Source organism: Apodemus sylvaticus, chromosome 7 (genome assembly GCF_947179515.1).
Source record: "Apodemus sylvaticus chromosome 7, mApoSyl1.1, whole genome shotgun sequence".
NCBI classification, from domain to species: Eukaryota; Metazoa; Chordata; class Mammalia; order Rodentia; family Muridae; genus Apodemus; species Apodemus sylvaticus.
The window spans coordinates 59,651,704-59,795,882 of record NC_067478.1 but is presented as its reverse complement, the minus strand read 5'-3'; the positions used below and the strand labels follow the sequence as shown (position 1 = coordinate 59,795,882).

Below are 144,179 nucleotides of genomic sequence, written 5' to 3'. Positions count from 1 at the left end.
GGGGCTCACTAGCTAGTCAGCCCAGCCTACCTGACAGGTTCCAAGCCAGCCTTGCAAAACAAGGCAGGCAGCATCAGAGCAATGGCCTCTAGCCTCCGCCTAAACACACACATATGCACCTGCCCAAGGATGTGCACCCGTATACATACACACACTCAAGGAAGAAAGAAAGTAAGAAAGGAGGGAGGGAGGGAGGGAGGGGGGAGGGAGGTAGGGAGGGAGAGGAAGAAGGAGGAAGAGAAGGAGGGAAGGAAGGAGAGGAGAGAGAGAGAGAGAAAGAAATGCTCGGTTACAAAAAAATCCATAGCATCTACAATCTAATCTACCTTTAATGATTACATTGTTAAACATGTCTAAGTTTTAATACCCAGGAAACCAGGAGGTGGGAGAATCCAGCTTTTTAAATTTAACAGTTTTTTTTTCAAAGTTCACTTTTTTCTCTTCTTTTCACCAAAACGTTTAATTTATTCTAGTCAGACTGAAACACATAATTCAACAATATGCTACCGTCACCCTAAAGTTTAATGTTCTTTCCACTGAAAATATAAGTAAAAATAGCACATTATCATCCAATTTGGTGGTTAGGGAGAGAAATCTGTGGGAAGAGCCCAAGCTAACAGCCATTCTGAAGTTGCAACTGCCGGGCCTGGGTCAGTTATGTCTTCCTGCTTGCCCTGAGGCAGCACATGGATTTGCGGAGTCATGGTGGAGGCAGCTGGCCCAGGTGACAGAAACTATTAAAGGCGATAGATGGAGGGCCAGGCCCGGCTCGGCTCGTGGGTTTCATTAGCTGGCTTGTTGTGTGGGAGGTGAAGAGCATCTGAAGGGCTCTATGTCTGCTAGCCAAAATGTTAATCACTCAGAAACAGCGAGAAATTAGTTAGTGAGATGTTTATCAAATATCGGAAGTGAGAGTCGACTTTCTGAGAAACGCAGTTCTGGAATCAAAGCCAAAGGCTGTGTCTCCTGTTTAGCTGAGCCTTGGGGAAAAATCCTGTCAGAAGTAGGAAAGCAAACACAGAGAGAAAGAGAAAGGAAAGCAAGCTGAGATTAAACAGGGGTGGATGGGAGAGAAATAACCTGAGCTTCAGTAATTACCAAAGAGCTGGGTTCTCCAGAGGCTAAAAAATGTTTTAACTCAACCCATCTCAGAAGACAATGTCTGAAGTCCCCAACTAATACTTGATTTCTTAGGCCATTGAGAGGGAACCCCTCCAGTGGAGAACTAATAGCACTAGGGGACATTAAGTGGCCTCACTAAGATCCAATCTGAAGTGATTTGTTGATATCTTCTTCTGTTGTGTTTTGTTTTGAATGGTTGAGACCCTCTCTGTGCAGCCCCTCCAGACCTTCAACTTATAATCATCCTACCTCATCCTCCCAAGTGCTGGGATTATAGGCACGTTCCCACCATTCCCGGTGTGAGAATAACTTCTTTGTAATGAATGTTTATGCTTTCTACCTTTTAATTCATTCAAAAGTTCATAAAATATTAAAAGTATATTTAAACTCTATCACTACAGAAAAAGAATGATGTGTGTGATACAGAGGCTGCTACCTATGCCCAACTCTAAAATGCTGGGATCGTTGCTTATGTGTTTAATGCATATATTGACATGTGTACCTTCAAGTGGATATAGAGGCATGACTGATGGTTCTTTGTTTCAGAGAGCACTTGAAAATGATATGCTCTTTCCAGTGGTATAGCCCTGGGGCTAAGAGAAAGGATTTGAGAATCATTGGTAAATGATATTTAGATTTCCTCTGTGCCATTTAAAATCAAATTTCCATCTGTGTTTTGATGGTTAAATTGCCTTTATATGTGTTTCTTGGGTTGGAAGAGAGCTGAAGAAACTACTAGAAGACGTGGGTAGGGCAAATTATTTTAATCTCGGTTTCTGTTAATTGCTTGGCTCTTTTAGGCAATCCTGTCCATCACACTGACATTTTCCCTTATGGAAAATTGAAGATTGGGCGAGAATCTAAACTTGGGGACTTACTTTCTAAGCATGGCTACCAAGAACGCCCCACTTTTGGCAAATACCCAACTTCCCTCAGCTGGAGCTACACATCCTGCCAGCTCACAGGTGCCAGGAGACTTAATTACCTGTGCTTTGAAAGACCTCTGCTCTCACCCGGGAAGGGTCCGCAGGAGCTCCTGCCACGTTATCAGGTTCCCAAAGCATTGACTTCACGTAGGTTTGGGTGAGGAATTCAGGCAGAGCCGCCTTCCAAAAGTGAGCAGAGCATTTGCTCTCTAGTGTAAGTTAAGGAAAGACTTTGTGGTTAGTCAGAAGAGACCCTCCACATCTGTACAAATAACAAACATCTCATAAATAAAGTATCTAAGGGGCTGGAGAGGTGGCCTAGTAGCCAAGGGGGACTCAGGTTCCATTCCCTTCTGAAACTTCAGCTCCAGGGGGATCTGTGCCTTCTTCTGGCCTCCATAGTCACCTACACTCAGTGCACACACTCATACATACAAATCATGTACTATTTATCTGTGTGTGTGTGTGTGTGTGTGAGAGAGAGAGAGAGAGAGAGAGAGAGAGAAATAGAGAGAGAGAGAGAGAGAGAGAGAGAGAGAGAGAGATTTAAAATAAAGGACTTTTTAAATAAAATAACTAAGTTCTGTGTGTTCACGGAAAGTCATCAAATTCAACACTCATTTCTATCTTCTCTTGCTTGTAATGAAAAATGCGTGCTATGCTACAGTTTTCTCTACAAACATAGATAATGGTGGTTGGGGTCCAGAGCTCAGTTGACACTATGCCTGCTTAGCATGAACACAGTCCCTGATTTTGATTCTCCAGGGCTTCCTAAAGCTCGGCGTTGTTTCATACCTGATATCATAGAAGGAGAAGCAGGAGGGTCAAAAGTTCAAGGCCATTCTTGGCTAAGTAGCCAGTTGAGTGTAACCTGGGCTTACATGAGACCCTGTCTCAAAGCAGATAGCATATGGTGCAATCAATATTGCTGCCGTCATCAGACAGGGACAGTGAGAGGCCTGCCTGCTCTGAGTGATCTCACCCCTGGGGCCAGCACCAGATTGCAGAGATGCCTACACAAAAATGAAGGCAACACACTGGAAGGCTGCCAACCTGACTTAAGAAACATTCTTCTTTATTGTAAGGATATATCCTCCCCACACTGAGAGAGTGTTTGCCTCCTGTTTTCATTATGAGTGAGCGGGGATGGGTAGGGCCGCTGGGGTTGTTGTTGTTGTTCCATTTTGCTTTGTTTTTTTTTTAATATCTTTATTAAATCAAATTTAACCTTAGCATCTGAATCTTGGCCATCCCACAATCCCATTTTTCTTTTCCCTTAACATTTTACTGTTCTGCCAAATCAAAACTCTGGATCCCATCAGTCTGCTGCTAATTCTGATGAAATGCCAGTGCGCCAGGGATGCAGATAACCCTCATCCTTTTCAGTCCAAAGTATCAGATCCCTCCCTCACCAAAACGGGTTCTTCAGCTAAAGGTAAATGGGATGCCCAGTGCACTTCAGTCATCTCTACCCTCTAATGAGGTTCTTAGAATCAAGCCCCCTAAAGGTCAGAAAAAGAAGGAAGCAAAGGAAGATTACCTTTGCTTCCAGCAAAGTCACTGGATTACCACAGACTGGTGACCAGCTTCCCGGTCAGTTAACAAGATGTAAAAACGGGCCCTGTCTCATAGTTACATCATGTTCATACCACAAACAAATCATGTACTATTTATCTGAAACTCATATATATCTGTAATTCTGTGTTTTACAGCCAAGACTGTCTGACCCTTTGGAAAATGCCAGAGTAGTAAAATCTGTATTGAATGAGCCCCAGTGGCTGGGTAGCCAATGAGAGCATTTCAGCCGCCATTGGGCTGGCTAGCTTTCCCATCCAAATGTAAAATATTTAGGTTCTTGGGATCTGATAAAAGTGCAACAGAGCCTTCTATTAGTTCTAGAGAGGAATAAAGCAGGTTAACTTTTCCCCCAGTTAGCCTACCTTAACAGGGTGTCAATGACCAGTGTGCCTGGTCACCTCCACTGCACAGCTACAAGTGGGTATGCAGGTGCTCCCCAGTGAGTCGCCTCAACCCACACAGAACTTCAGGACCTGAAAGTCTGTGGGTGGGAAGCAGGGAGGGAAGCCAGGATCCTGTAAGGTGCACTTAGCTGCACTAGGCACTTGGCCAACACACTTGTTCCTTGCTTTGTTTTTCTGATGTTAAAACTAATACAAAGTTAAAAGCCCTCGTCTTTTTTTTTTTTTCTTCCCCTCTGTTTAACCAGTCCACCTGGCAAATTCAGGGTTTGCTACCTTAGCACAAAACAAAAGTAATAATGAAACTGTTGAGTGGGGCCAGTGACTACTGTGAAAATATTTGCAGGGAAATAACTTTCCATTTGCAAAATGGACATCTGCTTGTCTGTTAGGGAAATGGACTGATTGAAACGGGGCTGGCAGGGTGGCAGGGAAGTGAAAGGCTGGGTTAGACACCAAGAGTACATTTCATGCATATCTGGGGGTGTGATGTTTTTATGTGTATGTATGTGGTATGCATGAGTGCTCACACATGTGGGGTGCCTGTGTATGTGCAAATATACATGCATGTGTATGTGGTGTGTGCATATAGAGACCTGAAGTTGACACCAAATGACTTCATTTTATTTATTGAGCGAGCATCTCCCACTGAACCCAGAACTAACTGATTCTGACTGGTTTAGGTAACCAGCTTGCTCCAAGCATACCCAGACTCTGCATCCTGGGTGTTTGGGTTACAGGTAGCACCCATGACTGCCCAGCTTTCATGCTGGGCACACCTCAGAGATCACATTTGTGTGGCAAATGCTTTATCCACTGAGGTTTCCCCTGCCTTGTTTGTCTGGTTCTATCTATCTAACTATTACCTATCTATCTTCTATCATCCATCTATGTTTATTTTGCCACAATCACCTCAAGATTATTACAAATGTTGTGTCTAAGTCAGAAATATAAGCAGTGTTTATTTATTCAAATAAATGAAAGGGAAAATCAAATGAGACGCTACAGCCTGTTTTTGTAGTCAGTCAACTCATGGTATCCTGAGATACTTGGGACTGAGAAAAGAAAGGTGTGTGGGACTCAAATGTCATCCCTCACAGTGATGTTGGGGAGGTTCGTTTGCTGCCAGGGTTTCAGCTTCTCTCCTTTACATACAAAGGAATCGGGCTCTAAGGATCATGGAGCCAAGTCCCCAACGAATAGAAGAGAGAAGAAATTCCTGAACACATAGGACTCTTCCAGTCCCAGGGGCTCAAAGACCGTGGATCAGAAATAACAGCCACTTAATTCCTGGCCTGTACTTCTGACCTCCAGATGTCTGACCGCAGACACTCTTCATGCCTTCCCCTGCCCCACCCCACCTGCCCAGGGAAGGTCATTTGGACCACAGGATTAGTCTTTTCCAGGACCCCAGTGAGCTGTAGTGGAGGATGCACTGGACCTGTTCTCTTATATATGCAAGTCAATCAGATCCTTTCATTTTCAAAGCTGCTCTTCACAGTTGGGCAGAAAATAAGAAGCATTCAACAATCCTGATCATTTACGTCGCTATACAAAGTTGGTCTTGCTGCTTTTCTTGTGTTGTTTCTTCTGTTCACCAAGTTTTTTTCCCAGCGAGTACTTCCCTGTTACTTTCTACAGCAAACATTGCCTTCTGGAACTCTGGTCGGATGGAAAAATATACACACAAACTGATTCTGCCCTTTGTGACCAGTTAGAATATGTTGAAAAGATCAGGTGTGTGTGTGTGTGTGTGTGTGTGTGTGTGTGTATGTGTGTGTGTGTGTTCATGTGTGCTTACTCAGTGCTTCATACACCTAACTAGCTAGCATGCAAGCTTCTGGGGAGTGTCCTGTCTCTGCCTCCCATCTCACAGGAAGAGCACTGAGATCACAGATGCTCACCACTGCATCCAAGTTCCCATGTGTCCTAGGGATCTGAACAGTTCTTCATGCTTGTGCAGCATGTACTTTATGCATAAAGTCAACTCCCTAGCCCAAGATTTGATATTCCTAAGGGGACCTTTATATCCTGAGTTCGGAGCCCACCCTTGCAATGTTCCGGGTCTCTTTATACAGTGCCATTCCCTTTTCTGATGCAGAACCCTATAGCAAACCCACAGATCCTCCTTCCCCACTTGCTGATTCAGTAGCATCCAATAACATTCTTTTCTCTCCTTCTGTCATGGCAACATCAGAGACGTTAAACTAAAAACTGCTCTCGCCTTCCAGGAGCTTAGTTTGCTGTCCTCACCAGTCTTGGTGTTAACTTAGATTCTCCTGTAACCCCTGCCACATATTGGCCCCTGCCGTCCCCAACCTCTCTCTCTCTGTTTTGTGATGCTCTTTTAGCTGTCCCAAGTTGGAAAATTACCGGATGACCTGTACCTCCAAGAGGCCCACACCTAGGACGTTGCTGGCCTTTGCCCAAATTATGCCACCCTATTTGGGATGACCTGACACTCTTGTGACTCCTCTGATGACCTGGCTGGGTCCCAGCTGCCTACCCAGTTCTCGCTTGCTCCATCTCAGTCCAGCGTATATCAGTGGATCTCATCGCTTCCTGTCTCTCTCTCTCATACATCTTCTCCATCTTATTCAATATCAGTGCACTTGTCAGATCGACAGGATAACTTAGCGCCCAGTATACACTCCACAGGTGCGGCAGAAGCACAGCACCTGCCCTGAAGGATCCTAGACCCTCACTGGGGAGATGTGCAAGAAAGAAACAAGTCAGCTATCATTAAAAATGCTGGCAAAAGCCATGGGGGGTGGGAATGGGGGACTGGGTGCTGTGAGTGATTCCTCACATTAAGACTTTTAGATAAGGTGGGTCTGTGGATCCACAGTTAAGTCAAGATGTCAAGAACAAGAAATGAAACCCCAGCAGCTGGTGAGATGGCTCAGTCATTAAATGCACTTAACTGTTCCTGCAGAGAACCAAAATTCAGTTCTCCCTCTCTCCCTCTCTTCCTCTCTCCCTCTCTCCCTCTCTCCCTCTCTCCCTCTCTCCCTCTCTCCCTCTCTCCCTCTCTCTCTCTCTCCCTCCCTCCCTCTCTCTCTCTCTCTCTCTCTCCCTCTACCCTCTAATCTTTCTATGCTTCCCCCACTCCCCGTCCTCGTTCCCCTCTCTCTCCCCTCTCCCTCTCCCTCCCTCTCTCTCTCTCTCTCTCTGACTCACCCACACAGCATGCCACAGCATGGCCAAGATCATCAGAACTGGAGCATGCCTAAAAAACTGTCGTAGCCCAGAGAAGGCTAAGGAGACAGGATGGCAAACGTCACAGGAGACCCCAATGGTGTCCTAGAACAAGAAAATGTGAAGAGGTTGAAAACTAGTGACGGCTGTGTAGACTGTGGCGTGTAGTAAGCAGTGGCTGTCCCAGTGTTGGCGACTCAGTTGTAGCAGTGGCAGCAGAGCAAGGTGTTGGTGCCACAGAGAAGCCACACAGGGGGGCTGTGCTATTTTTGCAACTTCTCTGTAAACCCAAAACTGCCCTAAGATATTACATTTGTTTATTTCTTAATTTGTTCTTGACGAGATCTAACTGGATATTCTGGTTGGCCTACGACTTCCTATGTAGATGAGGCTGCCCTGGAGCTCACAGAGATCTGCCTGCCTCTGCCTCATGGGCGCTGGGATTAAAGGTGATGCACCACCACACCCAGGCCTAAGATACTTTTAACAAGATGCTATTGTCATATATGAGTTACAGATATCAGTATCTAAGAATGGGTTTCCATATGGCATTTTCATCCATGTGTATAATGTAGCTTGATCTTATTCCTGCCTCATACCCCTCTCATGTCTCCCTCCCACTCCTGGTCACTCTCTTAGCCTCTTCTCAGTGAGTCACCTGTCATTCATTCATTCACTCGTCATCTTTGGTTACCCAATCGGTTTCATTAGGGTTGCTTACAGGCACATGGGTAAGAAGTCATTTGCTGGAACGTGGGATTCATACTGGTGGCTATACCACTGAGAAAAAGTGTCTCTCCCTCCTCCAGCAACCACTAAGTGCCTATAAATACTCAAGATAAGAGTAGAGTCTCTCAAGCCCTTGCCTTGGTAACTGCTGCAGTCAATTAAAGATACTTTATTTCAACTAAATAAAAGTAAATACATTCAAAGGGTGGGAGATAGCTATCTAGGCACGTGGCCAGCCTTCAACACAAAGGTGGTCTCTCTGGTTCTCTGGGGTGGGGGGGATTGGACCTCTCTGAAGGAGAGGAGGTCATTAGGATGCAGCGGAAGCAGAGGGGGGGATGGAGATGGAGGCTCCACGGCGATGAAGTGGCTGATGGAATCAGGACACGGGATCCATGAGTGAGCCGGAGGATAAGAAACAAGCCACTCAGTGCCAGGATGGACAGAGAAGAAGAGATGGAGATCACAGCAGGCGCCTGAAGATTAGAATCCCGTGGAAGTAAGACCAAGAAGCAGCTGGCAAGGGTGGAGAAATGGCCCTAATCTAAGAGCACCTGCTACGCTTGCAGAGAATATGAGGTCAGTTTCCAGCACCCATATAAGGCAGCTCACAGCTACCACCAACTCAAGTTCCAAGAGATACATTGCCTTCTTTTGGCTTCTGAGGGCACTGCACACACACATATGCACATACATGTAATACTCACACACATACATATACATACGCACACATACATACACACACATACATACATACACACACACACACACACATACACTTAATAGGTACATTTTTTAAAAAGAAGAAGCCAATAGTCTGGATCCCTTGTTTCATGATGCCACTGGCCTATCCAAGTTCAACTATCTTGTGAAATATGGGCAATAACCACAACAGCCTTGTAGGATGGTGTGGGTAAAGTAAGAGCATCTTCACAAAGCCCTGAGCACTACTGTGGGCACCAAGGTTCTCCACCAACCTTATTTTCAAGACCATTTTCTTGCACGTACTAAATTCCCATGAAAACTGTGTAAGGTATATCCTCCCAGCCCCCTGTCCCCCCCCCCAGTGTATCCTTGCAGAAGCCACCCCTCAGCTTGGTGAATCTAGGTGGCTTACAGAAAAGAAAAGGGGAAAGGAGCAGGAGAGATGGTTAAGAGTGCAGGCCACTGTTGCAGAGGACACACATTTTTTTTCCCAAAAGCCACATCAGGTGGCTTGCAATCACGTGTAACTCCAGTTCTAGGGAATCCAATGCCTTCCCAGGCACCTGCACTCATACATACATACATATGCACATACATACATACATACATACATACATACATACATACATACACAGGTACATACATACACACAGATACACACACATACATACACACACAATAACTAAAACTTAAATTTTTTTAAGAAAAGGAAAGAAAGAAAGGAAGAGAAGGAGAAGGAAAGAACCGTAAGCCCAGTATTGACCCTAATCAGATGTGTATCAGCTGCGTTTGGCACAGTCTAATGAGGACCTCAAGCCCCAGGGACTCTCTTCCCTTATTTCCCTGTGAGTACATCATAGAAGGTTCCTGCATCCTCAGATGTGTGTGACCATGTCTGTCATGGCCCGAGGGATTCCTGATTTGGAGAGGGTTGGTTCCACCCAATAGGCCTGCGCACCTGGGTTAAATTCTGTGGAGCTCAGGAAATGCATGGGGACAGCGATGGGGTAGCCCAGGGAGGGAGTGCATGGTGTTATTTCTATTTCCCAGGTACCATGGGCTCTGGGGAGCCAGGAAGGAATATAGGAGAGCTCTGGTGCTGCATCTTAGCCCCACCTCATTCCCCAGTTGGTTGCAAAGTTCATCTTCCCACCATGACACCTGAGCAGCAGCAGCAGCAGCAGCAGCAGCAGCAGCAGCAGCAGCAACAGCAGCTGCAGCACACCCCCCATGCCTGAGCAGCACATAGCTGTCAGACAGTGTTCTATTTTATTAACTTTTTACTAGGGTGTGTATGTCTATCTATGTGTTCCCGCGTGCGCACATAGAGGTGGAGGCCCAAGGTCAATGTTGATGCCCTCCTGTATCACTCTCCACTCTATCTTTGTAGTCAAGCTGTCCCAGTGTACCTAGAGCTCACGGACTCGGCTGAGGTAGCTAATGAGGGAGCACTCTAGATCCCCGTCTCTGCTTTCCCTGTGCGGGGATTCCAGGTGCATGCCATCTTGCCCATATTTTCACATGGGTGACAGGGAATCTGAACTCAAGTCTTCCTGTTTGTGTGGCAAGCACTTTATCCATGAAGCCATCTTTTTCTTTCTTTTTAAAAGCATGAATCAATTTATAAAATTATGGGTTTCCTTATGACATTGTCACACATGTGTATATACTTTGATCCCTTTCATTCCTGCCAGTTACTGACTTCTATGCAGCTTCCTGGAAATTGACCTCATGACTGTATAGCAGGATGAATTTGAATATATATTGATGTATGTATGTTTATATGTGGTATCCCATTTCTTGATTTTTTTCCATTAACACATCACTAGCAATCACTATATCACAGTCCATGGAGAAATAGATTGGTTTTGCTCACATCTGTATGATAGCCCACTTCATGGCTACACTGGCCAGCTATTCAACTTTCTACTAATTCCCTTTTAAGTTGCTTCCAGGCTGTGTAAGTGCACACAGAATATCCTTGCACACATACCATTTTGTACATAGGCAAATAGAGATGCAGGATAATTCCCTAAATGAAAGTGGCTAGGATAATGGAAAAACAGATTGGTGATAATATTGGCTACTGTAGAGTATGTGCATGTCTCTCTGCTTTTGGCTTTATTTTTTAATAATTTATTTAATTATTTCATTAGTGTAACTGGTTTAGTTATTTTGTGGTTTCAGTTTGAAAAGCAAAAAGGATGAGAAGAGGTACTTAGGCATATGTTTGCACTAAACCTTCCATTTCTGCAGTGAGAGTTTCCTAATTTTTTCCTGAAGCCATTGCTGCTTTCAGCATGCTGGGACCCATTGCTCAGTTTTTCTTTCCAAAGCCCTGATGATACTAAGGGGAATGACCTCGGGACGGTTAAGAGTCGGTAATTCTGATTATTTACAAAGCTGCCTTGCCTGAGATCTCAAGGCACTCGACAACATTTCATCACTGTCCTCTCTGTCCCCCCAAAGCACGATAGAACATAAACAAATGAAGGACAGAAAGGAAATGCCAGCCACCATCCAGGTGGTCTGAAGGTAAGGGGGGGGGGGGCACCGACCAGCCACACGGCGCTCACACCCATGCCGCCCGTGGTTACTCGAAGCATTTCCTCTCCTGTGGACACACTTCCAGTGAGTAGTCATCTATGCACACATATGGAGCAAACAGAAAAGATGCTGGTCTGTGGCTGGGTGGGGGAGACCAGATGGAGGAGGGGGCAATGCTCCGGAGTGTAAAAGGATTTGTTCTCGAGCCTGTGGGCCACTGGATTCTCTCCAGCTGGAGCCTTGCTAGTATTTACTATCAGAGAAAAATGGATCAATATTACAAAAGAGTCCCAGTGACCCAGTTAAAGGGGGAAGGAAGAAGGAGAGGAGGAACAGGAGGGGTAAATGAAAGAATTTAAAAAGAAAGAAAATTGTTTAAAAATCTAATCCAGACTTCATATAGCCTTCTAATGTCAAACAATACCTTATGGATAGAAAACCCAGCCTTATTCATAATGTTGTATTCTATCTTAAAGGGTGTTGTTCCAGGTCTTCCTCTCTCACTCTCTGTTTCTGCCTGTCTCTGTCCTCTCTGTCTGTCTTAGTCTGTCTCTCTCTCCCACATACATGCATGTCTGTGTGTGTGTGTGTGTGTGTGTGTGTGTGTGTTTGCACATTCCTGTAAACATGCATGAGCAGTCCAAAAGGGGAACATTGGGTTTCCCCCTCTAATGTTCTCTACACTATTGCCTTGAGACAGTCTCTCACTGAATCAGAAGCCACCTTTCCAGTGATGGCGATGGTCAGTGAGCCCCTGAGATCCCCCTGTCTCCATCTCTCATTGATTGCCAAGGTCACTGGCAGGTGCAGCCACGCCTAGTCTTTTATAAGGAGGTTCAGGGTCGGGCCCTCATGTTTGCACAGCAGACATACTTCTCCACTGAGGCATCTTCCCAGCCCTTGGTACTCATCTTACCTTATTCCTTCCCACCCTTTCCAGTGCCCCAGAATTATACCCTTGTGTCCTACATCGACCACACACGGAAGAATGTCAGCCTTGGAGCAAGGCTGTCAGTGGCAGCAGAGTTAGCCAACATAATCTCCGATTTCAGATACAGAAAACAAGGCACAGCAAAGCTATATTTATTGGGTGACAAAGACTCCGTGTTAGGCACACATAGCTCAGACTAGTTATGCTACATCGAGTAGGACCAACCAATAGTTGGTTTTTGGAAAATTCTTAGACAAATAATACTGACCATCAAAGGCAAATACACATTTGTATTTGCCACTGTGGGAGATCCTGCTGCATCCACACACACACCCCTCTGCAGCTTGAGAAATTATTTGTCCACGTGCACATAAATTCTTAACCAAGGCCTAGCACAGTATAATTTTACAGGCAAGAGCCAGACTCTGGGGTGAGGCTGCTTGGAATTACTCTACCACTGACTATCTGGAACTTCCTTCCCTCATCTGGAATATGAGCATAAGAACAGTGCCTTTGGTATGAAGATGTTGAGAGACATCTGTCTGATTCAATATTAAATAGCAAATGCCTAACAAGCACTAGAAAACTCTGAGCAACAGCTGTTATTATTTTCCATTTTGATTTTTGATAGTTTGAAGATTTATTTTATTGCTAATTATACATTTTTGGGGGTAGACATATACACATGTGAGTGCAGGTACCTATAGAGTCTAGAAGATAGCCTCCAATCCTCTGGAACTGGAGTTACAGGCTGTTGTGAGCCACCCAATGTGGGTTCTGCGAACTGAACTCAGGTCCTCTCCAAGGGCAATATAAATTTTTGACTGTGGAACCAGCTCTCTCCTGCCCTAAATTCTGATTTTTATAATATACCCTAACCAAGTACTGCATAACTGTCTGCTAGATCCCAGCCCTTACTGAGCTGACTTCCCAACCTAGGTGGAAGTTCTTCCTCTACATCCCGGGAACTCCTCTACTGTGAGGATGCTATCTGCATCCTTTGGTCCCTCCCTCTCTGGAACCCTTGCAGACCACTCTCTTGCAGATTTGGTTACAATCTTGACCCTTTCCTATCAGCTTACCAATCTCAAGGTTTCGGAACAGAAGGAAGAGTAGTGAAGTAAAGAGGGGTGCGCAGGAGACAGGTACCTCATGGGGTGCTCCAGATTTAGGTGAGTTGTTGCCTGAATGTTGCTACGCCCCAGAGTTCTGGCAAGAGAATGCTTTGTGCCTTAAAAACTGATGATATAGCATTTTTTGTACTTTAAGTGTGTGTCTGTGTCTCTGTGTGTGTGTGCGCGCGCGCGCGCGCGCGCGCGCGCGTGCGCGCGCGCGCCCCCGTGTGCACAGGGATACGAATGCAGGCTCACACACATGTCCATGCATGGAGGCCAAAGGTCAGCATCAGCTGTCTTCCTCAATCACTCTCCACCATATTTTTTGAGACAGGCTTTCTCGCTGAATCTGAGGCACGCCAGTTTGCCTAGATGGACTGGCCAATGAGCTTCATGCCCCCTGCCTCTGCCCTCCAGCGTTAGTTACAGATGGGGCCATCATGCCTAGCTTTACCTGATCTTTTATAGGGATCTAAACTCAGGTACCCATGCATGCATCGCAAACACTTTACCAATGACCTAATCACACGTTAAACATTTTTTTGTTGAATTTTTTTCACAGTGCTATTCTCTAGCATAGTGGATTTTTGTGTTCGCATAACTTCAAACTTACTAAAAATTTGCAAATGTAGTACAAATGATTCCCAGGGGTTCTTTAAATATATTCACCAGATCTTTTTATACTCCTACCCATTCTCTTTATCCTATTTCCCCCGCATGTAGATACTCTGTAACACTGGTATTTCATAAAGATGAAATAACACACACACACACACACACACACACACACACACACAGTGGGTCCTGTAGGCAGGGGACCATTCCCCTCTGCCATCTTTTCTGTGTAGATTTTCTAGGAACGTGGTATTTCTCTCCCTCCTGGCACAATGATCATATCCAGGGATAGTGGTGTTGATACAATACTGTTCTTTAGCGCACTGTCTGCTTCTGTATTTTTAAAGCCTTCCTTGAAAAAGCAGGTGTGGGGCAGATAATAAATGTGCTTCACAGCCTAATTAGGCCACTTGTTCACCTGGTGACCCCCTTACTGGAGTCATTCTTCAAAGCTCTACTCTAACAAGACCCCCCTGCAAGTCTGTGCAGCCTGCTGTCCCCACCTGGCAGAAATAATTCTCCCCCTGCAGCTCGCTGCATGGACTGATGTTGTAGCCCTTCGTGTCTTCTAGATGCTATTCACTGGTTCTGCACATGGCACCGTGAGCTTCTCGGGCCTTCAGGACCTCAGGGCTGGGCAGGCAGCTGATAATTGGTGTTTAGAAGCTGTTTCCTGGAAATGAAAAGGGGGTTGGGGGCAGAGAGCAGTTAGCGTGCTTGCCTAGCAATCCTGAAACCTCAGTTCCATACCCAGCCCCCCAGGAAAATGGGTCGGTCTGCAGTCGCCCATATTCAGGAGGTGGAGGCAGGTAGATCAAAAATTCAGTGTCATCCTCAGCTACAGATCAAAGGTCGGGACAGCTCAGGCTACATAAAACTCTCCTTCAAAAATGAATGAATGAATGAATGAATGAATGAATGAATGAAAACAAGTCAGCAAACAGACAAACAGAAGCCTCTGCTAAGATGAACTTTAGAGGGTTATTTGAAAATCCATCAGATGAATGTACCTGAGATAATGCGGGAGGGGGAGTCAAGGGAGGGAGGTGGTGGGGAGGAGGGGCAGGGGAGGGGCGAAGGGAGAAAAGTAGTGCATTTGTTTTAGGGACATCCTAGGGCAATGATTTGGGTTCCTTCCCTACTGCCATTAGCCCGAATTTTTTGTCATCCTTTCACACACCCCCAAACCTTGTAATTGCAGAGAAAATACAGTTATGTGCAGGGGACTGTGTGGAGCCTGGACTGGGCTGAGGGCCTTGCCTGGGATCCCAGCAAGCGCAGCAGCCTTTGGCAGCCCAGGGCTCCTGCCACGTTAGCACACAGTAACTTTCCGTGAGGCTCTGGGCAGCCAGGCAGGGGGCGGAGCTCAGGGCTGTCCCCTCATCCCTGCTGCAGCCACCGGAGGCCTGGCGCCAGCATGCCCAGCAACTGCTCCTCCCTAAGCTAACCGGAGAAGCCACAGCCTAGCCCTGGGAGCACTCCAGTGAAATCCAGCTCGTGGTAGGAATTCAAACCAGAAGGAATGCTGTTCCCAAGTATCGGGTCTCTTCCTCTGCCAGCCGGTCTGTAGGTCCCAGCAATGGCTCCATCCTTAGCCCATTCTGGTGCAAGTGTCCCAAACTCCCGACCTTGCCCTGCCTAGCTCAGCTCTGCACTGGTCTAGTAGCCCTGTGGGCCTTATCCTGCTGTTTAATGTTTGTTTTCTTTTGAAAATGCTTACGTAGTTGTTTGCAGGCTGCCTAGCACTTTTGCTAACTACTTTACAGATGTGAACTTTTTAATCCTCCTAACAGCCTAGGGAGTAGGTGGCATTGTTATTTCAACTTTTGGGATCAGGAAGCTGAAACACAGAGAGTCAAAGTCACTTAAGGCAAGATGCCTGCCCTGGATGAGCTGACACAGGGCTTTCTAAATCTTCCCCTCAAACACGTTCATTCCTTCTCCTAGCTCGGCATTGCTTTTTTTCTACCTTCTTATCCATTTGACACTTCGTGTCAGGTTTTGGATCCATACATAAAGATGCCTTAACAGTTCCTGTGTGCTAGATAATACAGGGACTCCAGAGGGGCCGGGGGAGCATTGCCTGATCGACAAACAATAGGATCTGGTTGAGGGATGAAACTTATATGAGACACTGAGACATACAGACCCTAGCACCTTTGGGTGTTAGAATTGGTGGGGAGAGGGGGTTAAGGGGGAGAAGTGGTTAGGGAAGGCTACTGAGGGTAGACAGGGCTCTCTTATAAAATCAAATTCACTTTGGATAAGTGAACAAAGAAGGCCCACCTGTGTGTGGCAACCTCCGTTCAGCTGACACAAGCCCAGGCAAGGATGTTGCCCTCCCGGAAGGGATGCGCCTGGTTCTAAACCTTCACAGCCTAGGTCCCACCATGCCAGCTACTTTGTTGTTCTGCTCATTCTGAGTCACAACGAAGAGGCCAGAATGGGTCATTCTTGTACCTCAGTCCCTGAGGATTTTCTATGGTAAAGTCAAGATAAAGAAAAAAACATGGGCAGATAACTATAGTGAACCCTATTGTACTGCATGAAAACTTAAAAAAAAAACCAACAAAAACATGTTTAAAGAAAGATAGGCAGAAATGAAAGGTGGGGGGAGGTCCACTTGAGGGCACAGCCTCAGCTTGTTTGCATGGGTTTCAATGCTGTGAAATGCAGCCAGGGATAGGGAGTGATTGGAATTAGGTCCCGCGATTACTAATGAGTTTCTTAGGGGCCTGCAGTCTTATATCCCCACCCCACCCCCATGTGTGGGTGTGTGTTTGTAGGTTTGGGAATACATACACCTATGTGTGCAGGTACATACACAATACACATATGTATTTTTTTTCCTAGTGGGACCAGAGGAAGGCATCAGGTGTCTTCCTTTCTTAATCTCCACCTTGTTTTCTGAGACAGTGAAGGTAAAGGTCACTGTTTAGACTAGAGAGGGTGACCGGCAAGCTCCTAGAACCTACCTGTCTCTCCCCCCAACACTGAGATCACCGGCATGGGCTGCCAAGCCTAATTTTTGCATGGTTCTGGGAACTTAAACTACGTCCTTTTCACAGCAAGTAGCTGTCAGTCATTCAGTGAGGAGACTCCGCAGGCCTTAGAATATTCTCATAAAAAAAATCAAAGTTTTAGCAAAACAACAATCAGTTCTGCTGGTAGCAGATTCCAAAGTGAGTCTCTATGCTATGCTATCTGTGAATGTGTGTGACTGTATTTGTAGCCTCAAGTTGTTTTACCGCCCCCATGATCAAATGAAACCAGAGGACTGGTCATATTAAATTCAGTCCTCCACAGGAGAAATCGGAATTTGGTGTTCAGAGAAAGATGATCTATTGAGAAGCATGTGTCAGTTTTTGTTTTTGTTATTTTTTTTATTGCCACAATCATGCTTTAAATCAAAGAAGCCATTACTGTGCAGTAAATTCTGGAACACACTTTTCATTATGAGACATTACGGTAAGCAGCTTTTGTCCGACATGATTGCAATTAGGGCTTAGTGAACCACAAGAAGAGGCAGTCTGTGTAGGGTGCATTAGCGTAACCCTGCTTGCCAGGAACAAGGTTTAACCTTTTGTACAGCAGTTGGGGTTGAGACAGTTCCAAAGTCTGCTCTGAAGAAGCCTGTCAGGTTTTCTTTTGATCAAGAGACACCTAGTTTATGTTTTGAAGACCACTCCCTATTTAAGCTGAGTACCTTTGGGCATGTGGCAACAGGAGGTGTCAGCACAGATATGGGGAAATACCACGGGGGCTTCCAACACAGCAGAGTAGCAAGAGCTTGGGGAAACAAGGCTGAGCTGAAAATAATTCCTAAGAAGCAATCCATTCCCACAAAGTGGGAATGTTCAGAAGTGACATCTGCAGCGTTATGTGGGTGACCGGGGATGGAGTAAAGCTCACCAGAGAGATGACTTCCTGCTATCTTGAAAAGAGAAGATAAACTTTATTTGGTGTTTTGTTTGTTGACACAAGGTCTCATCATGTAGCCTTGGCTATCCTGGAACTCACTGTATAGACCAGGCTGGTCATGAAATCACAGAGGTCCATCTGCCTCTACTTCCCTAGTGCTGGGATTAAAGGCATGTGTCATCACAACCAGCCAAGTATTTTTCTTTTCATTCCAAAAGGAGAGAGAACATATTACTTAAGTATACAGAATATCATGAAGAGAATAAATACGTGAAGACCTGTGTCTAAATATTTCAGAGTGAACTGAAGTTTGAGAAGGGCAAATACGGCATGGAGCAGGTACTTTGTCTCCTGATATTTTCATCTAGCACTTCAATGCTTTATATATCTATTGAGCATCACTGTATGTCACATATCTGGGTACCACTTTTAGGATGATGTAGGACTAATGGTGTGTGTGTGTGTGTGTGTGTGTGTGTGTATGTGAGAGAGAGAGGGGGGAGGGAGAGAGAGTGAGAGCTGTTATGTGATATGGTATGGGGTGGTATATGTGGTATGTGTGTGTATGTGGTATGTTTGGTATATGTGTTTGCATTGTGTGTGGTGTGTATGTGTGTGTGGTATATTGTGGTGTAGGGGTGTATGTGTGTATGTGATTTGTGATGTATTTGTGTATGTGGTATATGTGTATGAGATGTGTGAGGTGGTGTATGGTGTGTATGAGGCCTGTGAAGTGTATGTATGAGGTGAGTGAGGTGTGTGGTGTGTGAATGAGGTGTGTGAGATGTGTGGTGTGTATGTGTGTGTGCAAGTGTTTGTGGTATATGTGTGTTTGATATAAGTATAGGTGTGGTGGGAGATATTGTTGTGTGGTATTTGGGATGTGTTTGTGTGTGTAGAGGGTTGTGTTGTCTAGAAATTCAATAAGGTCTGAGGTAGCAACTTATCAAGAGGTAGAACTTTGGAATTGAGAACGAACCATCTACAGTCTGCCCCAGAAAGAATGCTATCAGAGATGTACTATCAGCAAACTCAACCTCAGTGTCATATATGGATTTTTTCCTCTAGAATATATAATTCCTACATTTCTAAGATAAAAAACAAAATCAAGGTTAAATTTCATCGGCAACAGTTATAATTCTTTCTGTCGGTTAAGTAAACAGGCATGTAGTCAGGACTAGCTGGATTTCCTACCCAGAATAATTTGCTTATTTAATCTACAAATATGGACACACGTGACAGGCACTGTAGTGGGCTCTAAAACTAATCTTGAGCTATCACACTGTCCTACTAGTGATTTGAGGACAGAACAAAGACAGCTCATGGAGCAACTGTGTTGTTATGAACTTCCTTTTCTTTCCTCCTGTGTACGTGTTTGGCGTGTGCACTTGTGTGTGTCTTCATGTTCACCTGTGTCTAGTCACACATTGTGAGTGTGGGTACACATGCACATGTGTGTTTGGAGGACTGAGGCTGATGTCTGGAGTTATTCTAAATCTCTCTCTACCTTAGCAGTCTTTTGCTGACCCCAGAGTTCGCTGGCATAGTTAGTCTGGCTAGTCACCCTCCATCGGGGTTCCAGAGCCCTCATCTTCTAAGCTCTGGAATTACATGTGGGTGCCACACCCAGGCAACATTTAGCCTGGATCCAAATTCTCCTCCTTTTGCTTTTGTAGCAAGCACCTTAACTGTGGAGCCATTTCCCTAGCCTTGTTGTAGGCTGGGATTTTGTTGTTGTTGTTGTTATTTTTTTCCATTTGTTCTTGGAAGCAATTTTGAATTGTGAAAGTCTTGGCCAAAGTGCATTGTCTATGAACCATAGCTAATAACAATGTACTGTTACTACAAGATTTTTTTGCCAATAGGTAGATTACAGCTGCGTTGTCAGACAGGTGAAAGAGCAGGTAACTAAGACAATGGGGATGTGTTCATTCTTCCCTCAGCAACCATTTTACTCTATGTGAGGGGTCGGTGCATATCTTTTCCTATTGTTGTCCCATGGCTTAAATATTCAGAGTAAAATGGACTTGGGGTGGGGGATAAAGCATTGTCTTTTATGTAGAGTTTGTGTGTCACAGTAAACAAACAAACAAATAAAGCTTGCCTATCAAGAGTTCTTAAAGTTACTTTCTCTGAAAGCCCACCCAGTTAACCCTATTTCTTCTGAAATGCCTCCTGGCCTCCTCCCCAACATCCCTTTGCTTCTCCCCAAACTTGTCATAGGTTACTGAACCTTTATATGAACCACAAGGGACATTTTCGAGGTTTGTATTTACCAAAGATACCAGTAAAAAATAAAACAGCAAGCAGGACCAAGAAGATGGCTTAGCTGGTAAAGTGCTTCTTACATAGGCATGTAAGCATGAAGACCTGAATTTGGATCTCTAACGCCCACATAAAAAAGCTGAGCATGAAGGCATCCATCTCTACCCAGCACTGAGACGCAGGAACAAGCAGACCAGTGAATCTCACCGGCTGGCCTGTCTGGCCAATCAGTGAGCTCCGAGTTCTGAGAGATGCCCTGATTCAAAATATAAAGTAGAAAATAAAAGAAGATGCCTCACATCAACCTCTGGCTTACCCATGTGCAACACACACACACACACACACACACACACACACGAACCACATACACTTGAAATGTCTTGATCCTCATTAACAGCAGTGGCCTCCGTGCAAATGAAAGGGGTCCTAGAAGGTATGACATACAAATTGACACTAAAAATTACGTTGGTTGAAATGAGAGAGCAAGATGGCCTCACTGAAGTGGCTTCACTGTCCCACCCTGAAGAAGCACCTACAGTGTCTGATCAATGCTCTGAAGACCTAGACCACAAGTACTTATGTGCATACAAGTGTTTATGCATATGTTAAGCTAGACGTAAAGTGTTCTGAATGCATCTGTGTATACATTTATAAAGTTTATATATTTTCCAACTCTTTTCATAAGAGCTCTATACCAGTCATATTAGCCTCTCCCTGGACTGACAGAACATTTGGGAAGAAATGAACACAAATGACTTGGGACCATAAATTCTGGGCTGCCCATGTGTGATGGCAGCCGGCACATGGGGCAGGGGCAGATGGAGAAGGCGAAGGCAGCCAGCCATTAGACTCCAGGCAGCTAAGGGTTTCCAGGGCTGGTCTGAGTCGTTCCTTGCTCATTAACAGAAGGGTTTGTCATCTAGAGAACTGGTTGCCATGTGTTGTTAGGAGTTCAGGACAAACAGGTTTCAGCAACACTCAGCTTTTGGCAAGCCGAAAACATAAACAGTTTCCTTATGAGCCTGGTTGGCGGGAGCAGTGTCCCCAAGCCCTGGCTATCTTGAGCATACATTCTTCCTCCTGTAGCAGAGATAGCTCCTCGGAGGTCTTGCTGGGTGAACACTAATCCTGTTTTGGCCTTCTTCTCCCTGCTGTTGCTAGAACCCCTAGGGCAGTCACTGTCACCTGCCTGTCAAGATCTGATCATCTCTGAGCCCCATCCCCTTGGTGCTGTGGGGAGAACTTTTTATTTCTCAGTTTACGCATGTTGCAAGGTCCAAAGATATAGGCTGGTGGGGGTGGTATTATCCCTTCCTATTCCTGGCTTCCACGTGAGATAGGTATACCTGTGGAACTTGAGGTTGGAGTTGGTCTCGGAGCTCAGCAAAGAATAAAAGTCACCCTGTGTCCCTTCATCTATATCTCCTGACCCCAAAAGTTGTAAGCATGGAGTATTACTGTATTCAAAAGACAATGATTAGAACCACCAGCTCAGCCTCTGGCTTCAACGTGAGGATGAAGAGGATAGGGAGCTATTCCAAATCCATGTGCTAGGACAGAGGCGGCCATGTTTTCAGCATGGCTCTGACACTCTCAGATCCCTGAGGAGGCTGCCCTCTTTCTTCCAGAATGTAATCAGTCTGTATGTTTAATCATTAGCATGAGAGTTTGTATCTCTCTTCTCCCTGCAGGACAACGGGATACACTCTATTTGAGTGCTTACTAGAATTGAGGCATTTTATTCCTATGTAAGCATATGTGGGTGTTGCTGTGTGTATAATGTCACTTAAACCTCCTGATAACTATCAGTATCAAAGATCCTGCTTCCATTGAGAAAGCTGAGTTTCAGACATTAAGCAACATCTACAGCTCACATGACTGGAGTGACAGAGATAGGTTTGAGCCTTGGTTTGTCAGGTCTGGATAAACCCTGTTCTTTCTGCTGAGTTAGGCTGGTCCCCTCCCCCAGAATCCTGTGGAACCCAGCACAGAAGCCGTGTCTTGGTGAGCTATATCCCAAAGTTCTGAGTGCTCTGTTGGGACCTCCTCCTCACTAGTGAAGCTTGGAGATACCCCCTTTTCCGTTTTTTTTCCCAAAAATGTATACAGGCATGCCAAAAGAACAACCCCCTCACTGATTCTCCACAGTCAGCCACAGCTCCTCAAAGAAGCATTTTTAGTTGCATATCTCGCTTCATGTATTTTATCATCTCCTTACCCTCTTCCTTCTACCGTCACTGGCTCTAAGTCAGCTCCATCAGTCAGTGGGCCAGCCACCAGGTCTGTGCTGGCTTCCCTTCCTGTCAGCCAACACTGGTACCTCTCCATGCTGCTAGGAGGGAAGTGTTCCCCGTAAACCAAACCAGCTAGTTTCCATCCCTGACACGCCCACCTTCTGAACCAAGTAGCCCATGGACCTTCAAGGAGTGTTCATAGAATTCATAGTTTCTATCTAAATGCTCAAAGTTCATTATAATAAAGAACAAGAGACTGGGTATAGTGGCACATGCCTTTAATCCCAGCACTCAGATGGCAGAGACAGGCAGATCTCCAAGATTGAGGCTGCCTTAGTTTACAAGAACAAGTTCTAGTACAGCCTGGGCTACACAGAGAAATCCTGACTTGAAAAACAAAAATCAAAATTAAAAAAAAAAAAACAGTGACCAAGGAAACTGTTGGGGAGATCAAAGAGCCCATTTGCTCTCTAATCTACCAAAAAATTATAGTTTTTCTTTCCTGTCATATGTAAATATAAATATCAATTTAACCTTCACAATGGTAACATAGGTTCCTGATATGACTCTCCATGTCAGACAAATGTCTATCCAAAGGAAAAGGTTCCAAGGCTGTCACGGCAACTTACCTATCCCATGGTACTTTCCTATGAGGGTCGCTCTGTCCGAGATTTTTTGGGAAGATCAATGGAGAGAATTTTGTTTTCTCTGACATCTCTTCTCATGTCCTCATAACCCTGATCTTAACCCCAAATCCAGACAACAGATTTGAACTCCACGACCATTTATTCATTCATTCAAAAGTTATTTCAGTAACTTTTGAGGCATTTGTGCATTTGTTTGTTTGTTTGTTTATTTGTATTTTAAAGAAATCCACAAGAGACCTTTAGTTAATCCCTGGGACCCAGGAGGGCACTTTACAGAGAGATGTTTGTGGAGGAGAAATGATCGGTAGCTATGCAGGAAAGGTGTAGGAACCCTCCTTTACAGACATGAAAACTGAGGCTCAGAAGGATTAAAACTCACATGACAAGTGACAAGTGAGATTCAAGCTTGGACCTGACCCCAAAGTTTTGTCGACTGACCACCCAACTTTCTCTCTTTCAAAATTCTTTGCTGAATAAAAAGACAATCCACAATCCATGCTCAAGGTGTTCCACAAACACAAGTAACAATGCAGAGGGATTTGAGAGGGTTTTATGGTCCCCGACACACAAAGAAACAAATGTAAATGCATTCAAATACTTTGAGAGAGGCCATCAACAGGGGACTTATTACTCATAATTGATTTTACTAGTATTTTAGCATCTGACCCGTTTCTCTTAATTGAATCGGAGTGACTTATGCAACACATTAGTTTTACTGACTTTGAAAAGATTTATAATCACCTTCACTTACCCATGTATTTTTTAAAGCAGGATTTCAAAGATAATAGTTTCTGAGCTGCAGTCTAGAGCTAAGTGACACATAATTAGAGTTTTCTTCCCTAGGAAATGCCTTTTTAAAAGTACAATTGTGTTGTGTTAAGAAGGGGAAATAAAATAAGGGTTATTTTACACAATGATCAGAGAGGTCACCCTGAGCAAAAATAAAATAATGTCTATTAAATCCATCTGGGAGTCTCACGTTGAGCCTCTAGAGAGAATGCTCAAGGATTTTTCTGCCCTCTGTTTGAAATTTGTAATTCCAGAGCCCTTAAAATATAAACTAATTTTGTGTTTCCAGAAAGTACTGCCCTACTGGAAAGAAAGGAAGATGCTTATGGGCACAGGGGTGCCTTCTTCCTGACAGATGCTTATGGGCACAGGGGTGCCTTCTTCCTGACAGATGATGTCACTGGTCGGGATTTCAAGGTGCTAGACTGGACTTGATAATGCCCAGCCATCTATAAAGGGTCACAACTCAGGAATGATCCAGGGGATTTCTTCTCCAAAGGAGTTTCTAGTGATGACTCTGCCACAGGCTTCCACTGGGCACACTTATGCTAGTTTCTGCCAGGCGTTAGTTGAGGCTCAGAGGAGTGTGCCAAGATCAGGTGACATTATTTTGGCTTTTCCAGTTGTCGGGCCTCATCTTGGAAGAGAAAGAGTGTCCAGATCTCAGCTTTGATGGATTGTAAGTTGATGGAGCATTGGATGGGAACAGTGGTGTAGAAGAGCTATCAAAGAAAAAGGAAATTCTTCATTTTGAGAACTTGCAAGGCATGGGTCTCACTGGCTCCCCATTGACATCTGTTATCTGTTAGTCTCCAAGGCAACTGATCCCAGAGCCGTCAGGGACAGCATCCAAGGGGAAAAAAATGACAAAGTGAGTTGGAAGGAACGTTTCTCTGGGTTCCTTCTCCCGTGCCCAACAGGGAAAGCCCCCCGACAGAAGTCCTGCCTAGTCTAACTTGAGGCCACCCATTGGCTGGTGGACTAGGATAAAACGTGAGCACCTTTAATGTGGGGTTGAAAAAACGGAATGCCAGGAAGTTAAAAGGACTTAGGGGGAAATGTCCTTTGGCCTTCCTCTGCATGACAGGATTCTGAAGTGGCAGCTAGTGAGCAGAGTAGACTCAGTTAGTCCAGTCAGAGGAAAAAAGAGTGAGACCGGAGGACCAACATCAGTGGTATCTTTGAGGACAGTGATGAAAGAATGGAGAACGGCTCGGCCAGAAAGGCGGGGCTCTTCATCATGCTTCCCAAAGCAGCTTGTGTCCCCTCCAGCCAGCTCTGAGAGCAAGTGCACCCTGCCCGTTGGGTCATGTTTCTTGGGCACCTCCTATGCATCCCAGGCACTCCAGACCCTTCATGCTAAGAAAATTCCATCCATTTTTTTTTCCTTCTTAAACTAAAGATTCTTTGAAGAAGGGACAGATGGTGATCCTGTTTTCTACCTATACTAAGAAAGGGGAAATGCAGAATGGAATCATGGGAGAAAATACCTCGCATAGGAATCCAGCACTGTGTATATGGAAGTCTTTCGGGGAAGTTAGCATAATAGGGGTGGAGTCTCTATTTCCTCCTCTGGTACCTTATGCTGGTCCTGGCTGGAAACATGGAAGGATCTTGAATGACTGTTTAGAGACAGTAGAAATTGACACAAAGTGTCAGTCACTCCCGAATGGGGGCCCTTCTTGGACATCTTTCGAGATCTGAGAGATTGAACCCATTCAAGATGAAGAAATGTTCCATTCCTGACTGTGTCTCGCAGCGTGAAGACAGTACTGTAGGAAGAGACATTATATCTATCGTGGAAGGCAAATCTCTTTTGACGAGGTCTCCTCAAAAACTTTCCCTGTCAGGACTCCTTAGTTTTATCTACAAACTTTTGATAGTCTTCTAATTTTTTACATTATCTATCTATCTCTCAAACTTGAGGGATTATGAGAGCAGTTACTTACGTTAAGACAGAATATTTCTTGAAATCTCTGGAAGTCATTTCTTTGAGTGAAATTTAAGCCATTTATTCAGATGGCTGCCAAGGATTATACCCAATTTAAAAAAAGAAAAAAAAACAACTCTTCAGTTCTCTCTCTCTCTCCCTCTCTCCCTCTCTCTCTCTCTCTCTCTCTCTCTCTTCCTCCCTCCCTCCCTCTCTCCCTCCCTCGCTTCCTTCCTCCCTCCCTCCTTTCTTCCCTCTCTCCCTCCTTCCCTGTTCTTGTGCATGTGTGCATGTGTGCATGTGTGTACATGTGAGTGTGTGTGTCTGTTATTGCTGTATTATGACTCATCTGCCATCACCTACTTGATAATCATGATGGGAAATGAGATCTAAAACTGATAAGGCATCCGATTTTATTTTTCACTCTGAAGGTCTCATAAGATGCGACTACCCGTTTATTTCATCCGACTCATTGTGAATCACACCAGCATGTTTTCCCTCCTTGCTGCAAGTTTCTTTGTACTCCTGGTCCCCAGCCATGGCCCTGCTTCCTGCTGAATTAAACCAAAACCCAGACAAAACCAAAGAACACATCTCTCCCAAAGGTCATGCAGGAGGTCACTCCTGGTGAGATGGACATTGCAGATGTGGTAGAAAGATTAGAGGTGGCTTTGATGGAACCCTCGTCTGTTCTTTGCCCCTGCTCCTCAGAGTGGGAGATCCAATAGCTTGTCATTGCCTCACATTATTGAAGACTTTTGACAGGCACCTCTCAGAAAAATGCCCCACAGATCCTGGAATGTGTGAGTATGTAAGTGTGTGTGTGTGTGTGTGTGTGTGTGTGTGCATCTTACACAACACTTCAGAATGGTTGAGGTGTTCAAAAGGACTTTGCCAAGTGAGCTCTTTACAGGGTTCAGATTCCCATAGGTTACCCTTCCTTAAGGTCCCTCGGTGGCCCTTCTGCTCCGTTTGATGACAATTTCTGTTCATTCCAGATTGTATTACTTCTCTTTAGCCGCTTCAAACAGCTCCCTGGAGCTTCGGTTTTTAGCATTTGGGTGCTGATCACATCGGTCCTGGACTTTTGTTATTTTTTACCCCTTTGAAGGTTTCCTCGGCTCTTCTGTTTTCGGTGGCTTCCGCTTTCATCTCTGCAGCCTTTTCTGCCACGGGGTTATCTATTCATTTGAGAGAGTCTGGCCATTCAGGCCTCTGAAGATGAGGCCATTCCCTCCCTTCTGGGCCCTGACTGCCTCAGTGGGTAGTCCCCGATTGGGGCTTTTCATCAGGCAACAGTGGGGACCCCTCTTCAGGCTGCTACTTTGGTGCTGTGATAAGAATTAGTACACCACAATTTCGTTTTTTATCAACCTCTTCTGTGTCTTCCCGCTTAGGGTTGAGACGCAGGAGTTTCTGGCGTGGCTGGTACATTTAGAAATGGTTTCATCTCTGATCGTGGCAGATAATGAAAGGGAGGACACCTTATCTCCATCTCAGGCACTTTTCACAAATGACCTTTTACTGTCTCTTTCCTCATTGTGACCAAATGACCAGAACCAAAAGCAGGGGTCAGACTTTGAGGGTTTCAGTCCTAAGGCTATCGGGTTCCCTGCCTGAGATTTTTATCTACATCTTTGCTACCTGCATTGTTCCCAACCCTTGACATGAATATTACATGTTATTTTGCCTACTTATATAGTTCATGCATTTTATTTCAAAAGCTCTCATGCTAAGTAATACAATTTGAAGATAATATAGCCTGCAAGTGTTCTTTTAACTGTTTGTATGCGTTCATGTGTGTGAATGCACATGTAAGGGGGTGCTCATATGTGTTGGTGTGCCTGTATGTAGAGGCTAGGACAATGTAAGGTATACTGTGCATGCGTGCATGTGTGCATGTGTGTGTGTGTGTGTGTGTGAGAGAGAGAGAGAGAGAGAGAGAGAGAGAGAGAGAGAGAGAGAGAGAGACTGAACATGGAGCTCACTAATTGGCTAGACTCACTGGCCAGTGAGGCCCAAGGAGTCTGCTGTCTTAGCCTCACAGGGCTGAGGTGTGCTGTCACACTCTGTTTTTTACCTGGGTGGGATCCGAACTCAGGTCTTCAAGCTTGCACAGCAGGTCATGTGCTACCTAGACCACCCCCCCCAGCTCTCTAGTATAATAAGTTTTTTAATTCAGTATTTTATACTAAGGAGATAGTGTTAAAAAAAAAAAAGAAAAAGAGTAGATCTGTGGAATCCAAAGGCCACGAATCCTTTGGATATGGGCAGAGGTTTGCTTGAGACTAAATCCCAGGAAGCCGATCTTCTATTTATGTTTTAAATAGATTAATGAAGAGAAGTCACTTGGATATATATTCTTCCTACTATCATAGAGATACCTTTGGCCCTGTGTATCTGTGAGCTGAAAGGTTAAAAGACCATAAAGTGACCATCAAATATCTAGGCCTGGTTTGTATAGCAGGTCATTTGAGCTGGTTTCTGAAGACTATTAGGAAACTCAATGAATTGAAACCTAATTCCTAACTTACTGGTGGCCGCAAAATGGTTGTGTAAATTATCTCTATGGTGGGAATAAATAGATGATATAAAATATGTGTGCATGAGTGTGTGTGTATGTGTGTGTGTGTGTGTGTGTGTGTGTGTGTGTGTGTGTTTGGAAGAACAGGAAGTCAGCTTCATATGTCACCTGCAAAAGTCTCCTGCCATGGGTAACTTTACTTAGCTTGCCCACCAGAACACCTCATGATACAAATGCTTCAAAAGTAGGAATGAAGCATTGACTGTGCTCCATTCATAGTCAATATCATGAGCACTCCAGTGAGAATCAGAAACCCAGCTTTTCCATTGGCGTGTGACCCTGGCTGAGCCAGAGAGCTATTTTGCTACACCAACCCCTCCTCGATGCCACCCTCTTCCCGTGTATCTGTGTTTCAGCCTAGCTTTTTCCTACATTCATCCCAGAGAAAGAATTGTGAAGACATAAATTTATTAAAATTCTATGGGGTCCGGGCAGTGGTGGCACACGCCTGTAATTCCAACATTCTGGGAGGCAGAGACAGGAGGATTTCTGAGTTCGAGACCAGCCTGGTCTACAGAGTGAGCTCCAGGACAGCCAGGGCTATACAGAGAAACCCTGTCTCAGGAAAAAAAAAATTCTATGGGAACTAGGAGGTGACCATGAAGAGCATCGTTAATCTGGAGTCCGAGAGATAGAAGTCCAAAGTACCTGGGCACTAGTTTGAGACATTCTAGGCAGCACAGCACGTTCCCCTCCCCCTCTTCCTCCACTAGGGAGGAGTTGGGACAATTTATCTGCAGACCACTGGGGTGTCTGCAGAGGGGCTGTCAGGTCTGACAGGTGAGGAGGTGGCAGTCTCCAGGCCTCTCACAATTTAACTGGTTTTCCTGAATGTGTGCCAGCTGCCCTGGCAACAGGCAGGCAGGGTTTTTTTTTTGTTTTGTTTTATTTTAATGAGTTGCCATAGCCATTGAAGAAGACACTGGTATCACGTGCATGTGTGTATAAAGGCGTCCTTTGACAAAACGTTTGCCTCGCTTGCACTGGAAGGAAACAGTTGCCGAGTTGTGCTGAAGTCTTCCTGCTTCTGGTTTCCACTGAATTTCCCTTACTGCTAATCTTTTCTTCTCTAGAATGCTGGCAGGTTTGATGTTATACAGAATTAGCAATGACAACAAATATCTTAATAGAAAGACCCATATTTAAACCCAGCTCTGAGTTATCCAAGGGAGCATTTGATGCGCGAGTCTGATTTAAATAGAGGTAGAAAAGTGTTTGGACCACTTTATTTTTATCAGTGTTTGGTGAATGTTAGAAATGAATGGAAACTCCATGTGTTGCAAAGGTGTCCTACTAGATAAAAATCTTTTTTCTGCCAGGAGACCTCAGGTCAATTCTCACTGAACCCAAAATAGCCCAACCCCTGATTGTAACTTCTTAAGTAACAAGGATTATTACTACAGGCACACATACCAATTCTGCACTTGCAGACAATTGAGAAGAAATGAGATATTCCCTTATAAATTAATTTTTCTGGAGCATGTCTCTATAAATGCTTAAACAACTTCACTTTTATTTTGCAGGGGAAGGGTTTTCAAAATATATTATGTAAGTTCCTGTCTTCATGAGCTAAGTCATTCTTAATGATTCAAAGCTATTATAAACATTAATTATTATGACCTTCTTCACAATATGCTGTAACACAAGATTTCCTCAAGACACCCAAGGTGTGGCTGGTGGCTGGCCCTTACACTTAGTGATCCTGTCCTGTCATAGTTTTTCATTCATTATATCTCACTTTTCAGTCTTTTATGAAAGCTCTTCCATTAATAATTTTTCCTGTATTTTTTCTCTGCTCTTAATTGCAAAGGTCTTAGCTGATCATGTAAAGCTCTTTATTTAATATATTTTGTATACTCAAACTCAGGAAAGCGTGGCTTTCAGGATTCTGTCTTTTAGACAGAGAAGCCATCCTAAACTTGGCTTTCAGAATTCTGTCTTCCAGACAGGAAAGCCATCCTAGCGGCTGCCAGAAGCTTGCTTTCTGAAGCGGCTTGAGCTCAGTTTCTCAGATTTTAGTGGGTGTCTTTGTAATATTGTCTGTCTATCTCTCCTCCTCCTCCTCTTTCTCTTCTTCCTTCTTCTCTTCTTCCTCCCCCTCCTCCTTCTTCTGGCCATTTTATTTTTGTTTTCTACTACATTGCATGCATAAGGCTTTCAAGTGAGATGTCTCTAATTGTGGAAGGTTTTATCACAATTATTTGTACTTCTCTGGCCGCAATTAGCCTTGTGCACACACGGACAATGGGATTCCGTCTCCGAATCTTGATGGCAATGTTAGTGCAGGCGAGCCGGGCTCCTTTAACTGCCCTTTCAAACCTCCCTACAGCGTCTCACCCAAATGCCGCTCTAAGAAATATCTCTGAAGAAGACTTAAAATTATCATTACAACACACACCGTATACCAACGTAGCTTTCTAAGAACTGTAATTGTCTTTCGTGTTCTGGAAAACACTTCTATGTTTTTCACACCTCGGTTTTGAAAAGAAAAAAGAAAAAACTAGAAAGTCCACACTGAGTATAAATGATATTTTTAAAAAGACAAAAAGATGAAAATAGAATTATTCACAAACACAAATTCCAAATGCATTTCAGCTTTCCTATAGGAATCTTTTGCGGATGCAGAACTCTGTGGGTTGTTATTACGCGTGCTATCATTCATTCTTTCCCAATGACAGCATTTATTCAATACCCTCTGGGCCCCACCAGGGATGCAAATGCACATCGGACTTATTCTCAGGAAATGCTCACTTTGGCCTGAATTCCAAGGTTTCGTGAGTCAGCCCAGCGGCCCCATGTGAGCTAGGCTCCTTCCACTAGGTCAACCCGAACGCTTTCAAGTGAAAAACAACTTGTTTTTCTTTTTCTTTTTCTTTTTCTCAAATTATCCTTGATTCTATTAGAATGATCCCAAATATTTTGTGTCCTGGGAAGGAATTTGCAGAAGGGATGGCATAACATTTTCCTTCTCACTGATGAGTAATTCAGTAGCCCCATCCAAGAGCATTTAAAATAGCCATGGACCAATTGGAAGCAACCCTCTGCAGGGCGTACCAGGAGCATGCCTGTCTGTCGGCAGGTGCTGTTTTAAACTCCAGGTTTGATTCAGATCTATCGTTTGTCTCCTGATGAGAATTTATGGGATGGGGGGAAATGTTGTCTCCGGAACAGCTAATATAAACTGAGTAGGAAGCAATGGGAGGTTTGTAGACAGCCACTTGTACGGCTTTCCTCTGCTGTGTGGTCAAATGCGTGGTAGTCAGCAGCATTCCCTCCCTGCCGCTGTTCCTTTTGCTGCCCGTGACTCATCTTGTTTTGAATCTTCTAAAGACCCATGATCTTAAAGAGTGTCACTTAATCGTATCTGATGATTGTGATTTTATAAGGCAATCATGGGTATAAATTTTGAGTGTGGTAAGCGCTGGGTGACAGATGCCATCTCTGACCCGCCACTGCGCAAACTTAGTACTGTTTCATTAGCCTTAGGTACGTGCAGGCAGTGTGAGGCAATTCCACAGAAACTGTTCACGTTTTATGGCCTTGAAATCTTAAGGAGCATATCAGAAACCATTTCAGATAGAATCGTGATATGTTTGTTAATTAAACATGTATTTTAGGAATGCTTGGAAGAGAAAAAAAAAGACATCATATTTCCAGAGAGGACAAACTTCTGTGTTTGAAGCATCACTTTTAAACATTCAACAAATCTTTTTGAAGTAGAATAAATTAGCGGCTTATTTTAATTCAGACCATCTTGGTGCTGCATTGTTAGAAAATGGTGCCAATACTGAATTGTGAAGGCTAACAGAGCCTGCAGTCTTAAGTAACGATTCTGAGGATTGTATAGTCTGACATCCTAAATGTATAGCACACAACTAGAGTGTCTGGGGGGGGGGGAATCTGCTTTGCAGTGGAAAATTCTCTGAATCCTTAGGCTTCCCTGGATCTACCATTCCAGTCCATGGTCTTACCTGGATGCCCACATCAGATCACTGTTGGCATTATCCGGTAATATATTTTGCAGTATTTCTTTGATGCAGACTTCTAAGTCTGGCTTATAAATTATCTTGATTCAATAATGATCAGAAACCAACAATTCGTCAGGTTCTAAGAGCCTGTGTTTATTACTTGACTTTTCAGGTCTTTCCAAAAGCCATTATTAGAGATAGGTTCTTAGGTCGTGTCAGTTTTATAGATGAGGATACTGAAGCTTACATTCCCATGACCAGTCAGTGCTTAGATCAGGATGGGAAGGAAACCAGATTTTCCTATCCCAGCCCCAGCACTCTCTCTATCATGTGTTCCAACTTCAGCAAGATGTTCACTTCGTTGACAAATATTTACCCAGCAACTGGATGTGCCAGACACCATGATAAACCATCAATGGAGATACAAAGAGACTAAGATGATGTTTTCCCTGACTCTAGAGATAGGAGCACAAATGATCACCCAAAACCAGAGTGAGTGAGGCTGAGGAGCTGACTCTGCGGATAAAGGCAACTGCCACCAAGCCTGACGGCCTGAGTTCAATCCCAGGGACTGCAGAGAGAATTGACTATGGCATGTTGTTCTGATGATGCATGCACACACACATGCATGTGTGTGCACACACAAGAACACTCATGCACACACACACACACACACACACTACACACACACACACACACACACACACACACACACACACACACGATAACTTTTTAAAAAGAAATGGCAGTAGAGAAGCCACAAAGTAAAATTAAAAACTGCAAACAAAATGAAAGTAAAGATTCAGGTTTACAAAAAGAGCAGACTGCACATGGGGCCCAGAACTTTGCTGCTGGAGGTTGGGGGGTTCTCTGTGACCTTCCAAAGACAGTGACATTTACACTGAGAGCGCTGAGTGACAAAGATGGAGGGAGACATAGCATACTCTATTTTCATTATTGATGAATTTTATATGTATGAATTTTTACAAGTGTTAACATTTATTTGTGACCCCTCAAATCATCCCTGGATTTCTGGGCATGGACAGACAAGCAAGCAAGGCAGGGTATCCAATCCTCTCTGGCTGAGGTCAGCCGAGGCAATGCTCTACCTTTTTGTTTCATCTCTCGGACTGTAAACAAATGGGCTTTTCCCAAAGTCCGTTTAACGCCACATTTGTCTAATCTGTGTGCTTTTTGTTGATGACCTCACTGTTTAAAATGACTGACAGTGTTATGCTCGCCAAAGAGCTGCCTGGTGCTCCTAAATGCAGGAGGGCCAGCAATGTGCTTGTGCGTTGAAAGCTGCCTTCAGCCACAAATCCAGGAGGCATGGTGTGGCGAGCCATGAGTTCAATGTAATGAATCAATGGAAGCATTAAATAGGGTGGCTTTAAACAGAACCGCGAATTGAGCAAGGTTGTGTTTTCACCAGTTGGCAAAAATGCAACGAGCACAGGCTGGCAGAAGGAGAGCCCCATGTTTTCTCTGGGTAAGATGATTCTGTAGTCAGCATTTCTGCTGACTTTATTAAGCACAACTATAACAAATAACCAGAGAAACAATGCATGGGCAAACATCAGATAGCTACAAGTGTGGTGTGCACCCAGAGCAATTGGAGTGCACACATTACTGCCTAGAACACAAAACATCACAGCCACTCTGGCAAGTACTACACATGCCTTCTATTAAATGTCACTATCCTTTCTGCATGATCCACCATTACCAGATATTCACCCAAATGAAGTAAAAAGGCACATTCACACAACAATGTGAATATTTATAGCAGATTTAACTGTGGATCCAAATGGTAGAAAACATTACCCTTTTGTTGGTGAAAGAATAATCAACTTTACTCAATAATAGGGAAGGGGGTCTTATCACCATATTAAGCAGTATGTGATAAATCAAGTGTATAATGTCTGAAGTCAAAAGGCTTCATACTAATAGAATATTTATATGCATTTATGCATGTGTGCATGCCTGTGTACAAATGCACTTGTAGCATATGTACCTGTCTGTAAAGGCCAGAGAACAATTTTGGCTATATTCTTCAAGTACCATCCACTTTCAGATAGAGAGATAGATAGATAGATAGATAGATAGATAGATAGATAGATAGACAGATAGATATATAGACAGACAGATATAGACGTGTATATATATAAATACACACACACACACACATATACCAGGAATCCTGCTGTCTCTGCCTCTGCCTCTCTTAGGCTAAGATTATAAGATGTGCCTATATACCTGGCTTTTAAAATGTGAATTCTAAAGATTAAACTGAGGCCTTTGTATGTGTAAAGCAAGAACTTTACTGGCTGGGCTATCTCCCTCTTTAGCAGAAAAAAAATCTGCAGAAGAAAATAAAGCTCATGTTTTAGGAATTCTGAATAGAAGGGCACATTGGCTACAGAGACACATATAGGAACATCATCATAGTTGGTGGCTATGCCCTTAAATGCCTTTGTCAAAACTCCATCGGAAGGATGAACCCAAGTACAGTGTTTCTTACTTGATGGGGGGGATTCCTGATCTTCACCTGTCATACTAGCTGATAAAATACTGGGAGCATAAAAAACTCTACATGATATTTGATGTTACATGTCGACTTGAATGGTGTTACTCCTGAGCACACAAAAATATTTTCTTTCCTCTTGTTTTGCAATGCCCAAATCTCGTGTTGTGGTGGAATATTTACTGGCTCTCTGACAAGCACTGAAATCTGCTAAGTTGACTGTGATTTCAAAAATGGGGAAAACAACAACAATAACAACAACAACTTCTCTTTATCAGAGGACAGAACTCTTTCATGATAGGAACTGGCCAGTTAAATGGAAGTTTGACCCTTAAAACCATAGAGAGAAGACATCAGAGAGAATATGATGCTGCCGCTATCTTCCTTGTATGTGGTCATTTAACGATGGGCAACTGTCACACGAGAGTGGTTTAGCTTCCCATGTCCTTGGAAGCCAGAGAGGCCCACCACATCATCTGAGAGTTCCTGATGGTTTTATTCTTCTTTGTTTACCACGGCTTTACTCCATTAACTCAATTAGATTTCAAGGAGTGATGATGTCGTAAATGAACTCACCATCCCAATCTAGTTGATGAAACTCAGTTTCACCATACAAGGTGTACCTAACCTTTGGAATAATCGGCAAGCTTGGCTGGCAGAGACTCTCATTGCTCCCAAGCCTTTACTGCAAATTCAATAATGTATATCAGTCATTTTGCAATACTGTATCTTCGGATGCACCAACAGGTCCTTCCTGTAGTGTGGCATTTTAACAATTTCCATTTTAACTCACAATGTCAGGACACCTTACCTCTATAGTGTCTTTTGTTTTGTGGCACTGGTAATAAACACACATACTACAGCCATTTAATAAATGTAGGCAAGAATTTTATTCAAAGGCCTCTGAAAACTCTATCTAAGATGGGTATATAACCCATGTGTTAGAGTAGGTTGATAAGATATGATCTTATGTTGCAAAAGCACTTACAGAAAGAATAGCAATGTTTCCATTTATTAAAGCCCAGCAAATGTCTTTATCTTGTATGATTTCCATAGAATAGCATGAACTAAAAATTTACTATTTCCTACATTGCTGTATTTGGAAGCTTTTAGAAGTGCTGCTATTGGCATTTGTAATTTTAAATTTCCTTAGGATTACATGCAACATCCTGTTATTTAGAGTTGTAGGTTCCAAAATGGAAAAAACAAAAACTCGTCTCAAGAGTTAATTTGTAGCAAGTGTGCCTTAAATATACAAATGGCAACATTGTTTCCAAACAAGGTAATTACAACTGTGTACAGAATGTTTCTTCATTAGTAGCAATTAAATAATTTACTAAATTATGCAATAATTCATGATGACACATGCTAACCCTGAGAGTTACAGGAGTTGGTGATAGAAGAATTCCTTGCACTCGTGCCTAGATGGAATGAGAGTGGTAATTTCTGATTCATGGACAAGTCAGTTTACAACTGTAAAATTGCTAAGTAGTGCTGGATGCAAGGAAAACATGTGACAACATATTTGAGCATCCTAGCATAGCGAGAGACCACCATAGAATCCATATGTGGAGTTTGCCTAAATCCTGATCTTGTATCCTAGGACATGTCACTTCATTTCTCTGTTCCCTACTTCCCTTATCGCTAAAGGGAGTACTGAGGGGAAAAAAGAAAAAGAAAAAACAGAATGTAATTTGATGAAAAGAAAAATCACATCTGCTATACAGGAAATCCCAGGAAATGGTCAGCCAGCAGGAGGGGGAATGGCAGCACCGGCAGTAGAATTAAGTCTTCATCCAAAGTCATTTTGAAGGGCCATGGAGATGGCTCAGTCCTGACTTATAACCCCAGCTCCAGGGAGGCAGGTGGAACGAGGAAGATCCTTTGAGCTCACTGGCCAGCCGGGCCAGTGGGTTGTGAGCTCCAATTCCTGCAAAGACCCTGGCTCCAAAACCAAGGTGGAAAGCAATAGAAAAAGACACCTAACATCCTCACTCTCTAACCTGCACATACACATATGAGCATGTGTACACATACATACACACATATGCACACACACATATACACACATACATATGCACACACACAGGCACACAGAGAGAGAGACAGAGAGACAGAGAGACAGAGACAGAGAAAAAGAATGAGATTTCAAGTCCATAAAATTATCTTAGCAGGGGTTGAGGGGGACACAAGAATGTGCTCATACATTAGATACCACACTCTGATGTGACTAGATAGATTAATTTAATTATATTCCTCTTACAGAAGAAAGGTTTTTAATTCAAGAGGTGGGCAGTGATTATCTTTTAATACAAATTAAACAGTTTGAAGACGAACATTTTTATTAAGACAAAAATGCCCACTGGATTCTGCCCTGGCTCTAGTACCCAGGGCATGCTTGCACTGTCCCGGACTTAGGCATGCACACTAGATGGACTTCTGTAAATGAGAAGAGACTGCAGTAGAACCCGTGTGGTATGAATCCCAGACTGTAAGCAGGGGGCTCAGATATGAGCATCCAAACTACTATTGACATGCGGCACAACTGTCTGAAATGTCAATAGATACAAAATGAGGATTTCATAATGCAGAATAATTGGTTACTCTGCTTGACTGAACAGGAACATATTTTCTCTATGAGAGCAAAATAATAACAGCATTCGCTCCTGGAAACTTCCTCACTTCGGGACTTGAATTTCCCAGCAAAGCCCATGTGACTCTGTGGTCTTGATCTCCACGCATGACGAAAATAAGGAAAACTGTCTGAAATTGCTTATCTTTTCTCCATTATTTTGCATTTATATACGATCGTAGCTTTTTAAAAATAAGATACAGCCTTTCTACTAAGCGTGTATATTAATAGAACTGTCTGTTACAATTTTCAGAGCTGAAATGGGTGAGATACAAAAATCAAGTAACATTCAATTTATCTTATTCATCCTCAAATGCTCTGCTGAGCTTTAGTGAAATAACACTGCTTTCTATTTTACTCTTCCTCTGTGTGTCGTGGTGCTGAGCTCATTGGCTCTCTGTGTTTTACTAAGTATAATTTAGCTTTATGACTACCAAACCAAGCGTTAATCTTTGCAATAAGAGTATAAAACGGGCAAGGTAAGAAGCCATCTGTTCCCTTGAGCATGTTTTCTTATACCCTGATTCACAGCCCCACCCTGAAAAAAAAATCTCTGAATAGATTCAGTTTGATTTTTAATATTTGTTTCTATTGGTTTTTAATAGGGTCTCATGTGGCCCAGGTTGGTCTTGAACTCACAGTGTAGCCAAGGATAGTGTGGGATTCCAGATCCTCCAGCTTCCACCTCCTGAGTTCTAGGATTAAAATGTTTGTCTCCACATCTAGCTGAGTGTCTATAATATGAAGAATTTGATTGGAGGCATGTGAAGGGAAGGCAAGAGATGGAGCTCCCGGCCCACCCTTTAGGTGTTCTCTCCTCTCTGACTGTGTATAGTTTATGCTTCTGTGATCCATCAGCACTGCATGCTCCTTTGTCTTTTCTGTATACCATCATTAGCATTGTAGAGCTCTTGCATTCCTAGTTCTACTACGATTTAAATTGGTTTACAAGGTCTAACCTAGATGAAACCTTCTTCAGGAAGCCCTTCTCAAAATACTTAGCTCTGTGCGCATTAACCTCTCTTGTTTTTTCCCCCTTAGATTTTATTCTATTTATTTTTATTTTATGTGGATCTGTATGTATGCCTGGTTGGCTGTATGCGTCCCATGTGCATGCAGTTCCCTCAGAGGCCAGAGGAGGGCATTGAATCTCTTAGAACTGGGGATACAGGCAGTTATGAATCACCCACCCACTGTAAGTGAATTGGGAAAAGAACCAGAGAACTCTACAAGAGCAACAAGTACTCTTAACCACTCAGCCATCTTTCCTTTCCGGCTTTCGTCTCTCTCGTTCTTGACTAACGTGGCCCCTGAGCTCCAGAATCCTTGGAATAAGCATTTGCAATACAGCATCACATTCATTCACATCTGAATTCCTGCTGGATCACAAACTCCTCTAAGGCCATCATAAAATCCAGATCTTTCTCCTTCCCTCTCTGTGTTCTAGCATAAACATGCAAAGAGATTCTTTTACTCGTTACCCTTTATGTGGGAGCTTGCTCTCTCACAGAAAAAGAAATATGAAATTCTTGCCTGGCCACAGTCCTCCTAGGTTAAGCAGTAGCTAATTCTAAATAAATTTTGTGTCCCTAACTACCTACATAGCAGTTACTTAATGAACACTTATTGTTTTCCTCTCTCTCTCTCTCTCTCTCTCTCTCTCTCTCTCTCTCTCTGTGTGTGTGTGTGTGTGTGTGTGTGTGTGTGTGTGTACATGTTTGTGTGCATAGGTGCATATACACATGTGGATATGTTCATGTGAAATACAGAAGGTGTTGCAGTGTGCATTCCTCCGTTGTCCTCCATCTTGTTTTTTGGAGGTCAAGTCTTACACTGCCCCTGGAGCTTGCCAACCCAGCTAAACTGACTAGGGAGCCTACAAACTCCTGTTTCTGCTTCCATGGTGCTAGAACTGCATCTCGCTTCACACAGCTTTTTCCATGGATGCTAGGAATCTGAATTCAGGTCTTCATGCTTGCATGGTAAGCACTATACCCCTCAGCCCCAATAAATATTTATTTTACATAAAACACACCTTCAATCTTGCCAGTCCCCTTTCAACAAATTCTTTACTGATGATCAGTGTTTTGAGTTAGTATGGGCTCTGTATTTGTGAAAATACAGAAATTCCCTATTTTCTGTGGCACTTCCTAGGCATTTGGCTGCATCAAGATGAAACTAAATGTCTCCTTCCCAACCACCAGCTGTCAGAAACTCAATGATGTAGCTGCTGAACTCAGACTTGATACTTTCTATTGGAAGTGCATGACCACAGATGTAGCTGCTGATGCTGGGTCAAGAGTTGAAAGCTTGTGAGGTCTTCTCAGTGGCAGGGCAAACAAGGTCTTCCCATGAAGTAAGGTGTCTTGACACATGGCAGAGTGTGCCTGCTGTTGAGTAAGGGGAATTCTTGTTGTAGACCCAGGATAACTAGAGAGATGAAGCGCAAGTCTGTTCAGGGTGCATTATGGATATCAGTCTGAGTGCTGTCAACTGGTTATAGTCCAAAAGAGGAAAGAAAATGAAGAGGAGGAGAAGGAAGAAGAGAAGTATATTGTCAACTGATAATGCCCACCAATATGTCGTCAGAAAGCCCTTTAGCAAAGAAGGTGAGAAGCCTGTGACAAATGCACCCAAGATTCAGTGTCCTATTACTCCACACATCCTGTAACACAGATATCAATACTTTACTCTGAAGAAACAATGCACTAAGAAACATCAGGAGGAGGCTGCTGAATATGCTAATATTTTTTAGCCAAGAGAATAAAGGAAGCCAAAGACAAATGCCAAGAACAGGTTGCCAAGAGACATGGGCTGGCCCCGCTGAGAGCCTCCACTTCTAAGAGTCCAGTTGGAAGTATGTCTTTAAGAGTAACAAATAAATAAGCAGACCTTGAACAGCTACAGGAATTAGTAGGATGAAGGCTGATGGTTCTGTGCTAAGTGCTGCAGTGCTAACCTTTCTTTATATTATTTAAGTTAATCTGCCTCGTGACCCTGTAGGATTCTACTGTCCTTCCCTCACATGTGACGAAAGAAAGGTTTGCTCAAGATCACTCAACCAGAGAGTGGGATGAAGGCTGATTTTGAGCCCAGCTTCTCCATCAGATGCCAAAGCTTGTTCTGTCATAGGACGGAGTTGAGGAAGTGAAGCAGGCTGCTCAGAGAATTGAATAGAAAAAGTGCAACACAGAGAAAAGGATGGCAGCGACCTGGAAACAGAGAGACTCAAAGAGACAGAGAGACACAGAGAGACTATATGTGATAATAAAATAAATGAGGACTACCTAGGGGAAGGACAGGAAAAATCTGGAGCTGGGCAGGGGTACCAAAGGAGGGCAGGGGGAAAGATGCACAGTCGAGAATGAAGTACAATGGCCTGTGTGTGCAAAGTTCCCAACAAAATTCATTACTCTGTATGAAAGAAAGGCAAAGGTTTCATGCATGGCGTATTGTGCCGGCCTTGGAGATGTAGTGAAGACACCCCAGGGAACCTCATGGAATGCAGGCCTTCTTGTCTCCAGCTTGCTTCTCTTCGCTTGCCACCTTAGCAGTGGGTGAGTGGTGAAGCACCTGCTGCCTACGAAGCCTGTGGAGGCTGGTCATCTGAGCCTGCCAGTGAACTTCAACCTTTTCCTCATTGTAATGGTTACAAAACGCAGGCCAAATCTCTGAATTTCCTAATAGCTATATGAAATATTTGGCTCCAGAAATCCCAAAGTCCATAAAGCATGGCCTGGCTCCAGCCAAACCACCCACCTCAGTGATCTATTCCACTAAAAGGCACAGGAGTCTATAACAACCCATCCACTGATAATGGCCAAGGCCACCCAGATACTGGACTCCTGCAGAAAAATTCAGCTTCACATAAGGAAATGACTGACTTCTGTAGGGTTTTAGAGCAAAGATCATCTCATTGGTCAACTTCTTGAGACCAAAGCAATCACCTTGTTTTCTTTTGGCTCTGGAATACAATCCTAGGCATAAAATAGATACTCAATAATTGTAGTCAGTTAGTAGAAGTGTGTGTGTGTGTGTGTGTATGTGTGTGTGTGTGTGTGTGTGTGTAAAACTAAAGCCATCGTTTGACACCAAAATACCATTTGTTTCATCAGATTTCATGGACGGTATATTTGCATATACTCATGCATATTTAAATGCTCCTCTACTTTGGTCTTAAAATAGTGAGCAAGACAAACAAGCCATATTAAAATGTTTGCTCCCTCCTCTTCACACTAATAAACAGGATAAGTCAAGGATTCCCTCTCTTACCTTTGTTTCCAGATCTCTCAAGTATTATTCATAAAAATGTTATTCTGTGAGGCCTGGAACCTTCTAGACTCACAATTTAGCAAGACCATGATCTATGTAAGAGTCTCTATGCCTTCTCTGTAGCTTCCCTCTGTGTAGTCTTGCTGGCTCTGCTGGTCTTTCAAAAGGCAAAGATTGAACTGAAACAAGGTCAGAGACTGTGTTAACCTTTGGGTGACCTCTTCCATGTTCAGTTCAAAAGAAATTAATTGAATTATTAAGCTGTAAAAGAGAGAGGGTGGAGGGAAAGAGTGAACCAAAATGCTCCTATTCAGATGCATCCCCACATGTTGAAATCATCTTGTACTGGAATCTTGAAGAGTTAGGACACTACCTCAACCCACTGTGATGCTTCCCTCCACCCTCCCCCCCCCCCAAGTCTTAAATGCATGCTTGGGTGTGATATACCATATGATCAGGCCTCTGTGTGGTACAGATCCAAATCTCAAAAAGCTAAGAATCCTTTTTTTTAATTAAAATTGATCCTTGATGATTTCATAGGCGTATGTGACCCATTCTGGCCGCTCTCACCCTGCCCCCCTCTCATCTCCTTCCTTCCCCAATCTAGCCACCTTCCCTTCCTTTCCCCACTCACCTCCGACATTCCTGTATTTTTCTCTCATTTGTGACTCTTGTGTTTAGCCAAAGCCATCCATCCTTTCGGCTTTAAGGTCAGATTTACTATTGGAGTTCGGTAGGTCCGCCTGTGGATATACAGCTGAAGACAATGGTTTCCTCTCCACCGGAGTAATGGATAGGCTCTTTTGAGCTCTGTGACTGACTGCTGAAAAAAGCCCTGTCTTGAATGGGCCCCTTGCAATTGCAAACTGCTACGAGTTCTTGTTACTGTTGACTGGTGTCAAGAGAACGGGACTTCACCACACTTTTCCATGTCTTACATCCTCTCCACTCTCATTCCATAATGTTTCTTGAGCCTTAGAGGCAGTAATAGGAATGACCTGTTTCCAGCTAAATCCTTGTACTTTGCTGTCTGAGCTTCTTGGGTAGCCATGCGTCTCTAGATTCATGAACTGGCCCTGTGGCGTGAAGCCCAAGTCGTTTTCTTGACTTCTGGAAGAGAGATTGGCACCAACTTCCTGGTCTTACTCCAGTCTGGACCCCTGGAGAAGTGCACCGGGCTCTCCTCGGGGGTATTCTGGGAAAATCTGGTCTCTACATTGTGTCTCTACTTTCTACTAAGTGTCAGATCTGGTGTGATGAAGCCAGTGGGACCCCATATGAGTCTGAGGCCATCTGTAAACTCATTCTGACCCCTTTGCTGAGATTAGCCAACACAAAATGTTTGAGAGTTCATATGTAACATCCTCCTATTTGCAGGAAAGAATTCCTATCCTGTGGAATTTCCTTCTTGTAAGCAATATTCTTTTTCTCTTCTTCAGAATGCTTGTTTAAAAGGATACAAAGAATATATTTCTTAAAACTATTTCCCCCATGTTAAGTATATATGCTACATTTATTCAATAAAATCCAATTATTCCTACTTATTTATAATGTTTCAATATTATACAGTGTCTCTATATGAGTGTGTTTTAATTTAGTGTGTGAAATTTTATACAGGAATGTAATTGTGGTTCCAGTTTGATTTTCTTGAAGGAAGATATGTGGCCTTTCATTCTTGGCTGGTTTGTTTGGTCAAAGACTTATAATTCCATGGGCAATTTATCCTATTATCTATTTAAAAATAAACCCTCTCATTTTTATTTTCAAAAGTTTCATATAAGCTGTTCCTATAGAGTACAGTTATCTCCTCTAGGTTAAAAGCTTATGATATGTAATAGACGCATGTATTACAAATAGCATCTAGCCACCCCAGAAGGTTGTGACTTAACATCTGAATTCTGCTGCTCATTAGTTGTAGGACATGAGAGCAATACATTTCCAAAGGGCAAGGTCAGGATTACATTATCCTGGAAATGTCTTTGCTGAATAAATGTGTAAATATTTCAAATAAGTATGATGAGATTCTATTTCTATTGAGGACTTCTCTTATAGGAGGAAAGATCATCCTGTTTGTAATTGTGGGAGTCTGTGTCACTGCGCATGTCATTCCTCCTTACCGATTTCATTTGAAATGGCCTGGAAATAACCGATTACTTTAGATGTAAGACTATTTACCTTGGAGTCAGATGTCTGGCGGGCAGGCTGGAGCTAATGGATTTGGTTGTTTTCAAAGCATTCTTATCTACAGCAAGATACTGTTTTAAAGCGAATCCTCAGTTGTATATCAAGGTGCACTTGCATTGCACAGAACACATGAACAAGTGCTCTGTGGTTGTCTTTTCCTTCTTTAACAATACAAAGGAAAGAGAAATGCACCCAGAACCCACCGGTGGGCTAGTTTGGTGGCAGTCTTCTTTATACATTATTAGCACAAGGGAAATCCAGAACCAAATTTGAAGAATGGGGCGTTGCCTCATTGGGAGATGGAGTTGCATCATGGGAACATGGTGTGACTTAATTTCATAATTGTAAACATTACAGTGGGTATGGCTGGTTTCCTCTGTAACCCTTGTCCACTTCACTATGGCTGGACAGCTGAGTTAACATGGGTAGGTCCTGGCTTCAGATTTTTATCCTGTCTCTTCTTATTTTTTGTGGTTGTATTTCAAAAAAAAAAAAAAAAAAACTCTAAAGGAAAAAAAAAACCTACTTGGGGATGAATGTGTCTGAAATCAAACATTTTTGTAAGGCCATAGCTTAACTAAAAGACAGTGAAGTTTTCTGACCAGTCCAGTCCCAGCACTGTGTGAATGTTTGGAAAACAATTTTTTTTCTCCTTGAAATGGGATCGGGAGGGAGGAGAACGGACAGATCTGAATCTTTGTTATAGGGCTAGATGTCTGCCTATGTTCTAAATTACGGCCACAATACAGGGTCAAGGCTAGCTTGGTTATATGGAAAGAGAAATATTAGAATCCTTCCTGTTTGATCATCAGAGGGTGGGAGCTGTCTCAGAACAGCACTAGGTAAGCAAGCTTGGCTTAGTAGATTTTTTTTTCCCCTATTATGCACAATACTGTAGGCAAGCTTGCCAACATTTTAAGTAAAGCGGACGCCTGGTAAGTAGTCTTGAAATTCAGCATAAAGAGATTCATCTGGGGACAAAAATAAAACCACGATTTACGTAAATGCAGTAAAAAGTTTCAAACATTGGAGGGAATTAAATCTCGGTTGTAAGGTGAATGGTACCGCTACCAGTGTTGTTTGTTGTTTCTTCTGTTTAAAATGCTATGTCTTATCTTTGAGGTTGGAAAACTAGCGCCCTTTCCACTTGCAGATGGGTTTTCTGGAGAGAGTTCTAGAAAGGATGAGCCTGGGGACCAGTGGCTCAAATTGTCTGGCACCTGGAGCTCATATAGCAGGCAGACATGGTTTTCTAGTCTTCAACATACAGGCGGTCTTGAATGCGGGATGCTGCGGGAGTGGGCAGCGCGGAACCACGACCTTGGGTGCTGTGAGCTGGGTGAGTCTTGAAAGTCTGAAGTGGGAGCTTGCTCCTTCCCCAAACTGGTGTCAGTTCGGGGCCTGGGGGGACTGGGATGCCACGGGACAAGAGGGAGTCTGTGGCTTCCTCAGACCGAAAGCTTCTTTGGGGCTAACCATCCGGTGCTTTTGTCACCGGGAAGGGTTCCGGGACTGAGCTGAGAGTGGCATCGGGGTGCTTAGCTGAAGTGGCAGGGAGGGGGGCAGGGCTTGTGGAAAGTGGTCCGAGGCAAGGCAGAGAGCTTCCGGGCCGCCACAGGTGATCGGTTAGTAAGGAGGTGGCGAGGGACTTTGGTGCGGGCTCCCGGGGGCGCAGGGGGGCAGCACTGTGTCGGGGTGGGCCGCTCGCGATCACCTGCCCGCGGGGGCGGAGCGCGGCGCCCAGGCGCACCCGCCTCCCGCCTCTCGCTCCCGCCCCGGGAGGAAGCGGAGGGGCGCGGTGTAAACAGAGCGGCGGCCGTGATGTCAGCCGGTCACATGGAGCCTCTTATGGCTCGGGATGGCTCTCGGCGGGCGGGCAGCTGCGGCAGCTGCTGCTGTGGCTCGGGCGGCGGCGGCAAGAGGGGGCTCCGGGGTCGGACAGTCGGCTCTCCCTGCGCTCTCCGCACCGCGGCGTAAAGGATGTATTTTGTGATCGCAGCGATGAAAGGTGAGCTCCGGGTGGCCCGCGGGGACTCGGGTGGACTGACTGCTCCGGGGGGCGGGGAGGAGGGCGCGCAGGGGGAGGGGTGGGCGCGCCTGCCAGAGCTCACGTACAGCCTGGGGGCAGCCACTGGAACCCAACGGGACCTCCGGGGCCACCGCAGCGTAGCCACTGGAGCCGGGAGGAGGGTTCGGCCTGCCTCGGATCCGTGGAGCTAGACTCAAGGGCCCGATCGCCCCTCCGGCGTCTTCTTTACCGCTGTCACTCGTCTGGGTGCTCCTGACACCCAGCGGGGCTCCCCAAAGAAAGTTTGCCGAGAGTCGCAGCGCTTGGAAAGCATAGAGAGGATTTGGCAACTGGGAGGACGTCCACACTGGGTCCCCGGGGCCCGCACCCCGGGACAACTCTGGCCTATGTGGGGGGAGGAGCAGCAGCCAGGCCGAGCCCTGCTTGCGAACGCTAGTGGTGTCATCCCCAGGACTGGTTAGCGTTCCAGGCCTGGCGTCGGTGCTCCGTACGGCCACCCCACCCTCTGCAGCTCAGAGGGCCCGAGTGGCCAGCGGGTTAGGGAAGTGTGGCAACTCAGCGCTGCGTCCCTCGGACGCCGCCACTTCCGAAAGCGCGCGGGCCAGACTCAGCCCGCGCCCAGAAGGTGCTAAGACGCCCTCGGCCGCAGCGCGCTCAGGCTAGACACTTAGGTTTGTGCATGGATGTAGGGAGAAAACAGGATCAGCACGCGGGATTGGAGAGGAAACGCCGAGATTAAACAGCGGCGAGGGCCTACGGGCACAGGTTAGCCACGGTCAAGCCTCCGCACCCCGGGCCTCCTCCCTGATCTGTTGTATTGAGCTGGGGGAGGAAAGAGGTTTTCAGGGAAGGCTGGCTTCAGGTGTCCCGAGGTGAGGCCAAGAAAGAAGCCCAGGCTAGTCAGGGAAGTTTGTGATGGAGACAAAGTTTGGAGGTGCGCAGGAAGTTTCTTGAACCGCAGGGAGAAGCAGGGAGACAGGCGCTTCGACCTTTGCAGATGGCCATGGAAAGACTCAGCCCGGCAGCAGTCTGCGCGATCGTGCGCCTGCTGGGTCCTCCCGGCGGATAATCTGCCCAAGCAGTGTGCAGGCCCGGTTGCCCGGCTTGGGGATTTAAAGCTCCATCTGTCTGTGGCACAGTGACCGCTCCTCTCAGGGGCAACAATTGTGAGCACCCTGAAGGTCTTACGGGGGGTTTTGCCCTCCAGCGCGGCCGCCCGGTGCTTGTTAAACGTTTGCTAGGTTTAGGATTATTTTGTTGTTGCAATCCAGGATGAAGGACACCCGTACCGTTTCTGCGCCGGCTTTACTTTCAGATCATCGTGTTTTTTCACTAGAGATTGGGTGGCATCTTTTATTAATTATTAACAGATCGAAGCATTCAGGACGCTGAAATGAGCTGGCCGCGTACGATGAAATCTTTCTGTAGGATGCGCCCACGGCAAATTTAGTGCCTTTCCCCTACCACTTGCGGGAAGTGAAGTTGAATCACTTTTATAGTATGTGACTGATATAACCCAAGAGGGAAGAGCTTCCCGTGGTCTTAAGTGTGTGAAAGTATTGGGGAAGGAAAGGTGTTGAGGTTTCTTATTATGTAAAAGAAATCGGTTTCCCCTCCCCAAAAGAATCTTGGTAATTCTCCTCATTAAACCAGTTAAGTGAAAACTGACTGCAGAAGCCGTGAAGCCAGTTGTATTCCGTTCCCTCACCTTCTTAAATTTAAAAAGTAGAGATTGCTGTTTGGGAAGTGCTACTGATGAGCTTCATCCATTCTGTTTGCCATTTGTGTTGTTTGGGGGAAAGGTAAGAGCTGAGAGAGGCTTCTTTTTCATTGCCCTTTCCTCCTACTGAAGAGCAAACCTCTCAAACATTACAGAACTGTTTTTTGATGTTATTTGAGGCTGATCATTTTTAGTAAGTTGGCTTTTGTCTTTTGTAGGTTTAGTACCAAGTAAAGTTCTAACCAAACTCACCTTGTAATAAAAATACCGAGGTCATCAGTATCTCCCCCCCCCAAACATCCCTGACACACACACACACACACACACACACACACACACTACTTGGAAGCTTCCTCTAGCTGCTGTAAAATAATAGATTCCTAGATTGGTAGTATTGTCATTGAGAAAGGGAAAGGAAAGTCTATATGTCCTCTCAGTGCAGTTTCCTTTAAAACCCAAGCTTAGAGGTGTGTGTGTGTTGGAGGGGGGTGAGAAATAGAATATTTCAGTCCCAGCATCTTGCATCTTTTGTCTTAATAGGATTGTCTTGCTTTAGTGAAAGATTTAGAAACATAGTTTGTGGGAAAGCAAAGAATGCTGTAAATGTTTCCATATCAGATTTAAGGGAGGAAAAAGAAAACCGGCCTGGAATCATATTAAATACTTCCCTGCTGCCTCTTGGTTTTAATGGTTAAATTGGTTCCATATGCAAGAGTTTACATAATTAGATTCTTCATGCAAAACAGAAAGGTTCTTCTTCACAGTATAGCTTTCTGGTGTGTAGATGCCTGTGAACAGAGAAGGAGAGAATACGCCACTATAAAAAGAGAGGCATCGTCCTCTTTGTTGCCAGATTTAACGATGTTTTTAAAACATCATTAAACCGGGCCTTTTTGAACTCACCAAAGAAGAAAATCCTTTCCCTGTGTCAGTTGTCAAATTAGTTTAGGCTTAAAGTGGTTCCATGCTTAGGAAGCAATAACCTTGAGTTTGAGCAACTCTTCTCTCATCCGTTGGTGTGTTTTGTTTGTTTGCTTGCTAACAGCAAATTCCCACTACAGTTTAGGTTGCTCCTTGGGCACAGGGAAAGAGTAGGCATGATGTTTATTCTGGAGGCAAGGGGCACTCGGTCTGGGCATCACAGGGGCCCAGCGCTGCTGCCTGGTAGCGGAGCATTAGAAGGCTTGGGGCTGGAGCAGTTGGTATTGTAGGGCTCTGCAGCCTCTGTTTGTGTAAAGGGACTTGGAAGGCTGAAGGCTCAGGTGGGAACCTCCATCCTGTCATGGAGCTCTCCTCCAGTTTGTCACACAGATGCCAAGGCACCTGGAGCCTTGGGAAATGCTCTGTGTATTGGACTTTGGTGTCACACCTAACTTCAACAGTCTGGAAGAATTTGGCTTTTGTTTTTAACCATGTGAAAATTGGATTCAATTCCTAGTCTCATTTTAAACATGCTTCGGGTGGTGTATCCCTTCCCAGGCGGGGATCTGTGTTCCATTTAGGGGACCTGTGATGGATCAGACTGGGGGAAAGTAAGGACTGAACATTGCAAAGCGAAAACTCAAATGGCTACCAGTGTGGAGCCGAGAGTGTGTGTGTGTGTGTGTGTGTGTTTCTCTTGCAAAAAGGACTCAGTTCTTTGAAAGGCAGAAGAAGGTCTCAGGCCTGAGAGATGGCTCACTGAGTAATGGCACTTGCTGCCCGTCTGAGGACCTGAGAGCTTTGTCCCTGGAACCCACAGAGTGGAAGGAAAGAACTGACCCCCACAAGCTGGCCTCTGACCTCCACGTGTGTGCCGTGGCATGCACAAGTCCGTATGCAGAAGGACATAATAAATAAACATTAAAGATAATTAAAGACAGAAGGACTGAATTTGGATGGATGTAAAGAGAGCCGTGCTGGTCCGCAGCATGGTATTTAAGTGCAGTTTTCGTAGCCAGCCTCTCAGTGCTGTTTTTCCAATTGTGTCATAGGACGTGCATGACAAAAGTACTGTCCGGTGCTTTGCCATCAGCCCAGATGAGCGCTCTAATGTGTAATGTTAACATCAACCAGGTAGAAAACATATCTAAGCAAACATAACTCTGTAATTTAAGTCCTGACTTCTCTTTATGTTCAGTAGCCATATCTGTAAATAGATTCATAGTTCTCTAGACCCCTTTCTCCCATTTTCCCTTCCAGACATGGAGTTCAAAATACCAATGGGCAAGGTCAGCAAACAGATCATTGCCAAACATCTGAGAGAGCAGCCGTTGGCTGGCTTTGTAACTTACTCTGTGGCTCCCAAGATTATATTTAGAAAGGGCCATTTATTTGGACAAAAGTTAACTTTGTGGATGGATGGATAGATGAATGGATGGATGGATGGATGGATGGATGGATGGATGAGTCTTCCTAAAAATTTCACCATCAATAAAGTTCCTTCTGGAATTTGTTGTCTGGGACTACTTTGTAATGGTGGAGTTTGTGCAGGCCTGGGAGGTAGCCTGGGTGTGGCCTGGGTGTAGCCTGGCCGATGGCGTGTCTGCTTCATATATGTTCATCTCCTCTTTCCTCAGCACCGAAAGAAACTACAAAAGATGAATTTTTTGTTTTCTACATACTCAAATGTTTATTGCAGAAAAATCAAAGCTGCCTGAGCCTGTATGTTTCATATTTGAGCGTTAAAAACCGTAATCTTTAGACACATTAAGCCATCAGCTATGCTCACTTTATATTTTTCTGATTTAAAGTAAAATTTTAAACATTCACCTGTCACATCGAGTATGAACTGATGTTCGATACTATTTCCAGGTCCACACACTGGAATGACAGTTTGAGGAATGACAAACAGAATCTATGGTCCCCTCTAGCCACTCCCCGAGAATCCTTCCCATTTGTTCTGGCCTTTGGATAGGAGGACAGAGAGATTCTGCACCTGAGCTCTCTGTAACCATCAGAAGTGTGTGGATGACGTGACAGAACAGGCTTTTCCCATAAACCGTCAGAGTGCTGCGCCTGGACAAGAGGGCTAAGGAAGAGCTCGCACTAACTGATGGGCAATATGAGATGGAGGGAAAGGCAGTTGAAATATTTTGTTTCTAAGATTTTCTTGTTTAAGTAAAACATTAGCCCCTGTCTGGTTATGAGATAGTATAACTTAACCCCCTGCTCTCCTGGCTATACAATGCCAGGCCAGGTTGACTCCAACAGTCCTTTTCTTTTCTTGGCTTCTGACTTTTATCTGAGGTTGACTTGGCATTTCCCAAGCCAGTAGGGGCAGGACATCAATCTGTGCGCAGTTCACGTCTCACGCGCACTCCTGTTTGCGTCGTCTGATGATCCCATGCATTTGAGTTGGAGAAGATGACTCTACACAGGTCATGTGCCATAGCTAATTTCTTTTGGCTGACACCCCGTAGTAGAGCCTGGACCAGGCAACTGAGTCCCACCATCTTCCTGTCACCCCACGAAGGAAGCTGTAAAAATGCCCTGTATGTAACTTTGCCTCTAGTTAGTGTAAATGATAAGTCTGCCGTTTATATGGGGGCAAAAAAAAATAGATTCAATTATGTAATGCTTTGCTGAGCCTAATATCTTTAAATTACTCTTTAATAAAATCAATTTGGTACAAATGGGGTTATTCTGATTTGCTTCCCATTGCTCTTCGTGATTTTCATTAAGCCTGCTTGGTATTAAGATCTGGGAGAGAAGCAAGCTTAACTTTCCTAAATAAAATAGAATAGCCTCATGAAGTGCAGCTGACCTTTGTGAGGAGTCATCGTTATGACCGAATTCAGTCAAATATTTGTCTGCCTGTCCCATTTATCTTTAGGCAAAGAAGGGGGTCTACAAGTGTGTCTTTTTGCTTCATTACATTTCATGTGGTCGAATGCACGTCAGCATGGCTGTTGAAAGCTAAGGGCATCAGTCCATACTGCTGAGAGGCTTGGTGCCTTTCACATCAGCAGAAATGGCAGTTTTCTTGAAGAGCTACAGAAGCTCACTTTGTGCTGGGTTAACATTTAACCACCCCAGATACTGGATTGAGGTGTGCTGTTATTTCAGAGGCTTGGGGAAGAAATGAAACTTTAAGTTACTCAGATTATATGTCCCATCAGCATGTGGGTGTTCTCCATAGCATTCCTGTGACACGAGTGTCATGTTATGCTTGGAACACCTCCCATGGTGGGGACCTCACTATCTCCAGAGGTAGCTTATTCCAGGTGGAATTACAAAGATCATCCCATATCAAGCAGATGTGTCTGCTTAGTTCTTGTAATCCTCTGGTTCTGAGCCCACCTTCCAGTGCTGTATGGGGCACATGGACTCCATTCTTTAAATTGAAGACTGCTATTTGAAAACAAGTACACAAACACACACATACACACACACACACACACACACACACACACCTCTAAGCTCTGATGTCCCTCTGCCTCCCATCTCACTCAAAGTTCACTGTTCAGCCATCTTACAATCTTGGTCAATTTCTTCCTCAAATGAAAAACGCACTTAAGTTGGTCTAGAAACACTTGACATTTTGATGCAAAAATGAGGTCCAGCCACCTAGTATGATATGGCTGATTTGGTGCTTAACTTAGAGAGTAACAACAACAACAACAAAACCAACTTTATTTCAAACATATTAAGGCACATAAAGAAGGCTCTATAACTCAACTGGGGATCAATCCTGGTGGTAATTGTTGTAATTTGTGGAAGTGGGGTCTTAAGTGTTTATGGGTATTTTATTTGACTTATGTTGATTATTTGAACTATCCAGGAAAAAAATTTAAAGTCACGAAATAATTATAGGAACATAAAAGCTCTTATAAGCATTTTTTTTTTTTTTTGCAATGCAGTTTCACATCTGAGATAAGGCTGCCCTCTAGTGGATACTTGCTCATGACAAGCAAAAGCCATGCCAGTGCCAATGAAATTCCCATCAGGCTAGTGGAAAAGGTCAAAGGTTGTGAGCATTTTCTCTATGGCTGTGGGGCATTCTTCACCAGTTTCAAAAGTGTAATTCATTGTCTTGTGCGGTTATTAGAAATGACTTATTAGATAACGAATCTAATGTTTTCTTGGAAGGAAGGAAGGAAGGAAGGAAGGAAGGAAGGAAGGAAGGAAGGAAGGAAGGAAGGAAGGAAGGGTTGTTTTTAAGAAACTTAAGCTCTATTAAAGCTTGTTTGTGGCACCCTGGTAAGTTTGAGTGGCATTTGGTTCGTGAGCAGTTAAACCTGTATAAAAATCCTTGTTTTGTCGTAAAAGTTTAACTTCAGTTCTATTCTTCATCCTTGATTTTTCTTTAAAAAAAAAAAAGAACCAGTGAAATCTAGCATTTTTCACTTTCAAATCAAGGCCTTTACACACACACACACACACAGAGAGAGAGAGAGAGAGAGAGAGAGAGAGAGAGAGAGAGAGAGAGAGAGAATATCAATAATTAGATCCACTGATGATCTTTTTTGGCATCAGAATAAACTGTTTAGCTCCTTGGTTTATGAAGACTCAGATGGTTTAATTCACCCAAACTTTCAGGTTATCTAGAAAATAAAGTATATATGATACAGGGTAACTGAGCTTGAGAGAGTCTGCAGGTTAAACTACTGGACACAGGCGAGGGTGTTGCTCACTCGGTAGAAGACTTGCCTCATATAGGAGTCTCTGCATTCAAGCTGCAGTTCCACATAAAGCAGGCTGGTGGTGTGTTCCAGTAATCCCAGCACTTGTGAGGTAGGAGCAACTGGAGGTTATCCTCAGTCAGCTACATAGAATAGAGTCAGAGAAAAGAACTCGTTTGAGTAATAGTTCTAGGCTCCTTAGTGAGCTTTGAATTTGGCTTTGCTTGATGTACCAACCATGAAACAGTCTTACCTCTGTGGAGGAGCCAGAGGCACCTAACTCCTGAAAATACTGATTTTCCCACCGAAATGCCTTTGAGGGGGGGCAGGAGGACACACCCCAGAGGTGTAAGAACACTGGGTAGGGTGGGATTTTTCATTGCTTGAAGATTGGGACCTGAGCTGTAATAGCAGAGATAAGCGAGACTAGAGATACTGCTGGCATTATAAAGGAGCATGATTCTGGCCTTGCCGCTACTCGAAAGAGGCAACTGGAACTTTTCATGAAAACAAGGCAAAACAACAACAAAAAAGGGTTGGAGCGAGGGGCAAAGAAACTGCTGCTTTGGTCCTTTGATCTTAGAAATAAGGTCGTGGTTAAGAAGTGAGGACTTGTGGTTAGGTTGAGATCAGCTATTGAAGCAGATTGTTTTCTTTTCAAAGTGCACCACCCAGAAGTGCGACCCGCCTGCTGTTTGTATTTCTTTTCTTTCCATTTTTTTGTTTCGTCACGGATTGTTATCTTCATTTCTCACTTCTGATTTCTACAGAACACAGTGCAAACATCAATATTTATTTCGGACAGTGCTTAAGCGTTTCCTGTATGCTAGACCATTCTGATGCCACCCGTATGCTGTTATAGTCAGATTCAAGCTCTTCCTGTCAATCAGGTATCTTGGGTGGTGAGTCAGCATTTAAAAAAAAAAAAAAAAAAAAAAAAAAAAAAAAACCCAAGATGCTGGCAGCCACAGTTAACCAGAGAGGACTATGCTAAGGGTTTGGGGCTTGTGCGTTTGTAGTTTCTCAGAGGTACACACCATTTGAAAACAAAGACACTTGACTTGGCGACACACAATACTATCCAATCCCACTAAACATGAATTGGTTAAGGCCAACTCTTACGGCTATGTGTAAACATGGTTTGATTTCAAGTAATCAAAGAGTTAACTATAAAATATTTTCGCCAATGATCCTAGGACTGGTTCTGAACCTGGAGTAAAGCACCTAACTGGAGTCTGTGACAGGAGGATTACTGAGTCCCACCTAGAGTTGGCCTGATGGAGTCAGTGTTGGGTGGGGCCCAGAGGGCGGATTTAATCAGCATCCTGGGTGTTTCTGAATGTGGGCAGGTATCCTTGGGCCTCAATTTGTTACACCCTTGTGTTCTAAGCTGTCAGTGCTGGGATGGGCAGTGGGCTGCTCTACTCCCTCAGTTGTTCCTAGAGACTGTCAATCATCACCATCCCATGGAAGGCATTTATCTTGCATAGAGTTCTCTTTCTGGTGATCTGGGCCAAAGCCAATGAGTCAGTATTCGCAAACGTTCTTTTAATGGTCGTCAGGGTTAGATCAGTTTAGAAAGCCCTGCTCTGGCCTCCTAACTAAGGACAGAAGTAAAGATCCAACAGTGAATGATCTTAGGGTGAACACGGGCTTCCTTGAGGTCCACTGAAAAGAAACAGAGATGGGACCCCATCGTGAGGGATGTCTGCCATCACTTCAGTAACAGCCACACTTGAAATAGTTTTCTGTGGCCTCCATAAACACCAGCTTGGAGAAGGAAGTGGGTAGAATGTTACCCCCAGATCTCTTAATCCCAAATGACCTAAACAGGAGAGGGTCCTGGGGCAGTCTTAGTAGTCCAATAGAGGAGCTTGCGCTAATAGCAAAACTCTGTACTCCTTTTTCTGAATGGCAACGTCTGGAGTTCTGGCCTCTGCAACATCTCGGTGAATTCCAGCCCAGTGTGTGTGAGAACTGTATCTCCCAGAGCAGGTGGGGGAGTCTGTCACAGAGTCCAGGCCAACTCTAATGGAAACAACAATGTCTTTCCCGTGTTGCCTTTTCTTTTCTTTTCTATATTTTATTTCTTTTTTTCAGCAACAAAGTAAAGATTCCCTACCCCTCAAGTTCTTCCTAGGTTCTTCCTATGAACAAAAGGGCCTTTCTCAGGCAAAAGCATCCTCCAAGTGCGTCTGCAGTGGCCAAGCTGGGGGAGTGGGGTTAAAGGAGCCGACTCAATGACCAGACACCCTACCTCCTACTCCAACTGACCAGACACCCTGTCTCTGATTCCAATAACCAGACACCCTGTCTTTTGTGTAGAGGGAGTTCTCATCTGGAAACGCCAGTAAAGTGGTGTAGAAGCAGACAACACTCCAACCGACTCTGGCCCTGGGAAGTGGTTGTGTAATATACTCCATTGCTTGTGGCGGCTTCAATGCTGTGGGCCGTGCGGACAGTGGTGACCATGACATATGTAGTCAGTGTCCTTGGTGAGTGTATGCTGTGGTGGGTGATGTTTGAGTAAACATGCCAGCTGCCTTCGTATAGCAGCACAGCCAGTCTGAAAGAAATATGATGGCCTGGTGGATAAGCATGAGAGTGCTCACAGGGTTTCCCTGACCCTTGCTAAATGCCCTGCAATAGGCCTAGAATGGAACTCAGAGGCTATCTGGTCCCTCAGCACCCAATATTGTCAGTGTATTAGACTGGATGGAACTTTTAAGGTATATAGGCTCTTAGGGATTAGAGAGCTGGAACATTTAAGAATTCTCACTGCTCTTACCGAGGACCTGCCCATGCCAGGCCAGTCACAACCACTGGTAACTCCAGCTCCAGGAGATCCAATACCCTCTTCTGGCCTCCTCTACCCATGTACACATACCCCCTCACAGACACATGCTTAAAAGTAAAACTTTAAACAATATATGTGGGTTTGTGTGTATCTGTGTGTGTATGTTCTATTTGTGTGTATCTGTGTGTGTATGTTCTATTTGAGATTCTTGGTCTGGTGGCATTGGTGGATTGAAAGTGCTGGTAAGTTTGTAAGCTGCAGAGATGATTCTGATTGAGAAATCGCTTAAGTGCGACACCTTTATTTTATGCCTGAGTCACCTGGTCCCTGGTGTTGCCACACGGTGTTGAGCTGTGGAAAGCTCCTACTTGTGGAGGGAAGCAGAAGATGAAGACATGGGTTCGAGTCCAGATCTGTTGCATGGTAACTGGCAGGTTTTTTCACTTGTGTTCTTTCCCTGTTTGTAAAATTAGAAGGCTGTGACTGACAGCTGTCAAGGTCTTTTCCAGAGCTCTTGTTTCTATAAAAAATGCTTCTGTTACAGTTGAAAGGTGGGCTGGGGTCTCTTTCATGATGTTGGAAAGGCACACGGAAACCTGCTGACTGCTTTACTCCCTGTCCCTAGCTACAATTGCCTAAGACACTTCAGTCGGCTAACAAGCTCCTTTTGGAAGTGAAAATTCTAAGGTAGAAAGAGGTAATTGCTAATGCCAGCTATTTAAATACATTTTAAAACAAGAAGGCTTTCATTAATATTAACAAATATGCCCAGACTTAGTTCTGGCAAATTACAGCCCTGCTTTATCAAGTTCTAGCCCAAAGCCTTTTCCATATTTTGATGGTTGAGTTGAAACCTAGGGGTGGGGAATTAACTGGAAAATGAAAACCACCAAACGGCCTTAGCCACTGTATTCCACAGCGATTGTATTCCCAGCTGCACACTAAAGCTGCAAAACCCTAAGAGATGTAGTATCTCCCAATGTGTCTGAAGTGATTAGCAGGCAGAAATGGTGAGCCTCCTGTGCCACCTGCTTGGGGGAGGGGGAAAACACCAGAACCGGAAGAAAACATGGAAATCTGTCCCTATTTCATCTGAGGCTGGGAATCCCAAAGAGCTTGAGTTTTATTGCAATGTTGATTAGAAGGAGAAGGGTCTCTTAGGCACCAGTATCCTATGATGTAAGTGAGGGTAGGGGTGAGGGAATGATATTTGACATTTCCAGAAGTGATTAAACAAAGTTTGAAAAGACAATCTGACAGGAGTCAGCACATGAAATTAGAGTTGCATCTTCAATAGCGTCTTTCAAGACTGAGCACATTGTTTCTTGTTGGGTAGAAATTTAAGTGAAAAGTGCAGCTTCTTCTATCCAGCAGAATCTAACAGAAGTTTCCTGTTTCCACCACGGCAGAGAAACAAAGTTACAATAAGTTAAGACGGTTCAAACTTTTGGCAGCTTCTCAGCAGGCCCCTGCTGGGGCCACCTCCCCCTCAAACTCCTTTAAAGTTTCTGTGTCGTTTCAAATGGTTGCTAAGGAGAAGTACTGACCAAACTCCTCGTTTTGACTGCTAAGATGGCTTGAGAGTTCCCGGGATGTTTTTATTTGCTAGAAATTTGCTTTGCACTTAAGCGTCTCTTTTTGAGGGAGTTTGGTTACCAGCCATCTGATGAGCCTCGGGGTGTTTACAGAAAACGTGGGTGCTGCGATTATATTCCGAGCACAGCCCTCCCCCACCACAGATAGCACGGTAATCAGCAGGAATGGGAAAACATGTATTTAAAGATTTGATGCTTGTAAAAAAGGGGCCGTAAAGGAACATGGTTGTTCAGATGTGAGAAGTGGCTGGCGGCTCTCCTTGTAGGCATGCTAGTAACAATAAAGTCTCCAAGTTCAACATCAAAGCCATCACAGTTTACTCCACCAGTGACTTGCACATCAAAGGGGAGCTTAAGACAAAGGGAGGAATGCTTTACCTCATGACCAGATCCTATGGGGGGGATGGGGATGGCTTGCAGATCCTCACTTCATGAGGCAGGGCAAAGGAGAACTGCTTTCCCTCCTATCACTTGACTTTACTTAGGAATGATTCATCACAGGAGAGATCCGATCCTCCCGATCCTCCCCCGATCCTCCCCCGATCCTCCCGATCCTCCCCGGCATCCTTCAGACAGCAAATTCTGTACCAAGGTGGGCATCTCAAACTTCACCTAATATGCTACATGGAATTCTCTACCAAATAGGACAGTTTAAACTGCGTGAGCTTGTCATTGGTTGTTGAATTACCCTTGACAACATAATTTGGGACCTCAGTTTGCTCGCTCTCTCTCTCTCTCTCTCTCTCTCTCTCTCTCTCTCTCTCTCATATTAACCTTGTGGGTGGAGTCTTGCTGAATCAGACGTGTGGTACTTAACAGGGTGTGTGTGTGTGTGTGTGTGTGTGTGTGTGTGTGTGATAATGAAATTTAGACCTGTTTAACCAGCTCTTAATTAATCACCGGGTCTATGTCTCTGTTCCCCAACTCATGTCATGTGTATTCCAAAATGCTGAGGTTAGAACAAGAGTCAATAGCTGAAGACACACACACCCCTTGAATATTACACTGAAAATAAAACCAGCCATGCAAGTATTAGGGATGGTTTGAAATGATATGCTTTCTTTTTACCCCCTTGCCTTTGAAACTTGAGATTCTTTTATAGTTTAGCTTCAGTAATTTACTCATTTTTAAATGCTATTGAAAAATAGTAGTGCCCAGTGCAGTCATTAATAAATACAAAGCAGCCTTCTCAGGGGCTCTGGGGAAACTTAATCAACACACAGTGTTACTAATTGATGCTATACTGAGCTGGCAGAAGCAACGGATCAGTAAACAGAAGTTAGAAAGCAAGAAGTTAGGGAACTGTAGGGATTATGTCGACATCAAGGGCTGGAAATGATAATAAGGCCTCTTTAGGGGAGTGTTCATTTGCATGCGGCTGAATTAGGACACCGGATTATTTTTGAAGACACTGGTAAAAAAGCACCCCAAACACCCACAGTGTGAAAGGTCTAAAGGAGGGATTGTGGGCAGGAGCTGAACTGGTCTCTTCGGCTTTTCTTTGGGGGAGGGAGGGTTGTTTTAATTCATGATTGTTTGATAATTTTTCAATAGCATGATATAGTGGCTTCCTTTCTTAACAACAAAATGCTAATGGAACCAACTGCACAGATTTTTTTCTGTTTCTCATGTGTGTGTGTGTGTGTACATACCCCCCAATGGGTGTACATGAGTCCACTCTCCCGTTCCACTGTAGGTTTTAGGTGTCCACCTTGAGTCCACGGGCTTCCACGGCCAGTTCCTCTTCCTACTCAGCCACACAAAATGTATATTTAATTACCACAAGTGATTGTTTTAAATAAGTAAATAGCAGCAGGAGAGCAGGTGGGTGGAGACAGAATTAAACTAAACCTTTTAAATCTTCTTTACCCCACCTCTACCAGGACACAAGCCTTGAGCAGATTAGACAGCTTTTGGATTTTCTAGTCTCTGCCCTCCACGGAGTGGTCCTCAGTGTGTCACCCAGGACTCCCAGAGGGTTCCCAGGGCCCTCTGGTGAACAGCACTAGAGGGTAAAACTGCTGGAATCTCAGCCTGGGTGCAGGCTGTGGGACTCTGTGCCAGCGGCCATGGGCTCTTTCAATACTGTATACGTGGTGTTGATGAAAGGAGAGAATCAGTTTCAGTCACATTTAAGACTGTCCTTGATGAGGCAGAACAAAATATACTATTTTTAATTTAAAGTGTTTTGTATTGTTATTGTGGAGGGTATACCTGAGCTGGGATGGGGGAGGGGTGTGCTGCGTGCGATGATCACAATTGAAGGTCAGAGAACAGCATTGCGGAGTCTGCGCTATCCTTCCACGTGTAAGTGGGGATGTAAGACTCAAACTCCAGACTCCCAGGTTAAGTGCCTTTAACTGCTGGGCCCTTTTGCCAACCCTAACTTTATTCAGTTTTGACCACTGAGCGTTTGCCTTCTGTGTGCTCTCTGTAAAACTTCTGCTTCATTCTGAAGTACCAGTCTGTCTCCGGGGACAGGGTGTTGTATCCTTGTCTGCATCAAGAGTTAAGTCAATACTTCTTAAATGGAAAACCTTGTGCTTTAACAGAAGGGCTGACTGTGGTTATTCAGACTTGGGGATGTGTCACAAAGTCTCTGTGAAGTGAACCAAGTGTCTGTCACTCAGAGGAGAACAGTCAGCTGTGTTTCTTGTCAATACGTTCAGTCTTGCATGCAGAAATGACGGGTTTGGAATACATGGGTCCAACCCCATGATTGACCTGATACTTAGAAGCTGCTCTGGTGTTGGGGGGTTGGGAAGCTAACCATGTTGAGCCCTGTGAGATGATCGCTTCTGATAAAAGAGATGTGTCACCCTTTGGAAAACTACAGAACTCGGTGAACCAACCCCATCCCTGTGAAACCAACACAGGCGATTACAAAACCTCAGCCACAGGACAAGATATAGCAACTGATTTGAATTGAGCAGAACATGAAGTCACTGGTGTGGTTTCAAGATCCATATTCTAATTAATCGATTGCTAGGCACCATGGTCCCGCCTCTAACTCAGCACTTGCCAGGCAGGAAGTCTGTCATTAGTCTGAGGCCACCTGGTCTCTAGAGTGAAATCCTGTCTCAAAAACAAACAACCCAAACCAAAAAAAAGGGGGGGGGAACTCCCACTTATTAGGTCTGTATGAAACATCATAGAAATCATAGAACATCTAGAGTTACCTAAAGAGGTGCCTGCCTAACCTGAAGGAAGGTCTTTCTCAAGATGGCAGAGCACAGAGTACATGGCTTCCTCCAGCACTCAGGAGGTGGAGGCAGGAGGATCAGAAGTACCAGGTCATCCTTGGTTTCAGAGTGAATTTTAGACCAGGCTATCTCTCTCTCTCTTCTCTTCTCTCTCTCTCTCTCTCTCTCTCTCTCTCTCTCTCTCTCTCTCTCTCTCTGTGTGTGTGTGTGTGTGTGTGTGAAAATACTATTAAAAGTAACCTCTCCTTTGTCCATTCCATTATCTGGGTGTCACCAAATTTTCTTCTCACACATCCCGCAAGAGAACATCACAGAACACATTGAATACAGAAGCAGCCATGAAACTTCACAGATGAAAAAGATTTATTTAAAAAAAAATTAGAAAATCAATAGAACATTGGGTTTGTTTTTGTTTTTGTTTTGTTGTCCTTTTGTTTTGTTTTGTTAAATTCTGGTGCAGTATTCTTTATTTTGAATGCATGAAAGTAAATATTTTTAACTGTTGCCAGTGTGTCCCTTTCTAAGGTGGTAGTTATTGATGTACAACCCATAGGAACAAATGCTTCTTTGTGGCTTTTGTTGTTGTTGTTGTGTTTTTCAAGGCAAAGTTTCTCCTGGCTGTCCTGGAACTCACTCTGTAGACCAGACTGGCCTTGACTCAGAGATCTGCCTACCTCTGTCTCCTGCATGCTGAGATTAAAGGCGTATGCTACCACTGCCCAGATCCTTGTGGCTTTTATGAATGTGAAATGACCCAGAATCCCAGGGTTGGATAGTTTCTTCTGTGCTATAGTTTACTCTAGGAGAAAGAAATTGTGGCTGAATCCAAGGTACCAGTGGAAGAACTTTACATGTAGACAGATTAGCGTCGATAATTTATTAAACAAAGCACTTTCAGATACAAATTTATACTCCACTCTGCTATAACATCCATCCTTAATAACAGTAGAAAACGATAGTAGCTGCTGGTATATTTTCTGTGTTTGTTGTTTTATTGATACAGCAGAGACCCACTGTAAAATGGTGCTTTAGGTTTTATTATGATTTCGTCTATAACTTTATACAACTTACATTAGCAATACCAGCACTGGTGAATTCCTTCCGTGAATTTCCTGTTTGGTTTGGACTTACATAGAGGAGATGATATTTTGAATAGTTAGCTCCACTAATACCTCTGTCCCAACCCGTGGAAGTTGTGAGACTTCAGCCACTACTGTGGCCACATTGGTGAATTTTATCACTGCGTGATGGCCCCCTTCACAGCGGCTGTCAATCACCCTCCTCCAGACCTTCTCCATTAGGGAACAGTCAGCCCAAATATCTGTTGGCACCCAGAGTGTGATGAGAAGGCTGAGCCCTCATCCAGCCTCAGATACACTTGGCAGAATCTACTCCATTACTCTAATTAAATGCATGAAAGCCTAGCCTTCCCTGAAATCTCTCGGGGAAAATAGCATGCGGGCTAGAAAGCAATGCCTAATATTTGTTCCTAATTTTATAATCACTTTCTTGGCATCAGACACAGAGATGTGTACGCTGCCCTCTATGACTGGGCCATCACCTCTTTGTTATTATCAAGTAATGGGCACGGGGGTCTCGAGTTCTCGTTGGCTTCTGGTGCAAAGGCTGCCGGTGGAGAAGCAAACGGCAAATGTGCTTGGCACGCTGATGCCAGGAACTGGGAGAGAACTGGGTGCCTCTGGCGCCTAATGGGTCTTGGTGTTGGGATGCCGTGCTCCTGGCTTGGTTTTATTAGCCAATTAAAGGTAGAGGCTGGGCACACTCACTTGTATAAACAGAGATTGTGCAATGGCCCCAGCCAGGCTGGCCATGAGAAAGCCCTTCCCCCAGATGGAGGGCTGGGCACAAGGATTGCTGAGTTTCAGAACAGCTTCAGCACTGAATGGTGAGGGATGGGGCTAAGAGGAAGGGAAGCCAAGCTAACACTGTCCTTCTCCAGAAGGCTGCTGGGGAGGTGAAGCGGCAGGTGGCAGCCCTGCCTCTTTAAAGGGTTAGAGAAATGACAGCACCTCTTTGGCTGGCTGAGAGAAAAGCAAGTAGCTGGAGCCATGACTCAGCAGTTAAGGGTACTTGTCCTTCTTGCAGAGGACCCTGGTTTGGTTCCCATGCTGGGAAGCTCACAACTATGCGTTAATCCAGTTCCAGGTCTGATGCCATCTTCTGGCCACCATGGGCACCTGCATTCATAGCACATTCTCTCTCTCTCTCTCTCTCTCTCTCTCTCTCTCTCTCTCTCACACACACACACACACACACACACACACATACACACACACTAAAAACAATAAAAATAAATCTTAAAATGAAATATTCAACTTTCCTTCCTGGAAAATAGCATGTCATAATTATCCCCTTCAAAGTAGAATAGATTCTTGTGTTTATATATATGTATATATATATATGTATATATATATATACATACAGTGTAGGTGTCTATAGACACACCAGAAGAGGGCATTGGACCACATTACAAATAGTTGTGAGCCACCATGTGGTTTCTGGGAATTAAACTCAGGAGCTTTGGAAGAGCAGTCAGTCCTCTTAACAGCTGAGCAGTATTTCCAGCCCTGATTCTTGTGCTTTTTAAACATTGTGTTTTATTAAATTCCTAGCATTGTCCTGGTGGTCCTGTCACCTGACTTAAAAGAATAGATTTTACATGCTAAATTGTGTGGAATTTAGTGGTTTTGACCAGGCAAAGACGACTACCAAAACCAAAGAGCAGTTGTTGGCTCAGAATATTCATCAAAATTGTATGCATAACTTTAACCTGATTCTGTTGTAATATTATTACTTTATTATTATTTTGGGGAGGCACACATGCCATGATACACATATAGAGGTCAAAGGACAACTCTGTGGAGTTGATTCTCACCTTCTACCTCTATGTGGGTTTAGGAAATCAGTCTCAGGTCAGGTTCTGGGGATCGAACTCAGAATTCGATTGTTGGCCAAGTGCTTCTCCCTACTGAGCCGTCACATTGGCTTCATGTTGTACTCTGATATAAAGCTTACTCAGGGAGAAGAGCAGAAAAGTGCTAATATATTTTTGGAACTGAGAATAGACTCAGCTCTGGAATTTTCCAATCATTGTATAAACACTATTTTTAACAACTATAATATTTTCATTCTTTGATAATTTCATTATGCATACAATATATTTTGGTCACACATACCCCTACTCTTACCCCTAACTCTTCCTCAGTCCATCCCAGTACCCCAAGCCCCTCTCAGCTTCATGTCGTCTTAATATAGTATATTTCTATAACCCACCTCATCTCTTTTGTGTTGCCTGCACACTCAAAGGTCTGGAGCATGGTTCTCTAGCCAGGGACCACACCTTAAAACTGACTCTCCTAGAAGCCGTCAACTGCCATGACTTTCTCTAGAGGGGGGGATGGGGCTCCTAAGCCCCTCTTGTTTCCAGGATAGAACAAACTTTTGGTTTATCCCAATTCTTCATACTTCCTCATCACAAGGTGAAGTGGAATTTTCAGCCTTGCAGTGGGGAAAGTAAAGGTACCTGAGACTATCTTCCTTTACATTTAGGCCTTGTATAAACACTGATTGTTCAGTGAAATAATGGGGTCAGTGGACAGGAAAAGGTGAGTTGGTTCCATGATGTTGCCATAGGGACCAAAAGGTCTTCCACCACTGTGATGCTGTCTTTCCAGCCCCCTCTGAAGGTTCTAACTCAGAGCTAGCCATAGCAAACTGGGCTTCGTTTTGAAAGCAAACACACACACACACACACACAACACACTCATATTTGGGGGGGGGTCTTACTGATCTTATTGCTTAGCTGTATGTGGCTACATACAAAAGAAATCAAGTGGATCCATCTCTCCAGACCTCTGGCTGTCTCCTGGTCCTGACTCAGGACTTTGGTCTTGGGGCCTGCTCTGGCTCTTTGGGATGTCATGAGATACATGAATAAAGATGTTAAGAAGCTTACATGTGTATGAGAAAGGATATTTCCAGCCCAGTGAGATAGCTCAGTAGGTAAAGCATTTGTCACATAAGCCTGATGCCTTGAGTTTAATCCCCAGAACCCATAGAAAGGTGGAAGGAGAAAACCAACACTACGAAGTTGTCTTCTGACCTACACACACACACACACACACACACACACACACACACACAGAGGCACACACACACACAGAGGCACACACACACACAGAGGCACACACACACACACAGAGCCACACACATGTAGGCACACACAGATGCACACCCCACATCTACACAATAATAAATACATTTTTAAGGAAGAAAGTCCATGTATGAATTAGGAAACATTTCCAAATATATCCATGACCTCCTAGAAATTCTACACTCTAGTTAAAGAAACTTGAGCAAGTCTTTGGACCCTCTAGGTTTTTATCAACCAAGGCATAAAGAGAACAGTATCTACCTGGTAAGGAATTTGGAAAGGAGGGAGCACATATGAAAGGCAGGATGCCTCCCCTCTAACAGATGCCGATTTGGTATACAGTAGGTGTGATGTTATAATGAGTGTTATCCCTCTCTCTTATCCATGGTCACAGTACAGATCACACAGTCAAGACAGAAGTTAGGGGAATGGCTTCGTCCAAGCTTATCCCAGCTGCTATACATTGCACCTGATCCCAAGCAAGCCCTGTTTATGTGTCAGGGGTGGGGGTGGGAAGGGTTGTTCTTTTGAACGTGTCAGTGGAAGCTAAATACAAAGGAATGTATTAAGCATGTAATATGTGCTAGGTGCATTACAAAGTGGCAATGACGACCTAGGCAGGAAAGAATTTTAAGGGTAAATGCCTGCTCAGACACACACAGTGTATGGCAGGGAACACGGAGGGCACAGAGGAGTATCCATCGGATCGAAGGCCTAGTTGCAGCTTTCTGGCGGAGGTAAAGGAGGTAAAGGTAAAAGCTTCCAAGCTTTGAAGCAAGGAAAGGTCACTCCTGACAAAGGGGAGAGCTGATGAAAGCGCAAAGAGGTCAACCATCAACAATTTGGGGGACAGCAAGAAGTTCAGTGTGTCCAGCCAGAGACTGCTGGAAATGAGGCACCCAGAGGGAGCTGCGGGGTTCACATTGTGGAAAGGCCTGCTGCCGCTCTCAGGGGTGGCGTTCTTTGGTTCCAGAGTGATGGCGGCATGCTGGGGGAGGCACACAGAGTCACTTAGTGCAATCAGGTGTGCTTAGTGGCTTCCCTTTGCTTCAGCATGGGGGGCGGGGATAAAAAGCTTTGGTAACCCTTCTCTGGAATGGTTTGGGTATCTGTGCCCATGCTCCCCCGCCCCAACCTCTGTGTGCTGTCACGAGATGCAAGAAAGGCACCCATCATGGACTCTTTCAATGGATCTCTTTTTTTTCTTGCATTTTGCTTATTATAAATTGATTTCAGGACTTCATTACGGTGTCACCAGAGATGAATGGGGCAGTAGTGTTTTGCCTTGCACTGCCAGAAGGAGGGAAAACAAGTTTGTGCGGAGCCGCAGTTCAATCACGCTGCTTGCAGAAGCAAGGCCATGAAAGGCTGGAGCAACGCTGCTTTGATTCTAGAAACCCCCGTAGCCCTGTGGGTGCTACAAGCAAAGGCGTAAATTAAAGGTTGGAGCCTGCTTTCAAGTATCGACTATCGAGCAAAAGGCTCAGCCCACACTCATGCACTTACTCGGGCTTGTTAAAATAAAAATACGATCTTGGCTGGGCTCGTGTCGCAGCCGGTATAATTATGACATTGAAGATTGCTGTTTGAATTGGGGCTGCTACAGCACGCGTTTATTTAAAGATAGGCTTGGTAATTTAATACATTTTAGGCAGGACTGAGGTCCAAATCAGGCAAAACTTTGTTACCAGCTGCCTCTCACGTTGTTTCTCCTCCAGGTAAATACCAGGAACTTGGCAAATAGTACCAGAATGGAGGTGGTCTGGTTCTCTGACTGCGGGTTTGTTCAAGGTTGCCATGACATTATTGGCTCCTGGTTATTTCCCAGATGAGATGTGATAATATGTTAAAGACAGTTGGCTTCTAAAAATGTGGTTTATTATAGGCATTGTTTGAATATTTTCGTGTAGTGTATGGGTGTGCGTGTTTGTGTGTGCATGCATGGGTGTGGAAGCCAGAGGTAACATCAGCTGGTGTCTCCCTCCAACCCCTCTCCACTCTCCTTTTTGACATAGAGTCTCTGATGGAACTTGGAGCTCACTGATTCCATGAGACTAGCTGGACAGCAAGCTTCAGGGATCCTCCTATCTCCGCCTCCTCGACTGTAGAGTTAGAGGCGCACCTGGCTTCTTACATGGGTGCTGGGGGTCAGAATTTCCTAATGCTCATAGTCTGAATATCTGAACTATCTCCCCATCTCTATAGGTAGTATTTATAGTTTTTTTTTTAATGCTGAGGGATTATAACTAATAAGCCACTTTTCTTTTCTCTTCCTACCAGTGCCTAAAGTAGGGTGATCATCTAGGTAAAACAGTCATGGGTCTATGAAACACAATGGGTTATATTGATTAACCATCCCTAACCTGAAATACTATCAAGCCTAAAAGCTGAGAATGAACCCAATTTTGGGTTTTGTAATAGTTTGAGGTTTCAGTTCAGATATTGCTACCAATATTCTAAAACCTAGAAGCAATGCGAAATGCTCCAGTTCCCCAGAATCTCAAGAAAGGGACACTGTCTTTGGGTTTCTCCTTGTTTTTCATGCATTGTGGAGGACTATACTTATATGAGACAGCGTGTCTGTCCACTTGGGGAGTGCCTTCTCCCGCAGCTCCTTTTCCTAGCATGTGACGGTCCATGCCATTCTCTACTCCCCACTCCTTCCTGGCCACAGAGCCAAGAACAAAGCATCTTCTCAGAAATGATTCAACTTGTCCCCATTGACTGAGCTGCTGTTTGTGCTTAACGTCACTCAAGTATGTCACTTAAGACACCCCTGAAGTCAAGTCTGGAAGATCGAAGAAGAGGTGGGTAGCCCCCCAGCCTTTGTCCACAGACCCGTAGGCTCTCATACAAGGCATTCCACCCTCGGGCCTCCTCTCTTCAGGAGTGCTGCCTCTTGCATCCATCCCTACATTCAGCTGGCTGGTATGTGTGAGCTAGCTTATTCTCTTTGTTCTGAATCTCTTCATATTCTTCCCTTTCTCGTAGACTTTTTAAAGGGGTCACAGGATGGTGGTAATGTGTGTTTATGTGTTGTGTGAATTTGATGATTACCCAGTTGAGAGTAGACTCTTCATTGTGGAAAGGGCCAGCTCAATGCAACCCCCTCCTAGCCACTTGGGCATTATGTAGACTATTCCAGCAGTAGAACAGAGATGGCGTCTTGTCCAGTGTGATCAAAATCAAGTAGATGGGAGAGTAAAGGCCAAGTCTAGGTTGGTTTAAAGGAAAGTTAAAGACCAGAATCGTGGTCTCCTCATTCCTCTGCCATGGTCTGGACATAGCCTAATACTTCTCTGCACATAGCACTAAGAATGTCAGGGCAGAGGCAGGCGGATTTCTGAGTTTGAGGCCAGCCTGGTCTGCAGAGTGAGTTCCAGGACAGCCAGGGCTACACAGAGGAACCCTTTCGAGTTTTTGTCTCGAAACAAACAAACAAACAAAAAACAAAAACAAACAAACAAAAGAATGTCAGGGCAATTCTGTAATTCAGAGATGCCATAAGTGTCATATTACACCAGTGTACCACTAGTCATTAGGCTATACATTGTGTGAGTGTGTATCTGTATGAGTGTGGTATGGATACTGTATCTATATAATGTATGTGTACATGGGTGTGCCGATTTATATAGGTACTGGGAGTACCAGCAAGCACTCTTAACCACTGAGCCACCTCTCTAGTCCCCAGGTTTTACATTTTCATGGAAAATTTAGATTTGTTTTTATCGAGTAGAAAAAGTAGGAGAAAAAAATCTAGCTGAAGGCCTGTGTGTGTACAGAGGCACTAATGTAGTCTTTAAGGGCACAGAAAAACAGTGGAAACCACTGCCAATATAAACTACAGTGAACTTGGGACTATGTCAGGGAATCCAACAGAATCATGTCCCTTCATTCTGAGTATCATGAACGTGCACCACTCACAGTCAGCTGTGGTCTTCCAATACCTCCCCAAGCAGAACCAAGATAGTAAATAACCACCTTCAGATAATACCAATGGGTAAACATGTCCAGAGCTGATTATGTAAGGGGGTGTTGGCAAAGCCACTAGCTGGCAAACTAAAGAAAGAAAGAAAGGGTGGATAGAAAAAACTGTCAGTCTCCAACACTGAACCACACAGGGCAGAATAGAGACCTGGTAAAATGAATAATAATATGGTAATGTGCATTCTTCCTGTCTCATAAGTGGGTCCTGACAGCTATCTAGTCCACGTCACTCGTGTGACTTGGGAGGAGAGAGGAGCTCAGAAAGGTTAAGTGGTTGGCTCAGCATCACCACTTAGCAGCAGAGTCAATTTTGGAACTTTGGTCTCTTGACTCTCAGTGCAATGGCCCAACTACCGTACCATGACCTTCTAATTGATTGTGTGATGACAGCCCGTGTCAGGGGTATGGGGTCAGGTTCATGGAGACCTCTACAGGAATAGCAGTTGGAGACTCATCACTAAAGCTGTTGGTGGTTTTGACTGTCTCTAAAGGACCAAAATGAATTAATACAGTTCAGTATAAAATCTAAAGTTACATCTAGAGTGGAAGGTCTTTTTGCATGTGCATGAGCTACTTAACAAGTATTTATTAAGTGCCTGTGTTGTGTTTCTGTGACCTGCAGCCCAGGATCAACTGTCTCCTCTCTAAGAGGCCAGGGGGTGGGAGGGGACACCTCTGGGTCTGTCCCCTTCGTGTCCCTTCCCCTCCCCTCCGGGTCTCAGGTACACATCTTCCCTTTCTCTGGGTTTGTCATGTCCTTTTCATCTGCTCTTTAAATGTCAATCTCTGTTCTCTTCTCCTTTCTTAGCCAGTGTAGGTTTCTCCTGTTTATCTTGCTCTCCCTTGACTGACGCATTCTATTTGCATGTCTTTAGCTACAGTTAATATCTGCTAAATCAAACCATATTGGGCTTGAATAGCTTCCTTTGAGTTCTGAATAAAAGGATGCTTCAGCTGCCCGGCTCTTCAACTGTAGGTTCTTTGTCAGTCAGGAGGTTTAACTTACTCAGAACCTTCCTTGTCCCCATCCCCGCATCCCAATATTGTTCATCTTCCCCCTCTTCAAGCCAGCTCACCCTTTGAGCTGTTGTTCCTGTAAACTGATCCCTGTTTGGGGGAAATGACTGCTGTTTCATTTACTCATGGCTTAGTGAATGAGGACACCTATTGTTCTGTTTGTTTGCTGGTATCTTCTTTTCACTAGACTACCCCACCACTATCATTAGAAGAACCACGACCACCGCTGTCTTCAGTTTAACCAAGGTGAGCATGAACTGTCTACGCATTTATCAGAGGACTTGAGCCTAGAGAACAGCCCTCTGTTATTTTTTTTTTCCTGAGAAGGGGAGCAAGATGACCAAGTCACTTTCATTGATTGGTTGAATTCAACCAGTTTCCTATAGCTGGTGCCTCTTACCACAGAGAAATGATTAGATTCTAAGTGCCAAAAGAAAGGTGTGAAAAGACACTAACCACAGAAAATGCCTCTTGAAAAGTACGTCACCCGCTATTGATTTTACACCCAGGAAGTGCCAGAGTCTTGAAATTTTTTGTTTGTTTGACGCAAAAGCATCAGAAACGAAATCCACATGAAATATAGCAAAACTCCACAGCCAACTTTTATCCTCTTCATCTCTGTCATTCAACAGCTGCCTGTTCTTCCCTCTCAAAGAAGCCATGCTAAGGGTTTGATAGCATAACAGCGATGCTTAGATTCAAGATCAACTTCTGTTACCAGGAAAGTGAAGGGAATTCATGGGTGAGTGGGCCCTGTGCCTGCAGGCTGCATAGTGAACTGTAGGATGCCCTACAACGCCAGCTGATATATTCCCAGATCTGTGTCTGCCCTGTCTCCTGCCTCCTGAGAATTAGTCGCAAGTCCTGACTTCCTATGCTGGATACTCTAGAGATAAGGGACTTCCTTTCTGAGAGGCAGTCTCATGCCACACTAGGAAGATGTCTATGTGAGGGGTTCATGTCCTCAGGGAAGATGTGTGTAACTCATCCTCTTTCTCCTGAGTCTATCAGCATAGAAAGCAAAGAAAGGAACCTTCCTGTCAGCAAGCATTTGGAGATGCTAAGGCTCTCTCAAGTAAGAGAGGCCTTTGGGGCTTCTTTTGGTATCACTGTCTGAGGCTACCTGGCTGTTCTACCTCCCACCATAAAGGCCAATACTTATCTCTGGCAAGTCAGAAAAGTACATGAGGCCAAAGTGATGGTGGGAAGCTCCGGCACAATCCTACCCATTTTCCAACAGAGAAACAACCCTTCCCCACCTCCCCAGAGCTTACTATCCATGAAACCATCCTCTCAAGCAGGGAGTTCTCAGGGGATCAAGGATGCTGTCCACATATGGAAACATTTTAGATTATCACATCTAGAAAGAGCTCACAGCAACTAATAAGGAGAGGCCAGGGAGAGTGCCAAACATCTACAGTGCCCAAGACAGCCTTATAGCAAAGAACTCTCTGCTATAAAATTTCAGCAATGCCAAGCCATATAAATCCCCACAGAACATGGTCTTTTACTTGGGTCCATAATGGGTCTTTTGCATCTGACATCAGTATTTTCTACCAGAGTATGTTCTATTTTTAAATGTTCATCTGAATTGGATCTGTGGGTCTTTAATCCCAGATGCGCAGAAGACTAAGACAGGAAGACTAGAGTGTAAGACCAATCTGGACAACCTCACAAGATCCTGTCTCAAAATAAAAACAGGCAGAGCCTGTAGCTTTGCTATAGAGAGCTGGCCTTGCATGTGTGATGTCCTGCTTCCTCAGTACTGTTCAAAAGTACTCATGTTCACTTTATGGATGCAGCTGTGTGTGTTTAAGTATTTACAAAAGCCATGCATTAACCTCAGCTGTCATTCTGTAGGTGACAACCACCCTGTGTTTTTAGAAATAGGGTCTCAAATTGGCTTGGAGTCTATCAAGTTGGCTATGCTAGCTGGCCAGCAAACTGCACAATTCCTCCTGTTTCGTCTTCACTAATTCTGGGAGTATAAGCATCAGCTACCATGTATGGCTTAAAAAAAAAAAAAAAACATGGGTTCTGGATAATCAAACTGAGGTCCTCATGCTTACAAAGCAAACCATTTACTGATTAAGCTCACTTTCTGGCCCTCATTGTCTTATTGGCATGAGGAACACAGTAAAAGTATTATCAAAAGAAGGGAGGGGCATATTGCATCCCATGATAGAGTCAAGACTAAACATGAAAGAAATGTTCAACACAAATGCTCAGTGCTTCTAGAAAGGTGAAGTGGGGAATGGATAAAGGAAGTGCCTGGATCTCTGATCAGTATATATGTTGATAAGAGAGTCCCTGTCCTTGGCTCCGACCCATTGACAACATTTGGAATAACTGGTCTACCACCACAAGCTCTGTTCCCATTTTGTTTTAAGAGAATATGTCACTCTGAACTTGATTGTGATTATTAGTTGCTGGTTACTAATTACTAGAAACATTTTTTGAGATTCACAGATGATTTATGAAGCCTGAATAGTGGTTATGGCTATTTCATTGTATTGTGTCTTTATCATTATTGGAGATTGTGTGGCTAATCATTGGACAGATCGCATATATCAGCCCTAACAATGTGTGTTGATCCATACTTGGCTCCTTCTGTTCCAAAACATTAAGGGGAAGTGGTAAATACATTCAAGCTCCTTCGCCAGTACTTGGGGCCCTGTAGAGCTGTTGTCTCCCACCTGACCTCCTGCTTTCTATCCTTACTGTGAGCCATTTACCCCTCTCAGCTTCTCTGTAGTCCCAGCCTTGCTGCCTTTGAGTGTACCATATGTGCCTCTGCTTGAATCTCTATGTAACTTCCCCCAGTCCCACCTCAGCACTTGCTCCCAATAAAATGGCCACATTCCTTCTTTGTGGCTCAGATCTGGCAGCAAGTGAACTTCATGAATTCAGTTTTTAAAACGTCTGACTTACTGTTATGAGGCTGAAGTCTTCACATGCTGTTAGTATGAGTTAAACTAGTGTCCAGTAACATCTACAGTCGATGGCTAGGAAATGACCTTTATCATTCCATATAAAGTTAGCTTTCAGACTACTTAAACCTTGGTCCCTTAACTGTTTACCAGTATGCACTGTGATTAAGCAAGTTCTGCATGAAACAACAACATTTCTCCTTTCTTTCCTATAAGCATTTTTTAATTAAAATAATTTTAAAGTCTAATAAGGGAATTAAGCACCGTCCAAGATCTTTTATTAAGAGAGAAAAAGAAGTAAAACCTTGCCACGGATATACCTGGAATGGCCCTAGAATAAGTATTTTTACAGAGTTAAATATTTGCGTCTATACTTAGATCTATAAATTACTATTCTTTGAACTTGAAGTAGATTTTGAACTGGGCTCTCCCTAATTATAATAATCATCTATTTTATTTATTTATACCTGAGCCATATAGACATTAACTAATTACTTCTTGATCACACAGCCTAATGGGGAGACTTTCCTTGCTGCCCTGTTTTTACAGTGTACATATGAGTATGTGTTAATTACAGGCCCTCTGATTAACTTGGCATCTTATTACCCCAGTGCTTCACAACCCATCAACATCAAGGGTTCGGTAGGTGGGCAAGAAAACTTATATTAGGGTTAACTTCTGGTTTCAAGCCAGGAGGTAAGTGACATTTTGTGAACCCATCAAATACCTGGCTTGAGTCCAAGTACAATTCATTTTCCTTAAGTATTTAAATAGTTGTTTGAGGAGTGTTGACTTTCTCAATTCAGGCCACAGTATAATTGCCTAATTAAAAAGGGAGGAAAAAAAACAGGTGGTCTCTAAATATATTTGAGCCAAATTGAGCTTTACTATCGTCCAGGTTGTGTGTAGGTGACATGGCTAATTAAGTCAGCCCATTAGGGTATGCCTTCAGATGTGCCTGCTATAGTCTGTCTATTCCATTACAAACTATCTCTGTCAGTCATTTAACATGAAACAGATCGATCTGAGGCAAGTCCGTCGTGAAGGGGACAGAGCTGGCAGTGGATGACATTGATGGAGGATCATGGCCAAATACAAAATGCTCCTTAGATGTGAAGACCCAGAACAAGTACAGTGTGTTCATTCTTCTATAGCGCCTTCTGCTGAGTGTGTCATGGGTGTGGAGTCACTGTGGCTGCCCCGCAGCACCATCTGAAACTAACAGCCATAAGAGCACCTGAGCCTCTCCTTGCACCAAGGTAGCCTTTACATTTAATTAATCAACTGAGGTTTCGTTCGTGGTGCTGGGGAATGGAACCCCCAGCTTCCCATACACTAGACACACTCTTCCACAAGCTATGCTCTCCCGACCCTTCCTGTCTTTGATAGTTTAAACAAATGAAGATGAAGAAAAGCAAAGGACTTATCTGTGGATTTTCCCCTACAGAATAATTCTCGGTAATATACCCATTGTACTTCAATCAAATTGAATCACCCTCTGTTAAAACGTCTAGCGTCTCTGGAAAACAGCCCATGTGAGAAGAAGACAGTGTCCCTCTGAGTGCTGAGGGATGAATGCGGAGGCTGAGGTTTCAAGAACATTCTATCTCTCTGCTGAGATACTTCTGGAACAGGATAGATAGCATTCAAGAGCTCACGGGAACACCACTGTTGGGCCACCACAGTTGCTGGGCAGTTAGACGTGGCATTAAATTTAAAGCCCAAAGAGTCAAGTAAAAATGGGTAATGGCACCACTATTATACAACTCATAAGGTTTTAATTCAAAGGATATTTATGTGATGAATTACTTAGATATCAATATTGTTATGCTCATATATAATTTTCTTAGAATAATTGCAACTTTACATTGGAAAGAAAATGCTTTTAATCTAGGATTCTCCTGGACTCCTTTTCCCCAAATATATCTGGCGATAAGCTCACCAAAAGTTCAAAAAGTCGAGGGTGACTTGTCCAAGCCCTGTCCACCCAGCCTCCCACTTTCCTAGTTGGAGAACTGTCCTTGATATGACCAATCCCCACAACCCAGCACGCTTCACAAGCAGTAGAGTGGTATTCTGTGGCTTTTGGCTGCCCAGTTTTCTCATAACTGTTTGAATAACTCTCCAAACTGTCATCGAAGCCAGTAAAAACAGTTCTAAAGGAGCCAGCAAGATGGCTCAGAGAGTAAAGTCACTTGCTGCCGAACCTGATGACTTGAGTTTAATCCCCAGGACCCCACATGATGGAAAGAGACAACCAGTTCCTGCAAACTGTCCTCTGACCTCCCGCGTGCATGTCGTGGCAGATGCGCACGCATACATACACAAAATAAGTGTAATAATAATTTTAAAAGGAAGATCTTTTTTCATGGCCAAAGGTGAAAAAAAAAAAAAACACATCATGTAAAGTTGGTAACCACTGCATCACAGGCTGACTGACTTTCACTCATTCATTGCATCGGTTTCTTACCTGCCAGACCCTGGGCTAAGCAATCAACAAGTATGATCTGTAACTGTCAACAACTTTGAAAGTAAGAATAATGATATGTCCCTGGTTTAAATATGAGGGGAACCAAGGCCAGGAAAGTTTCACCATCTTCAGAAGGCCGCACAGCAGTGAGAATGGAGATTTGAACAGGAACATGTAATCTCCCACGCCAGCCTATCAACAGTATCTCTAAAGCCATGTCCAGTGGTAGCATGCTCGCTTCTTATATGTCAAGAGGGTGGTGTGAGAGACATGTTTCAGTGGGGGAGGGTGGGCACACAGAAGGCTGAACGTGAGAGGACAAACAGCTGGATGCTCGTCTGTGCAGAATGGGGACATTGACCTTCGCACACCAAGTGCCATGCTTGCTTAAAAAACAAGTATGCAAGCCACAGCCATCGCGTGTGTGCTTTCTGCCTCAGAACAAATCTCCCAATGACCACTAAGAATGAACCACAGTGACCTAGCACAGTAACCTCTGATTAAGCCTCTGTGATAAAGCCACACAGGAAAAGCCATGAACTGGACCAAGATCTGTGGTCTGCAGGAGTCCTCTGTCCCCCAGGCCACAACACGGACCATTCTGTTGTTGTCAACTATCAGATATTTTCTTTTAAAATGTCAGGAGGTGAAGTGGGTGTTACAATCCTCATTGCTTCTGATGAAGAAACCTCAACAAAACCTCTGTAAGGTAGCAGCCATGGAGCCCTGAGAGTTTTTGACCACAGTAGTTACTGAAATGTGTCAGAAGCATCTCTCCTGAATCTCTCCAAGGTCAACTTCATTTCCAAGTGAGGCAGGACAGCTGTTCCATACTCCTGGCTTGCTAGATATTTGACGCTCAGCCAAGGCATTGGAAGTGGAATTCCATGAGAGAAACAGAGGTATCTAGTTAGGCTGAGGACTAAGAGGTTATCCAGTTGTCAGGCACATGTCCTGGTCAGAATCTTGCACTTGGTGGATGCTGAAAATGTCTGTGTTTTGTTGAGGTGCCTGGGACTCTGAATAGTAAAATATCGATTCTTTTTGGTTCACTTTCCTGGGCTGGCTCTGGTCTCCCTGTAGGAGCCTGTCCACTCTTGTGGCGGTGGTTTGGGATCGACGTTTACTTTCCTTCTGGGTTAATGGCGCTTTAAAAAGCGTATTCCTGTTTTTGCAATTCCAAACCTATGACACTGTGGAAGGGAGTCCAAAAACCTTGGGAGCCATCTTGTGGTTAAAGTGTTTCAAGTTTTTCTACAACATTTCATGGAATTCTTGTGTACTTTTTGAAGTTTAATGGGCTGTACATTTTTCTTTTCATTACTTTGTCATTGAAATAATAATTATTCCTCAATTATTAATTTTCTTTGACATTTAAAACATATAAATTGAAACATATTATATTTATGATTTATATTTTAAGAGTACCTCTACCACCCTGTGAGTCTTGATGTGTGTGTTTGAGTGTGTTGTACATCTATGTATGTGTCTCTCTGAGTGTGTGTGTGTGTGTGTGTGTGTCATACATCTTTAAAATTTTGGTTTGCTCCAGGAGTAAAGAACATTTTTCTTTATAATTTTCTATCATTTCCAAATTTTGTTTCAATAACCCTATATGATATCTAAACATTAAGGTGGGGGGCTAAACTTACAGTTAAATTTTATCAGTACTTATTGCAAAGGGAAGATGGACAAATTGTCCAAGCAAGCATATAAACTCATGTGAATCAGTTTATTCTGCATATGCATAGCAAGAATACAGTGGCTCTTGACCATGTAAAGGAAACACAAAGGGGGTATGTGCCATGTGAACTTGTGCTGGGGATATGTTGCCCTTGTTATATCACATTACAAAAAGGACTCAAAAAATAAATAAGCAGTGTAATCCCCTCCCCCAGGAAAGGCAAAACAAAGTGTGTGTGTGTGTGTGTGCACACACACACACGCACACGCACATGCACAGGCACACACAAAACCCTCCATCCCAATGCCATGAAGAGTGGCCTTCCCCTTAGTGTGGAAGTGGGCCACCTTCTGTGGCTTCATGATTATTTTCAACCTAAACTTATTTGAGATGATGATTTTCTATAAACCTCTGGGATATGATACAGTCTTGTAGGGAACAAGGGAGGGTGGCACCTATCAGATTTTTATTTTATTTTAAACTTTGTCAGATATAGGCTACACGTGGTGGCTTGGCTTGTTCCAAAAATAACATGAAATCACAAATTCAAACCACTCACCAGCTTCTTAGTGTAAATTAAGTCGCTTTCTTACTGAAAAAACAACTACAGTCAATTTTAACTGTATAATCAAGAAAGAAAGAAAACAAAGTCAAGATTAAACAAGGCAAAATGAAGCAAAACAGAATAGAAGAAGAAGCTGATGGTCAAATTTATGAGATTACATATATTCCAGATTTTGTACAGCATGGATTTTGTTCGCTTGAAGAATATAGAAGATTTGGCGTTCTTTTAGATGTGCCTGTTTGGTGTGAGAAAGATGGTTCCAAAGTTAGGAGCTGCTCTTGCAGAGGACCTGCGTTCCATTCCAGCACCCACATAGCAGCTCACAGGTGCCTATAACTCCTGTTCCTGGGACTCTTCTGGCCTCCACAGGCACTGCATGTACATAATGCACATGTAGGCAAGCACGCACACACACACACACACACACACACACACACACACACTCCAAACAATAAAAAAAAAATCTTAAAATTTATCTGTTTTTTTTCTTTTGTTTTTTTTTTTTTTGTTTTTGGTTTTTTGGATTTGGTTTTTTCGAGACAGGGTTTCTCTGTATAGCCCTGGCTGACCTGGAACTCCCTCTGTAGACCAGGCTGGCCTCGAACTCAGAAATCCACCTGTCTCTGCCTCCCAGAGTGCTGGGATTACAGGCGTGCACCACCACCACCCAGCTTAAAATTTATCTGTTTAAAGGCATGGAGAAGAGATAGAAAAGTTTTTTCAAATTGAATGTGTTGCTGATAACTATCAAGGAATTACATGACTAGCAGAAAGGTGATCATCACAGGTCCATCCTACTTTCCCTGGGCTGTTAAAGAAGAAAGATGCCTGTTACGTTTTGTTTATTAGATGGTTCCATCTTCCTACTATAGCAAGCCCTTGCTTATCTCCCTGTAACATCTTCTACCAGAAACTGAGGACGTAGGATGTATGCAAGCAGGCCTCCGTGCTGCCAGAATGGCCTCTGAGTCCAAAAACTGTAGCTTCTGCCCTTGACTTGGAGGAAGTCACTTTGGACCCAAGACATCCTCTTTGCAGTTGATTTCCACTGAGCTTTCCCTGACAAGCTCAGCAACTTGGTTGAGTTCCACGTACATAGTTAATTCTTAAGACAAAATGCTGGGCTTGGGTGTAGCTCAGAGGCCCTGGGCTCAACACTGGAACTATTTATATATTTAAAAAAAAAAAGGAAAAAAATCCTCATTTCCAGTCAGTGGAGGGAGGGTTGAGGACATGTCTCACATATGACTGAAGAAAAGGAAAAGACTTAACCTGCTTAAGTAAGGGAGACAAGAATGTAGGGCAGCAGGGATGGCAGACTGCAGCTACTCCATGTTGGAGCCGTGTCCATTTGACTCTTAAGCCATTCAAGTACCACAACATTTATAATGACCTCCTTTTTATTACATTTCATATAATTTTTATGTTTCACATAAAACAAGATCTTCAAGATCTTGAATGAACTGGAACTATGGATGTAGCTCAATTGGGAGAATCCTGCTTAGCATGGACAAAACCCTGAGTTCTGTCCCCAGCATCACATAGACCAGGGGTGCTTGTGAACTCCAGTAACCCCAGTACTGTGGGGGCGGAGACAGGAATATCAGAAGACCAAGAGCATTCTCAGCTACATATCCAGTCTATGCTAGCCCTCACTGAAGCTCTAGGCAGCTGATGTGTGAACCCTTCTGCTGTGGTGATACTATGAAGTACTTGACAGTACAAAGGTATCTGAAGCCAGGAAGGCTGACTGCATTTTATTCTGAGAAAGGCTGTTCCTTAAATCATCTTCTGCTTTTTTCTAGTTTGCAGATGTTTCTCTTATACTCTTAACCTCTTACCTCTTGGCCAGCTCTGACCTAGGACCCCAGAGTTTGTAACAGAATCCACAGCCCAGCCAAGGAGGGGGGTTGTAGATTATTATATAAAAGTGCAAAGAAAACTCATCCAAAATAGGCCACTCCTTCCCCTGGCCTTCATTTCCTTTCGTGTAGCCTGTGCTGGCCTGGAACTTCCTATGTAGTTGAGGAAGGTCTTGAATGGCTGGAATTATAGGCAACTGCTAACACGCCTAGTTTCACCCTGTGGTTTCTTCTGTTTCCAAATGAGGGCACAGCAAGCGTGTTAATCGGACATAGAGCCTGACCCTTGGGCTCCCAGATAACCGTAAGAGTTCTGAGCATTATAGCTCCTTCTTCACTGAGAAAGTGGGTCACTTTTTGGCCTGTGTAGAGGTAAACGATACCACTTCCATGGTAGTTTAAAGTTCAACTTGTCCAGAATATGTGAGTATTCAGCAAGAAGAGGTGGGAGGGAACTGCTCCAGTCAGTGAGGAGTTGGAGAAGTTTCTTTCCCACAAAGAAAGAAAATGGTAATCAGTGACTGTGGGGTTGACTGGACAGTTGGAATTAGCGTTGGGTTCATGCCATCGATATTTGCTGAATGTCAGCCAGGCGTCCAGTGACATGCTCTGCAGAATTGTGCCTTCCTATAATTCTGCCACTGTCAATCCTCACTGAGTTGGGTGTAAGAACAAAGACTCAGGAAGGAGAATGGCAGGGTACCACTTTCCTAAAGGGAAGATAAAGAAGGAACTATAAATGTCCAAGATGAAGAAACACAGTTATTGAACTGACAACCTGTCCTCGTTTTTCTAAGACTCTTGAGATGACTTTAGATCAAGGATGGGACTCCTCCTCACATGAAGTAGAGGCTCGTTGTGAGCACAGAGGGACAGGAGGGCCATTTTTGTGGCCAGTGGCTTTCTGGACAGGTTCATACCTCCTGAGCTCTACAGATGTTGACTTTGAGTTATGACCCACAGGCAGGTCTCCTGTCATACTTTCTCAGAAAGAGCCAAAGGCGGCAGTGCCTTTGCCAGCAGCGTGAGAACAAGCATCTCTCTAGAACATTTGTGCAGGTGGTTAACGTGAACTTATCTTTAGATCTCCGTCTTGGTTTCCTACTTTTCTAGGGTATTTATCAAAAGGAAAGGATGGAGTAGAAATGGGGTGGGAAGAGAAGAGAACATTCAAGGCTCTCACAGTGCTTTCAATTTTCAGAGTAGCATTTTTCACATTAATTAGAGAGAGAGAGAGAGAGAGAGAGAGAGAGAGAGAGAGAGAGAGAACATGCACATGCCAGTGTACGTGTGGAGGCCAGAGGATAATTTGTGGGAGTCGGTTTTCTCCTACTATGTGGGTTCTAGGGACTGAACTCAGGTCATCAGGCTCAGAAGCAAGCACCTTTACCTGCCGAGCCATCTAGCCAGATTTTAACTGTGAGCAGATTTTAACTGTGTATCTTCATCAAAAGACAGGTAGGGAACAGAGACTCTTATCAATAACTGAAGTGGTTGATAAGACCAAACATGAGGGCCGAGGAGATGGTTCAGGTGGTAAAGTGCATGCCTCTCAAAAAAATGAGGACCCAGTTTGATCCCTCAGGATGCACACATGCATACACATACACACACACACACACACACACACACACACACCACACACACACACACACACACCACACACACACACACACACACACACACACACACACGGGGGGGGGGGGGTCATAAAAAGAAGAAAAATACCATCCCTTCCCACCCACTGTCAGATATTTGAAATACATTTGCAGACAACAAGAAATGTCTCTTCTGTCTGTGCTTTGGAAGTAGAATGACCACTGCTTTAAGTTGGGGAGAGGGAGAGGTATGTATCAAAGAAACTCCGAAAACTGTCAGCAAAGTCAACAACCTGTGCAGGGGCAAGGGCGTGTCCTGAGATGTGTGACTTACCCAGATCCACACAGAATTATCAACAGAGGTCGGAAGCGGAAGCATCTTTTCTGGGCAAAAAGGGAAGCGGTAGGACAGATGGGCTGTGCTTCATTCAGATAGCTGCCACCAAGGGCGTTTTTAAAGTTTCCCTCATGTTGCCCAGCGGATGACAGTGTTTCCGAGAAAGGAAGAGAAGAAAACCTGAATGCCCGTCCACAGCTTTCCCTCTCTTCCCACCATGAGTCCCAGGACTATTTCATTCTACTTGGCCGGCCCTCTGCCTATCACAGTGTCCTGTAGTCGCTGCTGGCTTTCAAACACTAACCTAGCACCAAACAGAATTTTAACCTAGCCGTGGATTCTTTTGAACAAGGCTGTATTGGCAATTATGAAACCAAGTAGACGTTGGCAAGCACTTTCAGAATAATTATAGGGTCCCTTCAGTACTACAGTATAAATAATTGCTGGTTTAAAAGCATTTTTTGTGAACGGCAATTTATACTGAAATTTATATTTGCTCCTTGAAGCCAATCTATGTCAAGGGCGCCCCGCTCCCACCACACCTCCCACCTTGAGACCTCAAGGGCTTTGGGGAACTTTGGATTCCGTGACTCTCTTCACTTAGCCAGGCAATGAGGAGGTTGTACACATCTAATAGGTAATGAACATGAACAAGAAGGGTGGGTATAATCAATGGCATGGGCAAAGTACGAAACTGCCCAAGCTCTGGCACCTAGTGTGTCCCTGGCATACTGCTTACAGAAAGAGTATTCAGGAGCAGAGGGATACCAAGAAATGTAGTGATGTCCCTGGCAAGTAGGACATGCAGAAGATTATCACCTCCTCATTGGGTTATGATGGTGCAGACACAGGGCCCAGAGGACCAAGGCACAGGAAACTCGAGGATATGATGCAGCTCTAAAATAGCCACTGAGACTTATTAAAATGTATATGTTCCTCTCTGTGAAATTTTTAATTTTCTGCTATAGCATATTAAGAACAGCGAGGGAGGCTGGGGAGGTAGTTTAGTTGGTATAGGACTTGCTTAGCAAGCATGGGTCCCTGAGTTCAGGCTCCAGCACCACATAAAACCAAGAACGGTGGTGCATGCCTGTAGTCTCAGCACTCGGGAGGTGCAAGCAGGAGGAGTAGAAGTTCGAGACTGGGCCAGCGAGATGGCTTAGCAAGCAAAGGTGACTGCTGCTAAACCTGACAAACTGTTCAGTCCTAGGGTCCCACATGGTGGAAGGAAAGGATCTGTTCCAAATTGTTCTCTGGTCTCTACTACGTGTAACACACACAGAGAAATGTTATGCTATTTTCTTTTTAATTTTAAGTTCAAAGTTGTTCTCATCTCCATAGTTAGATAGAAACTGGCTTGGGCTATCTGAGACCCTGCCTTAAAAATACAATAACATGCATATGTATTAAAATGACTAGGCACGATCAAAATGGGGGAAGACCTTGGTAATGGGGACACATTTGTCAAGGGACTCCTCTTTGCATACTGAACAGAGGCCCTTCTTTTCTAAGTAAGTGACCCTCTGTGCCATCTTCTTGTGTTTCTGTTTGTCCTCTGTGGCTTCCCTTACCCAGTTGGAGAACTCCCTTGAGTATCTCGAATCCTGAGTGTCTCTCAGCAGAGTAGCGAGTGTCCTAAGATAATGTGCACTTTTATTTCAATCACTGTTCTTGGTTTCTTGGTTCCAAAAGTCCCTTTTAAGCCATATTTCTTTTTCCACGATTGTTCGCTCGGGTGCTGGCTTTGGTATTTGAATAAGCCTTTCAATGGGTCATTAGCCCTGCAATTAATTCCAGCTATTTTTAAATGGTGCCTGGGCTATTAAAGAGCTGTCGCATTCACAACAGCCTTGTCTTTCTTAGGAGATTCACTCCGCGTTGGATGGTTTCTCTTCGTGCCAAAAATGCTGTCATTTCTTCTCGTTTCAAATATACTCGTCACTGATAGAAACAGTCAGGTTCTTTGAATGAGGACACGGAGCGCTGAATCCTGACTCTCGTGTATGGCAGGTTTCTGCTTTTCAACAACTTTATATCCTGGATCTGAAGCTGTCTTTTCTATTATTTAACTTGAAGGTTTTTTGTTGTATTTTTAAATCAATATTGTAAATACTAGGTTTAAGTTAGGACTGACTTCATGAAGTAGACGTTTCTTGCTTTAAAAAAAAAAAAAAAAAAAAACAGGTGACATCTGCAACACCAGGAAAAAAAAAAAACAATTAAGTTAATACCTGTCCCCTGCCCTCTAACGTTCAATGTCTGTTTCTATAACATTAATTAAAAAGACTGACTCAAAAGACAGAGACATCTCTGATACATACATTCGCATTTGTAGTAAGAAGGGACTTGTGGGCATCTGGAATGAAGTGAAAGAGAAGGGAAGTCCAACAGTGCCCTCAGACCTGGAGGCTCGTTGGCTGTTTTAATGAGGGTGGCCAACTGGCAGAGAGATGACAAGACACAGGAAAACCTGGCTGGAAGGTGATCAGAGCAGTGGACTGTGGGAAGTCAGCCTAGAGAATGAAGGGAAAGGCCAGTGTTTGCAGCTCTAGGTCAAAGCGCCTCTCTGGTGATGAGTTGCCACCTCTACCTGGAAGGAGACTGCAGAGAAAGGGGTGCCTTCACTAATAGGAGCCTGTGCACTCTACCTGGGGAGAGGATTTTTTCCTGCGTCTGCTGTGTTTACTGGCTTCCAGCTCAAAATAATCCTCATGACAAAGTGGCCTGCTCAGAGCTGGCAGATTGCAGGTCCCTTCACCAGTTACCTGTAGGCTGAATTGGAACCCAAGCCACATGACTTCCGGGTCATCCTCCCTCCCCCCTTCTCTCTCCCTATATATACATATATATGCATATCTATATATACATGCAGATACACACATACACACACACACACACACACACACCTCTGCAACATCCCAGAGGCTTACGTATTCTAATATTAGAACCCTGGCTCTACACCCTTGACAGACATTATAATCAATTGCAGCACAGTGTCTCTTAACCAGCACATGCTGGAAATCCACCCAACTTGGAAAGATGAGCTGAAACCCACTTGCCATCTTGACCTTCGAGTAATCCTGGGATTAAGCAGTAATTCCTAGTTCAGGAAAGCAGATGGAGATTAACGTTGATTATGGAGTCTTATCTGAAAGCAGACAAAAACACTGATAGCTCACATGGTGGAAGTGATGGTAGTTCCCACTGTATACCAGTCATCTGAGTCTCATAACCCTGTCAAGTAATTTCTGTTAGCTCCATCATACCAGTTAAGGAGCAGGCATGGGAAATGTTAAATAACATGAGTATGATCATAATAAGTCATAGATTTTGCCTGGAACCCAGGCTCCTTTCTCTGAGGGTACCCCTTTTTAACTCATGCTATACATGGGGCACCTGCCCAGAGCCCAGATATCAGAAGTGTGGTTCGAACCTTTCTTATCATTCAAGCCCCACCTTATTCCCAACTCTCTAAACATTTTTTAAAATACTTACTATTTATTTATAAATATGTGGGTGTGGCCAGAAAGGGGCACCAGGTCCCCTGGAGCTGGACTCATAGGTGGCTTTGAGCCACATGATGTGGGTGCTGGGAACTGAACTGCAACCCCCTGAAAGAGCAGCAGGCTCTCTTGAACTACTGAGCCCAGCATTTTTGAAAGATTTCTTTACTGTGTGTTCTATGTGAGTACATGCACATGCATGTGTAAGTGTACATGACTGTGTGGAGGCCAGAGGGGTTGGCAGGTGCCTCGCTCTGTCCCTTTCCATCTATTCCCTTGGGGCAGGGTTTCTTCTTGATTCTGGAGCTGGGCTGGAAGCCAGCAAGCCCCAAAGATCTTCTGTCTCCACTCCTCTGGGAGCTGGCCTACAGCTGTGCATTGGGCACCTGAACTCAGGTCCTCACAGTTGTGTAGCAAGTTCTCTTAGCTGCTAAACTATATCTCCAACACTCTCGTTAGCCTTTTCTTCTGGTCCTATGAAACCCTTTGGCCTCTTTGGACTGCTGGCTAAAATGAGTAGTGTTGTTCAGAAGAGAAGCTTGCCTGGGAAGTTAGGGATGCTTTTGATTCTTCCTGTTCAATATCTGTGTGAGAAGGGGGTGCCTGGCAGGACCCTTGGATGTCTGCAGTGGCCTTTTCTTTCCACTCTGGAGTCAGCACGCTCATAAGTAGGAAGCAGTTGGTGGGATTCACTAACTCCTCCCTTGCTTTGGGTCCCTGTGTGTGTTAGGCACTGAGCAAGGCACTAATACGTACCATGAAGAAGAAAAGACAGGTCTCCACTCTGAACATCTGACACTCCAAGCCCCCGGTGACAGCTCAGAGCCTTGCAGAGGTGATAAATGCCATCAAGAATGAATCCAGATAGTCACAGCAGGTGGCATATGGTGAGAGGGCCAGGGATATATCTCTGGGTTTTGAGTTCTCGTGTACCCAAGGACAGATATTAACTGAGACTTCAAAGGACAAGCAGCACTTCTGAGTCTCTGGGTGTGTCTGCAATGTGCTGTAGGGATGAGATGGACCAGGATAGAATTCCCATTTCAGTATGGGCTTCACTCTGTCTTTTCTAAGCATGTCTTCTCCTGGTAACTCTGCCCATTCTACCTGATGTCCAAAGCTCATAGTCTCTCCCTAACTTCACCATTGTGAACCATAAGCAGTCCTGGGTTTCTTGTCCTCAAAATTGAGGAGGTCCTGTGGCTTCCAAGGTTTACATAAACATCAGGCAGGCTCAATCTCTGCCCCCTCCTCCCAGGTGAGCTGGGTCAGTTTACCTGAGTTTTATGACCCGAGGATGATGGGAGAAATTGACAGCAGATGAGCAAGAGGACATGTGTGGTGGCACCATGCCAGTGCCACCCCAGCTCCAGAATCTTGGGACATCCTTTTGCCTCTCTTAAGTTACCTTGGCTGAAGAGTAAAGAAAAGGGTGTTTTTAGTGTGTGTGTGTGTGTCTGTGTGTGTGTGTCTGTGTGTCTGTGTGCGCACAAGCGCAATCATGCACACTCATGTACTTGTAGAGGCCATAGAAAGGTGTTAGGTGTTTCCCTCTATTATTCCCTGACCTTTTACCTTTGCCTTTGCTCCCTGACCCTGAAGCTCACTTTTTTTTTTTCAGCTGGCAGCCTAGCAAGCCCAGCCATCCTCCTGTCTCCATCCCCTTTGGTGCTGGGATTACAGGAGTCTTAATTAGGGTTTCTATTGCTGTGATAAAACAACATGACCAAAAAGCAAGTTGGTAGGGAAAGGGTTTATTCAGTTTACACTTCCTTATCACTGTTTATCATTAAGGAAAGTCAGGGCAGGAGCTCAAATGAGGCAGGAACTGAAGTCAGGAGCTAACGCAGAAGCCATGGAGGGGTGCTGCTTATGGGTCGCTCACCGTGGCTTGCTCATCCTGCTTTCTCTGGCTTATTTCAAGTTAACATCACACTAGGCAGGATGCTAGGCATGCATGAGCCCACAGTGAAACATTACATGGTTTCTGGGATCTGAATTCTTCCATCACTGTAAGAAGGTACAAATATGTTGCTCCTTGGAAAATTTGAAAGGTGCTCGCTACTACACTTGTGGTAGCTTGTTCTTATACTCTTAAAACTCCCAAAACTACAGCAAGCATTCACTATGTTTTGCCTGTTCCCTGATGGTTTTGTTATAGACAAGGAGCAGAGAAGGAAATTAGCAAGCATGTTCTCTCTGTGTGTCTTTGTCTCTGTGTCTTTCTGTTTTCATCTGTCTGTCTGTCTGTCTGTCTCTCTCTCTCTCTCTCTCTCTCTGTGTGTGTGTGTGTGTGTGTGTGTGTGTGTGTGTGTGTGTGAAAACACACACCATCCTGGTATACTCCATACCAAATAAAATAGCTCTACTTCTATCTGGTGCCCAACTCTATTACGTAGCGTACAAGTCAGCTGTGATTTTATTATTATAGCGCTGAGTCCACACTGCTTGCCAAGCTTCTTTTTCTTTGCCCATTTCTCAGATGACGTATGATACTTTGTTGTGTTTTCAATGTAGTCTGGCAAGAGACTCAGATCACGAAAGGTGCTATCTATCATCAAACACATTGACCAACGCTACAGTTCTGTCTTACCTCCTCTACGAGATCTTACTAATCTCTGAATATCAAGAGGTGCAGTTAGAGCCATGGAAAGCTTCTATGCTGTGACCAAATTCTTACCCATGTTGTTTTGAGCTTATATGATGAGCATTTGAAGGTCATACTTCTTGTCTCCTAAATCTTGAGGACTTTATCATTAACTTACAGAGTTTCTCAGAAAGGGGAATGTCCTCCTGTGACCATTACTTGAATAGCTTTAAAATAAATTGGTGGCCTGGATGTACTAATGTGCTATCAGGACTGGGGTGGACCTCTTGTCTAGCATGGGCAAGGTGCTGGGTTTGATCCTGAAACTGGCATAAAAATATTGTTTAAAAACTCTCTCTCTCTCTCTCTCTCTCTCTCTCTCTCTCTCTCTCTGTGTGTGTGTGTGTGTGTGTGTGTGTGTGTGTGTGTGTGCTTAGAATGAACTGCTCTGAGTCTCTGGAGAAGGACTAGCACAGGACCCTGCAAGCCAGCAAGTGGAAAGTTGAGGTCTCAGCTGGGAGATGACTGTAGCTCCCATGGAGACAGTGTTTTCGCATGGCTGACATTAATGACAACCCAATGCTATGCCCTCGTGAAGGGTTTTCATTTCAGAAGAACATCAAAACCACTGAGTCCTTTCAAGTCATCTTCTTTTACTGCGAAACCAGAAACCCTGCCGACGACTGCTTGTCGTAATAACCTGTGTCCCCAGCTGCAGGCTGTAGAAACTGGCTGTCATATAATTTTCTAATTTGTGTGTAGGTAGTTTCAGCAAACAAGTTGGTTTATTTCAGGGCATGACATCACAAAGTATCTTTTAATCAGCGGCACTGGGTAACAAAATCAGAATTTCCACCAAGTCCACCCTCATTGAACAGTATGTGAGGAGAAATAAAATATGACGCAGGGTCTCATTCCAAGTTTTAGATGTTATTAGGATACAGGGCTGATTGTATTTTAACAAATGTACCAGGAAGCATCCCTTCCCATGAACTTTGTCCCTTCAAACCAGTCAATCAGCCAGGACAGCCAAACATCTGTGCCAACGATGTCGGCACTGCCAAACGTTTGTGAGCCATCCTTTCTGGAGTTGTCTCCACCTCTTGCGATGTCTCAGACTTTTCTTCATAGTGGTTGTGTTCCTCCTGCAAAAGGTCTAGAACACCCAGTCATTAATGCCCTGGAAAAATTAGCATCAACCACCAAAAAAGTCCCAGGCTACTTTCCTTCTCGGGGGTGGGAGGGAAGGCTAGAAAGGAGCCAGCATGCCCTTCTCCTCCCGTCGGCACTCGGCGTTTACAAAAGAGGTATTGGAAAGTGTTCTGGGACGATGTCAGCACGTGTATTAAAGACAAGTCCTCATTTTTGTGTGGAAGACAGTACCAGTGATCTCCTTGAAGAGAATAGGGACCCCTCATCTTCATCTTCCAGAAAACAAAGGGAGTAGATGATGGGGGGTTCGGGGTGGCTCTGCTGCTGTAACATAGGGGCATCTATAGCTATCTTGTTAGCCTTCCAGGTTCCCTGTTCTGTGTTCCACACAGTAAATTGTATCAGAATCATTGTTTCTGTAACATTGTCCAGCTGACACAAAGAGACAAAGAGAGGAACTCCTGCCCAGAAAGACCTGGAATGGTGATTCTCACTGACATAAACTTATCTCAGGAAGTTTCTTACTTCAGCTGCCATCCCCCAAAACTCCAAGGTGAAGCATTTGCTCGTGGGGGAGCTTAGGACTGTCACTGCAGTTGTACTGAGGTGTTACCAGGATGGGCCAACCTGCATTACAGAACCATGGGGTCAAGGGAAGGACGCACCAGGGGGTGGGTGTGTAGAGCTCAGCCATAATATGGGTGTGGAAGTCCTGTAGAACTGGCGTGGCTCCAGGTCTCCTTACGCGTAGGTATAAATTAGAGAGATTCAAATGGGCTTGCCTTTGAGCCAAGTATGGTAGCCCATGCCTGAAATCCTAGCACTCAGGAAGCAGAAGCTAGAAAATCAGGACTTCAGGGCCCATCTTGATTCAAAGAGTTCAAGGTGAGCCCGAAGTACAATGAGACCTTGTCTTTAGAAACTGAGCAGTGGAGGCTGGGGGTGGGGGTGGGACGGATTCTTTCTCACTGTGTAGAAGATGCCCCTGAACAGTATTCGCAAGCACTATATTATTTTCCATTGCTCTGTCTTTTTCCTGGGGATTGTTTGAGCTTGCTTGCAGAAGAGGAGAAATGGCCACATTGGATTGGGACAGATGACGGTATTCCTGGAAAAGTCCTTCTTGGGGCTGCCACTTGTGAGCTCACAGGCCCACTGGCCATTTAGACACACGATTAAAGAATTTGTGACTAATCCCCCACCCCCACCCCCATTTAGCAGCTGTTTTCTCGGTAGACACAACCCACATTAATTCAAATGACACTTGATACTGAATCCAATTCATGGACTAGTTAAGAACTCCCTGGCTTCTGGCCTTTGTTAAGTGAGCCCTGGAGTCCTTGCTCCACATTTTTGCCGTTGTTACTGTTACAATTGAACATGGGTTGTGGCATCTTAACCGTGATGGAAATTGCAGCTACCTGTCAGGTTAGGAGATGGCTTAGGAGCTGTGGTGTGTGGTGAGGTCAAGGGTCCCACAAACCCTTGACCCCATTATTCAGGTTAGCCTGAGACAAACTGCGCACTGCCATCAAAACAAACAAACAAACAAAAACCGGTTTTCTCCATCTCAACTGCTGCCTTTAAGTCAGTTAATGGAAAGTGCCGGGATGATACATTGTAACAACCCCACATTTGAAATCGAGATGATACATTGTAACAACCCCACATTTGAAAACATTGAAAGAAATCATTGCTGCAGTCTTCTTCCTTCCACACCTTTAGAAGCATAGGGTATTTGGCACTGAGCCTTGGTTTGAGAGTCATTCTCAGAAAATATTTGTAACTGAGCTGGAGCTGGAGCCCAGTTGACACAGAGCCTGCCTGACATGCATGAAGAGCCAGGTTTGATCTTAGGCATGATAACATATGTAATACTGACATACAGGAGGTGGGGTTAGAAGTTAGGGACCAAGAGTTCAAAGTCATCCTTGGCTATCTAGCAAGTTTGAAGCCAGCCTGGGTTACCTGAGAACCGGGGGAGGTAGAGGAGGTGCATTTATAAATTAATTAGCAGTGTGTAAAATTTAAATAAGCCAACGATGAGGAAAGAGGAGAACAAACTTCACTCTGAAAGGACTGCCCTGTCCCAAAGGCTTAGCAGCCTTTACTTTCGTAGGCCCCAGTGGGAAAGGCTGATCTTCCTTTCAGGGTACAGTGATACAATACACTCTTGGGAAGTATCTGCAATGGGTGGGTGTTTCTGGTGAACTGACTGCTTTGCTACCAGCTGTGCTAAATTCCAGAGCAAAACCATCAGTTTACTTTGTCAAACAGACATCTCTAAAAGCTGATCCCAGGAATGGAACGTTGGCTTTAATCCAAATATTAGTATTTAGTTTGGAGACTGGGGATGGTTTAAACTTTACCCAGTGACATCTTTTGAGTGGCATTTTTTTTTTGTTTTCTAAAATGTTTTTTATTATTATTATTTGACAGTTCACACACACACACAGACCACATTCACCCCTATTGCTCTCTCTCATCCCTTTCACACCCCTTCACATTTCATCTGTATACCCCTTTACCCCCAAGCAAGTACCTCTCCGACGTTCACATCTGGGATCTTTTACATGACTTTTCATTCAGAGTAGGTGATACCCACACTTCCTGTAATTGGCGAGACTGCTGGAGGCATGACTGAAATTTAAAGCTAACATACCAAAGGTTAGGTATCTGAAAAACTCCCATCCCACTCAGAATTTGAACTTGGACATCTATACACTCATTCAGATGCTTGGTTTTCTGGGCATTAACCCTTCTTGAACTCCGTTTCTCGGAATTGTTTGCATTGGTGGTATTAGGTCTCTTTGATTAACAGCGAGTAACCAGGACACAGCACAGCACAGTGAGTAGTTGAATTGGTTTTCCTGGAAGTCGGGGCTGCCCATAGCACCACACTGGGTGGTGGCCCCTCAGCATCTGAGGGAAGGCTGTGTTCCAGAGGTTGATGCAGTGAGGCCGCAGCTGGACATTATTTCTATGTGTTTCCTACTATAGCAGGAGGTGATATTGAAGGACTCTCTGACAGCAGTAAGTATTTTGTAAACGAGGCAAGAGAAGGCTAGGGAGAGAGCTCCATCAGTAGACTGCTTGCTTGCCTCAGAAGCTGGAGAACCTAACCTTGATCCCCAGAATTTACATTTTAAAAAGCCAGCCACGGTGACACTTTCTTTTTAATCCTATTGTTAGAGTGGCAGATACAGGAGAATCCCTGTGGTTCACTGGCCAGCAAAGCCTAACCTACTTGTTAATTTCCAGGTCACAGAGAGACCCTGTCTCAAAACAAAACAAATAGACAAAGAAGTGGACTGACTGTCCCCGAGGAACAACAGTCAAAAGCTTGTCCTCTGCCCTGCACATAGAAATACACATATACATAAAGGAAACATTAGGCAAGACAAGAGGGCCTCACTATATAGAAACAATGCTCGAGCTCTAGTTCTTTGCAAGACTTGAGAGTGAACATACTTAAAAGTATTAAAAGTATTCCCTTTCTAAGCGAAAACACTATGAAATTGGTCATGCTCTTTCTACATAGACTCTTCCACTGCCCCTTTCTCTCACTAGATGATGCCTGCTAGTGCTTGCCACAGAAAGACATCCCTGTGGTTAGGGAGATAAGATAGCTCACTTCGTAATCTAGCTGCCTAGCTAGTCCAAAGCTGTGGGGCTAAAGACACAATTGGAGGCCAAGTCTTGGGGGAAAGATAGTCACTCTCTAGCCCAAGTGTCTGATCCGTGGTTCTCGGGTCACAGGGACCTGTGAGTGCCTCCTACCCTGTAGATAAATCTTTCCCCCAACTTGACCACAGTGTGCTGGTGTGGGGGCCTCTCCCCCACTTCCTTTTCTCTCAGCACTTCTCCAGGATGCCATCTCTGCTGTGGTCTTGCTCTAGAAAGAAGCATTGGGGTTTTTTGATGCTTTTTGTGCCTGTTGAGGGTTCTTTCTTGGGTTAGGTCTACACAATCCCAATAAAGCTGCTATACACAGAAAGAAATGAGGGCTTAACCCTTGTCATTCTTCTGAGCTGCAGCCCCAACTGCCACACCTACCACATCTGACTGCATGGCAGAGATGCTGATCATAGCTAATGCTCACTGAGCACTCACTGTGCGTGTAACTGTCTGCAGGACCCTTTGCCTGTATATACCATAATAATGATATAGAAATTGTTTTATACATGAGGAAGCACGCGTGAACTTAATGAAGTGCTCAGATTCTCAGAGCTAGGAAGGGGTAGGACAGAGATTCAACCTCAGGCTGTAGAGTTTATGAATTTAAAGCTCGATACTTTACCTTCTTCTCCATTAAAAATAACTTCCACTTTTATTACACATTTACACTCGGGAAAGCTGGAATTTAATCAGGAGTAAAGCTGGCATTACAAGATGAACTGTTTTAGTGGGCTCTTGGTGCCCAGTTCATGTCCCTGGCCCTGCTGCCCATCGTGGGGTAATGAGACTTACAGCTAGATGCATTTATGTGTAGGGGTTGTGTGTGTGGCAGCGGTGCACCTGTGTTGTGTGAGTGTATGGTGAGTGGGCGCAATATTGCATGATGTAGATGTGTGCATTTGTGAGGTATTGGGAAGGTGTGTATGTGTATGGGTGTGTGTGCACATGCATGCACACTTGCATGTATATGGTGAAACAAGATGGCAGCAGCTGTTCAGAGCTTTGGCTATGACAGTACACTGCACCCCCAGCAGTTGTTAGCAATCAGATGTGTTTCTATCCTGTATAGAAAGCACTGCAGTGGGTAGCAAAGCATATTCCAAATCTTGACATCCTGAAGCACCAAAGTGTGTGAATGGCATACTTTCCCTGCAAATTAAAAGTCACTTCTGAGTGCAAATGCCATGCTCACTCAAGATATCCTCAATGACAAATACTCACATGGCCTAATATTTGATAGTTGATAGGCAGGCACATGGGCAGGATGGCCAGAAAGTCATCTGAAATGTTTGTCATGGGCAAAAGGAGCACCTCATATAGGGCAGTGAGTGTCTTGTGCCTTAATGTCTCTACCTGGCCATTGCGTTCCCGCCTCACCCCTATTCAGGACTTAAATAAAAACAGCTGAAGGCTGATGGAAGGGATTGGTCAGTAGAATGCTTGCCCTGAAGGACCTGAGTTCAAGCCACAGTTTCCACCGAAGATTGCCAGGCACAGTGGCACTGCTCTTGGAACTCCAGAGCTGGGCAGGCAGAGTCAGGAGGATCCCTGAGGCTTGTTGGCCAGCTAATCTAGACAAATCGGCGAGCTTTGGGTCCAGGGACAAACACTGCCTCAGAGGAAGTGGGTGGCATGCCTGAAGATGAGTTTCTCTTCTGCACCCAGATACACACACACACACACACACACACAAACACGCACGCACGCACGCATGCACGCACACGCACACACACGTGCACAGGCACATACCATACACAGGTAGCTCCAAGTTATACAGTTCTTTTTACTAGAAAAAATGACATTTATATGATGTTACAGCATGTGAATTCATACTCAGGTGTCAGCACTTCTTACAATGAATCTGACAGCCAGCCTCTCAGCCAGGTCTAGAGCATTCACTCTCTCCGGTCTTACCAGTACCAAACCCTGCCCCCAGACTCTTCTGTCTTTTCCTATGTTTCCCTTACCAGCCAAGAAATAGCCAGCGGTTTCTGCCCCCGCCCCCAAGATTGGTGAAAGAAACAAGACTTGAGCTTTTGAACACTCCTGCTATCCATTCTCTCCTTGGTTTGGGTTTTACAGTTAACAGTGGAACTATCTCTCTGTCCACATTTTCCAAGCTTGTATTCAGACATGGGATAAAGAGATTCCTCTGTCGTTTTTCTGAGTATTCCCATGCCTGGCTCTACTAGTCCTCTTTTAAAAAAAAAAACCACGGTGAAGGAGAATATTTAAGAAACACCAATGAAGGTATGGCATCTTGGTGCACACCTTTAATCCCAGCACTGGGGAGGCAGAGGCAAGCAGATCGATATCAGTTTGAGACCAGCCTGATCTACAATAGTGAGTTTAGGCCAGCCAAGGCTGCAGAGTGAGACCCTGTTGTCTCACAATAAGGGAGAGAGGGAGGGAGGCAGGGAGGCAGGGAGAGAGGAAGGGAGGGAAGGAGGAAGAGAAGGAAAGCCACTATTGGATTATAATCAAGGAAGACATCTATGATGTATTTGAATTTGTCAGATCTAATGTTCAGATTTTATTGACTGTGTCCCAGAAGTTGGATTTACTGGAGAACTGGTGGAATTTGTCATTCAAAAGTTTAATCATTATCCTTTCTGGTCTTATAGTCTTTTACTGAGACAGGGTCTTACATAACCCGGCTGGCCTTGAACTTGCTTGAGAATAACTTTGAACTCCTGATGCCCCTGCCTCCATCTCCCAAGTGCTTACAAGGCTTACAAGAATGTGCCACCATACCCAGTTTGTGCAGCGCTGGGGATGGAACGCAGAGATTGACGCATGCTAGGCAAGCATTCTGCTAACTGAGCTACATCCCCAGCCCATGATGCTACACAGCTTAAAATCTGCACTTCCACCTCTAGCAGATCTAAATTCTTGCTTGTGGGTTTTAAAAAAAAAAGAGATTCTTCTTTTGGATCACACAAAGTTCCATTCCATTAGAAATAATAGGAAGACAGTATGGAGGTGGCCCCACAGGCCCTGGGTTGTCCTCTTGTTCATCCTCACCTGTTCACAATCTGTGGGCCTTCCAAGCTTAGCTCTGTGGTTCTGTGCTCCGTGACCATGTAAGTGTTGGATATTGTCTTTCTGGTCTCCTGTGGCTTGATGCAGAGGGAGGTAATGCATTCTCAAGGTTTAAAATTACATGTTTTTCCCCCACTTTTCGTCATGAATCCAGGGTTTATTTGGTTGGAGCATATTTCCTAACTGACATCATCTGCTGTGCAAGGGGCAGCCACTGCTCTTCCAAAACCACTCAGGGTCATGGAAAGAAACAACAGGCTTCTTTGCTGGGTGCGCTTATGTGACTTAACCTGAATTCTGGTGACTTTGACCCAGTTCCACACATCTTACTTCATCCATCTGGTTTTGGCCAGAGGAGGCCATGGAATGTGGGCAGCTGGAATTAGCAATCAATGGTTGGCTTTTCAGGCAGGAGACTCTGGCCTTTTCCAGAGTGCCCTGAGGCAGACAGACTGTTCAGAAGTATGTACTCAGTGCTTGTGGTGCCATGTGCCAAGGACACTGGGGGCCACACTCAGAAAACATAGGGCAAATAGACTCAAACAGCCCAGTTATTGTAAAAACCCACAGATTGTCCACAGATTTTTTTCCTCCCGTTTACTTGTGGAGTTGAATCATCTGGTATATTCTTTTCATAGCATTATATGTGGCCATCCCTTAAGAAGCTCCCAAATGGAAATACCACGATTATAAAATGGATCTAGCTTATTCTCTACATAGGCAGGTGGGAAGAAGGGAGAGCTGTAAAAGAGAGGGTTTTTTCTTGAGCTTGCTGTAATTGTATTAGGTAAGATTGTGCCCTAAAAGACAGTAAGAGTAATTCTGATGGTTCAAGTTGGGCAGAAACTAGATGAGATTTCCAGATTGGGTTTAGTCATTAAAAACACTCTTCCCTACTGTTGTGAAGAAGCAGATTCTGAATGATGACAGCAAGCAGCTAACCCTGCCCTTGGCTGGAAGGGAAAAAAGACTCAACCTAAATGTGGTGTGAGTGTTCTTGCTGATGGTGGTAAGGAGAGCCTGGTGTGTATAGTAAGGGTGATCTCAAAAAAGATTAGATGCAGCTTTTTCAGACAGATGACATTTTGCATCTAGTAGCATATAAGGTACACCTGTGTAAAAATAAGTTATCTGGAATCTCCCTTGAGCATAGTCTAGCCAATGAATAAAACAGACTGTTTTTTCCCCGATGATATGTAATAATTTTTAACCCACACCAAAAGATTCAGCAGGAGTTTTCTAAATGTCCTAAAGACCTAGAAAATTTTTAAAAATTATATACTGTGAAAAAAAGAGAAAGGGGGAGAACAAGCAAGCTAGAGATCGATATATACATATATTTGATGCTAGAATCTTCTAGTTCATTATCAAATCTTTGAAGAAGCTTATTCCAACTGGGAGTTTTGGCAAAATATCTAGTGACCTTTTTCTAAGACTCAAATTTCAATTAAGACCACAGATCCATGGCCACAGATGCACTCTATGGTTGAGAGGGGTAAGATGGGGAAACAAGAGGAGAAAAGGATTTGTATCTTGGTGGCATCCTCTGGGGGCGGGGGTTACTCAGCGTCTGACCCAGTTTATGAGCAGAATGACGTCTTAGGAAGCATTGTCGCCTTGCTGGTCAAGTCATGTTGCTCAAGGTTTAGTTGGTTACTAGGGAGTTACCAAAAGAGGTAAAGGAGTCAGTTACTTTAAATTTAGACATTCTGTGTCTGACTGTGTAGGTGGAGAATGCGGGAGAAGCATGGACCTAAAAATCAAAGCCTTCCAGTTCTCTCCTCCATGGCAAATGTGATTCCCTTCTCATTGGATAGAGTGTCCCTGTCTAGGGATGAGCAGGCTCATCTGGATTTGGCTTTTAGCAAAGACACAAATGCATCAGGGAATACGAGTCAGGTTTTCTAAGGAAAGCTTAATCTGGTTGGGATGGGAACGTTACAAGGGATTAATGTTCTGTCCCCATTGTCAGGACTACCTATATCTTCACAGAAAACCATAGGAGAAGGCGGGCCTGGCCTCCTTATTCTTCAGAGACTTCCTGTATACTCAGCTAGCTCAGCTTTCTGTGCATTCATTCTGGGACGTTCTGGCCTACTGATTCAATTCTTCTCCATCTACGTTGCATGCAAAGTAGTCCAAGTTCCAATTGTCCAGTCGTGCTCAGCTGTAATTATTGTTTGCAGTCTTTGACATTTGAGGTAGAGATGTGTCTATGTGTATCTGTATGTCTGTGTATGTGTGTATCCTTAATGGGTCTTGAAAGACCATTTTGTCTTGAAAGAAAATGATTTTGAAAAGCTGCCAAGCTTTAGAAGAAACTCAGTCAAGTTTTTCAAATTTTCACAAGAAACTCATGTGAAGTTTTTAAGAAGTGACTTAATGAGCCCAGGACATAGGCCCATCACACACACACACACACACACACACACACACACACACACACATGCACACACATTTCTATATTAGATAAATTTTAGGTCTTCAAGGGCACTGAGTAGTTTAGGACTTTGTTTCTTTCAATGAAGTAGCTTGACTGGGGTGAGTGGGCATCATGTGAGACAATTAATACTGAGCCTTGGGATGTCTGAGGGTCACATGAACATGGCCTGTGTTTACCAAGTAGGCATCATGGCATCCGTGGTGGTCCCCAATGACTGATCTAGCCTTGATTCAATAGTTAGGCTCAGTGACTTTCCTGTGACTTTTCCATTTTAAGGGCCTTCTTCTTTCAGGTTGAGACTGCCATAGTAATGCCCAGGCCCATCAGTCCTCAAGAATGAAGGACTTAAAACTTACATATGTCTAGCTCATAGTACAAATTATAGCACCATGGACTTTGATTCTTTGTGGTGGGCTAGCTGTGGGCAGTGAGGGCATGGCGTCATGGTTCTTGCCAATGGTATGCCAAGCTTCCTAAAGCTTCCTGTTTATATAGGATTTTTTCATCTTCAAAGAGGGTTAAGGGCATTCATTTACTACCACTGTCTGGGAGGTAAGACAGATTCCCATTTTATAGGCGGAGGAAGTAGAGGTCTAAGTGCCTTACCTGAGGCCACCCAGGAAGCCAGGTGTCTGAGGACAGGTTGACAGGGCTGGAACCACCTCTTCTTGGCTAGATGGCTCTCCATCTTTCTCCCTGTGTTGTTTGTTCTTGAGGGCTGCAGACCACTAGTAACAAATCCATAGCATCTATAATAAACCAAGATAGGAAATAGATACCACACACATTTGTGTGTCTGCCTGCTTGCCTGCCTGCCTGCCTGCCTCCACATTCTGCTCCAGGTTATTTAAACATGAAGGAACTCATGTGAGCCTCCCAGTGCTTCCCTTCCTCATCTGTAGAATGGCAATGCTAACAGTTGCATCCTTTGGGGATGCTGTGCACATGGAAGTCAAAACAAACTAATGAGGTCAAAAACTTTGAAAACCGCACCGAGTTCTGGAACTCTGGGCTGTCGTTAGTGCTGCCGGAAAATGACGATGAGGCTGCTTATGGAAGGGGGTGTTGAGGGGTAGGACTTTCCTAATTGGGGGTCTAATTGTTTTGGTGGATGTGTAGCAATGATTTCCGTACTGTCATGAAAGAATCCAAAATCAAGGGAAGAAAAGACTATCTTCTGGGGGAAAGCTAGCATTCTTAGTAGTATATATTTAGTAGACACAATGGCAAACAAGTTGATTATGAGTTTTCGGGAGTGTGCAGCTGGACCACTGCACATGGTGGGAGGGGCAGGGAACACAGCCACACTGTATTCCATGTCATAGGGCCAGGGTGACAGGCTGCTCTCCTCCCACCTCAGAGATAAAAGGAGAGGGCTCAGTGAACCTCAAGGGTGGGTCAATCCTCCCCAGGGAAGGAGGGACAAAAGAGTCACCACCAGGTTCCTGACCCTTCCCTGCAGTCCACGCATGCCAAGCACTTGTGTAAGTCATAGCAATGTGGATGGGGGGGACACCCCTGAAGGGATGGTTTGAACAGCAAAATACCCTCAACTAGCAGACCAATCAAAAGAGGCCTCCTCAGCAGGACTGAGTTGAGCCTGGACCTCTCCTTTCTCAGCTAGCCTCCCCTAGACAGGGTGCAACCTGCACAACCAGTTTTGGAGGGTCTGGAACCAGAACAGCCAAGACTGCAGAAGCCCGGAGTTTCGAAAGACATTCCAAGCACCTCGGAGGCTGTAGGCCAGCCAGCCTCAACACACAACACACGGGGCCAAGCTGCTGTGTGCCACCATGGGGGTGGCCGCAGGAGCCCTTAATACCCCAGCAGTTCTAAACTGGGGATAAAATAAGCAACTAATCCACAAAGGGACTCAGCCATTTGACTGAAAATAAAATCAAACGCCTTAGGGTTTTTCTTTTTAATCTTTATTGGTTTTTCTGCTTACAAAAGTAATACATGCTGGTTGTAAAAAAAAAAAAATCAAATATTAGAGAAATACGTAACAGGGCAGAGAAAATGCTCTCCACATGCTCAGCCCTCCAGGAAGAAAAAAAAATACACCTCAACAGATTTGTGCAAATGAGAGGTTCTTTTCCAAACAGATCTTTACTGGGTTGGTTTTTTTTTTTTTTTCCTACAACTCAAGCAAACATCCACATGTGTGACAGATACTCTGTCGTAATTGCAGCCATGGTTTGGCCCCTAGCCACTTTCTTGCCAAGCCAGAAGTCACCCCAAACACATATAGTCCAATTCACAATAGTGCAGGTGCTGAGGAGAAAACTCATCTGGTAAAGCACTTGCCTCTCAAGCATGGGAACGTGAGTTCAGTCACTAGTGCCTTTGTAAAAAAAACAAAACAAAAGACAAAAACCTAGGTAGGCGTGGAAATGGAGACAGAGGATTCCAGGTCTGGCAATATTGGCAAGTTCCAGGTTCAGTGAAAACCCCCATCTTAAAAAAAAAAATACAGTTGAGAGCCATGGAGGAAGACGCCGGCCCTCAGCATTTAGCTTGCCCGTGTATATACATACATGTGTTCATGTGTGTTCACACAAACACAAAGAAAGTATAGTGCACAGATGATTTACAATGAAAAATGACTGGTCTGAGCAGAGTCCATATATGCTGCGTTCATTTTTTCTGTGAACCAATAGAAAAACTTCCTCCACCCCCTTACTGTTTGTGACATACACTGTTGCTGCAGCTAAATGCTGCGGCGGCGGCGGCCAGCAGGAACTGCTTTTCAGTCCCTAGAAAATAAGCAGCTTTGCTCTATCCCCACTTTGCGGAGAGCTTAGACTCTGAAGCAAAGAATTTCATTCCACTATAAGGCAGGGCTCCTTATCGACAACAGCAGTAAAAATAACTAGTAGTTATCAAGTGTGGAGTCTGAAAGGACCATGTGGTGTGTGCCTGAGGGATGAACATGTAAGATGACCACGTGGAAACAGCTCAGAGGGGCTGCCATTCCCACACGGGACCAGCGCAGCTTCAACTGGGAAGCTGGGATCAGAGGGGTTCACTAATGTGCCTAGGCTGGGAACATGAGGTGAGTCACTGGAAGGTCAGACATTCTACCTGGAATTCTGCAGACTAGAGAGGGTAGCCCAAAGTGTGAATGGTGACTTTCAGCTCTGCTAGGCAGGTAATTCCCAGGACAGGCTTCTGACATGGGTTCCAAGAACATGTAGGCTTATCCCGGTTCCTGAGGCAGGGTCTCCTGATCCGCCATGAATGATGATGTGCCAAGGGCAAGCTTAATGATATTTTGGGTTCAGATGGTTCGGCTTCACAGGACAGTATGATGGGAAATTGTTTCTTTTACTGTGTGTGTGTGTGTGTGTGTGTGTGTGTGTGTGTGTGTGTATGTGTATAGGCACAAATGTCCCATAGCACACATCAGAGGACAACTTGCAGGAGTCATGTCTCTTTGACCATGTGGATCCTAGGTGCTGAACCCAAGTCATCAGATTTGGTGTCAAAAGGCCTCTGAGGAACACGCAATTCTCTGAGCCACTTTGCAGACCCCAGAGCTGCATTTGCTCTTAAACAGTCTTCTCACCTACAGGAGGAACCCATGCCTGCCTCTCCCATAGATTAGAAATAAAGAAAATAGTACTAACCGAGCACCCAGCTCAAGGATCGCATGGATTAATTGGTACACTGGCGATCCCAGGCTGTCACTTGTCAGCTCCAGAAATCTGCCTCTGCACGTGTGGAGACCCTGCCTGAGTTACTTAAGAGTGCACAAGAGCAAATTATTTACACAGTAGGATTGGGGGCTGGGGTGTGGGCAGATGAGAAGTTTTCATAGCAAGATTGTTCACTGCAAGGCTAGCCTGGAACCATACAGCCACATCTGGCTTCTGGTGGTCTACTGCTCAATGATATTGACTGGGAGGGATACACACGTGCTGCAGATTAGTCTGTGTACATGTGATTGTCAACCATGGTGGTATCTGATAGAGAACATCCTTTGGAATGCTGGCTGAATTCATGTTTTTAGTAGATACAGGAGCTAAGATACATCATTTATACTGAAAGAGTAATATCTGGAGAAGACAGTGCTTCCTGGTTGAGAATAGAAAGGTTGGACAGATGGGAGGTGAAGGGATTTTTATCATTCTTGTTGAAACGAAAACTGAAATTGGTGACCATCTTATGACATACCTGGGAGGCATAGCCTATGATTTTCCCCTCTGATTTATTTGAGTCTGTCCATTGACTGGCAGTAGGGCCAGGGAGGGCTCCTGCATGCTGGGGGAATTGAACAGAGAGGTGAGTAAGTGCCTTGCTCCCAGTTGTGAATGTTTGCTGTGAGAATGTCAACACACGAGATCAGATGACATTCAGAGGGCTTGCGGCAGGAGCAGGTGCATTTTCTTCATCTCCCAAAGAGCACTCGCAGCTGAAATTATCTTCTGAGATAAGACAGCCATGCAGGGGTCAGCTAGCAGAGCAGATTAGGCCAACCAAACAGAAGAGCTGAGCCTTGTTTTACAGAGACCCTTGGGTCCCCACCTGTGAAGTATCTGGAGAAGCTTGTTCTAACTAATTCTGATTCTTTAGCCTACATTGCCCACTGAGGCTAGGCACAGCACTCGGGAACAAAGGTCTAGGGAAATGGCCTCATCTTGGACAGACAAGTTGAGAGAGTCTACGTGAGCCCATTCATTATTAGCTTTGTAGCCTCTGTGTAAACTTGTGCAATCAGCTTGGGTTTGGATAGCCTTGAGATCTGAAAGACCTGATCTTATGCAAGGCCGAAAACCAAGGGTGCCAAAGTCTGAGTCAGGCCCCCAACCCTGACCCAGCAATACGAGACCAGCCGCCTGAGTCTGTGCTCCCATTAATTGCTGCCCTTCCCCAGCCAGGCCATGAGCCAATCCTAGGTGATGGTGTTAAGGCAGAGATAGTTCCAGCCCTTCCCCATGTCACAAGCAGACCACCAAACCTCCCTGTATATAAAACATTACTGGAACCATCTTAAAGCATCTTGAGTACTCTCCGAACTCCCCCCTTTCAGTTTTAATTCCTGCTGCAGCCCAGAGCACAGCAGCAGAATTCACATCCCTGCCTGATTCAGGAAGTATTAATTTCCCTAGAGGGTCCAGGCACCCGTGGCCTTTAGATTCTTACACAGATTCGATATCTTACACAGATTCAATATATGTATCTCCCATCATTAATAGAGACTGAAGATGATTTTGTTGTCTTACATCTGTGTGACTGTATTTATGTGTACATGTCTGTGGATATCAAAGGCTCAGTCATGTGTCTTTCTAAAGCATTCCCTACCTTGTTTCTAAATGGAGGCATGGTCTTCCATTGACCCCAGTACCCACCAGTTCAGTTGGTCCAGATAGCCAGCTTGCTCTGGGGAACTCTCGTCTCTGCCCCCCCAGACACTGGAATTTCAGACTGGCTGTCATGCCTACCAGGCATTTAGGTGGGTGCTGGGGATCTGGAAGTCCAGTCCTCTGCTTGCAAGGCTGATGGTTTACCCCACTGAACCCCTATGCCCTGAAGATGGTTCTTGAAAGGCCTGGGTTGAAGAAGAGTGATGCTCAATTTGCCTCACGTGGTTCTGATGCTGATTTACACTGCAGGGGCTGAAGAGGCCTGCTGGTATCGTTTCAGTAATAGCTTGAAGTGGAACACGGGCAGAAGGCAGCACCTGGTGGGTTATCTCTATTTCACAGATAAATTCTGTTGACTAAGTGGACTGAATAGTGTTGCCTAGTTATTCTCTTCCTCACAGGTCAGGGTGGAGGCAGCCAGTTCTTTTTAGAGACTAGTCTGTGCATTTGGGAAACCGCAGTTTGGAACTGTAGGCCGAAGGCCCTTTTTCAATGCCTTTTCTCTCTGCTACTTGTCTGAAATATGTTAAGCACAAGTGCTTGGAAGTGCTTGGTGCTGTAAGACAGCCTTTCCTATGACTCTAGCAAAGATATTGAGAGGAGCACTTAATATGAGGCCTTATGCCATGTGACCTAAGGAAGTCAAGCAAGGCGAGGCTGGAAATGGGTTTTTATTAATTCAACTCCAAACATTCTAGTTGCAGCAGTACCATTATGAGGCAATAGGCCTCCAGATGATATCAAAGAATTTGAGTGAGATTCTGGACAGTTTCTAAATCTGGGTAGGAGAGATGTCTCAGTGGTTAAGAGTGCTTGCTGCTCTTCTAAAAGGACTGGGTTGGGTTCCTGCTGCCTGTGGTGGACAAGCTTCAGCTACAGAGAACAGGATACCTTCTTCTGGCCTCTGGAGGTACTGCTGTCACATGCACATGCCCACACACATACACAACCAAATCTTGGTTAAACAAACATGGGATACAGTACTGAAAAAATCCACAGGAAAGGAGCATCCTTCTAGAATAGCTGGAAGTCAGCACAACACTTATATTCATCTTCTTGGGAGTTAGCAGGCTGCATGGTTTATAATGAGCTTTAATTCAGTACTTTTGAATATGTGGATATGTTATTATATCATTGATCAAGCACCAAGATTGATGGTTGCAGAAAATATACATCCCTGGATATAGTATTTCGTTAGAAGAGAATAGGCCGTGTGTTTGTGCATATGTGTGTGTGTGCGTGCGTGTGCGTGCGTGTGTGTGTGTGTGTGTGTGTGTGTGTGTGTGTGTATTGCATACACCATACAATAGAGTCCCTGGATGAGACCATTGCTTTGTGAGAGACATAAAGCTACCTAGATACTGCATAAAATAAAATTGACTATGGTACTTGCCATTCTGTGTGTTTAACTCGGTAGAGGATGTGCTATGGTAATAGCCAATGGTGAAAAGTTTGGAATGTGAATGTAGCACAACAGAGCATTCTGGTTAAATGGGGGGATGGCGTGTTCATTGCCATCATTGCAGATCACCCTTGGTCTCCGTGATTTCACATATAAACCCGACTTAAGAGATGAGTTAAATGTGAGATTTTTTTTCCCTCATGTATTTTACTTTGTATATTTCAGTTTTTCCATTCTACTTTTTGTACCTCTACTGGAAATACAGTGTGTTTATTTAGAGATATTCCTGGCCAGGACATAAAACTTTGGTGTCATATCTTAATCATTTGGTTTTCTAGAGGCAAGCAGCTTTAAATAATCAATTGCATAAAAATACATGGATGCTGCACCCAAAAAAAAAAATCAATTTCCATTGTAAAAAAAAAAATTCAGAAGCAACCTCTCCTGTTTGTCAAAATTCATCATTATTAAATTCAGGCAGGATATTAACTTTATGGCTGAAAGGTTTTGGCTGTACAGAGATGAACTAATTTTGAACACATGGCAACTACATTAATTCTTTGAAAAGATGAGTGAGGAACCCTTCCTATCATACGTAACTTATTACTATTTTGAACTGAATCATTTTCCTAAGTGGACCTGACTTTTTGGGGGTGTATTTTTCTCTCCCAGTCAAGAGCCACATGCTCAGCCAAGACAGATTTATGACCTTTTAAAAATAATGACGGAAAATGAGATGGGGTGGGAGGGGACGCGTTTTAGTGTCCGCTTTGCTCTGAGGCCTAAACTGCGAACTCTCCAGTTCTGGAAGCCTTTGAAACGCTGATTCCAGTCTTCTTGTGGGCTCTTAAACACCTTCTCAAATGACCCATTTTAATAACCCGAAAGCTATTATATAACGAGCAGCCATAATTTAGTCCAGGGCTCTAGGGGGACCCTCACAGTTCAGCAATGAATAGTTAATGCAGGATAATGTTTAGCAGGTTATTAGTTTTCACTATACAAATGCTGATCGGGGAACGCTTTTATAAGGTGTTTAAAAGAAAATGTAATTAACTGCTTGCATGCTTCTGTTGCAGCTCAAATTGAAATTATTCCATGCAAGATCTGTGGAGACAAATCGTCAGGAATCCATTATGGTGTCATTACGTGTGAAGGCTGCAAGGTAAGCTGTTTGGATTGTTGTTGTTTCTATTCATGTTACAAGGCATCTTTGCAATTTCTATTTTTTACCTCCAGTCTATCTAAAAGTTCGACTCCTTTAGATTCTGAATGATGACAACGGGGTGTGGACAGTACTGTGTTGTTAAATCGTAATTACTGCAGTTGCATAGTCTCTAGTCCTTTCTTCAAGATGTCAGAAGAATCAAGAGCAGGGGACCAGAGTCGATTGCTCTGATGAGATATCTCTGGGATGAGGAGATGATGGTCAGTGGGGAATAGCGTTCTGTGTGTGAGAACGCGGGACCCTAATTCAAGGCTCTGGTGCCTATGTGAAAACTCCAGAAATGGCTGCTCATGCCTGTTACCCTAGCCTTCTACCCCAGGGGTAGCAATCCCTGAGGTTTGCTGACCAGCTAGCCTGGCTAGCCTAGTGAGCTCCAGGTTCAGTGTGAGATCTGTCTCCCTGGATAAGGCAAGGAGCTACAGGGAAGGACACTGACATCCTATTCTGGCCTCCCTTGCTGCAAAGTGCATACACACACACACAGGGTGGAGGGGGGCAGTGGAGGAGACACCTTGGATTGCCCATTACCGGATGTATGAGAAGGTATTTCCCATAAGTTTCACATGGTTGTGACTGAGTGTTTCTGTTGCTATTCAGATGTTAAGTTATGGGAAGAACTGAGATTTATTCCTGGTGTCTACCTGTCCACATCTTAGCCTTTTAGTCCCTCAACTTCATCTGTAAAGTAGCGGTGACACCTGCCCTTCCCACCTGTTAGGATACTCCAAGAATCGGAGGCACTTATAAAGTAACCTGGAAAGTGTCACTTGAGTCTAAATAGCATCTTCATTATTGCTATTGTGACCATTTGTATGGTGTGACCTTGGAGTCCTGGATGCAGAACAGGCTTTCTGTGAGAATGGAAAAAAGAGATGCTTATCTTAATCAATCCAAGACCTTGCCCCCAAACTGTTATTCAAATTTCCATTGGTTAAATTGTAAATGCTTCTGCTTGTATGGGAAGAGTCCTAAGACAGGGTTAAAATAGCACAGAATGAGTGGGAGAGTTGCTATTTGATGCAATAGGCCTAGGAGACAGTAATAGCCAAACCCAGATTAGCCCTGAGGCTTTTTAAGAGTGGGGGTTGGGAGGAATCTGTAAATTTGGTTTGCTTTCCATTAGTGAAAACTAGAATGTATTGCATAAGATAGAATCACCTGCAGACATACGTACATAATGGCTGAGAGATTTGGGGGAGATTAGCATCATAATTTTTTAAATTCTTCCTTTCACTGCTAATCAGATCATTGGCTGATTTACATATATGTAAATGCATCATCTAGACTGCAGGTTAATGAAGATGGATTTTTAAAAATTATCATGTAGCCAGGCAGTGGTGGCACACGCCTTTAATCCCAGCACTTGAGAGGCAGAGGCAGGTGGATTTCTGAGTTCGAGACCAGCCTGGTCTACAGAGTAAGTTCCAGGACAGCCAGGGCTACACAGAGAAACCCTGTCTCGAAAAACCAAAAAAAGAAAAAAAATATATATATATTAGTACATATTTATTTGGGACAGGAAGAGGAGGCTCCATGGCATACACGGAGGTCGGATGGCAGCTTGCAGGAGTCAGTCCTCTCTACTGTGTAGGTCCTAGGAACTCAGGTCTTCAGTCTTGATGGCAAGTCCCTATACCCACTAAGCCACCTCACTGGTCTAGAGCATGGGACTTTTGAACATTACCAAATCCCTTTGTACTTTTTTCAAAAGCCACCCACCTTTCAGAAGTGGGGAACTTGTTACTTGAGGGGATTTTTGAATTATTCATCTCTGTGGTTAAGGCGCCTTGGTGCTGGATTGAAAGAAAGAAAGACAAAGAAAGAAATTATGCCCCTTTCTTCCTTAATCTGGCCTCTCTGAAATAAATTATTTAAAAAATTAAATACTTGGGTCTGGAGAGACAGCTGAGTGTATGACACTGCTTGCTCTGCCAGTATGAGGACCTAGCATTGGGCGTGTTTGTGTGCGCTGTAACCCCAACAGTGACAGGGCAGAGACAGACAGCTCCCCAGAGCTCACCTGCCAGCCACCAGAGCTGAAACAGTGAATATCTCTATCTCAAGTATTAAGATGTCCTCCTCAGGCCTCTGCATGTCCCACACATATGGAAAGAAAGTTGAAATACTAACCTTGCCATGCAAATGACCTGTCCATGACAGCTGGCTCAACTTCAGCCTCTGTGTCCCCACAGCTATGTCCTTGGTGGGAGCACCAGGTCCTCTCTCATCCATACAGCAGTGTTTGCTCTGTTGTGGTCCTCTGCATGCATGGTCTTCATGCTTGGCCCGTCCCCTGGGTGCCTGTGCCACCTATGTCCTTGCATGCTGCCCTGGAAGCCCAGGACTCTCTCCGAGTTGGTCAGCTGTGCCACTGGAGTTCTATGTATTGAACTGACAATGTGTTATCTAGAAAAATGAAATTCAGGGGTAGAGTGGGGGCGACTTGTATGCTATGCCTTAGGCTCATTAATAACAGGCTATTCAGTGAGTCCCGAACTGACAGAGTACCAGTGCATTTACACATGCACAGGATATTTTAAGGCCCAATATTTATTCTGGAGAAAATAAATACAAACAGTAAGGCTAACAGCAGTTACAGTCCCAGTATATCTAGACACCCCCTCCCCAAATCCTGGCCATGCAACAACTCCATGTTGAAATGGCATTAGCTGGTGGTAGTTCTGCTCATCTGCTCATGTGACTTCCCACAATGAACCCCACTAAACCACTAGAGTATGAGTTATTCATTGTTGTACAGTATTGTGAATTTGGTTTTGGTTCTATATTGTAGTGTCTCACTATAATCATTTTACCCCTACATACAGTGAAGTCTACAGACTTCTGCAACTGTCGTTAATTTTCATATTCTAACCAGGTGGAGATGATCCCACCATGACAAATCATAAATAGTTTTCTTCCTGGCAGTATAATTAGGTATAGGAGGGTAAGCCACATTGCATATCAAGAGGATTTGTAATGAGGAAGGGGATAGAAAATGGTCTGGTTTTCTATTGCTGCGATAAGTCAAACAACTTATAAATGAAAGCATGCCATTGGGCTCACAGTTTCACAGGGTTAGAGTGTGTGAAGACATGGCAGTAGGAAAGTTAAGAGCTCACATCCCAAACTGCAAGCAAAAGGTAGGAGACGGGAGTCTGCCAAAACCTCAAAGCTTGCCTCCAGTGTGTCCAGTGACACACGTCCTCCGAGGCCACACCTCCTAATCCTTCCCAAACAGTTCCACCAGCTGGGGGCTAAGCACTCAAACATATGAGTCTATGGGGGCGGGGCATTCTCATTCAAACACCACAGTCATTTTCTGAGCTAGCTCTATTGTAGGTAGATCTAAAAATCAGCCTGACCATAAAGAAGCCAGAGAATGTGATCATTGAAGTAATTATCATTTTTCCATGTATTTTCTTAGGTAAACAAAAACCATAGGTGGGAGGACTCCTCCCTTATTTCTGGTTCTTCCCAGTTTGCCTTCTGCTCATACCCTTGGAGATCTAGACTGGCGCAGTGCACTAGATGGCCTCTGATCTGAGTCTGCCCAGACTACCTACCTGGGTTAGAATTCTGCCTGGGGCTTGTCAGGTTGAGCAGTGACCTCATCACTTAGAGTATCCATCCATTTTTCCAGCCTGTTAGGTAAGGGTAGCGAGCTGCTTGCTGGAGTACTCACATGCATCCAGGTCAGGCACTCAGGAGAGGCTTGGCTATGCAACGGGAGCACTTGCATTCCGAGAGCTGGCTGTTGTTACCCACACTCCTCTATACCTTGGCAATGCTCAGTGTGGAGAGATACGAGATACTATTAATGGGATATCCATGGCCTAGTCTTGTCTTCTAAAGTCATTGGCACTTTTTCATGTCCATGCACACAATAGTAAAAGTAATACTAACTCTCCCTTGGGACCACTTACCATAAGCACTCTGAGGAATCCAAAGATGTAGCTGACTAAATCCTCCCTCAAGGAGTTTATGGTCTATCTGTAAAGAAGAGGTCTGCGCAGGGCAAAAATAACTGTATAAACTCACAGATGCCCATATGCAGCTGATGGCACTAGAGGAATCTGGGCCTGGTTCAGTTTTACAGGCCCCAACATGGGGCCAGGGAGGCATCCTGGGCTAAGAGTTAAGGATAGTGGGGAATGGCACAGGTAAAATAACCTGCGTGGGCAGCCTTGGTTGTAGCCATTGCATTTAGGGAAGGACATACACGCCGGTTGGCAGGGAATAAATGCTGTTTTCTGTAGGTAGTGGAAGGGAGCAAGGGTTCCCTCCACCACATGTTCTATCATGGGGAGAATTTATCATCATCAATCCGACAGCAGTATGCACGGATTCCCCTCTGTCAAGAGATGTTCTGAACTCCTGGCACCAAATCTGGTTGAATCCTTGGTAACAATGACCAGCCCATGGGAACCAGAGGTTGGAAAGGACAGAAATAAAAACCCTAGAAACGATACCTGGGCTATAGATGAGAAGCTGAACCTCCATCCTAACCCCGTGAAGAAAGGAACACACTCCCGTACTTGTGGTTAGACCTTTGAGAAATGGTCCAGAGGCCACAGGCTCTCACTCCTACTGCAGCTCAGCTGATAATGGAACATTTCTCAGTGTCACAGACACCTACTTTTGGTTCGTTTTTCAAATCCGTAACTGGTTTAGGCTTTGTCTCTACAGTTTCAACTGTAAGGTAGTTGTAGAGGTATGTGTATAAGTGCAGCTGCCACGGAAGTCAGGGAAAGGGGTTGGATCCCCTGGAGCTAGAATGAAACTTGGTCATGAGCTGCAGGAACCAAACCTAGGGCCTTTGCAAGAGCAGAAGTGCTCTAACCCCTATGCCTTTGCCTCTACGGTTTTTAGGTTTATTGTACAGTCTAGCACTGGGGTTAGTAAATTGGCTTCTCATATTTAAGACCTTTTGCTCTCCATAAAAATACATATAACCTGTATATAAATACATACATATAAATCATAGTATACTTGCCATATATGATTCACTTATCTGAGACTTACTCATCAATGACTTATAGCTAAGATGGTGTCCTGTGTGAAACTTCCTCTTCCAGCCAATCACTGGGAAATTTACGATCATCCCTTCATACAAACATTTCGTAAAATAACTATAGGAAGGTTTTAATGGTATTTAGAGTATGTTACTGGCATTTTTCTCCCCTCTGAGGAAATCCTCAAAGTGTGTGGAGCTTTGTATGCAATTGGCTGGGAAGAAACTGATGACTGTTCCCCTTAGGCCCTCCTAGTTCTTCATGAATTCTGCTATTTTTGTTATTCCATTGTAAAAAGTCACTACGACCCCTGAGCTGGCTCTGTATGGTTTTCAACATTAAATGTTTTCATGTTCAATATTTTTTTTATTTTTAAAGTTTTAAACTTCCTAGTTGTGGACTAGAGCTCAGCCTTTTAAAATGAAAGAGCTAGGAAGGACAGGATGTCACTTTACCCGTCAGCCATCTGAGTCTTCCATTCTACTGTCAGGTGAGGAGGGGGATAGAGTGCCTCTGCTTCAGTTTCCAGTGCCACAAAGACAAGTGGCTTGTTCATCGTGTCTCAGTGGCTACTGCCCCGTCTGCCCCGTCCCTCCTCAGCTTGCAAACAAGCTAGGCTCCAAACAGTGTGGTAGGTAGAGTCCTCCCTGCCTTAGTACTTGATTTCTGGATGGTTCTCCAGGGGTTGTGGAGCGCCTTTTGGGGACTGGATCTGAGAATGTTGGTGCTCAGGCACTGGTAACATCCACACTTACGAAGGGGACACATGAGGTGCTGCCAGCTTCCAGTCAGAGCTCTCTACCACACCCAGTTTCACAAGGAGGTAGGCCATTATCTATGGAAGAAAGTTTCCCTGGGAAGCGCTACCGGATGCTTGGGCATGGGTAGGGTGGGACAGTTGTTGTGCAGCTATAACTGGTACAAACGAGGCTGCCTGTTCTTAAGAACCCGAGTCTCTTTCCTCCTTTACTGCTTAGGAGACCTTACACCTGCTCTAAGTCCGTTTCCACTTTCTCACTTCCTTCACCTCCTCCTCCCCCTGACTTCAATCTGTGGGTGACCTATCCTTACCCTCAGTAAACCTGACAGTGCCATCTTTCCGCCATCTTTTCCCCATTGTCCAGCTTCTCCACTTTTTATCCACACTCATCCTCACCCTCCTGAACATTCACAAAAAAAATTTAAAAAATTTAAAAAAAAATTAAAAAAAGGGACATAGGGCATCTTTTTACATAGAGAGCTCAGCTCTTGCCTGCATCGGCAGACATAGAACCCACTCGTGCACGTCTCCTGAATTTCCAATTCTTAGTCAAACTGCAAGATGCGATGCTTTGGGCAGGCATAGGAGCACTCACAATAACTCAGAGTCATGAATAAATCTTGGTTGTCAAAAAGCAAATGTGTAGCCATTCCAGCGCGTCTGCCATTAGAATTCCACAAGGCAGCTGTCAGCTGTTTTCTTGTAATTAAACAGCCAATGAGCAGCTAATTAAGACATATGTGTACACAGAAGTGGAAGTGGGTATGTTAATGAACTGTAGGAATCAATTCATTACGTGAAAATTGTCAAAAGACCAAACATCAGATCAGTATTGCAGCCTGTGCTTCATGGAGAGGCAGCCCCAGGCAGGAGGGGCCCTCCAGCTCCAGGGCACGACTCCTGAGTAACCTCTCCTACATCTACCGGTCAGTGTCCAGCCAGCCCACATGCTTGAGTCAAATCAGTAATAACCCCAATGTAAAAAGTCACTGATATTTCAAAAAAAATTTTTGAATGAGATGGATCTAGCAAACTGGTTTTCCCACCTGTGTAAAAATGCAGTGTGTGAGGCGTGTGAGGCACTGCAGCACACCCACTTTGGCCATTATCAGTAACTTCCACTACAGATCTAAGAAGTGGGTAGGGGGCTTATTTTTCAATCTGCCCTCCATATTTCTGTGACCTGAGGCTGGGGAGAGGTCTTCATTGATAAAGTACTTGCTACACAAGTTTGATCACCAGTAACACATGCTTAAACTTCCTGGAGAATCCCTGAGGCCAGCCTAGCCTAACTGGTGAGCCACAGGGGCCAGTGAAAAATCCCTGCCAGGGAGGGAGGGGGAAGGGAAGGGAAGGGGAAGGAAAGAAGGAAGGAAGGAAGGAAGGAAGGAAGGAAGGAAGGAGAAGCCCCTGAGGATTGAGGCCCAAGGTTGCTCTTTGGCACACTCACCATAAAAGCAAGCCTTTGGGATAAGATGCACCTAGAATCGAGAACTCATAGCCAGTACCTCCTATCATCTGCTTGCTGTGAGCTCTTGAACATATAGCTCTATTTCCCTGGACTTTAAACCTGAACATACAACAGACATGCAAATGGCTACTTTACATACAGTTGATAAGGTGTCTTCTGAGGCACCTAGAATGATGCTCAGAATATGGCTGTTACTGGGGCCCTCTCCCCACCCCCACCCTGCCATTCTCTCAGCAGGTATCTGAGTTAACTCTTTTGAACAGAGAAGATAGTGGAGGCGGTGACATGCAGCTGGAGGGCAGAGTCAGAGTAGGAGTGTGCCTGGGAGGGGCCGGCTCAGAAAAGGTCCCAGAGAAGGATGGGGGAGGAGATTCTGAGTTTCCAGGCAATAGTGGGACAGAGGTCCTTAAGAACTAGCTTGGAGGGGCTGGAGAGATGGCTCAGCGGTTAAGCACACTGACTGCTCTTCAGAAGGTCCTGAGTTCAAATCCCAGCAACCACATGGTGGCTCACAATCTGCCGCTCTTTTCATGTCTGAAGACAGCTAAAAAAAAGGAAATGGCTAGTCAGAATGGCTAAGGTTAAAATCTCAGGAGACAGCAGGTGTTGGCAAGGATGTGGAGAAAGAGGAACACTCCTCCACTGCTGGTGGGGTTGCAAGTTGGTACAACCACTCTGGAAATCAGTATGGTAGTTCCTCAGAAAACTGGGCAACTGGGCACGGGGAGGACCCTGCTATACCACTCCTGGCATATACCCAGAGGATTCCCCAGCATGTAATAAGGACACATGTTCCACTATGTTCATAGCAGCCCTATTTATAATAGCCAGAAGCTGGAAAGAACCCAAGTGTCCCTCAACGGAGGAATGGATACAAAAAAATGTGGTATATATACACAGCCATTAGAAACAATGAATTCATGAAATTCTTAGACAAATGGATGGAGCTGGAGAACATCATACTAAGTGAGGTAACCTAGTCTCAAAAGATCAATCATGGTATTCACTCACTGATAAGTGGATATTAGCCTAGAAACTTGGAATACCCAAGATATAATCCACATATCAAATGATGCCCAAGAAGAACAGAGGAGTGGCCCCTGGTTCTGGAAAGGCTCAGTGCAGCAGTGTGGGGCAATACCAGAACAGGGAAGAGGGAAGGGGTGGATGGGGGAACAGGGGGAGGGAAGAGGGCTTATGGGACTTTCAGGGAGTGGGGAGCCAGGAAAGGGGAAATCATTTGAAATGTAAATAAAAAATATATCAAAAAATATATATCAAAAAATAAAAAGAACTAGCTTGGTCTGTGTAGGATCTGGAAGGAGGACTGAATCTGGGAGAGAGACACCTGGTTATCAGGAGGGTGAAACAAGTGCTGGAGGCTGACAGGCAGGGAGGTGACTCCAGAGACAGGCGTCAGGTGAGTGTGCACCTGGAGACAGGCGTCAGGTGAGTGTGCACCTGGAGACAGGCGTCAGGTGAGTGTGCACCTGGAGACAGGCGTTAGGTGAGTGTGCACCTGGAGACAGGCGTCAGGTGAGTGTGCACCTGGAGACAGGCGTCAGGTGAGTGTGCACCTGGAGACAGGCGTCAGGTGAGTGTGCACCTGGAGACAGGCGTCAGGTGAGTGTGCACCTGGAGACAGGCGTCAGGTGAGTGTGCACCTGGATTTGGATGGAGGAACGGAGCTGATGAAAACTCAATTTCAGGTTGATAATTTTATCTCCACGTGGCAATAAGAAAGTGAGGCAAGAGCCACACATTTTGGAACTTCACATCTTTGTTAGTGGAGATGGGAACACTTTTGCCAAACTGTTAGTAAATTTCGATTTCTGAACGAATGCTTCCATTTTTCTACACTATTCCCATCTGCCTTCCATGGCTAGGACACAGTCTCACGTATGGTCAGCACGGGGCCACTTTATTACTTGTCATTTTAGACAGCCACCAATAGTAGTAGCCATCAACTGGGCCCCAAAGTGTAGTGTTTGCCAGTTTCTGTGGTGTAAGTACTCCACCATGAGGCTATTGCAAGTGCCCCAGTGCACCAGCTTGCTGGGGAGTCAGGAAGAAATAACCAGGACTTCAGCATCTCCAGCTGCCGCCATCCTTCCAATACACTGGACAGCACCCATTATAATAATCGTTTTTTAATGGTAGTTAGGTTTAACAACTGGATTGACTGAATTTCCTGATATTTAGTAATCACCTCTTGAATCCAGATTATGAGCTTTCTCCTCAACACTCTGGCTCCAGTCCTAACCCCAAGAAGTAGAAGAAAGTCTCACACAAGGGTCAAATTATATATATACACACATACATACGCGCACACACAAAACCAAATAATCATTTTGTTTTCTCAAAAGTACTGAGCAGTAGACATGTCATAAATGAGACTCAATGTACTTTCAAGACAAAGCAGCCCCGGGTTCCCGGGATGACTCAACAGCTATGAGCTGTATTTCTCTTCCAGAGTTCAGTTGCCAGCACCCGCTTCAAGTGGCTCAGAATCCTCTGTAAACTCCAGTTCTAGGGAATCTGATGTCCTCTTCCGGCCTCTTAGACACAGCACCCAAGTGTCCAGCACACACCCAGGGACACACATGCGTCATCATCTTTCTTATATTTTTGAGATTATAATACACCATCTCCCTTTCCTCACTCCAGACCATCCATCCATATACCTTTCCTTGCACTCTTTTATTAAATTATTTTTCATTTTCTATTTCATTAATTTCAATTAATATACAATTATTTAACTAATTCCAATAATTTTAATCTTTCTTTTCATTAATTGTTGTTTCACACATCCTCATATATATTCTAAACACAACCTGCTCAGTACAGTGTTACTCGTGTGTACATTTCAGGGCTATTCTCTTGATATCAGAGAAGAATGCTCTTCCCTCTCAGCATTCTCTGGTTGCCTGTGACTCTCTGTGCTACACTGAAACCTCTTTGGCCTTCTGCTGCCCTCTTATTGGTGCTCATGTTTAGGCAGTCATGTCGGTGAAACTCTTTCATGTTGCTCAGACTCCTGAGTTCCCGTGAAGTGTAACAGATGTATGGTGCACTGTCAAGACCTACTTGGGTGATTCCATCACCTCGCAGGTTAAGGGCCACAGGGCCTTTCAACTTCTTCCAACTTCCTTCTTTCAACTTCCTTCCAGCTCTGAAGGCCTGTTGTGGGTACATTTTGAAGGGCTGCATGGCAGCATATAGCCACTAGGTGGTGGTAGTGTGCCACAATCCAAGCATCTCCTGCTTGAGGTAGATCATGGTGACTCTTTCTCCAAGTCCACCATGTCTAGAATGGAACTACTTCAAGTGCTCCAACATATCTTTTGGTTTTGGTAAAACTACACAGTGCTGTAGTTAATTCCTTTCTCGCCAGTCCTTGACTGAGTGCTGGCTTTGTGTTACATATTCCCCTCAGAGCTTCGCCACAGGTTGCTCTGTCTCAGGAACTCATGTCTCAGAGGAACCTTCTCTAGGATGTGCTCCAAGCACACAAACTCCCGCGTCTCACTCAGAAGCACACTGTTTCTCGGTTAAGAAACAAGGAACCCCCTAAGCTTACTATGGTTTCTTTCTTACTTCTAATTCTCCTATGGATTCTAAAGCATTGTTTCACCAGTATAACAGTATAACTTCCTAGGCATTTAAACGGCTCAGAATCCCTCCGAGGAATACTGGGGGGGAGGGGGGGAGCCGAGGGGGAGGGAAGGTTTTGAAGACAACCAGGGGCTTAGGAGATAGCTCAGTGAAGCATTTGCCATGCAAACATGAGGACCTGAGTTCAACTATATTAAAGATCAGGTGAGGTGCGGCTGCGTGCGTGCATGCGTGCGTGTGCTTACAGCCCCCATGCTGTGGGCGTGGTGGGCGGAGACACACAGATGCCTGGGCCCACTGGTCGGCCCTGGGCCCACTGGTCTACCCTGGGCCCACTGGTTGGCCAGCCTAGCCTAATCTTGAGTTCCTGTGAGTAACCCAGTCTTAAAACACAAGGTAGGAAAAGAAACCAAAATCTAAGGTGAACAGCGCCTGATGCACAAACCCCGGGTTTGGCACCAGAGTCCACCCTCATGGGCCACACACACAAAGAAAGCAAGATTCAGTTTGGCTGAGTCAGGGCAGCCTCCCCAGCCTCTCCCAAGAAAGCGCCACTGGACCCCTCCCATAGGGAATGGGGTATTTCTTCTTGAGGGTCAGACTCTGTCATCTTTTGTCCAAGAGACCGGCCTTGCCCTGGTTTTCAGCTCCAACCTCTCAAAGCTGCGGAGCAGTTGTGTTCTTGATGGATCCCACTGAGGAAAAAATGGAAGGTGGTGAGGGTATGTCTGCTGGGTTTTGCTTTCCCAAATCCTTCCCAGCTCCATGTCTAGACAGCTTGGAAGCCAGGCACAAGCTTCAGACTTGCTGCCCCTCCTCCAACCCCAGACACACAGAATGCTGCATTAATTTTCCTTGCAGTTTACAGCCCGATTCACTCAGACATCCCTAATGAGAGCGACTCTGAGCCCTTGCCCTGAGTTTCCTTGCTGTTCTCTCCATGAATGAGCCAGATTGCGATGGGGCTGGGGTAGGTAAGACAAATTAACGGAGATGTGATGCTTCTGGGCAGAAAGGGAGAGATGCAGGAACTGGAAGCCGATTTCTCCTGTGACTCCCACCCCGCCTCAGCTGCAGTAGTAGCCCATGAGTTGATAAGATGCTTGTGTAGCCTAGGCCAGCTGAAGTAACAAATCTAAAGGGAAATGTAATTTCAGAGTCAATCTGTCCTGCTACTTATTGTAGAGACAAAGGGGACAAGAGTGTTCTGGAAAGAAGTCTGGAAAAATCTCTGTCCTGACTTCCTGAAGTACTAGCGGTGGGATTTTGAGCAAGCCATCTCAAGAGGCTGTCTAATCCCTTTACCCTTCACACAAATAAATAAAATAAAAAAATTAAATCCCTGTTAAAAAAAACATAGAGGGTGTAGCCAGTGGTCGAGCCCCAGGAAGGTGATAAAGGGACAGAGACCAAAGTGACCATCCATGCAGGTGACCGCTTGGTGTACTTTAAAATATATTTTTTGGCTTCCTTCTAGTAAAATCTAAGAAAACACACACACACACAGCTTTAAATATTTTAACAGAAGACTGCTTTCCAAGACACTGGACTCAGTACAAAGTGGGTTAGAAGAGCCTGGCTCACATGCATCTAACTTGGCTTGGTCCACACAGGCCCCAGTCATCACACAAAGCAGCAGGTGAGGACAATGATGGCAGATTTCGAGTGCCTTACATACCTGACCACCAACCTGTAGAGAAATAATAGAAAGCAAAGAGAAAATGAGAGAATCGGAGTCACTAACGGCCCTATTAGCCAAGACCAGCAATCCCCTTTGGGGGGCATAATTTTTCATAGTTTCTTTTACATCAAATATGGGGTGTTCTCTCACTCTCAGAATGGATTACACTGGTCTTAGATCTTCAGCCAATTTTATCACCTTTTTATACTAACAGTATTTCTGAAACATAATTTTCAGTGGTCGCCTAACTCCGTAGTATGGATGTGTACTAGAACCCAGGTCAGTCATACTGGGCATCGAGTGCTCTGCAGAGCATCCTTTGGATGAATCTTGTACCATTTCTCTAGAAGAGATTCCTGGCTTACAGGACAAGCACATTTTATTTCTGTCCCTAATAATTCTGATACAGTAGCCAAATATGCCTCTAGAAACATTTGTGGGCTGAAGCATATCAATATTTTGACATTCCCTATTCCATCCTTCCTTTACTCCCTGCCCCACCAATGTCCCCCTGGCTGGAGACATCTGTCTTTATCATTGAAGACAGCCCTGAAGATGACCATTCTCTCTCTTGTACCCTTTGTGGTTCTGCTTCACATAAGCAGCTCCTTATTTTTCTACTGTGTATTTTTCTTTTGCCCAGGTTAAGATATCATTGAAATATATGTGTGTATATACATACACACATATATTTCACACACACACACACACACACACACACACAATCCCCAATCCTGTCATGTATTTTGGAAGTTATGAAATATACTTCTAAGTAGCACATGTATTGCATGAGAAATCTATGGCAGATTAGAACATATTTTTAAGTTGGCCATAGTGAAAATATTTTACCTGTGCTAAGCTTGTGGGTTTCTCCTACAAAATCACTAAAGAAAAGCTTGCACCTTCTAGTCCCTATACTGGAAATCAGGAAGTTACTAAGCAAGCACACAGCTGGAGGTGAGCAGCTCCCAAGTGCCTTTGCACACCTTCTCATCTCCAGCACAGCACTCAGCACACAGTGGGTGATCAGCACACTGGACCTAATCCTAAAGGCCACGCTTCTAAACACTGCTGATTCCCAACCAGTGCGGACTCGGGATTCACAATGCCACTAATCCTTAAAGTAGTCAATCCAGGGTCATCTAACTGTTCGCACCAATAGGTTCAGAGGCTTGAGTGGTAAACACCACGGCACACCCAGACAGAAGTGAGCTGGGTGCAAACACATTTCTCTTAACTCTGGGAAGCCCAGAAAAGTGTTTAGTTTACCAAAAAGTGTTTTGGAAGCTGGGGATATAGATGACATCATGGGACACAACACTTGCCACCACACACATGAGAACCTACGTTTGAGTTCCCAGCACCCACATAAAAAGCCAGACATGACATGGACATCTGCCACTCCTGCATAGATGGGAGGCTCACTGGGAGTTGCAACCTGACAGTCTATTGCCAGGCACAGTGAGAGACCCTGTTTCCGCAAAATAAGGCAGTGTGACACCAGGACACCTCATCTGGCCTTCACAGCACACACAGGAACATACATGTGCACACACAAACACCCATGCACATACTTTTGTGTATACCTCCACAAGAGCACCAAAAGAAAAGGTATTTTGGAGATACAGGCTAAAGGCAAATCCTTTGGTGTCATTGCAGCAAGCACACTGCTTTGTTTGATCACCCTGATCATGTGTCTTTTACACGGGCAAGTGAGCAGAAGTTAATGCAAGTTTTGCATGTGTAAGAGATGGACGATTAGGCTCTGGGGGTTAATTTTACTCAAGAAAAAAGAAGTGACTTTAATTTCATTAATGGTCTCGTGGAAGATTCTGCTCCAAGCTTAGCCCTCCATTAAATATTAATGCCACTCGGTGCTCGATGTTTAGTTCCCAGCCTTTGGGTATCACCACTGGAACTGACACTAACCTGTTCCGTATTTATAACTGAATCACAGGGCTTTTTCAGGAGAAGTCAGCAGAGCAATGCCACCTACTCCTGTCCTCGTCAGAAGAACTGTTTGATCGATCGGACCAGCAGAAACCGCTGCCAGCACTGTCGGCTGCAGAAATGCCTGGCCGTGGGGATGTCTCGAGATGGTGAGCCTCTCATAGTTGGCGTGGAACAAATGCAGGGGGCTGGGCAAACACCCCTGCGACTCAGGTGCCGCTCCATCAGGGGAGGCTCTCTCTCCCTCTGGCAGCTTCCTGCATCCACAGCACTTCCTGTATCCATGAGCTACTGGAATCAGCTAACTAGCTGATGAGTGTAGACACAGAAGTGTCCTATAGTCAGAATAGCTTCAGGTTGTCAACATTTCAGAAACTACAGGTATGTGTCATCCGAGGGCTTTGATGCAGGAAACCCAAGCTAGGGCAAATTGGTACTTGCCTTATGCTGGTAAGTCTACTGGCATTTGGCAGGAAATAGTTCTTACGGTAACTGGGTCATCCGAAATGCCTGCCAAAGTCAAATTTTGCACCTTCCAAACGTGTGAACATAGTGAGGCTGGAAGATAGGTATCCTTTTTCATTGAGAAGGCATGACAACTAGGGACGGGCCACTTTCCAATTACAGAGAATCTCAAGATCCCTCCCTGAAGCCATTCTTAAGTGCGCTGAATAACACCAGGATTCAAGGCAGTCATGAGTGGAAATGGGCAGGAAATGCAGTGGCTCCATTTTAAGGCCTTTCCTGAGGACACTGACTGTCTCCAAAGATCCCCTGGGGGGTGGGGTATCCATCTGCCCTTCCTACCATCAGCCCATCTTAGGGCCCACCGAGCCACTGGGCTCAAGTTCACCTGCACTGCCTGTCTTGTGAGTCTTTTTGCATCATTTGTCTTTCTTCAGCATCAAACTGACAGTTAGGTATGGCGCCTGTCTGCCTGTTACAAATGCATTTCCTTGAGCTGGTGCTTACACTCACACACGCGCACACACACACACACCACACCACTCCTGCTCACTGGATACAGTTTATTAAAACAAAAGTAAAAGTACAACTTTAGAGCAGAAAATTTCCTCATGGGGTTTTCTAAAATAGCCTTTGCCCCTCTCCAAATTATCTTCAGGATAGCTTCTTACATACTTACGTCATAAGATAGTATAAGTTGTTGTGAAGAAGAAATATATCCCGAGGTTTATAAAATTATATACCCATTTGTCTCCCAGCCCCCTCTGAGCTCTGGAGGTTCCAGAGTGGCTGAGCTTCTAGCTCTTTCCCCCTAGAAAGGACAGCACATCCTCCCCTGGCAAGAAGAGTCCACCGGCTGGTCAGTGGAGTGCTCCCCTGCCTGCTGCCCCTCTGTCACTCTGACAAGGCTGGAGTAAATGAGTTCGTCCCCCCCAATCAAGAATCAATTTAACTATAATCAATTAGGAGAACTAAATCCCCCCAGCAAGAAGCTTCATCTATAGAGTGCCTTGACAAGGGGGCGGGGGACAACACCCTCGGTGGGAGAAATCAAGCCAAGAAAAATGTTTTCTATTATCTGGATGAGTGTTCAGGAAAAAAACACCCGAGACAGTGAGGCGGGAAACTATTGCCACCCTTGCCACCTTTAAGGTGAGATCCGATCCTGAGGAGAAGAGCTGCAGACACAGACCCTCCCCAGGGGATCTTATAGGCCTTACCCTCCCCCTTGTTCTCTTTACTTGAGGCTAAACGATTGTAGAGCGAAGTATTACTTAATGATGGATCCAGTTAAAATGCAGAGGTTTGTGCCTTAGCTACTTGAGAGGATGACGGCTTGCACCTGGGCAACACAGTGAAATGACCCCCACCTCCAAAAAGAAAATAAATACAGACAGGGGCACAACTGGCCACAGTTCTCATAGATCAGGCCGACTCAACCATACAGTTCTGGAAACTGTAGACAGCTTCACCATAAAGCCCCAGAGCCAGCTGGTCAACACTGGCTCATGTACAGAATAGAAAGAACACTTAGTAAAAGATGAAGCTTCTGCCTCAGTATAGCCCATGAATCTTTGCATCTATGCCTGTTGGTTCAAATACTACTAAGGGGTGGGTCTGGGCCGAGCCATATAGTATAAAGATCATTACACCACAGAGCTAGGTACAGCATGCCTGGAATCCTAACACTCAATAAATACTCAGGAGGCTGAGGTGAGGTAACCAGCAGTTCAAGGCCAGTCTGGGCTACTTAGTGAGACCTTGCCTCAAAAAGAAAAACCAAAACATTATATTCTTAATGAGCCTAAGGCACAAGACTGCAGACAAACAAGGGAAGGGTTGCCTGGGCTAACTTGCAAAACAAACAAACAAACAAACAAACAAACGTTGTCACCCAGGAGGTGTGTTTGGAACTGGGGCCCTTGAGGAAGTTGTTCTTGCCTTGTGGGTGACCTGCTTTAATGCTGACTTTCTCTGAGACATTCTGGAAACCTGAAGCTTGAGACAGGATAACTCTGCCTGGTTCAAGGGGATTTGCTTTCTCTCTTCCCAGCTGTCAAGTTTGGCCGGATGTCCAAGAAGCAAAGAGACAGCTTGTACGCCGAGGTGCAGAAGCACCGGATGCAGCAGCAGCAGCGCGACCACCAGCAGCAGCCTGGGGAGGCTGAGCCGCTGACGCCCACTTACAACATCTCAGCCAATGGGCTGACGGAACTGCATGATGACCTCAGCACCTACATGGACGGGCACACCCCGGAGGGCAGCAAGGCAGACTCAGCTGTCAGCAGCTTCTACCTGGACATCCAGCCCTCCCCAGACCAGTCGGGATTGGACATCAATGGGATCAAACCCGAACCCATATGTGACTACACACCAGCATCTGGCTTCTTCCCCTACTGCTCCTTCACCAATGGAGAGACTTCCCCAACCGTGTCCATGGCAGAACTAGGTAAGGCGGTGTGCGGAGTGCAGGGTGCGTGCTGCCCCTAGCTTGCTCTGGGCATTCCCTGTAAAGTAAAAGGGGTACAAGGGACCATCCTCTGATGGGTAGGGTTTCCCCTCCACCTTTCCTGAGATTCAGATGCCAGCCTTGCTGTCTGATGGTTTCCCATGGGTATTCACTGAGAATGTCCTGCTCTGGAACTAGACAGAACATAAGCAGCATGTATTCCCCAGTAATAAGCACAGGAGAAGGCAACTTCAACTGGTATTCCTTTACGCCTAAGGTCACACACATACACAGAGTCCACCAGCCAAATCTAAGCCATAGGCATATTTTTATATTTTAAAAGTCTTTAAATTGGTTGGTAACATTTTTAAGTTTTTAACTGACCCTGAACAGCTGTGTGTAAATCATAAGGGGAAGTATGCCATTTCAGTACATGTAAACGTGGTGTGATAATCAGCTGAGGGAATGTAGCCTATCTGTCATGTTGAACACTTAAAATTTATTCAAAGTGAACATTCAAAACCCTCCTTTCCAGCGTCTTCAAGGGGATGGCCGTATTACCATTATCTGAGCCACCCTCCTGTGGAGCCGCACAGGACAGTTTGTTCCTCCTAAGAATCCTCCTAAGATTCCAACTGTACTGCACACCTGTTGCACATTCTCCCAGGCCTAGTCCTACCCTGCTAAACTTGACACTTAGAAGAAAAAATCAGCTTAGCGGCTCTTTGTGGGGGACTTGATTTTTTTTTAATTACATTGGGCCAATATTTGTGAACACAAGTAACTAGATGGTACCCTTGAGGATGACCCGTCTGGCAGGCCCTTCAGGTCACCAAGCTTTGCTTCACTGGTGTGAAGTGTAAATACCCAAGGTGACTTATGTCAGAACTTGCCAGAATGTTTTAAAGATGACCATTGGTGGCAAAACTGGTCAGACTTCATACAGGGCTCACTTTGCCAAAAGGAAGAAAAGAAAAGGGGAAAAAACAAAACAAAAATCTCCCCAAAGACACAAACACCTCTGTTTTCCTATTGTCCCGGCATGGCCATTTCTGGGAAGACGATGGCCTAGAAACACTGATGGCACAGACAATAGAAACGTTCCCTTCACGTGTGTTATGCTAACACCCTCTCTATATTTAATCAATTTTTTTTAAATATGGCACTATTATTAGAAAGCCTTTAGTAAGAGCCTTTACAGTTTTCAAATGGTCTGCTGTTCCCAGTAATTCTGTGCATGGGGTCATTATACTCCTTTGGGATATTTCAATTAGCTGCTGCAGAGACCCATGAGCTGCGTGGGGACCAGGGGTGGTAAAGAACCAGCGGGTTCTGGCTTGAGCTCAGAAACCCTCGGTTCACAGCCATAAAGGCTGTGTTCTTTAGATGGCACCTCCACCTCTGCACCCCATAAAACATCTTTTTTTTTTAAGTGAAAATTTCCAGTCCAAAATCTCCAAATAGAACAAATTGAACATTTTTGACGGTTTTTACACAAGCATCTCTTTATGGGTCTAAATTTAAATCCTCGGGAGCTGGGGCATTTTAAGCCTGCTCTTTACCCGCCGCATAGCGCTAAAGGTGCACGCCGCTCTTTTGATTAGCAGAGAAACCTCTGAACTAGAAGTCATGCTGAGCAGAGGTAGGTTTGGTTTTTTTTTCCCCTGAACTAGAACAGCCCCCACCCCACCCCCCCTTTTTTTGGCCATGGAATCTTGGTTAGCTTAACCTGAAGCAGAACTGCAATGGAAATTAAATTTTCAAAAATGAATAAGGGTTTGATTGAAAGTTAACACATTCCCACGTAAAGTGACCTGACTCACCCCATGCCTGCCGCCTCTCCACCGTAGCAACAGTGAGCCTGCCCGCTTGCCTGCCAGCCAGTCAGCACTGAAACAGATGCACAGAATTGAGTCAAAGCCTTACCTCAGCGCATGGGATTTGGGCTAAAAGTGCACAAACACCTGACTAGGGCTATAAAGGCCCAAGCTGGTGCCCTCGAGTCTGTGGACACACCTGCACTGGCCCCCTCCCACTGGGTCTGGGAGCCATGGGTTATAGCATTTCCTGGATGAAGTGACTCAAATAGAACCAAGCTGAAGACTAAATTAGAATGCTTCTGAAAAGGGGTATTTTCTATCCCGTTTGTGTGTTAGGATGGTTCAAGGGAGCTGAATGTGGCATAAAATGGCCTAAAACTGGGTGAACCTTCTTCAAAGCTGCCTTCTATTCTGCAAGATTTTTTGCACAGCCTATCCTGTGGTCCCTTCTCTTTATTTGTTTATTTAGTTATTTATTTTACATCCCACTCTCTGCTCCCCTTCCCACAGTCCTCCACATCCCTCTCCCCTTCTCCTCTGAGAGGGTGGGGCCCCTCTGGGCATCCTGATCTTCTTGGAGGCTAAACTTTGTCATCAGAAGTTAAGCAAGTAGAAATTGCACAGCAGGAGAATAGGTTCTACATGAACATATCCTGGGTTCAATCCCATCTTTCAACAATTATACCCTCAGAATTTTGAGCAGCACGGGCCTTCCTTCATCCTTGACTAGGAAATCTTGCCCTCAGCATTTGATGAGTAACTGAACCACACATTCCAGATAAATAACCAAGGCTTGTTTTATAAAAAGTGCTAACTGGGTTTGTTACCGCAACTGTGTTAGCTAGTGTCATTCGAGGGATGAAGGGCACCGTGAGACCCGAAGCTGGCCTGGGTGGGTTGTGGTCCCTCCAGCTTCCCAGCTGGTTGCACAACCCACTAAGCCATACGGCCTGCAAGCTGTACTATCCGTCTCGTGTATGTTCGTGTCTGTAAAGGTTTGCACGAACTCTGACGCCAGATAAAATATCTGCATGAGAGAGAGCTCTGCCTCTGGACAACTTAACACTATTGTTACCTCAGGTGCCTTGCTAAAGAAATGAGTAACTGTCACCTTCTTCTACACACACACACACATACACAGGAACCGCTGTGCAAATGTTAATTATTGATGCCATCTATAAAAATGAGGAGCATTTAGCCTAGATGATACCAAAAGTTCTGCCCTACCCTTAGGTCTGAGAGAAAAGTCTTAGAAACATCTGAAGGGTTTAAAGACTGTAACACATACAGCATAATTAAAATGAAAACTTGAGATTTTCCTGCATTGAGCTGCATGCATAACTACCCATGGTCACGAGCTGTCTAAGGGCAGCAGGTGGAACACACCTGGTTGCCGTGACAGCACTGAAACTGTCAGGACTGAGAAGGGAGACAGACTCACTGTGTCACAAAGCAAGAAAACTAACTAAGCTGTGGAGCTTTGCCCAGAAGGCTTGTCTCCTAACTCCTAGGGTTTAGTACCTCACTGTCCCTCACCCGGCCTGAGAGCCACACTAACTTTTGAGATTGTGTGCAATCTGGTTATACTCTCCCCTGATGAGAGGGACATTTAGAAATGGTGATGGGTCTTAAAAATATTAGCCTCGCCAGATCTATTATGGACTGGAATCAGAAATTACTGCCTGAACAGTTAGTTGGTCAGTATGTAGCTGCTGCCCCCTGCCGACCCACTCTGTGCACTGCATTAGTCATTGCCTCTTCCTATTGGCTGCTGGGAAAGGTCCTGGTGTCCAGGAACCATTTTTGCAGTGCTAGGAATCAGACCTAGGGTCTCGAGCTCGGCAAACAAGCCCTCGCCTCCAAGCAACATCCTTAGCCCTGAATGAAATTTGAGACAGCACTTCTTCACTCAGTACCCCTAAAACACACCGTGTCACTTAAGCTGGTCTCGAACTCGTGGCAATCCTCCTGACTTGGCCTCCCAAGCACTGAGATTATAGGCATGGAGGGCCATACTTGGCACCCCGTAACTTTTGTTAGGATCAATTGAAACAAGGTGTTGGCCATAACTGGAAAGGAGATCAGTGGGAGCGGAGTGGGAGCACCATGGCTCATTTTCTAAATATGCAAATCTTGGTTTATAGCCTAGACACTGACCACCATAGCCAGCTCTCTTTATCAAGGTGTTAACTTTCTGCTTTCTAACGCCCATTCTTTTCATCTAAATAAGCAGGCTCCTCTGCTTCTCCTCTGCTCTGTCTCCTTCAAGTGCTTTCTCTTATTTACATTTGATTTCTTTCTTTTTTTGAAAATACTATTTATCCAGGCTGTTCTGTTACCTGTGTGTTGCCAGACAGAGCTGTTAGGGTTCATTATGTTTCTGTGTCTCCAAGGAGACTTCCAGTTTCAGATTGCATTTAGGTGAGCTTGCTGTTTTCACACAGAAACATGTCTCCTCCTGCCTGACAGAAGCTGGAGTGTGTTTATAAACAAGCAGGCTCTGTTGCTATTGTCGCCAGCCCTATGTTCTATGGCATCCTAAGTGGCTTGCCTGCCAGGAACTCAAAACCCTGGGAACATGATCACTTTTCAGTATGATCTGATATTTGTAAACTCCTAGCAACTATTTCCAATACATGTTTTGGAGACAGGATTTTTGCTGTGTAGGCATGCTAGCCTAGGATGTTCTATATAGATCAGGCTAGCCTCGAATACATGTCCATCCTCCTACATCTAACCCAATTCGAGTTACAGACATGGACTAACTATCACGTCCAGCTTTTAAATACTCCTTGAGTCAGCCAGGCGGTGGTGGCGCACACCTGTAATCCCAGCACTCTGGGAGGCAGAGGCAGGTGGATTTCTGAGTTCGAGGCCAGCCTGGTCTACAGAGTGAGCTCCAGGACAGCCAGGGTTATATAGAGAAACCCTGTCTCGGAAAAATTCAAAAAAAAAAAAAAAAAAAAAGAAAAAGGAAAAAATACTCCTTGAGTCATCATTCTGTTTCCTGACACTCACACCCTGCTTCCCATGAAAACTCTATTTTATCAGTTATCCATCTGATCCTCCTACCCGAGCCTTTCTAGGTCCCAAGCTACCAAGCACAAAGCTGCCTGTCCTCTGTCCCCAGATGCAATCTTCAATACTTCCGCTTTTCTGCCAGGGTTCTGCTTGGTCCTGTTGTTATATCATATCCCGACTCAGTCCTAAACCTCGGAGATCCCTCAGAAGGTGGGCTCTTAGCTATGTCTGCTTTGACGCTGTTACAACATCAGATCTGTCTGCCCCTTACAAACACCATATGTGCTCTTTCATCCACTGTCCCTTCAATATAGAACTCATGCCTCTCCCAACACAACTGACCCCCTCCTGCCAAACCTACCCATCTCTTGGGGTCCAAAATGGTATCCCTCCTTTTCTAAGAAGCATTCTCCAATTCTATCCAGCCAATCCTGATCTCTTCCTATCCTGTGACAGTCACAGTCATTATCTTGTGATGTGATATACCTCACATCTTACTGATGTCTTGAATTATATTTTCTGTCTGTCTACACATGGCCACAGGTGAGCAAGTCTAGAGATGTCTTTGGCATGTATTTAGTATCGCCAAAGCCCTTATACACAGTGTAACAATTCTACAGCATGGACACGTGACACTCCCTGTCCTAAGTGTGACTCCTTGGTTCTCACAGCCATCCTGTGAACAAGTGCTGTGTTCTTTGTTTTTCCAAGGAGGAAAGTAAAGTACAGAAAGGTTAACAGTTTGCCAAGGTCATGGATCTCAGAAGTGCCAAGGCAGAGACACACTCCCAGACAGGCTCAGTCAAGGAGATGTGTCTCTATCTGTCTGTCTGTCTGTCTGTCTGTCTGTCTGTCTCTCTCTCTCTCTCTCTCTCTGCCAAACTAGTACATAATCCATTCATGCCTCAGCAATGTGTGTCCTGACATTTGCTAAAAAAGCAAAGGTAATAGCTAGTTGTCATCATTAAAGGATAGCACTTTCTGAGCTGGGGAGAGGTTCCAGTCAATAAAGTGCTTGCCATTTACAACACGAAGACCTCATTTTGGTCTTTAAGAACCCATGTATTTAAAAAAAAAAAAGAAAAGAGAAGAGAAGAGAAGAGAAAAGAAAAACCAAAAAACCTGGGCATGGTGTAAGCATAGCCCTGGGGAGGGAGGAAGAGGCAGACCCTGGGCCTCACTGCCAGCCAGTTTAGCTTAATCAAATAGCTCCAGGTTCAGTGAAAGACTCAACCATGGGAGGGGGGGGGGGGGGGGTAAGGGGAACAATTGAGGAAGCCACTTGAGACACATACACCCACGCAAAAATAAAACACTACATGCTTGTGTGCACATGCACACACATAATTTCCTGGTTTGCCAAGAGCCATTTTTGTCAGGATAGCATAAACAGCCAAGAAGAGGTTGTTGATCATTTTTCCTACCTAACCTATGTTCATCTCCAGCTGGTAGAAAGCCTGTGACAAGGCCAAGGTCATTAAGTCTCTGAATCCACCATGCTTCGAGCAGTCTTGTTGACTTTGCACAGCCTCTTTCCTCCATTCCCCCAGGGCCCAAACACAGAAGACTTCCATCTTACTTAGCTACACAAAGGAAACCAAACGACTTCAGCACATTGCTTTAAGTGGGTTGCTTTCTAAGGTGTATGACACCAGCGGAAGACTATTACTGGTTCCTAAAGTAGCGTGACTGTTCATGGCTGTGACCTCCTGTTTTCTCCCCAGAACACCTTGCACAGAACATATCCAAATCCCACCTGGAGACCTGCCAGTACTTGCGGGAAGAGCTCCAGCAGATAACGTGGCAGACCTTCCTGCAGGAGGAGATTGAGAACTACCAGAACAAGGTAGAGTCAGAGGAGTTTCTCTTCCCACTGAGGCAACACTGAGAGGGGGGTTGGAGAAGTCCAGACAGAGAGCAGAGTTGACTGTCCTGCATCAGAGCTCGAGTCTCTGATCAGGATCTTACTTCCAGAGCTTTGTAGTCTTCCTGGGGTGCTAGTGTGTGAAAGTTCAGCAGGAACAAAAGTTTATTGTGTTTCATTAAATCCTTTTGTGTCCCAGTTGGGATGACTAGATCGGGCAGCTTCTAAAAGCCTCCATGAATGAGGATTTGTCCTGATGCTGTAGAAGAAAATTTTGAGATTGAAGAATTGGGGGAAGTGCTCTCAGCCCCACGCCGCATGCTTCTAGATGAACAAATTGGTTGGTTAGAGATTGTAGAAAAAGATGGGGCTGGAGAAATAATATTTTAATAATAATAATTTAAACATAATAATGTTTCACTGGTTAAGAGCACTTACTGCTCTTCCAGAGGATCTGACTTTGATTCCTAGGACCCACCTTAAGTAGCTCATCTGTAATTCTAGCTTCAGGGGACCTAAAGCCTCTGTCCTACACACATGCGCATGCTCATGTGCAAGTGCGCGCGCGACACACACACACACACACACACACACTAACTGCTCAGAACCAAAACGGAGCCTGGCAGGTGGTAACCCTTCTTGCTTTTCTCTCTATGATAATGACAATGGGGTCGCTAACATGAGGGTAAAACTGAAGGTAAGGCATGGTACTTACTCATCATGCTTTTGGAAGATATGGAGGCTTTTTCCAGTGATCACAGAAAGTCAGGCTGGGGAAAGACCATGGAGATGATAGAGGTGATCCTTGCCTTTGCTGTGAAGTGGAGGAAAATGATCACCTCTTGGCTATGACCACACAGTGAGAACATCAACACCATGGCCTCACGTGACTCAATTCCAGGGTTTGATTCCCTATCATCCTGTTAGAAAGAACCTTAAACCAAGCTTAAACAACAGGGTGTCACAGGATAGCAGAGGAGCAAAGCAGAAAGCTCCAGGACACTGTGATGAGTGGGAGGCAGGGGCCAGCAACAGCTCACTTAGTCGGCCTCTCGCCTCTCGGTGCAAAGTAACCCCATCATCTGAGCCACAGAGGAGAGCCAGCAATGTAGAGAGAGCCGGCAGGCCTTGAGAAGTAGGGTTTCGGCCTCAGCTCCTCTTACACCTACTGCCTGAGAAGCCTCAGAGTTTTGATGTCATCAAGCATCTGGCTCAGGATGTACAGACCAAAAAAGTGTGGTTGGTACCCCTTTCCTTCCGTCTGCCTCCAGGAGAGCATGGGTAAACTCCCTAAAATAAATTAACTGCATAAAAAAAAAAAAATCCTCGTCTTACTGTGGAGCCCACAGCTACAGCAGCGATGTATATTGCTTTCCTGACTTGTGTTTAGCTGTTGGCCCCGTGCGTTCATAATATTCTCACTTTTTACCCCCCACCTCGCTGCTCCCCTCCGTTCCATTGCCTTCAGATGTAAGCTAGGAATCTCAGTAGGCAGAAAGGAAGTAGGTTTTTATAACCTAAGCAACAGAGACTATTCTTTTTAATCCTATAATCTTTTTTAACCCATTTCTAAAGAAAGCTTTTTACAAACTAGGAAGCAAGCCGGAAGCTGGCTGCACTAGGGTTCCCAGATAGTCTTATGCTAATGTGTCTCCCTCCTTCACAGCAGAGAGAGGTGATGTGGCAGCTGTGTGCCATCAAGATTACAGAAGCTATCCAGTACGTGGTGGAGTTTGCCAAACGCATTGATGGATTTATGGAGCTGTGTCAAAATGATCAAATTGTGCTTCTAAAAGCAGGTATGCGTGCTGCAAGTGAATCCTAATGCTGCCTCTTGCCTGTTTTCACCTGCTTGTTAAAGAAATGCTGGCTAAGGAAGATGTCGAAGGCATTTTCTTCAGTGATAATAGCTCAGGGTATGCTTAGCAGAAATTGAACCTTTTTTATAAAACCATTTTAAAATGTGTTTGGTGGGGGAGGGGTGCTGAGGAGGGGAGTCTGTGGTCAGAGCCCTTGCTGCTCTTGCAGAGGACCCAGGCTCATTTCCCAGCACACACGGATGCTCCGCCATAAATAAGTACAGCTCCAGGGGATCCAGTGTTCTCTTCTGACCAGCATAGAAACCAGGCGTGTACATGGTACACACACATACATCCAGGCACAATACTCATATACTAGTTACTTGTGTGTGTATGTCTGTATATAGATATTTTTTTAAAGATATGTTTAGAAAACATTCCTTCCATTTTCCTATTCCTCTGGGAAGAAGGCTACACCGAGGAACTTTTGTATTCCCAAATCTTACTATCACCCTTCAGGCCCTAGTGCTGAGCTGATGGAAAGATGCTTCTGGGCTCAAAGAGAGTCATTCTTAGCCTGGATTGTTGTATAAATATGCATAAATGCTGCCCTCTGCAATGTCTTCATGTCTTCTGCCCGTATGACTGAGAACCCAGGCACTATCCTGCACCCAGTGCTGTGCCATCTCAGGATGGCATCTGTGACCTCAGATGGGCACTAAGGTCTGTGGGATGGCGCTAACAACCCTCCCTCCATGCAGGCTCACTGGAGGTGGTGTTTATCAGGATGTGTCGTGCCTTTGACTCTCAGAACAACACCGTGTACTTTGACGGGAAGTATGCTAGCCCTGATGTCTTCAAATCCTTAGGTAAGGAACTGTCACATTTTTGTCTCTGTAAGTGGGGGTCATATGCAAGCATGTGCTGGATGGAACCTCTTGGTGCACAATAGAAACTGGTTGCGTGGAACAAAATCTAAAGGATGATACACCTATTCTTCTGTGTATAATAGCCATTTGCTATGAAACACTTGGCAAGCAGCAAATAGCTTTGTCTACATCACATGTAAGTTGAAGTTCAGTTGTAAGGTGGCCATTGAGTGAGCTATTGCATGGCCTTCCACAATCACTTTTGCAGCTTCAAATCAAGCAGATAAATACAGTGTTCAAATAATGGAAGGAGTATGGCTCATATATAAAATGAAGCTAAGATGGAAAAGCCTACTATCCCTGGTCTCATACAATAACCATTTATGAAAAGGAAATGTAAATGTCGAAACTGTGCAGTGGAGCTGGAGAAAGCTAGGACATGTGCATCACTAAGAACAAGTTGTTGTGGCTTTCTACAATTTAAATAATCAGAATGCTGCATTAAGGAGAAACAACAGAACCCAGGATATGTTAAATGGCTTGTTTTAAATGTGAGAGACAGGAGGTTTATCTAGCTCAGTGCAGTGCGGCCCACAGCCAATTACAAATATTAACCATGATACAACAGACACAGAACACAGCCAGTCTTGGGTGGGCTGAGTGGTTATTTTAAAGGACTTTCCCATTCTGTTTTCAGTTTGGTGAAGTTACGATGTTACTCCAGCAGCATGCAGCACTGCAGTTAGCCAGTCCCCCTTAGATCCTGTTCATTCAAACTGAGGGTTCTGAAGTCAGACAACCTGGCTTCGAATGTCAAGGTGTGACCATAGGTACATTGCTTATCTCTGTCAAGTCTCCGTTTCCTCAGCCCTAAAATGGGAATATTAAAAGTATGCCCCTCATGACGCTGTTTTGAAGTGTGAGGAAACTCTTAAGATTGTTGTTCAAGCAATAATCTGCCTAGGAATCACATGTGCAGCTGATAGTGGTGGCTATGAAACTACTGATGGTGCTAAAGATGATGGTAATGGTGAGAATACCTGGTGGTGATGGTGTAAGACCCCCAAAAACCAAGGGTGCCCCAGCACCCCACACCCCGGGAGGCGACATCCAAATCACTCTCAAGAAACGGTCTTGATGCAATAGCATGAGGATTTCTTTATTCCAGAATCTGGGTTCCACAGCCATACACCACACAAGGGTAGAGGACTAAGGACCAGGAGTGCCGAATTGCGACAGCTTTTATAAGTTTACGACAGAGCCCTCGAATCACAAACCAGTCATTTCTTTGCATGGAGAGCCCACAAAATGCGAGCCAATCAATTTGTACCACTCCATAGTTTTTAGGCCAATCAGTTTAAATTATCGGAGCCCCTGCTCAGTGGACCAATTAGTTTCCTATTTTCTTAAATGTCTATAGCTGCGTGAACTCCTGCATAGGGGTAATTGCGTAAGCAGTTTACAGAAGCAAGATAAGCTTAGCCCATTTCCAATTACCTTGTGGGGCCAGGATCACCTATTCAAGGCCTTTCTGCTAGCTCTAAACAAAGGGCGGGCTCTGGAATGTGACCTTTCACCTAGTTTCTAACAAAGTGAGATAACATTTTAAACTCCTGATTTCTTGGGGTCATTAGAGTTAGGCTGTATTATTTTCTATCCTTTCAATGGTGACAGGGATAACGGTACCAGAAGATGTTACAAGAATGGTGATGTTGGCTAAGCCAGTTTCTCTGTTAATGTTTCAGACGAGTCAACTAAGAAACACTCTTACTCTCCTAGCTTAGATCCAACCGCCACACCTCTCTTCCCCTTGTCTTGTATGCTTCCCCTGGGGGAACCACTGACATCCTAAACTGCCTTTATTTTAATTGTAGGTTGTGAAGACTTCATTAGCTTTGTGTTTGAATTTGGGAAAAGTTTGTGTTCTATGCACCTGACTGAAGACGAAATCGCATTATTTTCTGCATTTGTACTGATGTCAGCAGGTAAGAGAATCAAACAGGAGTAGAGCAGTTTCTGACTCGTCCAGGGTCAGAGCGTTTTCAGGAGGCACAGGACTTTTCCATGTCTGACAATTGAGGCATCCCCAAGAGCAGGAGGCACCCTTATTAAATTTCAAGTTTTCCAAAGAATCCTCCTCCCCCCACCCCCTCCCCCCTACACAAGTCTTTTCTAAAGACCTAATGGGAGTGAAAAGATAGCTCTGTGGTAAGAACTCTTTCCATGCAAACAAAAGGACCTGAGCTCAAATCTCAGCACCTATCCTGTCTCAAGGACACCTGATGCCCTCCTCTGGCCTCTACAAACATATACGTACACATGTATCCTCTTCTCAAATACAGAGACAGACAGAGAGACAGAGAGAGAGAGAGAGAGAGAGAGAGAGAGAGAGAGAGAGAGAGAAAGAGAACTCATGATATGCAGATAAAAATATTAAGAAGTAATAGCTTAATAAAACCTTACCCAGCACAAACTTCACATACCAAGACAAAAGGATTAGGTAAAACAGCTGTGCTCTTCCTGATGCCAGTCTCCAAGACAACATGCCTTTGTAAACCCTGCCATCTACAAATCTGTCTGCATCCAGCCTATTGTCCCTGAAGCTCTGCCTCTTGGGAACAGTCCTTCCCTAGGAATTCTCATGCAAAGATACTGCTAAATTAACAACTCTTAAATCATTTGAAATTCTATTGACTGTTTGAGATGCCCTGGATTAAAAAGCAATTGCATTTCCAGGAATGCCAATGGGACAGGTGGGACAGTGCAGAAGGAGAATTATCAGAAAGGCCTGGGGAGGGCGGGGCACTGCAAGTTCACTTGCAATCATTTGATTTGGGCCCTGTAATTTAGCTGTCCTTTAAAGAAGAAGTACCCTCCTTCCCAGTACCAGTGGCAGTGAAAAGATTTAATACCCTGGTGCATACATCAGAGATTGCCTTTGCATCCTGCGGAAGCAAAATTTCAAAGAGCGAAACTGGCCTGTGAGTCTTTAAACACGCTGTAGCACAGTAAAGGATGTCTTAGTTAAGAAGAACATGGGTCTGACACTGTGTTGGAGGAACGTACTGAGTCTCACTTTTCCATGTTTAGATCGCTCGTGGCTTCAGGAAAAGGTAAAAATAGAAAAACTGCAACAGAAAATTCAGCTAGCCCTTCAGCATGTCCTACAGAAGAACCACCGAGAAGATGGAATTCTAACAAAGGTGAGATCCAGAGGTGCCTGTCTGGCCTGGCCAGAACTATCCTCTGGCACAAATCTTGCTTACGGGTATCTTTATAAGTTGCAGAAAGTATCAGCATAGCACAGGCTTTTAAGTCAGAAAATTCTGTTGAACCAAAAACGCAATGCCCAAGTTAGACTCTATTTAGTATAATTGGTCACAAAGTTTCCTGCAGTAATGCAACAGTCTGGGAAAGCAGCATTTTATTACATGTTAATAATATACTGTCAAGTGTTTACAGGGACCAGAAGAGGGCGTCAGATCCTCTGGAATTGAAACCATAGGCAGTTGTGAGCTGCCAAATTTATAAGGTGGGAACCGAACTCTGGTGCTCTGCAAGAACAGTATGTGCTCTTAATTGCTGAGCCATTTCTCCAGCCCCCCTCAAAAAAAAAAGATTTCTTTTCTTTAAAAAAGTTTTTTCTTTAAACAAACAAACAAAAAACAAAAACAAAACCCAATCCTCTCAGGAACCTCTTTCTGTTCTTTAAACTTAAGCATAAAAAAGGATCAACAGGTTGCACTGAAGTAAACCATGAGTGTCTTTAAATTCAGAAGGGAGACTTTAAACAGGACTAAAAGACAACCAAATATTCTAATATCGGTTCTCTTAAATTAATCAGTTATCAGCAATACATTGCTTTTTGTATTGTATTAGTTTCCTGCTTCTGTGCTATATTAAGAGCATGAGGCATCACTTTGGCTAATTATCTTTTGCAGCTAAAATGTGTGCTAGATCTTTCAGAGCTGCTGCTGCTGCTGCTGCTGCTGGAAAGGGCAGCGCGCTCCATTCGTTGCCCGGGTGGCATGTTTTACTGTACAAGGAGGTGATGGGAGCTTGGGAGATGTTTGGGGCTTAGGTTTCCTGCCTGACTGCTTCTGGTCTTTTCTGATAGTTTAAGGGGAGTCAAAGTAGAGAAACTGGGCAAGGTTTTGATTTTGTACCTGATCAGTGAGCAAGAAGATCCCTTCTGCCCAAGTCTGAGGCCACCACATGGGTTCTAATTATAGAGAGGGACTGATGCAGGTAGGATCTACGAAGACATTTCCTAGAGGCAGTGACTGATTTGAAACCACGGGCAGCCTGCCTTTGTACAGTGCAGCAGAGTTTACAAGCACCTCTGCAGGTCACTGCTGTTACCTTCAGCTGCTAGAAGCTCATTTGCTGAGACCCTGAGTGGCTTACCTATAGAATTTACTCTTACAGTCCAGTGAGACAGCTAAAGAGGCTCAAAGCAGTAGCAAGATGATCTGAGTGACCCCCAGAACCCACAGGGTGGCAAGAGAGAACTGAAGATCCCCAAAGTTGTCCTCTGACCTACACATATACACACACACACACACACACACAGAGAGAGAGAGAGAGAGAGAGAGAGAGAGAGAGATGTAATACTAAAAACTAAAAAGAATTGACTCACACTCATTCTCACACAGTGTTTACCAGGCACTCCTCTCTCTGGCTGTAGTGCCTTTGTGACCAGGGCTCCCACTCACTCCTCTATCAGCAGACCTCTTCCTTTCCCACAGAGGTAGCCAGCATGGTAACCCTGGAACAGGGAGGAGTCTAAAACCTCACCTGGGCTCTAGCACTGGGGCTTGGGGGAGGAGCAAGAATACCTCCTTGAGTTAAATTATTCATCGTCTAAAGGTATTTGTTCTATTCCAAGTATTCTAACACAGGATCGCCATTTATCTCTCCCCTCACTGGAAGCTTAGGCAGCATCAAACATGGTGTCTCACCATGACAAGCTACGTTGTGGAGGTTCCCTCACTCCTTGGTTTTCACTCTCATGACTTCCCTCCCCTGACATCCTGTCGTTTCTCCTGCTTACAGCTAATCTGCAAGGTGTCTACGTTACGAGCCCTATGTGGACGACACACAGAAAAGCTAATGGCATTTAAAGCAATATACCCAGACATTGTGCGACTCCATTTTCCTCCGTTATACAAGGAATTGTTCACTTCAGAATTTGAGCCAGCAATGCAAATTGATGGGTAAATGTAGCACCTGAGCACTTCTAGAACATCTGGAGTACAAACATGAAAGTAAGAGAGAACATAAAAAAAGGAAATAAAATAATAACAACGAAGACAAATTTAACTGAGACACTTTCTATGGCCCTGAGAGCCCTGGAGCGCCAACACACTGCACAGACATCTTGTGGTGATCGGGGTTCAGGCACAAAGGGGAAACAATCAAATCCAATAAAAGCTGAACGTGTTTTGCTCATGCATACGATTTCCACTATGCCTACAGAAATGGACCCTTTTTCTGTCTCAACTTCTAGAGCGGTTGACCGTGGCATGTAACAGGAGGAGGGCACTACAGTCGGAGGAGTCCCTTTTCTCATAGCTCACTGCCCACAGACTCTTACGGGTAACAGCAGAGTCCAGCGTTAATCGGTGACCCCGGTGTGTGTGGCGGGAGGTGCAGCGTCACTTTGCACAGCTTGCTTTTCTGTGTCATGAAGGAAGATTTTGTTTCTCTCACCGATTATTGCCGGTCAGCAGGATGGTGTGAAAGGGGATCCATTGCGCTCGCAACAATAGCATTATAATATATTACACAGGGTAAATGGGCATGAAGACTATATATAGCTAAAGAGATATTGTTTATATATTGTTTTAATTAATATAAAATGTAGTGACTGGCGTAGCTTTTCCTGTTGAATTGATAAGGCACTTTCCGTTTTTGCACCTTTTTGTTTCCTTTAAATTAAATGCTAGCGTGTTCACTGTCGCTGTGTCGCATGTACACCAGAAACACAAGTTTAGCTGAGAAGGCTTGGAAGGTACGTCGGGAGGTATTTATGCTGCTGTTTACAAACAAAAAACAAAAAACAAAAAAAAAACCAATTACTTTTAAAAGACTGGCTGGTCATATCCAGAAATCAACATGTTGAATTTTTTTTCCCACCTGTAAATTTGGAATTAGTAATGGACTGCTCCCTAAATCATACTTTGTTTTGCATGCAATTAAGAATGGGTGTGTTTAAGATTCATCCAGAACTGAAGGAGTGTCTGGTGCTGTGGGCTTAAACCATGTGTGCATATTTTTTTTTTTTTTTTGGTCTTTAAAATGCTACCTTTGGGAGGTGGAGATGGAGAGGCTCATTTAACACAAGTCAGTAGTCACAGGGACAGAGTGTCATCTTGCAGTTCTGATGCTTTCAGAACAAATTAGCAGCTGGGATATTTACTGGAGTCTAGCTCTTATTTAGAAGAAGGACCCAAAGATTCCATGTGGAACAAACACACTCCCCACAGGAAGCATTCGTTGAATGTCTTGTGTTCTTGGCATCAGGAGCCCTAAGAAGTCACCTCAGAGTGAACTGACCCTAGACTAGCTGTCCCAGATTCTAGACTGCTGGTCTCCATATCGGGTAGACGGTGGATGAAGAGGGAGGGAGACAGTGTTGACCCTGGTTCCTATGTTTAAGATACGCCTTCAGAGCGAAGGTGGGGCCAGCTGCAGACATTTGTGTATGTATCCTCACTAGAAAACTGTGGACTGTAATTTATTTTATTAAATATATAGAAGATAGTTTGGCTTTTGTGTTCAGGTAAAAAGTATTGAGGTTTTGATTCATTTTGCATTATTTAAAAATAATCCCCAGTGGGAGGAGGAAGGAGCTTTCTTATGTTCATAGGTATGCATATTTTAAGACCAAGTGCCCTGGGATTAGAGAGATGCTTCTTCAGTGGTCAATAGTGCTTACTGCTCTATCAGAGGACCAAAGCCTGGAACCCAGCTAGCAGATCAGGCAACTCACAAAAGCCTGTCACTTCAGCCCCAAGATATCAGTGTCCCTTTCTGGCCTCTGTGGGCACACACACACACACACACACACACACATACATAGAGTAAGAGATAAACATAAAAATAAATCCTTAAAAACAAGTGCTCCTTTGAGAATTTAGGAGGCATTTAGGAGATGACTTTGGTCACAAGACACTGGTCTGGCATCAAAGACCGTATCTGTAGACAAAAAGGGAACGTTTTCCGTGGTAAATGGGGGCAGGGTGCACTTTTATGAAGCCCTGTATACCCAACTGCCTCCTTTGCCCACAGGGTCCTTCTAGACTCTTTCCAGCATTTCTGTTCCTGCTGATGTCCATCTGATGGGTTCCCAGGGCCAGCTTCCCAGAGCACTTCACAATTTTTAACTTCACTGACTTTCTGCCTTATTTACTGAGGGACTTGGAAAGTAGGAAGGAATTATTCGTATAGAATTGTGTGGGGGAAGCCTAAGTAACATCTAACATTTTTTTCAAAAACATAGTAAGGGTTTAACCATAAACAGGGGAAGTGATATTTACTTAAATTTCTTACAAGCATAGAAAATTTTATGTGTTTATATGGAGAGGTTAGTGGTCAGCATATAGTATTTATATTTGGGCAAGAAGGGGTAAATCAAAATTTTATTTAAGCATAGTTCCTTTAAAGAGTAATAGTATTTATATTCTGAAGAGAGAGTACGGTTTTGTTATTTATTTGCCCTTTTTTTTTTCCTGTTGTTTCTCCTGTGTGAGGGAATGGTGTGAGGTTTGGGTTTGGTTTTTGTTTTTCCTTTCTTGTTTAGTTCTTCAGATTCACTAAATTTGGGGATAGATTTAGTAAAGTATATTAACTTCATTTTAACCAAAGCTTTCTGCATATGACCAGCCTCAGGTGCTAGCGCACTAAAGAGCAACTAAACCCAATTCCAGTGTCCACGTGTGACTAAGGAGAACTGGCTGAGCGTCTCTAAGGGTGAGAGAGAGAGGGGAAGAGAGAAAGAGAGAGTGTGTGTGTGATATTGAACTTCAGAGAAATTCATTTTCCCAGGAAGGATTCTGTATGTACCTAATACAAAACTCAAACACAAGATACTTCAATCTCAGCATGATGCCATGGTGACATTGCTTTTACAACACACCAGGAGAGAGCAGTGTGACTGCTTCCAGGTATTCCTGAAAGAAAAGCAGGAAGATGGCTTTCAGAGCAAAGTCCTCCGACATTGTAGGGATGGAGCTATAGAGCCAGATGTGCTCTGGGAAACTGAGAGGACAATTGACTAGGATAAGTTGAGAGTCACGGTGAGTCCAGAACAGGATGTAAAACTTTGGCATTTTTCTTTTCTTCCTGATTATGAGACCCACTTGGTTGTTCCACAAGGTGGTTGATGGCACAGAATCATGAGGCTTAATAGTTCATGTCATTAAACTTGCCTGAACTTAAAGGCTCCCCAGTCTCCTGGGGACTGAACCATATTGTCAGCTCCGCTGCAAGAGCACCATCAGGTAGCCTTCTCTACAGAAGGTAAATGAGGCTTTCCTACAAAATCTGAATGTTGTTGCTTGATATGCAAACGATCCAGGAACATCATGAGAAACTGGCCTTGGCCACAAAGAAATCCAAAGTGCAGTTGAAAGCATGTTTTGGACAGACCACAAATTGTGCTAAGGCTGTGAGTTTGGAGTTGTTTTGTTTAAAGCACTCAGTATTCTAATTTGTGCTAAATCCATGAATTATTTTTTCCCAAAGTCTTTAACATCCTGTTTCACCCTTCCTAACTTAAGGAAAACATGACTTAAGACTCTGCTTCTAAGTTTGGTTGTTCTTTAGCCAGTGGCTACCAGATCTCTGTGAGTGGGTGGGGGTCAGGGGAGGAAGGAGCGTGTTCACCTGTGTGTGTATGTGTGTGTGTGTGTGTGTGTGTGGCTTTTGCGTGTATGCAGTGTGTATGTTAGACCGCTTCTAGGCTACTAAGTGTCAATGGAAAAGAAAATGTATTCAAAATACATAAATCAAAACTAGAAGATGGAAAAAAAAAGATTTATTCTATACAAAGCCTTGTCTGGACCACTCTAGAGAGACTTCTATTTTTTTAACCCTCTATAAATATTTGATGGCACTAGAAATATTCCTGCAATAAAATGTGATTTGTGTAAAGAAAAAAAAAGATTTTGTAATGTGAAACAAAGAAAGAAAGTAATGTAATTTTCTAAAAAAAAAAATACAAACAAACAAACTTTGTATTATTTTCTTGATGGAATTTGCCTATCTGTCTTTGGAGAACTTTTTATTTCCTTGAATGTGCCATAGTAGATGTATGTGCTTTTTGTTTTAGACTAAGGGGTGGCTGCTTGTGTTCCGACATTCCAAAATGCAAAGCAACTTAGCAGAAGCCTTGACGAAGAGGTTTCGGTAGGATGCAAGCGTCTCTCCTTGTTGCTTGTTTTGCACACGTCTTTTCATTCTTATCTAGTGCAATATCTGTACATAGAGCACTTGCGGGTGTACTTTGATCCCTCAGGGAAAAACACATATTTGTACAGTTGTTGGGTTTGTTTTGGTTTTTTGTTTGTTTGTTTGTTTGTTTTTTGATTCATTTTCCTTTTTTGTTTTTTTGGCTATGGAATGTCGATCGAATCACTTGTTATTGTTGAGAGGCAGCCAGATAATCAGCCTAAAGCCACTGTTTCAAACACCGATTGTTTGAGTCATGTCTTTCCAGTACTATTATTTTAAAATGATAATAATAATAATAATAATAATAAAAAGCTATTTTCTGACAGTTCTTTGTGCTGACTGGTGGAAAACAAAAGGGTAAACGTAATAATAATAATAAGCACCTTATGGTTGACTTACTGTGAATGACAATCCATCTTGGTGTCAAGGACAGAGCCCTGTTGTCTAGAGTTGGGGCTGAGAGTCAGAAACACTGCGCTCAGGGAACTTCTAAAACTCTTAAAAACAGGGTGGCCAGTGGACTGGGGCAAATTGTGGTTTTACTATTAAAAACAATGATGGTAACAGTATCCCTCCAAGGCACAAGCGAACTGTAGAGAAATGTCTGTCTGTCTGTCTGTCTGCCTGTGTGAATTCTTCACCTGTCTCATCTTGTTGAGTTCAAAATTCCTGTTTAAAAGCAAATTAACTCCTGAGGCAGTGCAGTGTGGATGGAAGATGAACCCAGCAGTGACAGCCCAGTCAGGGAGCACAGTATGGCCATCTACTGTTTCCCTAATAATTAAAATGCCCCTGTGAAATACACCTTTCAACAGTTTCAGATTTGGTGTGTTAGGAATTTAGATTTTTTTTTTTAAACCAGCAGGAAGACCTATCAGTGGAGTGGCCCACAACAGAGTCCTACAGAGCTAGAAAAACAAAGGGGGTTTTACTGTATTCTCCTCCAGGGGCAAACCACACTCCCGCTATGCAAAACAATTCCTATTCCACATCCCTAGTTTTTTTTTAGATTTGTGAGGGTTTTTCGTTTGTTTTCCTGGAAGAGCTGCCCTTTAAAGACAAATTGGTCCCTGCATGGCAGACCGTAGCTTTAGTTTAAGGGCGGCACAGCTCTGAGCCACAGCAGTTCAGTTCATGGTCCCGTGCAGCACTTTCCATAAGGCCAGAGCTCAGTGTAGCTGATGGTTCTGAGTCTCCTGCCCCATAATACATACTTGTCCAATTACATAGCTTCTTATTACAGTAAGAGAACTGAAGGTATGGGAAATCTGTCCATCAGGTGACAGTTGATACCTCACACCTTGTTTGGAGTATAGGTGACAGAAATCTGCTCCCTCCCCTTTATCTCTCCATACACACGTACACATGCACATGTGGTAGGCATTCTTACATACCATCACAGGACCACTGCTTACTCAAAGTTGTGGTGCAGAGCCCTACAACAGCAGCCTTGTACTGTGGATCAGATATGTGCCCAGAAACACAGTTGCAACAGTTAAATACTGGTCGACTGTTGCTCTCTGTCACGCTGGTCTCCATTCTAGTCCCTAAACACTAATGCATGAGAAATGCTTCCACCAGCTTTGATGATAGGGACCTCCCCACTGCTGTTTAACTAATGAGAAGGCCAGCTATCAATGTCTTCAAAAGTGACTGGCTATACTCCTGACTGTGTGAAAGTGTGTGTGTGTGTGTGTGTGTGTGTGCGCGCGCGCGCACACTTGCATGTGATCAGTTTGTCAGACTCTCAAAATACTTTTTTAAGCAAGCAGGAAGACTGGCTTCATACCAGGAAGCTACCATGAATGGGGGCAGAGCATGCTCGACCACACCCTCAGAACTTAGAGCAATAAACACTATTCAGTCGCTTATTTACTTGTAAATGGGTGACAGAATATTTGATCCAAATAGAAACCTCTTTTCCCAAGGTCTAGTGTGGAGAGTGGAGATGAATGTTTGGAAGAGATCCGTGTTCTCTGTTTACATCCAGTGTGTTTTGCTGCATTAGCTATCCTATGCTTTTTCTTTGGTCCTTCTAGAAACTAATGGCAGACAGCTGGCTGTTAGCTTTAAGGGCTGTGCATGTCATTATGTTGTCCCCCCGGAACAACACGCTTCTCTCCAGTGTTCATGTATGATCCCTTTCCCGTCCATTCTGGCT

General features: G+C 44.4%; 1 protein-coding gene and 1 pseudogene across 2 annotated transcripts; both read left to right on the top strand.

Annotated features, from left to right (window-relative positions):
• Positions 1-39,530: 39,530 nt before the first annotated feature.
• Positions 39,531-40,244, top strand: LOC127689711 (40S ribosomal protein S6-like; annotated as a pseudogene).
• A 5,411-nt stretch (positions 40,245-45,655) lies between these two features.
• On the top strand, positions 45,656-142,879 carry Rora (RAR related orphan receptor A). 2 transcript variants are annotated; one of them, XM_052187917.1, is made up of 10 exons: positions 45,656-45,822; positions 105,638-105,723; positions 120,283-120,424; positions 122,794-123,189; positions 129,755-129,876; positions 131,564-131,693; positions 132,455-132,562; positions 134,437-134,547; positions 135,653-135,765; positions 137,618-142,879. In XM_052187917.1, the coding sequence occupies exons 1-10, from the start codon at positions 45,795-45,797 to the stop codon at positions 137,780-137,782; spliced, it is 1,401 nt and encodes a 466-aa protein (XP_052043877.1). In that variant the 5' UTR covers positions 45,656-45,794; the 3' UTR covers positions 137,783-142,879. The 2 variants fall into 2 exon arrangements, with proteins under 2 accessions (XP_052043877.1, XP_052043875.1); XM_052187915.1 differs by having other exon boundaries at positions 131,561-131,693.
• The last annotated feature ends 1,300 nt before the right edge of the window (positions 142,880-144,179 follow it).

Coding starts and splice junctions, on each gene's coding strand:
- Rora (XM_052187915.1), top strand. CDS start 45,795: ATGTATTTTGTGATCGCAGCGATGAAAG. Junction 120,425..122,793: donor CGTGGGGATGTCTCGAGATG/GTGAGCCTCTCA, acceptor CTCTCTTCCCAG/CTGTCAAGTTTGGCCGGATG. Junction 132,563..134,436: donor TGATGTCTTCAAATCCTTAG/GTAAGGAACTGT, acceptor TTTTAATTGTAG/GTTGTGAAGACTTCATTAGC.